Genomic DNA, 142,822 nt, shown 5'->3' on the forward strand with positions numbered 1-142,822 from the left:
AGAACCTAGGACTGCCAATTGCCAAGTTTTATCTTTCTACCAAACCATAGGAATAAGCAGTTTAAGGATACAGGCGCTTCTCAGCTTATAATAGGGTTTTGTCCTGATAAACCCATTGTAATTTTTCATAAGTCAGAATCGTATTTACTACATCTACCAAATGTCATAGTTTAGCCTAGCCTACCTAAATATGCTCAGAACACAGTATCCAAAAAATGCTGGCAACACTGCACAGTGTAGAGTATCAGTTATTTACCCTGGTGATCGTGTGCCTGACTGGGAGCTCTGGCTCGCTGCCACTTTCAGCAGTGTCGTGAGAGAATATCATGCTGCATATCACTAGCTTAGGGAAAGATCAATATGTGTTGTTTTTACACGATCTCAAAGTCAAAAAATTGTAAGTCAAGCCATCTTAAGTCAGGGACTGTGTATTCTAAAGAAATTTTGCTTCAATATTTATATCTTGTTTTGGGGTGGTTCCCCTGGATAAAGCCAATAATCTTGGCAGTATGTCATACCAAGGCTATTACTAAGATACTATGCTCTGAATGAGCATATGTAGGTAACACTGAAGGGCAGAGAGTTGGGGATCGTTTAAAGTTTATAAATTTTTCTGAGCCCGCATAACTTCTCTGAGAAATAGACCATTATAGTTGGCAGTCCATTTGGGTTTTCCCATCAACTCCCGTGTTAGCAAGTGGACTCTTGAACTCTTGTTTTAGTCTCATGATTCCCATGTAGTTCTTCAGCTGGACAGATGGGATGAAATAAAACCATCAACCAGTCAGCCACAGTAAAGGGAGTAAGAGCAAGAACAACTGTGGCTCCATTTCTTATAGGAAGACTTACTTTCTTGAACAGAATTATTCGTTGTTTTTACAGTCCTAGGTTGGGTACTAGGGAGTGTTGCCCAGAGGCTTGCTGGCACTGAGCTCACCCTCTTTATGTGGGGGACAAGACCTGGTGGCCGCCCCATCAGTTTACCTTTACATGGGGATGTAATTCTGCCTTCCACCCCATAAGTTAGCCCCAGCACCTGAACCAGAGTGATTATATCCTGTAATGCTGTCTCCTTAGCATGGTTGACTTTAGTGATAGAAGGTTCTGTTTCAACATTGCCATTTGTAGCTGTACTGTGGTTTGTAGAAATTTCTCATCTTTTAAGTCTCTTGCTAAATGCCTGTTTATCATACGTAATTGCTCTCCCAGGCAGTTGTGCTCTGGATTTCTCCCCTCTGGATAGAGTTGTGTTTAAAAAGAATATGATCTAAAATAAAACTAAAGAAAAACAAGTTTTTTTTAGCAAGCATTAAGTTCAGAATCCCTTCATTTTGGGTGAGAACATGAGGGCATTGCCTCTATCAGCTCCTGGCACAGACCCTGGCACAGGGTAGTTCCCAGTAGGTAACCATGCAGTGAGGGCGCCAGAGGAAGCACTGGGCCTGCTTAGCCCTTTCATGAAAACAGCAACAGGCAAGATGGATGTGCTCATCTGCTTAATTAAGAGCCATGTGACTGCTATAGAGATTTAAAAGTTACAATAGATGGTGTCTACTCTTGAGGGTCTTGCTCTCTTTTTGGGAAAGAGGACAATTCCTAACAGTTAGCAATAAGATAACATTCTGAGCATCAAATAAGAGGTTAAAACACTGAGCTCTAATCTGTTTCATCTCCATTAAAGCCTGGTTTCCGTAACAGGTAGATGTTGGTCATATTTCTTCCTGCAAGGCATGGCACGCAGTAGAGTGCAGAGTGAGTGTCTAGTAACTGAAGGAAGGAATCCTCCATCCACCCTGGCCACCTTACACTGGGAGAGGCTTGTTCTGGTGGACACCTGTTAAGGCAGGCAGTTTATTCAGCAGCACTGTTTCTACATCATATCTGGGCTGCTGTAGGGAATGTCTCGTAAATGAATGTAAACCACAGCCCTAGCCATTTCACCTCATTACTCATTAAGGTTATTACCTGGCTAGACTCCAAGTTGAGCAATTATTTTCTTAAATTTTCTACATCTTGATTTATTATTTATAGTTGCCCAAGTCTCCCTTAAGCTCTGGGCTCAGCGACTGTAAATGTACTGATTTATTGAGCTCTTTGTAAACTTTATTTATGTGCTGCTGAAAACCTCCACAGGCTTTTCAGTGCCCATGCAGGTAAGGACTGGCCTTCCGTGCTCTCTGATTAAAGTGCCCAGCTTGCCCTCCTGCTTTTCCTCCCCCTTCCCTTATTCTGGAGGGGTGTACCTCCTCCTGTTTCCCCAGGGATGCCATCCTCAGTTTATCTGCGTACTTGCCTTTCCTCAACACCCCACTCCAGCCTCCCTGCCTGGATGATGTTGGGGCTCCCTAGCCTACGCACACGTTTTCCACTCATGTGCCTTCATGTATTTTTCCCTGCCCACCCTCAGGCCCATAGCAAACACTTCACCATGCTGAGAACCCCAGGGTTTCACTCTCCCTTTAACCCCAGTGACCCTTTGTGGAGCCTCTCCTATGTCTTCCTTCTTTCTGGGTGATCTTACACCTAACAGAAGGTTAGATGTAAAGAGCAGAAGCCTTGTCCATCCTTCTGGAAATCTCTAGTGCAGAGGGGGAAGAGCTCACTCCCACGGAGAGGACTAGAGAGCCAGGAAACTACCTAATGCCTTCTCCGTCTTGAGATTTGGAAGGGAAGGGATTGGTTACAAGGCCTTCCCCTTTTTCCTCTAACAAAATTGTGGAAACTTTGAACCACAAATACATTTTAAAATTTAAATGCAGTTAAAATTTCTGGTTGGCACAGGAAAAAAGTAAAATAACAGGTGAAATTAATTTTAATAATATATTTTATGGAACCTAATATGGAAAAATAAGGATGACCTCAATATGTACTATGTTAAAAATTACTAATGAGATATTTTACATTATTTTTTTGCACTGTCTTAAAAATCCACCACATATTTTATACATATAACATCTCAATTTAGACTAGTCACATTTCAAGTGCGTATTAGCCACTTACAGCTAGTGGCTGTTGTATAGGACATTGCAGTTCAAAGATACACGATACATTCTCCACCCCACGCCCATTTTAATATGACTGAAATTGGATGCCACCTTAAAGTGGGTATCAAGAAACTTGCCTCCTTCTTTTGTTTTCCCACAAAAGCTACTATTATTAAATTCATGGATTTATTGATGGAGTCTGAGAAGCAAGGAAATGATGGTATGTGTGTATTTCCTTCTGGTCTCTATATTCATGCTTTACATGGACAAAATGTTATAGCTTACTGTTTGTCACATAGCATGATTTCCCCCCCCAGGTCAGAGAGTGTTTATATTTAGTCATTAGTCATCTTTCTGTTGGCCATTTAGTTTTCTTCCAGTTTTTTATTTTTACAAATAATGTAGTGAAGACCGTCTTGATATAACGGGGCTGTTCCCATAGATCCCAGAGGTTGGATTGCTGAGTCTAGGGGTGAGGACACCTGGCTTCTTGCTGTGTGTTGCCAACATACTTTTCAGGAGGGTTATTTTTATGGCTTCTCTTTTATTTTTCAAGCAAGTTATCCTTTTGGTAGTGTTTTTTGAGAATACCAATTTTACCAGTACTGGACATTTGGGGGCTGGGAGGGCAAGACTAATTTAGTAGGCAACGGTAGTGATTTTCTATTTTGTTACTACCTGTGAGACTAAATTATTTTCCACATGTTTATTTACTAATGATATTTCCTCTGTGGGTAACTGCGTGCTCCTCTCCTTCATAGTTAAAGTTTGATGAAGAGCCACACCTTCATTTCAATCTACCAAGGGCACAAGAATAAAGAATACAGAGTTTGAAATATGATTTGTGTTGACCATTAAACAAATGTCTGACTCCTGCTTTAACCAGCTCCTTAAAGGCCATGAAAGCTAACTCTGCCTTCCCCTGGTAATCAACAACATGGGTCTTTCGGGTTGGCAGCAGGAAGCCTTGGAGGGGTCACTTGGCTGTGCTGTTCTGACTCCACAGCCTTCTAGCCTCCCTCGTTGACATTGATGGGGCTTCCATATTGGAATGAATTTAATCCATACCCAAAACTTACTTTGTAAATTCTTTAATTTTTGTTTTCAGAAGATGGCTTACTCAAATAAAAATGTACACTGGCTCAGCCCTACTTTTCCCTTTACCTTAATGTATATAAAAGCTTATGCACCAAGAAAAATAAAGGCCCCAATCCCCCAGAAAATAAAGATTTTTTTTTTTTTTTTTAAATAACAATTGCAAAATAAAACAGGTGTCGTCAGTTGGTGAGTCAGAAGTAGTTCTTTCATTCCCCAGGATATGGTACTTTGGGTCTTGGGATAACAAGGCAGTTGTAACATCAATCCAGTAGGATCTGATTTGACACTGAGGAATAAAAAATGATAAATACAACTAAGGTCACTGTTTCTGGAGTCGGCATCAGGACTCTAAGGAACAGCAGTAGTGTTCTAATGTTAACAGTCTGGCCCCACTTTTCTCTTTCTTGCCTCTCCCAGTCTGCTTTCTGTAACAACTTGGAGCTGACACAAACCCAGGTCACTGGGATAGGATTTACAACTCCAGAAATTGTGGGACTTCTACCTTATATGAAAAGTTTTGAGAACCACTGCCTTAAATGGGATTTAGTAACCTTGGATGTCCTCCTAAGCATCAGTGTTAACTACTTTAAGAATCATTTGAGTACAACAAAAGAAAAATTTTAAAAATTAAAATAAGCTGAGAAAAAGCAGAGAATTATTTGGGGCCTTAAAAAGGTACTCATTGGAATGAAACTCTTGGGTTTGGGGCCTTTAGTTCAACATGTAGCTGATTCTTGCTGCAGCACGTGAGGTGGGTGCCTTCTGTTCTGTTGAAGTAGACGCCCCTGGAGGCTGGATTGACTCTCTTCTGTCTCCTTGTTGGTGTGGGCAGGGGTGCAGATGTGCAAGCAGCTGCAGCACAAGCGAGAGGGACAGGAATCTGTTGGGCCCCTTAGCCAGACTGGGTCTTCTTCATTGTCCACTTAGGTTTTACCCTTCTTAGGTAGTGAAGCCACAGCACTGTGGGGACTGTCATCCCTTCCCCCAGGACCACGTTCAGGCATTTCTCTAAAGCTGTCTCGCATCTTCAGACTTACCTCTATCCACCACTTCTCTGCTAGAAGCCTATTTGGTTTTCACGTGTCTTTAAAAGAAAAGGGAAGACAGCATAAGACTTGTCTTCATATTTGCTTCAGCTTTAACTCACTTCTGCATCCACAGTCTGTGCAGATGATTTACCTAAACTCATTCCTGCAAGAGAAGCACCCTCACCTGGGTCTTCATGGGCATCCTTGTGGATAAATCAGGTGATTGTTTTATAGTCCCTTCCCTCCTGCTCAAACTCTCGTCTTCATAACAATAGTGCCCCTCTAAATCTATTGATATTTTTTATTAGTTTCACAGTCTCCCCTTTGTTCCCAAAACATGGGTGTCTTGGAGACCTGGTTCAAATTCTGACTACTGTCCAGTAGTTATGTAACATGAGGTGAGTTACAGCTCTGTGCCTCAGTTTGCTTATTTATGAAAAAGAGGAAATAATATATCAGCAAGTTGTTTGAGGATGCCTGGCATTTAGTAGATACTCAGAAAGTATTAGCTGTTGTCATTATCCTCATGATCATTTGTATCGCATGTGCAATCATGGCTTTGGAACAAGACCTGGCAAAGCTATCCAGTGCCCTTTTGCATGGCCCCTGGGAGTGAAAGAGATGCTTGAGGAGCCAGTTAGCGTTAACTCACGCTGCTGCATAGGAGGTCCAGGACCTCATGAGCCCCTTCAGCAACAGTTATGCCCACCTCAGGGGTGTGTGCAAACCATTGAAGAGATCTGTTTCTGCTCAGAAAGGTGGAATAAGAGTTAGTACCTTCTTATTTAAAAACTAGTAGGGAAAGAATTATTCAGGCCCTTGCCAGTTACCCAAAGACAAGAGTCAGGCTGTGGGCACGTTGACTTACCATGTTCTCTCTCCTCAGTCACACTCCCAGGAAGATTGCTGACTCAGGGAAATGATCCTGTTACAGAAGCAGAAACTAAGAGCCCAGAGCCACTCTATAGTCCATGCCATAAAGCCCAGGGCTCTTGCTGGCCTCGTAGTACACTGTTCACATAGTATAAACTCATAAAACAGGGAAGGGCTTGCCCACACCTTAATCCTATGGCTGGTCACATGGACTTACATGGGTTAGAACTCTGGGAGGAGGAAATTCTGGATGAATCTAGCATTTTCTGGCTTCAGCCTTTTGCTTTTTCTTCCCTAGACTAGGTGTACTTGTAAATTTTCAGGAGTTCTATATTTTGTGCTTTAAATTTTTTCTTACTGGGTTTTTCTTCTTGTCACATACCCTGGGAAGAGCAAAATTCAGTTAATTAAACCATTCTTTTGGACTTGCTAAGGAGTCAGGGGCACTGAGAGTGACCTGGAGTTGTTCTTTCGGCAGGGAATGGAGGAAGGGCTGTGCTTAGCCTCCTGAAGGCCTGGTGCTGGCTTTATACCAATCCAGTGTTCTTTGAAGACCTCTTGTTCCCAAGGCACTCTTGTGTCATTCATCAAAAGTTATCACCCCAAACATTTGCAAGGAAGTGCTCTATCATTCAGAGATTTGGGGTTTTTTTTTCCCCTTGTCCCAGATTCAAATGAGTAGTTAAATAAGAGCTAATGTTGCTTTCTGGGAACTGTTAATTGAAAAAAATAGGCAACTTTAAAGAGAGTCTGCCATGTAAATATGCATAGCAGTTAGATCAGTGATGGAGTGCATAGAATTCAGAAGGCTAGATGGGGTCTGAGAGACATTCTAGTCGTAAGGATTGGCCATGGAAAGAAACAGTTGCTTTGGTAGGTACAGAGCCTGTCAATGATGGAGCCTAGAGTGCACTGTCACCTGAATTCCTAAATTCTCCCTGGACACTCTGCCACCTCTTTTACAGTACTTATTTTTAATCCCATATTTAACCACCTAATAATTAGACCCTAATAAGTCCCCCTTTGGCAGAAATGAGAAACAGCATCTAGAGTGGCCTTGCGACCAGAGTTGCAAGGCCCATTGCTAGGTACTCCCATTTTTCCTACATAAGCTGACGTACTTAACTAGAAAATACAGCTGGCTTTGTCTCTGCCCTTACGCCTTTGCTTGTGCTGTTCTCCTGGCCGACAGTGACCCTTCTCCACAAATGCCACCCCAGTCTCACCCAGGGTTCATTATTTCATGTGTGCCTGTGTGTGTGTGCATGTGTGTGTGTCACATGCATGCAGAGCCAGTGCTAGTGCCTGGCACACAGTAGGTAATCTCCCTCATCAGAATCTATCTTCCCTGTGGCCTCCCTGATCTGTGTAATACCTAATCTGTACTACTCGAGTTACACTTGGTACTGCCCTGTGATTTGTCTGTGTATAGATAGATATGTTTATCTCCTCAACTAGATAATAAGTAAACATCTGGGCAAAAGAAACCATGACTAATAACATTTTGGTTCCCCATAGTGTCTGCTCAGTACATTGTACATAATTTGCACCATATAAAAATGGTTAAATATGAACAGTGTCCTTTTGAGGAACTTACCTTAAGGGTCCAATAAGAGAAAAGCCTGGAAATTTTTGTGCTTGTAAGGACTGGTAAATAAATCCAGGCCTTGCAAACTTCTCTACCTAGCCCAGCCTGAGGTCTCTAAGTTGAGGCTGTCAGAATTTAGTGCAAGTGGATTTAGTTTTGCTAGTCTGAGTATGGATGTTTTCTTTGCCCCTTTCTCTGTGCCTGTGTTCCCGTTATTTAGAACCCACTGGGGTTATGATACAGAATTTGTATTATAGTATCAAGTGCTGCCTTCCCCTGAGTAAGTTTTGCTACTTCTCAGGACCCTACGTGGCATGAATGCCACACTTCAACTACTAGACTACCCTGCCTAGGGCTTCATTTCTCTTGGCTTTGTGCCATTCTACCAATTCAGCTGAGTAGCTGCCTGGCTGTGAGTAACTCTGGCCATGTTTGTAACCCAGAGGGAATCTTCCAGGCAAGTGTGACCTCCAGGGCCAGAGTAACCTGACATCCATTTTATTGGCTTATTAACTTACTCCTCTGACAGGGCAGTGCTTAGGCTAACCATGGCCACAGTGTAGGTGTGGTTGCTTCCTGAAATGGCCCGATCTCATGCCCTTCCTGTGTTGACATCAAACTGACGGCTTTCATGATAGTCGTTTTTAGCCAGGAAGGCTGAAAAGGTGACACAGCAGCATGGCTTAGTTGGAAACAGTTTACAGCTGGGCTGAGGGTTAGGCTGAAATCTAGGACCTCGATGAAAAACTTTGTATCCACTCTCACTGTGAGCCAGCTCTAATTGAGATCTTGCTCTTATCTTCCTGGAGCAGCTGCCCATAGTCAGGCCCCAGCAGAGAGTGAGTGGCGGGAGCTCTCAGTTAAGTAGTATTTTCATGTTTTCAGACATAGCCAGGCTGAAGACTTGAAAGCAACGTAAAGAATCAAAGGGGATGGGAGGAGTGGAGTACAAGTTCAGGAGTCAGACGGACCTGAGTTTAAATCCAGGCTCTACCACTCTCTAGCTGGTCATTTTGAGTAAACCAGTAAACTTCTGAGCCTCGGGTTCCTGTGGAGCCATCTCTGAGTGCTGGTGAGGTAAGCTATTTAAAGCACTTGGCACCTTGACAGGCACCAAAGACGACTCTTGGTAGCGATAATTTTGTTTCCTCAGCCTTGTCCCCCCCTCACCCTCCTGCTTCACTTCCCCCATGTTGCTGTTACAGAAAGACGGAGTTTCCTCACTGCTTGGACTAAGTCTTTATTGTGTCCCCTTTGCTTTTTCTTATATTGCAACAGGCATCTCGGGCCCAAATCCTAGACAAAGCCACAGAGTATATCCAGTATATGCGAAGGAAAAACCACACACACCAGCAAGATATTGATGACCTCAAGCGGCAGAATGCTCTTCTGGAGCAGCAAGGTGAGCACCTGAGCTGGTGGGGCAGCTGGCCCTGCTGTGCTCTGGCCAGGTCAGGGCTTTGCACCTGGGCCTGCAGAATCAGAAGCAGTTATGGAGTGTGTGTTCGTAAACAGCCGTGGCCCTGCTTCTCAGTAGCCGAGTGTTAGAGTCATCCTGAGGAAGGACCTGAGCCACCAGTGAGAGAGCAGTGGAGTCTAGGGGTTGGACCTCTAGAGACTTTTTTCTCACCTGATCTCTCTCTCTCCCCTTCTTGGGGCTTAGGTGCTCTGCCTGTAGTAGGAGTCACACCTGGCATCAGGTGTCTCGAAAGAGCTAAGGTCCTTGGATTGGAGTGTGCTTTGTAAGCACCAGAAACTCCAGGTGTTCAGGGATAGTGAGCTCTCCCCATTGCCAATGGTAGTCCAATAAGGGCAGCCTGATGGGCCAGGCCCATGCTGTTCTCCAATGCTCACATCCGCCTTTTCCTACAACCACAGGGGAAAGCGAGAGCTGATCAAGTTCTTTGTTCCTGGGGAATTCACTTCTCTTCCTCCCTCATGGAAGATGCAAGTAAAAAGAAATGCAAGTAACCACTTGGGTTAGAACACCTGAAATAAAATGAAATTAAAATAAAATAAAAGGGTTGACCTTGCAGGCTCAAGATGAGCTGAACTGAGGGATGGGCAGAGGGAGGTGGCAGCGGGTTGGTTACCAGGCCGAGCAGCCTGCATGTAGGGGCTGTATGTCGAAAGGCTCAGGTAGTCTTTGTGTATTGGTGACTCGCTTGCAAGTGTCCAGCTTGCCTTTCCAAGTGGATCTTGTACATGAGAGCTAAGCCAGAATCTTTCTTTGGCTGATACATCTATGTCATCCTTTCCTGCTGTTGTGTGGCCTTCACACCCTTATGGATCCTGGCATTGCCAGGCCAGCTTCTCCTCTGTCACTGCACTGTTGGGTCCCATGGGGAGCTCATGCCCCTGTCTCTACACTGGGCTTCCAAGGCAGGACAGTGACATCACAAGCCTTCTCCTCTTTAGGGTTGGGTGGCATTGCAGAGTGGCTGGCCATGTCCACTGGGTCCCAGGTCTGGCTGAGAGAGGAGGAAGGAAATGAAGTGTGCTGGTGGAACAGCCACAGAAGGGAGTTATTTCTGAGCCACTCTGAGCCTCAGCGGCCAGCAGCCCCTTCAGAAGCACAGGCTGGACCCTGACCTGAGACTCAATTACTCCCCCAGTCTCCAGAAGGCTATAACCCGCTCGCTTGGTTGCCTTTCAGTCCGTGCACTGGAGAAGGCCAGGTCGAGTGCCCAACTGCAGACCAACTACCCCTCCTCAGACAACAGCCTCTACACCAACGCCAAGGGCAGCACCATCTCTGCCTTCGATGGGGGCTCGGACTCCAGCTCAGAGTCGGAGCCCGAAGAGCCCCAAAGCAGGAAGAAACTCCGGATGGAGGCCAGCTAAGCTCCACGGGGCAGGCCAGCAATAAAAACTGTCTGTCTCCTCCATCGTCTCATCCTCCTTTCAGTTCATCCTTAGAACCCTCAGAACCATCTAAGAGACTCTATTTTTTTTTTTCTTTCTCTCTTTTTTTTTTTTAAATTTTATTTTTACATAGAAGCTCTTGGACAACAGCTCTCGTTCTCCCTCCCCATTTCCACTTTTTTTTTTTTAAAGTTTCCCTTCAGGGATTCCCTGTCCCCACAAGGAATTTTTAAACCAAAACACCCCAACTTGGCAGCTTTTTCTGTGGAGGACAGACGGCCGGCCGGACCTCTGAGCACATGGTGTCCTGACCACCTACCAGCTCCTCCAGCCCTGCCGGGCACAGGCCCAGAGGACTCCTGCCCTCCTAGGCCTCTCCTCCCGGGCCACCCTCACCTCTGTTTGATAGACTTTGTGAATCTGTGGACTGCTCTACTTTAAGAAGATGACTGGTTTAAGAAGTAATCAGAATAACCCCCTCTTCTTTTTAAGGATTTTTTTTTTTTTCTAAAAAGCTATTTATCGCTCCTGTTGAAAGACCAAATCCTTGAAGAAGTTTGTGGTATGAAAGGAAGTGGGGACAGACTTGCAGCACAGAGTCTTTGGCCCATTTCACTCCTGCGTCTCTCCGCCTGCCTTAGGGAGGGCCGGGTGACGCTCATGTGGTACGTGTGGGTCTTGGCAGCAGTGAAGTGGTAGCCACCAGAGGTTGCTAGGGGGTGGGACAAGGAGGGAGGACTGGGTAGGGTAGAGGTTTTGTATTGAGGGCCAGTGATGATGTTTTGATATTTATTTCCTGCTACTGAAATTTGAATCTGAGTGAATTGTCCCTATTTCTGATAATGTCGGTATAGCAAAGCAACAGATTCATAAAGTGATGATCAAATCTTTCTTTCTTTCTGTGTGTATTTCTAAGAAATAGAGCCAACTGATTTTGTATGTAAATACCAAGAGCAATTTACCTGGTACTAAACCCGCACCCTAGTGCGGCCCCTTCCCGCCCTCACCCCGCTCCGTTTCCTACTGTTCTGGAACCTGTCCCTATTGTGTGATCCAGCCCTGGTTCTGGCTGCAGTCAGCAGATCCCAGTGAAGGGTTGTGTGTGTTTAGGCCTCATTTCTTTGTCTTTTTCCTACTCTATTCCCGGCATTTGCTGATTTCTAGTGTATACTCTGTAGTCTCAGTCTGTGTTTGATTCCATTCCATGGAAATAAAAAGTATGTTGTACATACTGCCGAAGAATTGTCTTGCAAGTTAAGGCTTCCCCCTTTACTATAAGACTATAAATAAAAACTTATTTTATCCTTCTTGGTGGTGGTGTCTTCTTGCCCTTGCACAGGCTAGGATGGTTAAGAGAAGAACCCTGTGGAGGCCACTGGGCCTATGTTGAAGCCTGAGAGAGAAGCAGTTCCCTTTTTGTTCGAAAGGCTCAGCTTAGCCTGGGCAGGGCAGGAGGTGGATAAACTGGTGGTGGTGACTTTGCTCATTGCGTAGAAGCTTTTATAATTCCAGCAGGGATGGGGTTATCCAGGGCAACGTTTCTAGATCTAGTTCCTGCTAAATAAACAACCCTTGGGGAATTGGTAGCCCAGAGCTGTGGGTTTAGGTTTCTCCTGGTAATGAATGCCCAGTTCAAAGACAACCGGTGTTCTCTAGGATCTTTCAGTTTCTAGTTCCAGTGTTAGAGGAGGCAGCAGAGCTGGCAAGGGCTGGAAGTAAAGGAGGCTTCAACAGCATCAAGTTAACTTGGACTAAAGACCAGCACCAGCCTGAACCTGTTTGACCTTGAAAGGAAGAGAGTTTATGGTCATACTACAACTCAGTTTAGGGGGGGGTTGGGGAGGGGGTCAGGGTGGGGGGGTCTGGCTGGCTGACAGGAAATATTGCTGTACCTAGACCATAGGGGAGAGTAAAGTCAAATCAGTTCTTTGCTTTGTCACTCTCTTTAGAATGGTAGTGCTGGGGTCCCTATCAATAGGATGTCAAATTCACAGTATCTCTTGGTTAATGGGAGTTGACAGGTCGGTCTTGTTTCTACAAGAGACATTTTGTAACATGAGCAAACCAACCCCACTGCCACCCCGCCACCGACCATGGTTGCAGTAAGGGCAGTCAGGATGTTGGGGGAGCATTATCCTATTTATTAAACACACTCCATTCCAAAGCAAGAAACAGGAATAAAAAAATTGGAATGAGAAGTTGGGTGAATTTCTTAAGCACTCAAAATTAACTTGTTTTCTGCCTCTTTTTCATTGTCTGTGACTGTATCTCTTTGTTTGTCAGGCCATAATTATAAGCTCAGTATCACACAGTTGGCCTGGCCAGGGTAGGTGTTAGAACCGAGCTGCAGATCCTAAGCCGTGTTGATGAGATGACAGGAGTGTAAAGCTGGCCACCCAGTAGGCAGAGAGCAAAAAAGAAGGGGCACTCCAGCCAGCATGGGGACAGGTGATGTCCCTGAGAACCAGTATGTATGGGCTGGACAAGGGGTTAAGGTTTAGACTTCTCAAAATTTCAGTAAACCAGTTGGAAGGAAAGAGCTACAATGGATAGCCGACTCGCCTGGGAAATCTGAAGCACATGACTGACTTGCTGAGCAGACTGGCAAGTGGTGGAGGAAAGGTGGTACCACTGGGAGCAGCCGCCTGCAAAGGAAAGCAAGGTAAGAGACCCAAGCCAGAGATTGTGCTTTCTAAAGGGGACAAGTGAAAGGCACAGCCAAGTTCCTTCTGGTGTGTGTGTCGAAGCCAATGTCTGTACCCTCCAGGACACCGGAGTTTAGCCATGGTTTATACAGCAATGTTATTTTTTCTTTGTTCTCTCCATTGCGCTCTGGACAGTGCTGCATAAAGACAGAGGACCTGGTGGTTTGCTTGGTTACTACAGCAGGTAGCTTCATTAAGGGTCCTGTTAAAAGCTACCTCTTTATGCAGTAGTGAACTTGATATTTTCCTGCCTTTACAACTGCCCCAAGTGGAAAAGCACTTGAAATGGCCCAGCTCTTTAAATTCTTGATAGGCTCAACTCATATGTAGAGGAGCTACAACTTCAGCAAAGAGTGACCTCAGCTCACAGAGCTATCTTAGCTGGGGCAGGTTTAAAAAACAAGACCAAGTAGATTAGAAAGAGAGTAGTTATCTGCATGGCCTCCAAAGCCAAGGCTGCCTGAGTTCAAAACCCTGGCTCTGTCAGTAATAGCTGGGAAATCTCAGGTGAGTTACCTCTTGTGTTGGTGTCATCTCTAAAATGAGTATAATAATAGTATTGCACTAACCTGGCACCCTCCCTCCTAGAACACTCCTGCACCTTTTCCCTGCCCCCCCCAAGCACATTACCTTTACCTTTTTCCTAAGCTCCAAGGACCCCTTCTTTTGTCTCTGTAATTTGTTTCCTGAGCCCATTTCTTCTGCAGTTCACTTGTACCTCTGTGATTTGCTAAATAAGCTTTATCTTTTTTTTTTTTTTTAAATAGTATTAACCTCATAAGGTGGTTGTGAGGGTTAAATGAGGTAAGCTTATAATGTGCTTGACCTCGGGACCCAGTGAGCACTGGGGTAGGTTCGAGCTGTCATTATCTACACAAAGTGTCTGACCAGGGCTGAATCTGCAAAATGGAAAAATCCTGCTTCTGTTGCCTTTTCTGGAGTGCTGAGAGCAGACTTCTTGGTATCTCACAAATGCTTCCAGCCCCTGAGATGTGTCCTATCCTCACAAAGCAGAATGAGTAAAGAGACAGCAAAGGAACCCCAGGACTGGACTGATGCATTCTTAAAAACCAAAGGGGCCCTGATGGCTGCCTTAGCCAGGTTTGGCGTCAGCCTAAAGGAGACTCTGCCTTTCCGTCCTCCCGCCATTCAGTGGCATCTCTGAACTTGGGACATTTGACATTCTTCCCAGGAAGAATTGCTCAGAAGCCCCCCATGGTGTTACTACTCAAAGTGACGTCCTTGGCTTGTGCCCGGGGTGTTGGTGGAAAGGATTCCTAGGCTCCTGCTCCCCTGCCCTAAAGCATGCTGTGACCCCACAGCCCGGAGTCCGTTTAACAGGCTTTCCCAGGTAGTTCTCATGTACTCAGGTCTGACTCCCAAAAATAAAATAGCCCAGGGGACAAAAGGAAGATGTTGGGGAAAGTGACACAGCCCAGGTTTCCTGAGGCATAATATGAGAACAATAATAGCACAAAGGCCTGAAGGGCTGAGTGTGAAAGCCCTTGAACTGGGCCTAGCAATTCTTAGGTCGGTCTGCCTTCATAGGTCCTGGGTGGTGCAACCATTTTCTGTTTGAGTTCTGTTGAAATAGGGAGTGAATAAACGCCATCCTTCAGTGCATTAAAATCCTTAAAGGGGAAGTAAATGTATGTTGAGTACCAAAGGGTGGTAACCAATAGGCTTTGCTTGATTTCTAAAGGAACTCATGACAGACCTTGAATCTGTTTGAAAAAAATCTGGATTTGGGAAATGAAATACACCCATGCTGGCTGGGTTGGAACCATTAACCATCACCACACTGCTTGCTTTGCGCTGTTCTCCATCCTGGTTTCAGTTCATATTTCTGCAGTGCCTAGTGGTCCACACCGTGCTAGGCACAGATACAACTTTAAGCCTATCTTGTGCCTGCCCTGCGGTACCAACTGGGGCCTATTTGAGATAGGAGTTGACCCTGGCTGGTGTGGCTCAGTGGATTGAGTGCCGGGCTGCGAACCAAAGGGTCGCAGGTTAGATTCCCAATCAGGGCACATGCCTGATGCCCTTTAGGGGGTGCACGGGAGGCAACCACACATTGATGTTCTCTTCTCCCTCCCTTCCCCTCCTTCTAAAAATAAAGTCTTAAAAAGAAAATAAAAAGGCGGCGCGGGGGGTGGGGGCGTTGAGTCCTGGCTGGTGTGGCTCAGTGGGCTGAGTGCTGGCCTGCGAACTGAAAGTTGCCCGTTTGATTCTCTGTCAGGGCACATGCCTGGGTTGCGGGCCAGGTCCCTAGTTGGGGGGGGTGCTAGAGGCAACTGATTGATGTTTCTCTCACTCCCTCCCTCCCCCTCTCTCTAAGAAATAAAATCCTAAAAAAAAATAAATAGGGGTTAAACCTTTGTTGCTGAGACTTTCCAGGGTGAGGAGGAGGAGACAGACTACCCTGTTGGCTCTGTATGACCTGATGCGGGGGCCCCCGTGCTCCGAGCTCACCCTGGCTGATGTGTGTTTGCTTTGTGCGCACGTGCACACACCCAATAGGATGGGTGTGTCTAGAAGGGAGCCAAACAGGTGGCCCTGGACAATTCACAACCAGCCAAGCAGGTTCCCTTTTGTGTCCTATGCTGGTGCCAGCCTCGCCAGGAGGCCCATTCTAACTGCCAGGCCCCACTTAGGATTGTTTTCCTCTGGTATCCACTGCAGGGGTGGAGCCCTGGAACACCCACAGCCTTCTCTGGGCAAAATTCTTCAGCACAATCTCTGCTGTGAATTTTAAATGACAGAAGAATCAGGGACCCAATGTTAACTCTTTGCCAGAACCTTCCACTCCAGCGCTGAACATGGTGAAGGTTTGAGTCTCCTGCCAAGAAAAACAAAAACCTGACGGCTGTCGCGGCAGGCCTGCTGGGAAAGGTGCGCGCTCCACAGGCCAGCCCTGCAAGGCCCGGTGAGCGCTGTGTAGTCTGGTTCAAGAAATAACCAGTATGACTTCACATACATGCGGAATCTAAGAACAATATAAACGAACAAAACAGAAACAGACTCATAGATACCGAGAACAGACTGATGGTTGCCAGAGAAGGGGCGGGGACTAGGCGAAAGAGGTGAAGGGCCTGAGAAGCACAGATTGGCAGTTATAAAATACTCCTGCAGATGTGAAGCACAGCACAGGGAACGTAGTCAATAATGTAAGTATGGTGCCGATGGGTACTGGAAATATCGGTGGAAAACTGTAAAGTATATTAACTATCTCACCGCTATGCTGTATACCTGAAGCTAATACAAAATAATATTGAATGTAAAAGAATATATACTTTTGATTAAAAAATTAACCAAGTGGGTGTGTAGAGCTGCCACCCATACCCCTGGTCACTCCTCACCAGCCAGAGGAGTCCAGCTGGCCATGTGGCTCCCACACACATGCTTGAGAGCTTCATTGTTTCATATCTCCCGGTGCCATCGACAGCTTGGAGGTGGCAGGGACAGATCTGGGGCTAAAGGACAGCGGCCAAAGGCTTTCGGCCAAAAGGCTGCAGCAGGGCCAGCCAGCTGGAAGAAGGAATGTCACGTCCACAGCACATAGCTACTGCAAGGCTAGCGGTAGACTGCCCATAGGGGAGATCTGGTTCAAACAACCTGTGTTTCCCATCCAGGAAATGAGTCCAGGGCCCCGTTCTCTGCAGAGTGCTGCCGTGAACGCAAGGGCAGGCATTCCAGCTGGGAGCTCCCATGAGGCCAGGACTGGTCTTTGTGCTTGTTCCTGCACCCCTAGCACAGTGCCTGGCCTACCACGGGAACCCCACAAATACACACGCGGGCGAGTGAGCCCGTAGACCTCAGTCTCCCAGTGTATGTTCATCTCTGCACTTTTAGTTCAGCTCCGGAGTTGCCTCCGCTTGAGTTCACCCCACGGGTATTTGAGCATCACGTATTAGCCCAGCACTCTGCCAGGCACTGGGAGTTTCAGGGCAGCTAATGACGCCAGGGCTCTGCCTTCAAGAAACTTAGTAGGAAGAGAACAGATTCTTGCACGTGGCACACAAGTACATGTCAGGGCTCAGATTACCAGAAGAGTTCGGAGGTTGGGGCTCTTGAGAGAGGGCTGGCATATGGGAGGGACAAGGAACAGGGCTAGGCCATCACTTACGAAGCTCTCGCTATGGTGTCCTTCCTCCCTCTGTGAAAGCCCAGGCTTGGGCTCCCTTGCCGCTGACAGGGAGGCTGGGTGGAGGCTGTCGCTGAAGGGAAGGTGGGCCAGAGCCTTCGTCCTGCAAGGGCTGATCACCCTTCACATTCCAACACATCACTGGCTTCCATGGTATCTAGGCGGATGGCAGCCGCTGCTCCTGAGAGAGGGGAAGGACTTGAGGGCGGGAGGCCAGCAAAGCATCAGACTTCTCGGGAGCACAGCGTCAGTCTCCCAGGTTCTCATGTCATCATCACCATCGTCATCCCCTTCACAGAGGCGCTACCTGCAGGGCACTCGCCATTGGCCTGCCAGGCACTGGCCAGTACACCTTGGGGGCAGAACCCCCGCGGCCTGAGGGTCCACCTTGCCTTCCTCTTGAGAGCGCTGTGACGCTGATACTGCTCTGACTCTGATAGCTGAAGTCCCAGGGCCCCGTCACCCTCTTTGTCCCATCTGCTGAGGTACAGCAGATGGAACACAAAGTCTCACATCCAAGATAACTAACATGCAATACTTCTTAGTTTGGAAGAATTTAATGGGACCAAAGGCTGAGAGAATAGTACTGAACCCTAATGCCCTCCTTGTCCAGTGTCAATGATTATCAACATGCCATACTTCTTGAGAGAAAAGATTAAAAATGCATTATTATTATTATTATTAAGAAAGTATGGATATGTCATGGACAACAGAGTGGGAATTGACTGTGGGAGCGAGGGTGGGGGCGGGATGAGTGAAGGAGGGTAAAGGGGTAAAAACTGAGACAACTGTAATAGAATAAACATGATGTATAAATAAAAAAAGTATAGATACATCAGAGGGACACAAGCCAATTAAAAGAGCTCCTGATGACCAAAGCTGGGACAATTTGAGCAACAAAATAAACCAGTATTGGAACATAACTCAAAGTATAAAATAAATATTATGCATACACACTAATATAAATAAATGCTTTAATAAATACACAAATGGAGAATAAACAAACCTCCAATACAGAAGAATTCCAAATAAATTATATAGCTGCTCCCCCATCAAGGGCACAGGCATAACTCCCCATTCCCTAAGTGTGGGCTGTGCGCATGGACTTGATTCTATGGAAAGGGGAAGAAAGAGGAACCTATGGTGGAAGCCTGACAAACGGCAGCCCAGCCAGGTGATGAAGGTGAACAGCATCAACCCTTGCCAGGATGTGAAGAGAGGGCATTTACCTCTGTGGTTTTCCCCAAAACCCAGAGCCCCAGTCTAATCATGAGAAAAACGTGCACAAATTCCAATTGAGAGACAGACATTCTGCAAAACACTGGACCAGTGCTCCTCAGAACTGTCAAGGTCACCCAAAACAAGAACAGCCTGAGGAATCGTCACAACCAAAAGCCGCCTAAGGAGACGTGACAACTATATGTAATGAGGAATCCTGGAGGGGATCCTGAGACAGAGAAAGGGCATTAGGTAAAAACCAAGGAATCTGAATGAAGTATGGACTTCAGTGAATAACGGATCACTATTAGTTCATTAGTTGTAACAAATGTACAATATGCATGTAAGGCAATTGCAATAGGGGAAACTGGTTAAGGGGTGTAGATTGACAAAGTTTATTTTTAAAAATGCATTACTCTTGATGTTTTGTAAGAACTGTGTTTCTGCAGAGGGAGGAGGGGAGCAGAGGGCAGGGAAAGTTTTGTGTAGCCGTGCTGGTGGTTAGCACTCTGTCCCACCTGCCTGGTTTTGGTCTTGGGTGCGCCTGAGAGCTAGCGGGGAGGAGCATCAGCTGCCAAAGCCCCACTCTGGACCTCCTGCACCAGCTGGCAAAAAACGGAGGTGAGGCGGTTATTGCAGGGAAATGAAAGGGGATGTCCAGGAAATGGTCAGGCGTGCCGGCCCAGGCTGGAGAAGGCTGGCCGTCACTGGGGCTGCGGTCAGCTCCCAGAAAGACTGAGTCACCATGGCCTTGCCACGAGTCATGCAGGGTCACAGTCTGCAGTGGAGTGGCACTCATTTAATGCAGGGAGCGTCACTCTATGCCAGACACTTGGCAGAAAATGGGAGACAGGTTAAAAGGGTGAGGTGAGCCTGCCCCTGCCATTTGCTGTCACCGTCCTCGTCCATGTAAAAGATGGGGCAGGCATTCGAGGCCCCAGTCACCCAGCCCTGGAGCTAACCCACACATGTTTAGCTGTGTTCCTCCCACCCCCTGAGACCACCCGTTTCACCTTCCTTTAGAGACGGGAGCGGTAGAAGGACACGGCCTTGGAAACGGCAGATCTGGGTTCAGGTTCAGAATCCACGACTCGATACCCAGGAAACCTTGGGTGATTCACCTAAGCTCTCTGACCTGTTTCTCTAGTTGTAAAATGCAGATAATACACCTGCCTCGCCCACCTCATGAGGTTGAGTCAAGGATGAAATGAGAAGAGGCAACAGACCAGGAAACATTCTCTTAGGGATATTGTTTGGGTGGATGTGGCAAGGATGGTCATTGTTCTTCTGTCATCAAGTAAGGACCTTCCTTCATGACCGGCTAATCTGGGGTAAAGTTTTGTATGATTTAGGATGTTTAGGTTGCAAGTTATAGTAAATGCAACCCAAATTAGCCAACAGTTGAAAAATCCAGAGGCGGGTAGGCAGCAGGAGCAGTGCGATCGGGTCAGGTCATGTTTCTCAGCCTCTCGGGAAACCTTTGTGTACCAGCTTCTAAAGCTGCTTTGCGTTTAGTTAGGAAGATGGTTTTTCAGAAGTCCGAGGCCCCATGTTCCACCATCCCTAACAGGAGTAGCTGCTTTTTTTATCATAACATGTCTAGGGCTCCTCTCTTTGGTCTATTTTAGGTTACACGCTTGGCTCTGAATCAGTCACTGAGGCTAGGACAAGCCATGTTTATTGGCTTAGACCTGGGTTATTACTAAACCTGAACAAATTACTGAGGCAAAGAGAGGCGGATTAAAATGATTGGTTTAGGCCAATCAGGGCTTGGCCCTGGAGGTAGGAGGGGGTCAAATCCGCGCAAGTCTTTTGTCTGCCACAGTTGGGGAGGGGAGGAAAGGATGCCAGCAATGACCACTACAGGATTTTATCACAGTGAGCGTTCGCCGCAGTGGCGAACAAGAGTAATTAGCCTCCTAGCACCCTTTTCCCCCTTTGGGTTATAACCCTAACTTGCATTTTGGGCTTCATTCTTCCCAGTTCTTAGACTATGTGCCTCTGTTGGAGCTCCTTTTCCTGCTCATAGGAGAAGCATGTGATCAAGACTTAGGGCAATCAGTGCACTGTATTCTGGCCACTGGATGGCTTCTCAGCCAGGCACTTGATTTGATCGAAGCCGGGGAAACACAATGATACTCACTGGGGAGGAAGGCTGAGACTGTGCCAGTTGCTCTTGTCTGCTAAACTTGTCCCTAAGAGGATGTAAGGTCTGGACTGTTGCTGCTGCTATTTGACAGCCACATGGTAGGAGCCTGAAGCTCAAGCTAATACAGAGAGATGGAGATAGGGGGAGAGACCTACTGAAGTCACCACACAGCCAACCTCATTCCTGGACATTTCTGTTTACCATCATCAACACATTTCCTCTTTGCCATAAGCCAGTTTGGGTCAAGTTTTCTGAGCTGAGACAATGTCTTAAACCCTGTCATTCTTCCTCTTGTTCAAAGGCAATGAATGCCCACAGCAGTGCATGTGGGTGGGTAGAACATTTGTCCAAACTTCACCATCTGTCATTTGACACTAATATCACATGGATATTATCCCCAAAAGAATATGTGTGTCCCCAAATGGAAGCAACGCTGAGTGGCTCTCCATCAGAGACCTCTGTGTCCCATTAACGTCAGGTTCAGTTATCAGCGTTAGAAAAGCAAACTTTCACAGAACTGAACTTACCCCAGGCAGTGAATGAGAGACATCCGATGTCTTTCTGATTTGGTTTATACAGTGCCTGTATCTTACTAGCCCTGGTCACAGTGTCTCAGAAGCCTACAGGCATAAGAACATTCTTTTTCCACCCCAGGCCATTACCCTTCCCTCTGAGCTCGGATACTAAAAGGTACTGGCAAATTCCAGTGGTAGCCCAGTGACCCACTTCCATAAGGAGGTAGGACCGATGTAAACAAGGTGGGAACAGAGAAGCTCTTCGGTTTTCATACTGGAGTGGCAGCATTGTCATCTGTATGTCTGACATCTAAAGCTGACGGGTGCTGCTCCTACCGACAATATAGTTCACCGGGAGCAATTGGGGAGCTCCATTTTTAATTCCTGGCTATCAAGCCCCCACCAGAAGTATAGCGTAGATGATTCATATCGGTGAATAGCCAAGGTCACTTAAGTAACCACCCCCTTGGGTTGTCTAAACTGAATCTCACTGCTAGGTGAAATCACCAGGAAGCAACATAACAAGGTCTCAGGCTAGCCCTCAGTGCAAGGCCAACGTGGGACCTCTGCTTTAGTGCGAGGTCTTCCCAAGAAGTGTCTTCCTCAAGAATACTACCGCAGTGTCCACAGTGCAGTGGCCAGAATCCAACTCGCGGCTTCTGACTCCGAACTAATACCTCGAAGAGAAGGCAGTTTAGGAATACTGTCGACTGGGACGGTATTTTTATTTCAGGGGAGTTTGCACTGGCTTAACCAAGAGGCTCCCCTGCTGCTCCCAATAGGATCTGGCAGCCTTCCCAGCCTACAAAGCACTCAACATGGGGGTGAGATGGGTCCAAGGGGGAAGTTGGGGCTCATTTGGATATAGAGTCTGTAATAGTTTTCTATTTCTTTATTGATGAGGGAAATATTTATTTGGAGTAATCTACCTTGTGTGCTATGTAAGTGCCTTCTACTTAAGGATCCACAGGATAAATCTGAGAATTTACCTCAAGGACCCACTTTGAATGCTGTTCAAGTCAGGAAACCCTCCAGACTCAACTGGGAGCAGAAAGGAAGTCTCATGGATATGCCAGTAAGAATCTTATTCTAAGATAAGAATACCAGTAAACGACCCACTCTTCTCTACTTGGCCAAACTTTAGCTACCTTTTGGGACCCAGCCCACACCCTGCCTCCTGGGTGGAAAGCCAGCTCACACTGAGCAATCCCTCCTGTCTCTTCACCACACCAATTCCTACTGCAGTTAATCTCAGAATACCTTGGGGCTGTTGGCTGTAAACAAAAAGCCAGATATTTCTTCAGCAAAATGGATTTATTTGGGAACAACAAGTATTTGCAATCTTGTGCTTGAGACAGGTCGACAAAGCTGTGGCAAGCCACCTGCAAGTCAGGTTGGCTCAAACAAAGAGGAAGGTCTTAAACAGACGGGAAAGGAAGTTGGGTAGGGCTGTTGCAGTTTCCCCCTTGTGCTTTGTGCTCCACATGTAAGAGCTCCCCCTTCTGGTCATCCTACTTCACTTTAAATGAGGTTTCTGTTCATTAATTTTTTACAAGGCTACTGGTACAATGCACGGACAGTGGGTAGGAGTGGAATTTTAGAATCTCTGGTAGAGTTGGTGTTTTTGTTGTAGTGATGGGGGTGCAATGCATTTCAATATGTTGCTTTGTAGCCCAAACTTTATTTAGCAGAGCAAAAATAACATGCAGGCAGGAATTACATTTCAGGGTGTAGATTTGGTTTATGCTCTACCTCTGAGGACAGCCCCTTCTCATCCATCAAGGAGGATCAGGCCACAGAGCACCCACATTCTTGGTCTCCCTTGGAAAAGGGTCTCTTGCCAGATGAGGAAAGCTGGGCGACCACAGGATTCTGACCTATCCCTGTGACCGCTCCCCGCTTCTGGCCAGGACATGCACCCAGCCACTGATTGCTGAACGCCTGCGTTAGGACTCAGGAGCACAGCCCCTTACAGTCACGTCGACGGGACAGGCACCCAGACAGACCATGAAACGCAGTGTGCAGAGGTGCTGGGACAAAAGTAAAGCGAATGGCCCCAGGGAACTTGGGAAACAGCTTCTCCCAGCCCTTGCTAGGCCCGCTGTGTCCTCAGCTGGAGAAGGTCTGTGAGGGCGGAAGCCAATTCCGGCCTCTGCGATCACTAATGCTCCTGGTGTGCAATCTCGCTCTCAGGAGACTGACGACCGTGAACAGCCTTTAACAACTCCTAACACTGAGCATTCTGGAGGAATTTTCTTAGTACCAGTCACAAATGAGAGACATCATAGAAAATGTTATTCCTTTATTATTTCAAGGAGGTAATACATAGTCCAATACACCAAAGCAATAGGGAATTAGAGGCAGCAAATGGCCAGAGTTTTTGAGAAGAGCCTCACGCTGCATCTCTGAGCTCTCACTTGCCCACGGCCCATGGCTGCCTATGTGAACGCCCCATCAGCGACAAGGAGCTGGCTGTGACTGTAGTGGTGGACAGATGACCCAACTCGACACCCCACTGACCAAGAAAGGGTTCCGTGTGAGCAGCAGAGGCTGAACACACCAGGCAGCACTCCGCCCTGCCACGGCCCCGTCCAGCGGCTGCCGCCTTAGCAGCAGCCAGCCTGTCTAGCATTCGATTTTATTTCTCTGAGCCTGGGGTGGGCAGAATGTGAATAAATCCTGAGTCCGAAATTAAGGTGAAAGGCTTAGTAGTGTTAATACTCCGGACGAGAGACGATAACACTGTCTTTGAAGAGGGTGGGCTGGGGCTCTGGTGAAAAAAAGATGGAAACACGCAGAATTGGCCACGGGCTGCAGGCGCCTCCTTGAGGCCATCAGAGGGTTTCTCACGGTACATGATGGGGTGGGGTGAGGGCGTGGACGCTGGGGCTGCTTCTCTGGCACAGAGTTGAATTCGAGGTCCATTTTCCACTCATAATTGGTCTCCCACACCTGGGGCTGAGGCAAATCCTGCCGGGGCACCAAGCATGGCCTTCCAGAGATGTGTGGCTCAGTTCTCCGGTGCGGAAGAGGACGGACTGGCAACTCAAGGAGACAGCTCTCCCCCAGCCCAGCTCTTCTCCACTGCCAATGTCGGAGAGGGAGGTGAGAGCCTTGGGCTCTGCCTAGTGAAGCCCCACCACAGTTTGTTTTTCTGGAAAATTCATTTTGGTGGGACCCAAAGGCCCTCCCTTGGCATGGAGCATATTTATTTGCCCATGGGAGGGCACCTTTCTGGCAACTTAATGGTGGCGTGCGAGTGGGAACCGCAGCAGTAGATGCTGTCATACTCACGGGCATCATTCATTTCAATGGAACTGTCCGGGCTGGAGAGCTGGAGGGGGAGGGGCTGCTTCTTCCCAGCATGTACTGTTCCCCAGCCAACCCTGGCCAGGCCCGAGTGGGTTTAGATGCCACACGCACTGATAGATTTTTGGTTTGTCAGGCGTGGAAAGAATTTTTTTAAAACCATGCCACTGTTTCTCCAAACCCAGAGTCATTGGTTTTGTTCTGTTTGACAAGAAAGGGCAAATCGCAGCTCCACGGTGGCCAAGGCTTGTGCAGCACAGAATGCAGCAGGTATCGGAACATATCAACCTTGGTCTGAGCGGCGGTGAACACAGAGGCTCGGGACCCTGTGTCCTCTAGTCGGTGGAAGGCTCTGCTGTTGCCTCATCATCATGCTCCTCGAAGCCGGGGACCGGCTTCTGCAGAAAGTGCATGGTGGCCTGAATCACCTTGTCCGGTCCGATGTTGTACACAGGGTGGGTGGGCTGCTGCAAGGAGAAGAGCAGACGCCAGTTAATCGCCCTGACCATCCTTGGAAATTTGACCCGTTAAATGTGCTTGTAAGAATTTAGCGTAAGGAATCATCAGAGATTCACACACAGGCTTGTCACACAAGGCCCTAATGTCCAACAGGAGGGTATTGATAAAAAACATTTCATAGTACATGGGACACAAAGGAATATTATATAGCCATTAAAAACATGCTTTTAAATATTTAATGATGGGGCAAGTGCTTATAACATATTAAGTAGGGAAAACAGAATGCACAATACTATTCCCTACTTACTTTTTAAAAATGTGCTTGTAATTCTGATACAATGTGTGCAATTCAGGTGAAGGACATTTTAGGCACACCACTTGGGAAAATGCCATTTTTCTGAACAATGTTTTATCAGCCTTTTATGTTTGTATTTTAATTAAAAAGATGCAGTTAAAAATAAAAATATATAAAAATAAAAATGTGTTTGTAGGTGTGATGTATATGGATAGACAAAAATTGGACATACACCAAAATAGGATGAACGACATAGTGATATGATTGTTTTTAATTTTCTTATTTAAACTTTTATATATATTATATATAATATATATACCAATTATTAAAACGATGAACATGTATTTACATTTATAATAAAGAAGAAGAACCACAATCCTATTTTACAGTAAAGGTGTCAGGACGTATTAAATTCTTTTGTATTATTCCACTACATCACAAAAACCCAAAAGACACTTCAGGTGTGAGACAGGGTACAGCCTACGCCAGTAGTCAGGACTCACTTCCACTCTGAGAGAATGAAGAAGGGGACATAGTTGCAAGGGAGATTTTTAAAATTTTGAAAGAGTACTCTGAGCAACTCCATGCCAAACACATAAAACTTCAGATAAACTGAATAACTTTATAGAATATAAATTTTCAAAACTGACTCAAGAAGAATTACTTTAAAACCTATATGAATAAATTAAATCAATAATAACAACTGCTTATTCTGCTACCATCATTCTCTACCCTCTCCCCGCTTAAAAAAACACCAGGCCTAGAAGGTCCCTTAGGCAAGTGCTATCAAACCTACAAGAGACAGATAATCTCTAACCTACACAACTTTTTTCAAAGACTGAAAAAAGAGGGTGGGGGAGAGATCCATCTAATTTTATGAGGCTATAATATTATCCTGAAACAAACTAGAAAAGAACAATGAAACAAAAATTTAGATCAATATTATTAACGTACATGTAAAAATTCTAAATAAAAATACTAGCTAAAAATATTAGCAAAGTGAGTCCAGCAGTGTATGAAACACACACACACACACACACACACACACACACACACACAGAGACTACTATTACCAAGCAGGGCTTATCCCAAGAATGTAAGGTTAACATCAGAATATTTACTAATTAAGTATACTATATTAGATTAAAGGAGAAAAACCAGATGCAGAAAAAGCACTCAGTAAAGTCTAACACTAGATTATGATTAACATAAATGGACAAAAACAACTTAACAAACCAAGAATAGAGAGAAACATCCTTAACTTGATAGAAAGTATCTATCAAAACCTCAGGTAAGCCCCCTCTGCAGCAGCCTCTGTTACTACCTTCAGTGACCACTCTAGAGGGATCTTAGCCAACCTTAAAAGGCAAGAACAAGAAATAAAATTCTTAAGCACCAGAAAGGAAAAAGCAAAACTGTCCTTATTTAAAAGTTACATTACTTTTTAAATGGAAAATCCAGGAGATTCTATAGACAAACTATTAACAACTATTAAGAAAGGTCAGCAAGGTTGCTGGATACAAAACTAAAATATAAGTATCAGTAGCATTTCTATACATTAGTAACAACCAACTACAAAATATAATGGGGAAATGAATATTCCAGAAACAATAGATGCAAAAATTATAAATTTCTTAGACACATATATATAACAAAAGATGTGCTAGTTCTTCATGGAGAAAATGATAAAAAAACCATCGAAAGACATGGTATGTTCATAAACAGGAAGCCTTAATATTGAGAAGTCATTTCTCTCCCATTAATCTTAAATTCAATGCAATTCCAATAAAAATCCCATGAGATGTATTTTGTGGAATGTGATACGCTGATTCTATATACATAGGAAAAAGCAAAAAGCAAAGAATGACCAACACAATTTGGAAGAAAAAGAACAAGGTGGATGGGACTTGCCTACCTGTATTTCAGATTTCCTTAAGACAGTGCAGATAGGCAAACAAACCAAAGGAACAGAACAGTGTTCGGAAACAGTCACCTCATGTATAGAAACTGAGTATGTGACACTCGTAATACGCATCAGTAGGAAGAGATGCAAACTTCCATAAACGGTGTTGGTCAACTGGTTATCCATATGGAAAAAAGGTATAATTCCATCCAACCCTCAGTACAGACAGACATCACTTAAGAGAATTAAAAATCTAGATGGTAAAAACAAAAGTTTAAACTGTCTGGAAGGAAATATTTCTATCACCTCAGCATAGGGAAAAATTTCTAAGGTAACCACCTACCCCCCAAAAAAGAAACCTCAAAAAATAAAAAAGCAAATGAAATTGTTCCCTTTAAAATTAAAATCGCCTACTCAACAACAACAACAAACATTAAAAACAATATGAAAAAACTGGAAGAGATTCACCACACACACACCACGGACCAAGTATCAGTATCAAGAACATGCAGCGAACTCCCACAAATACATAAGAAAGAACAACAATTAAACAATTAAAATTACAAATCAGGAGGAAAATGAACACAGGCTATGAGCTGGCAGGCAATTCACAGAAGACAACACAAAAAGACACAACACTTGGAAAGATGCTCAGCTTCACTAGTAATCAGGGAAGAGCAAAGCAGAACTGTGATACCATTTTGTATCTTATCCTACTCGCACAAAGGAAACATCTGAATATGGAGCGACCCGGGGTTCTGTGAGTGTTAAACAACAGTCATGCAGGGGAGGCTCAGCGCCGTCCTGTGAAGATGGAGGTGTAGGCTCTTCACCCCAACAAGCCTCTCCCAGAGAAGCTCTCACATCACAATGTTCGCTGCCACACTAAGAGCAAAAACTGAAACCAGCTCAGTGTTAACCAACAGGAGACTAGAAAAGTAAGTTGGGATACATTTCTACAAGGGATGACCATACAGCAGTTAAAATGAATAAACTAGAGTAACGCATATGAACACAGGCCTCAAAAGTATAATAAATACTCAGTGAGAAAAGCAATGCAGAGTAAGTGGCACAATAGATATTGTTATTAAAAGGCTGGAAATATACAAAACAACTGTATTATTTATGGATACAAGCATTTTAAGTAAGAGCACAAAAACATCTGCAGGCCTGATAAACATCAAATTTAGGACAGGATTATGCTGAGAAGGAGGGAAGGAGAATGGAAGAGGGTTGCATAGGAAAAAAAAAAAGTTCAGACTTGAAAAAGCTCGTGGTTGTTACTCTGAATGTCATCTGTGTCCTGTCCATTTGTGTCTCTTCTGTTGGGAATATTTCATGACAATCTGCACAGGCCCCATTTTCCGAGGGCTGTCAACAGTCTCAGCTAGGCTCACGCCCCAGGCTCAGGAGCAAGGTCTCCTGAGACCAGGCCGCTCCAGGGCAGGACGCGGTGTTGAACACCCTGCCCACATGGGGCTGAGTGGTTTTGAGGGCAGCAGGCAAAACGCGTTCAACAAATTGTGATGAGTGCTATGAAGGGCACAAACAAGGCGCCGCGGTGGAGCATTGGGGAGATCTCATTTACAGAAGGTGGGCTTCTCAGAAGGGAGGGCACGCACGCTGAGGGAGCCTGTGGCGAAGGGGTGTTAGGTGCCTTCATCCTGCCTTACCAGAGCATTTTCAGGTACACCCAGGACCACATCGTGCAACATGGCTCCGCTGCCGAAGTGCTGAGCTATGGACAGGCCGCTCAGGCAGTAGCAGGTGTGGTAGAAATCCCGCGACCTGCAAAGACAGGGCAGCTCTGAGCAGGTGCTCCCTGCTCCCCACAAGCCCCTACCTCACCCCCACCCCAGCCTCCAACAACAGAGGGCCGCACAGACTGAGAGGCCAAGCACTCACAGGTCCCACCTGCCCGCCTCACGCAGCTCCAGGCATCCTGGCCTGCTGCAGCTGCGTTTCCAAAGCCCCGTGCTGCAGCCCTGCCAGGCAGCAGACGCTGTCATGTCGGGGTCAGCCCCTCCAGCTGGCTTCCAGAAAGGGCTCTCCTGGGTAGTGCTAGCACTAAATTAATATAGTTCTTACACACACACACACACCAAAAACCAAAAAACCAACACCACAATGTCTAGAAATGAGCCAAATTCTTCCTGATAAATCGCTAGGAACCAGCTTCAGGTGGGCCTTCCGCTGGGTGCTGACAGCAGCAGGTGTGTGTGTGTACACGGCGTGTGTGTACACATGTGTGGCAGGTGAGAAGCAAAGGAAACAGAACTTACTTGATTTCCTTTTTTCTTTTATTTGGCACCTAAATATATTTAATCTGTTCTGTAATAGTTGTGATTATAGTCTCTGTTTATGATACTCAAGGATTTTGAAATCCTGCATCCTGTTCTATTTAAATCAGTTTGGTTAAAAGGAAAAAAAAGAGGAAGAAAAGCTGCCATCAATCTCTTTGCCTGCCTGGCGGCGGGGGGCACCAAAGCTGGGGGAAAGGATGGGCACTGGACGTGCCAGGGCCGATGGCACTCAAAGGGGGTGCTCCCGAACTGGGGGTGCTTCTGCCCACTCCACACCTAAGCAGCCAGATGGAAAGGGACACCCTGGCTTTTTGAAGGCCGACCCTCTGGCTCTGAGCAGACCGGAGGTGCACACCTCCCTGCCTCTTCCCCCGGCGCCTCCCCGGAGGGAAGGCACTCACTTGCCAGGTTTATCCAGAAGCCCGCCGGCGGGGCACTGGCAGCACATGAGGATGTACTCCTGCAGGGCCTGCTGATGAAACATCCAGTGGCTCATGCTGAGCGCAGGGTCACCTGCAGAAAGGCAAAGGGTCAGTGCGGGGCCTGGGGCCCGGTGAAAGGCCAGCGCAGTATCAATGACTCCTTTGTATTTTATTACCCGTGATATGCCCCTTCTCCTGAACCTTGATGTGAGCCAAAGAGCAGCAGTGCGGGGTGGCTTTGGCTTTGTTTGAAATACACCCATTACCTTGGACGGCCACCTTCAACCACATCGGGGGCAGCCATGGACTGGCTGGCTCGCTCGGCTGTCCAGGCTGACCTCTGGCACTCCTCGCTTGGGCCGCAGCTCCTTACTCTCGGCTTCTAAGGCATCCCCTCTAGCTCATCTCTGAAACTTGTTAACCAAACTCTAATTAGCTAAGAACTCTTCACAGGGACGATCATGTCTGTTTATTCTACTTCTCTAAGCCTGAATTTAATCTATATCCAAAGGGAATTCTCCAACTTTTCTCTTGGCTCAAAAATGTCCCTGAGAAGCATTGCAAGGAACTGCAGTCTTGCATCATGTAGTATGGTAGCCCAAGCAGAAACTGGCAATTCTGGTAATGGTGCTCAAGCACTGTCAAGCAACTGGGCTTCTTCACGCTGGGGCTCAAGCAGTGTGAGCAAAAAATTCTGATCAGAAAACATGGCTATAAAGTGGGGAGGAGGCACAAATCACCGAGAGACAGATGTGCACAGAAACATTTACATGGGGATTGATTTCTTAAAAATACACACATAAGATGTGCATTAGGCCCTTGGTCAGTTTTATACTTTGATACCTGGGCTACAAAGATAGCAAACAATGGCAATTGAAAGCTATTTTTTCTTTCTTCCAGTCATTTTTTGGTCTTGAAGCAATTTTCTATATAGTTATACTTTTACACAATATCAAGTTTTTCATTTAACACTACAGGTATAAACTTTCCTGTTCTGCTACATAATTTTCATAACCATCATTCTGAAGAGCCACATAGTATTTCATTGAGTGGATGTACAAGTTAATTGTATTAATATAGGCACTGGGCCCAAACTCATATATATTAGTATAGCATCTTTTATGGTAAAAATTTGTCAATGTTTACAGTAAATGCACTATGTAAAGGGAGTAGGAAAGCAAAATATTTAACTGTGGGAAATATATATATCAATATAGATATAGATATCAATATAGATACATAGAGAGAGAGAGAGAGAATATACAGAAAAATAGTTTTTAAATTTCTTAGACAGTAAGAGATGGGACAGTTGGAAAGCAACCGCTATTCCCTGGTTTAAGCACTAGGTGCTGTGCCGTGGATGGCTGACATTTCTGGGGTCACGTACAAAACCCCCAAGTCACGCTCGGCCCCTGAGACGCTCACGCTGGGTGAGGCACACAGGAACTCAACCCGGCACAAGAAGAACTCTCAGGTCTCTGTCTCCGGCTCAGTCCACGCCAAGACACAGGCCCACTGAAGCACTAGCACTACTGCAGTTACTTCCCTCTTTCTTCTTTCCCCACCTATGAGCACAGTGGACTTTGTGCTCACACACATCCGTGATGGGACTTCACCCCATCTCCTTTTACTTATTTCCAAGGTTGTTTCCAATTCCATGCAATTATTTCAAAAAATGTTGCAATACACATCTCTGTGAGTCTTCTCTAGGTTAGGGTTATTTTTTTTCCAATAGATTCACAGGAATGGAATTACTCAGTTGAAAGGAATAAACATTTTTAAGGCTTTTAATAGATACTGATAAATGCTTTAAGAATTTATATAGCTGACAGCAAAATTTAAGATGTTCCCATACCACCTCCAACATTACTAACTTAAAAAAAATCAGCATGTGAAACAGAAACAGTACCTGATCATTTGTTATGATTTATATGCCTTTGATTACAATTAGGATGAAACTGTCCTATAACTTTTGTTTTCTAGTTGCATTTATTTTTGAGTTTCTGTTGATCCTTTGTCTTCTGAGATCCAAGAATTAATTTTACCAATCTAGCTTTCTATTTTATTTACTCATATGCTACACATATTTTCACCTTGTTTGGGTGCACAGGTTTTAAAGAAATTATACATGTATGTCTAAAGCCCTCAGGCTATAATCACACTGTTGATTTTGCCTTTGTAATCACACTGTCGATTTCACCTTTGTAATTTCTTCTTTAAAGAAGCATATTTAATGGGTTCAGGGATTCTGGGGGTGGGGTGAAAATTCTAACGCTGATTATGGTGGCAGTTGCACAATTCTGTGTATAGACTAAAAACCATTAAATTGTGTCCTTCAAATGAGTGAGTTGTATAGTATGTGAATTATATCTCAAGAAAGCTGTTACTTTTAAAAGCATATTCATTCAACTTCAGGATAACAGCATTAAACATCTGTACAAATATACCTTTATTTCATATCCTATGAGAAATAAAAGACTTATAAGGTAAATGATAACACATCACAAAAATTGGAATCTGAAGAGAAAATGCTATGTTTACTATTAAATAGATTACAGAGTGCTTCAGTTACCTCCTACATTATTGAAGTCTGAAAGCTCAAAGTTCATAATCTCGACAAGGAACATCCAGAGATCTTGAACGTGCACACCAGCACACAGAAGCATAGTGAGGTGAAGGGAGATGGGATTGCAAGGCGATAATCGTGCACTAGAATTAGCTTGTAAACCCTGAGACCTCTCCCCTAAATTACAGATCCTTATTATTATGTCATTTTGCATTTCAAAGTTTCCTTTCATCTAAGAAACCAAAAGTATTTCCAAACAGTAAGTGACAGGTGTGGTCACATGTAGCTCGGTTTCACAGGTGGACAAATACAGGCCTGGGGTACGTCCCAAAGAACAAACAAGCAACCAGTAACTACAAATCCAGGCAGAAACTCTCAGGCCCGCTGCTCTCTCCTTCCTCCACAAATACAAAATGACTCGCGAAGTCAGTCAGCATTCGGTATTCCTAAGATACCAGTAACTCATGCTTCTACTCGAATACTGTCTTCTACACACACTGAGGAACCCTCCAGAGGGAACTACTGACGGCCACCTGCAGGGCCCGGGTTCATGTGCTGATATGTGTCTGTCCCTTGTTATCTTTTCAGTTAGCAGGATGATCATCGCCTTTGAAAAGTGTTATTTATTCATTTACAAAAATAAAAGTGGTAATACACATGGCAAAAAGACAAAAAAAGGCAGAGGATAGAAACTTAAGAAGGGAGTCCCTTCCCTCCGTTTCCTCCCCTCTCCCAGAGGCACCCACCAAGGTAGCAACTCAGGGGCTTTGCGTCTGCTCCCAGGAAAAGCTGTGTGATGTCAGCCTGTGTGCAAACACAGACGTTCCTAGGCCTGGCCTTTTATACTTTTGGTTGTGTCCTGGGGAGCTCTCTCTACATCAGTCCATTGTATGCAGCCAGTGTTTGGACAGCTCATAACTTATTTAACTTTTGACCTTTTGATAGGCAGAGGAGTTATTTCCATTAAAACTTCACTTCAGCCCTGGCCAGTGTGGCTCAGTTGGTTGGAGCATCATCCTGTAACTGAAAGGTTTCAGGTTTGATTCCTGGTCAGGGTGCATGACTGGGTTGAAGGTTCAATCCCTGGTCCAGGTACATACAGAAAGTGACTGATCGATGTTTCTCTCTTGCATCAAGGTTTCTCTCTCCCTTACTCTCTCTCTAAGAGCAATGAAAAAATGTTCTTGGGTGAGGATTTAAAAAAAAAAAATTTAAAACTCCAATACACATCCTTTGCTAATATCTCTGCAGGTAATGTTCTGACAGTGAGTGCACTTGCTGGGTTCAAGTAGTCTAAACAGATGTCTCCAAACTACCCTCCAAAAAATGTTGCACCTATTCCCACCCCAATTAATAGTAAAAAAGGGCCTGTTTTTCCATACTCTCCCCAAAATAGGGTATCAAGGTTTCTGATCTCTGCCAATCTGATAGCAAAAACGAATAGTATCCCACTGTTTTTATTTGCCTTTCTTTAACTATCACCTTTTCGTTTGTTTAATGGCCATCCGTGGTGGTTACAAGGAGGGCTCTGATACTGTGGCAGGCAGCACTCAGGAACTTATCATGCAAATCACTTACCCTCGATTTACTGTTTCCTCCTCTGTAAAATGGGAATAACAACAGTACCTATTTCAAAAGGTTGTTCTGAGGGTCAAATGAGAAAATGGGTGTGAAACACTCACTTCAGTCCCTGGCACAGCGAGTACTTGGTAAGTCCCAGCTGCCATAGTAGCAGCAATTGCAGAAGGAGTAATAGTAGCAGTTCTTTTTCTGTCTGTTCAGATCCTTTGCCCATTTCTCAACCTAGTGGTTTAGCTGTTTCTTATTGATTTGGATGACTTTCTCAAATTAAATCATCCAAATCAATAAGAAACTTTGTCATTTGTCACAAATATCTTCCCACCTTGCTACTTGTTTTGTTTATATAATTTCCCTTCTTTTTATTTTTTAAAGATTTTATTTATTTATTTTTAGAGAGGAGGGAAGGGAGGGAGAAAGAGAGGGAGAGAAACATCAACGTGCAAGAGAAACATCAACTGGCTGCCTCTCGCACTCCCCCACCTGGGGACCTGGTCCACAACCCAGGCATGTGTCCCGACTGGGAATAGAACCGGCGACTTTTTGGTTCACAGGTCAGCATTCAATCCACTGAGCCACACCAGCCAGGGCTCCCTTCTTTTGTAACAACAAAAATAATTTTTGTTGTTTTTCTTTATATAAGAAATACAAAGTAACTGTAGAAAAATTAGAAAATGCAAATAAAAAAGAAAGAAAACAAACATTACCTGTCATTTCAAAACCCAGATAACTTCTATTAATTTTTTGGAGTCAAGTCTTAATTAAAACTGAAATTATACACATACTGCTTTGAAACATAACTTTGATCACAATACGTTCTAAATATCTTTCTACGCCCTGTCATCTTTTGACTCCCAGCATCAGTACTTGGCCCATGGTTCAGAACTTCCCTTCTTCCCAGACCCTGCCTGGTCCCAGGCCACTGCTTCTGAGACACGGTGGTGTCAGGCCCAGCACGGGCCTTCCCCCAGGCAGTGAAAAAAGCTGAAGCACCAGGACTCCCAGGCAGCCTTTCCCTTACTCTCAGGCAGGCTTTGAATGTGACTAGTCCTCCAGAACTTGTGCAGCAATAAACAAAATGCCAGCCCGGGCCCCCCCGGGAGGCTCTGGCAGGTAGTGCTCCTGTGACAGCTCTCTCCGCATTTTCCTGGCACCGGCAGGCTGACTGCGTCTTATCCCTGCCAGGGACAGGTTTGTGAAAGGCTGACGGTTTTACCAGGGGCTCAGTCTCAGCAGTTCCAATAAAAAGATCACTATAACCCCATGTTATTTCTGTTTTGAAAACACTGAACTCCAGGGAAATTCCTGACTTCCCCAGAATAGTGGTCAAGCTGAGACGGGGCTGGCTCGAAAGCCCAGCCCCGGGCCAAGGACCCTCAGGGCAGACTGAGATGGGGGGAGTGCACAGGACAGAGGCTCTGTTTACTTCACTTCAGCCTCACAAGTGGCCACAACTCAAATGAAATTAAGAAACTAAAGAAAGGGGCTCAGAAAGAACAGGCAAACAAAGAGAAAGTATGTGTGTGCATGTGCACGTGTGGGTTGGGGGTCGGGGTGGGCAGTAGAAAAGAATCTCATCGTCTACATTTGAGCAGCTGCCCAATTACAAAGTCCAAAGTAAAGCTCCCCTCAGGCCAAGGGATCTCGCTCCAAGAACAGATCAGCACCCAGCAGAGCAGACATGCCCGCCCCCTCCCACCTCTCCGCCCCTTCACCGCCCCCCTCCCGCCCAGGCTTCCTCAGAGACATCCTGTTCTCACACAAAATAAATGGGCAAGATAACTCAGGAGCAGCAGGTGGCCTGAGATTTCCAGAGATAACATGGGGAGGCTCCCAGAAGCTTTGCTCGCTGTGCTTTGGTTCTGCACGCTCCCATCTGAGAGGCCACAGGAAAAAAACATGGGTCTCTTCGCTGGAGTAGCGCAGGTAGAACAAACTTCCATTTCGGATCCTTTCACATTTTAAGATACAGCATTTCTTATGGTGGCGATTACGCAGCCAGACAGACACGCTGGGTCTTTTCTCTGGGGGTTCTGGCTCTCTGCCCCTTTACAGTTCCCTTTTCTGTCACTGGCTGTGACCCCGTGCGCAGCGTGGGTTTTCGGTTCTGGTATGACCAGTTCGGAGCACTGCATTGGAAACTGTGGCTTCACACCCAGCTGAGGTGTCAGTCAACACGGGGCCCAGGCCAGGCACCCCCTCCTCCCAGACACAGCCAGCGCGAAGCAGCCATGACCCCTGAGCCGCGGGAACCAACCCCCAGTCTGCGCATGCCTGCCTAAGAGAGGGTTCCCGGCTGGCACCTGAAAACCCAACTGAAAATCCAGGATAGAGCTCCTTCTTCCTTTCTTTCTTTGTACATTTATTTATTTATTTTTAGAGAGGGGAAGGGAGGAAGAGAGAGAGGGAGAGAATCATTAAGGCGTGGTTGCATCCCATGCGCCACCTGCTGGGGACCTGGCCTGCAACCCCGGCGTGTGCCCCACTTTGGGAATGGGACCTGTGACCCTTTGGTTTGCAGGCCGGCGCTCAATCCCCTGAGCCACCCCAGCTAGAGCCAGGACAGAGCTATCTCCATCCCTCTGAAAATGCACTCTGGCTTCCTGATGCGGTTAGGAGCCGAGAGCAATCCTCTAGCCCCCGCCCCCACAGCTGGTCCCGCTCACCTTGAGCATGGAGAGCACGGTGGAGGAGGGGCAGGAGCCCTGCCTGCCAGAAGGAGTAGCAGCCATCCACCAGCTTGTTACAGCGGCCTTGAAAGCCTCCTTCAAACCGCATCTGCCGGCTTGTCACCCATTGCTGAGAAGGAGACAAAGAGGGAGAGGCAATGGTTGGCTAAAAGAGGCACAAAATCCAGCAAGACCCGTCCTCCAGAGGCTGATCTGGGGAGGAAGGGCTCCCATCTTTCAGCTCACTGGAGCTCAGAGTTCTAGCGCTTTGGCTTCCTACCTCCTTCCCCTCACTGCCGGACCTCGAGTGGAACACTGAGGCCCACCCTTCTGAGGCAACCAGCATTGAGCTCTGCACAGAGCCTAACACAATTAACCACCTTTTCCCAGGTTCCTTATGGGTTCTAGTGCTGAGAGAATAAAGAGGCCAAGTTGGCTTGTAAGGATACCTGTAAATGTCTCTTAATGAACAGGGCTTCACCAGGAAATTTAAGGCAAGACCACTAAGAGCTCATTTCTAATCACTTTCCCCAGAATTTCTAATCACTTTCCCTGGGAAATTTAGTAAAAGCAGAAATTTTGTACCACATCTCATCAGACGATCTCAAACTGTTTCTGTTACTTGGCTCCTAAGAAAACTCATCCCAGGTCTCTAACCAAGTCGCTCTCGCAGACTGGAAGCAGAAGCTATTAGTTCCGATGAGCTATGATGACTCTGTCCAGTCTGGCCTCTCTCCAGGGAACCTGGTTGCCTGATAGAATAAAATCTTTTTCTTTGGACCTGTAAATTGGCTCTTGATATCACTCAGTGGTCACACATGATACAACCACTTCTCACTTATCTCCAAGTTTTCTCAACACACTCTACTAAGACCAAGATAGTCACAGGTTGGGCCCCTAGGAGGAGCAGAACCAACTGGCTGGGCAGATAATGACGTTCCCATTTCCCTCCCGGATTAGTTGCAAGGCAGCTGCAGCCACCAGCCATGGACTTCCAGCGCTGCCTTGGTGACTGAAAAGTACAGAGTAGGGATTTCCCCTCTACCTAGATTCTTACTAGACTGAGTTCCTGAAAGGAGTCTCAAAGGACCCTTGCAGAAAGGAGGGCGGGGTGGGGACGCAGGTTCCAGCCCTCCTTTAAGTAAATGGTTGTAGGGTTTAGATTATATATCCCTACTTAAGGCAACACCCACCAGAGAGAGTCACAATCCCAAATTCTTTAAAAAAAGATTTAAAAAATTGCACTACAGATGTAGGCACTAACTTATCACCAGTCTTAAATGAATCAGTGCTTTGGGACTGATGCCATTCAATGAAAGTAAGTTATGTATTATGCAGGAAAAGAGGTAATAGGCACTATCATGGGAAGCCCACACTTCATTTTTATTTACCCCACATGTTAAATATTTTTAAGCCAGACTAATCAATTTTTCCCAGTGTCTAAGCCCATGGGTTCCTCCTGTCAACTACGTAAAATCCTTCAGATAGGGGCCCTACTTCTCCCAAAGCAAATGGAGGGGAGGGAGTAGTTTGGGGAAGAAGGACATTAACATTCCTGGAGCACCTACTACGTGCCAGGCTGTTTATGTATGTTTTTTCTGCTAACCTTCAAGGAACTATTATCTCTAACTTACAGAAGAAAAAAAAATGGAAGCTAAAACAGATGAGGCAATTTCCCCGATGTCACATGGCTAGGAAATGTAGACAGTTCAAATCTAGAATATTGTCTTTGTAACTGAGGCATTTGCTAATTATAGTCTTTATTTCTGTCTGGGAGATTAAACTTTTTTTTTAAAGAATCAATTTATTTATTTTTAGAGAGGGCAAGGGAGAGAGAAAAGAGCGAGAGAGAGACACCGATTGGTTGCCTCTCTAACATGACCCATCCACGGACTAAACCCGCAACCCAGGCATGTACTCTGACCAGGAATTGAACCAGCAAACTTTTGCTTTATGGGACAACACCAAACCAACTTTTTTCTATCTCTTGCCATACTGGTCATGGCAGGAGATAAAACTTTTATGTTTCATGCTTTGTTAGTAATCAGATTTTAGTGGATTTCAGAGTCCAGTGCACAAAGTTGGCCATTTCAGCATGAACTTCAAGCCTTTAACAACCTTTAAAAAGGGCATGTTATAGGAAACTTCCTGAAGATGAAGACAAAAAGCTGCTGGTCACATCTCTACAGAGTAGAACAGATACTCTCTAGGAAGCTCGCAATGGGTCTCGTAACAACTCCCATGATAGGAGCCTCACATCTAAACTTGGGGAAAAAAGACAAGTGTCAATTGCACCCGGTTTGTTTTCAGGTCACAGCGAGGGAGCACATGCTTCCCAAAGACATCTGCTGGGTGGCTGTGGCTGTGGGGGTGTGTGTGTGCTAGATCGTCAATGATAATTCGACTGTAATCTAGTGATCCCTTGAAGCTGATGGTTTTCTGAGTTCATTCCGAATATTGGTCAGGAGCCTGGAGTCCAGGCATAAATGTCTGGGCTGCCTGCTCAATGTAATTAGCCAGCTCTGCCCAGCAAATTTAAATGTAGCTACTAAAAGTTCACAGAGTGTGGTAGGAAATAAAAGCTTGGCTTCGAAATGCCTCAAAGCTCTTCTGATAACTTTTTCTCTTAGGATATTCTAAGACACACGATAACCCCTAATTTTAAGAGTGAAGCTACGTTTTTCTTGGAAGTCTGAGGAAGGTACTCTGGCTCACACCAGATGTCTGAGGGACTCAAGAAAACTCTGGAGTTGGCCTAACACACTAGGTAGAAAGTTCAGAGCAGGAAGGTGGAAAGGCAGGGAGAAGGCGCTGAAGCTGAGAGTAGACATTCACTCCTTCCACTTTCTCAGAACAGTGTGAGCGCTCTAACAACTCTATGTAAAGCCTCATTACAGCTCCGGGTTCCCCAGCTCAAGGCCGGAGCTCTGGGGCCCCTCCCACAGCCACGCCTTCCCCAAAGCCTGCCTGAGTAGTCACCTCACTGGGCGCCGGGGTCTGGGAGGAAGATGGATGAACAGACACTTACCAACAAGCTCTTCAAATTTAAGAAGCGTTCCTTCTTGAGGATGACCAGTGCGGCCAGGCCACAGAAAGTATAACCACCATGGGCTTCCATCCCTGGCACCCCGCCAATTCCCCCTTCCCAATTCTGACACCTAGGAGGAGATTGAGAAAAGGAGATTAAGGGGTCCGTGTCGACCAGTGAGCGGCGGGTTGAATGGATGCACACAAATGTAGGACCCTGGATGGCAAAAAATGTGTTCGCTCACATAAAGGCATAAACCATCACAATTATGAATAGGAAGATGCCACCTAATTAATTTTTGGAAATGCCTTTCCTCAAAAAAATTTTTAAAAAAAGAAAACTCAGAAATAGCCTACTTACGTAACATATACCTCAAGTAATTACTTTTTAGAAAAAGATTATAAAATCATATGTATAGTATGATAACCATCAGGTTAAAATAAAATTGAAAAGTAATTGCTAATTCTGGTTATCTTTTAGTACAAGTTTATTGCTAATATTTTTCCTCTTTATTTTCCTGTATTTTCAAGAATTTCTATAGTAAACATATATACCTTTATAACTATTCAAAATAAACTTATTTTTTAGATTATAATTTTCTATATATTCAAATTATTCATTATTACTACAATTATCATTATTTGAAGTTAGACTATATATTAATAGCATATTTCCTAGTCATTAAAACATGTATAATCTTTGGCCCAGAAATATAGGGTCATTTCTAGGAATTAATCCTACAAAATAAGAATGTTTCCAAAGATCAAATTATAGGAATGTTTACTCTATTCCCATATATAACAGTAAAATATTAGAAACAACACAGAAGCTCAACAGTGAGGGACTAGTTATATAAATTATGGTATATCTGTACAACAGAATACTACAGTCATTTAAAATGCTATAGAAATATATTTAAAGATGTTCCAAATATATTACATGAAAAAGTTTTAAAATGATAATGTACTATATGATTATTCTGGAATTCTGGAAAAATATACACCAAAAGAGTTGTTGGTAGTGGATTACACACGGTTTAGGTTTTCTTCTTTTTGCTTTAACAAACATGTTTTATCTGTGAAACAAAGAAATTTTCAGTATATTTTCATATAACAACAGAGACCTTTCTTGCAATGATCTCAAGATACGTATACAGAGCCACACACCCTACAGGTGCACTTGCCTCACAGGACAGGCGCACAGGTGGATGAGCACTTGATCCAAGAGCTGGTAGAACTTCTGGGTGGGAGGGAAAGGAAGCAGTAATACCTCCGGTCTTCCAGGCACCTCTCCCTGGGGCCGGGCATCTTGGGAACTCAAAGACCTTTTTCAGAGAAGCCACAGGCCCAGGGAGGTCACAGTGCAGACAGAGTGCAGTCACACACTGACTCCCATTCCCTGCAGAGATCGCGGAGCACTACCCAAACACACACTTCAAGTTTTCTTTCCAGTGCATTTGGCTACGTGAAGCATAGAAATAGCTCAAGTTTGAAAGTTCTAATGAGTAAAGAATACATACCCAAGGGACCTCTTAAAACTTTTCTTTATCTTAAATCACCTTTGAAGTTTTTTTTATTACAAAAATTCAGTTTAAAAATAAACAATGAAGAGTAAGCCTCCTGCCCATTAGCCTCCTAGTCCCTCTCGCCAGAAATGACCCCTGTTGGTTTCTGTGTCCCAGTCTCTTCTCTCTCTCTGCACACACACACATACACACAATATGCATTCTACTTTCCCTCCTTTTGTTTTTACATGCATGGAAGCAACTTAGTAAAATTCTTTGGGAGTGTCTTCTAGCTAAACATAACGGACTGAACACAGAGCCCAGTAAAATGAAAGTAAAACAATTTTAAAAGGGATAAACCCACCAGCGTAATGAGAATAAGACAGAATATGAATACAGACAGGAGATAAATTTTGAAAACCAGAAAGGAGAGAGAGAAGAAGTAACTGACTCAACAGAATAGAGAAACCTAAACCATCCCAGGGAAGGGGGAGGAGGCAACAGAAAGCAAGGTGATTTGCTCCAATGAAAGGCCCAGGGACTGGAGACACAACTTGCCTCCTGAAGTGGGAGGCATCTGAAACATGTTGATTGGTTGCACATCTGTACAAGAATCGGTTGGACCTCCAGTACCCAGCAGAAGTACTCAAACCCAGAGAAGGTGGGTGTTTTCAGGGGATCTGCATTGAGGATATCCAGAACAGATGAGAGCGAGAAGGAGGCTCTATCCTGAGCAAGGGGGTTTAAGTGAGTCTACAATCTGAACATGAATACCACCAACTCCTTTCTCTACTAGTATTTCACAAGCCTGGCTGCCAACTTCATACCCGAACCAGGAATCCAGAAGATTCTTTCTTCTCTAGGGGAATTCATATGCTCAAGGAAAAACCCTACAGATACTGATATATGAGAATTCCGCAATAAATGGCTGGATCCTAGCCCACTCTGGCACACATAGCTCCCCATCAGATTTTAACACTTGACTCCTAAATATGAACACCAGACATCTGAGCAAAGTCTCCAATATGAAAAAGACATACCCAAACAAACAAAATAAATCAGAGTAAATAATGTAGGAAGCAGAAGTTATATCTGTCAATAAAACATAATACAAAATAAAAAGAGGATAAGTATAAAATATTCCTGAAACAAGAACAGAAGAGTATATGAGAAGCATTCTTTGTTATAAATAAAGATAAAATAAGTCCTGAAAAATTTCAAATAGAATTGCAAAAATAAGAACAATAGAAGGATTAAAAGATAAAAGGTAAGGGAACCTCTCAGGAAATATATAAGAAAGATTAAGAGGTGAAAATTAGGCAAAAAAATTTGAAAAATTAGACCAACCCTACTTATAGGATATTATAAAAAGAGAAAACACAGAAAATGAAGGGGAAGAAATTATAAACGAGATAATACAATAAAGTTTCTTAAAACTAAAGTATATAGACTTTTGGTCAAGATGGAGTCGTAGGGAGACACGCTTCGTCTCCTCAGGCAACCACAAGAAGGATTACAACTAATCTTAAAACAGATAACACCCAGAACTGTCAGAAAATCAAACTGTATGGAAGTCTGACGCCAGGGATTTAAAGAGTTACATTCATCCAGACAAATAGGAAGGGTAGGTGCAGAGTGAGGGTGGAGAGGCAAAGAGACATGGTGTGGCGCAAAGAGGTGGTGGCAGAATAGGCAGTCCCACATTCACAGGTGATGGATAAAAATTGGGAGGGGTACCTTGGGAGCAAGCAATCCAAACCCCAGCCCAGATTGCAGAGCCCACGGTTCCAGCACCAGGAAGATAAATCCCCATCACTTCTGGCTGTAAAATTCAGTGGGGGTTGAGGTGGTGTAAGAAACTGCTGGACTTTCAGGAGACTCCACTTAAAGGGCTCACATGGACTTAAAATATATGCAGACCCACGCCCTCTGGGATTCAGCACCAGGGCAACAGCTGGGAGGCCATCAGTTGCATACAGGAAGTGGGCAAAGTGACTTGAAACGGGGCAAGTGCTGAGCAAACCTCCAGAAGCCAGGCAGCAGCACTGTCCCCTCTCAAAGGTCCCCCAACACACAGAGCCACAAAGTGGTTAAGTGGGTTGCCCTGCTCTGGTGAATACCCAAGGCGCCACCCCATACACCTTAACACGTGTGCTAAAACAGGGAGTCAGAACAGCGCTACCTAATACACAGAAACAGACACAGGGAGGCTGCCAAATTGAGGAGACAAAGAAGTAGGGCCCAAATGAAAGAACAGAACAAACCCCAGAAAAAGAACTAAATGAAAGAGAGATAGCCAACCTGTCAGATGCACAGTTCAAAACACTGGTGATCAGGATGCTCAGAGAATGCATTACGTATGGCAACAATATAAAGGAAGAAATGAAGGTTACAATAAATGAAATAAAGAAAAATCCACAGGGAACCAACAGTGAAGAGAAGGAAGCCAGGATTCAAATCAATGATTTGGAACATAAGGAAGAAATAAGCATCGACCAGGATAGCAAGAAGAAAAAAGAATTTTAAAAAATGAGGGTAGTGTAAGGAGGGTAGTGTAAGGAGACATTAAAAAAATGAGGAGACTCTCCAAAAGGGCCAATCCAGATCATAGGGGTGCCAGGAAGACAAAAGATAGAGTAAGAAATTGAAATTTTATTTGAAAATATTATGAAAGAAAACTTCCCTAATTTGGTGAGGGAAATAAATGTACAAGCCCAGGAAGCATAGAGAGTCCCAAACAAGTTGGACCCAAAGAGGACCACACCAAGACACATCATAATTAAAACACCAAAGGTTAAAGATAAAGAATCTCAAAAGCAGCAAGAGAAAAGCATAGAGTTACCTACAAAGGTGTTCCTATAATACTATCAGCTGATTTCTCAAAAGAACCTTTGCAGGCAAGAAGTATTCAAAGTGATGAAAAGCAAGGACCTACAACCAAGATTAATTTATCTAGCAAAGCTATCATTTAGAATGGAAGGTCAGAGCAAGTGCTTTCCAGACAAGGTAAAGCTAAAGGAGTTCATCATCACCAAGCCCTTATTACATGAAATGTGAAAGGGACTAATGTAAGAAAAAGAAGATCAAAACTATGAACATTAAAATGACAACAAACTCACAACTATCAACAACTGAATCTAAAAAAAACAAACTAAGCAAACAACCAGAACAGGAACAGAGTCATAGATATAGAGATCATTTGGATAGTTATCAGCTGGGAGGAGGAAGGGGAACAGTGGAGGAAAAGGGGCAGAGATTAAGAAGCGTAATTGGTAGGTACAAAATATACAGGGGGATGTTAAGAACAGTATAGAAAAAAGAGTAGCCAAAGAACTTATATGCACAACCCATGGACAGGAACTAAGGTGGGGGGGATTGCTGGAAGGAAAGGGGATACCTGGTGGATGGGGGCAAAGGGGGAAAATTGGGACTACCATAATAGCATAATCAATAAAACATACTTTAAAAAAAAGAACTGAAGTGTAGACAATTCAAAATTGAAGATGTTTGCTGAGTGCCCAGTACAATGAATTTTTTTTAAAAATCCATATCATGGTTCGTCAGTATGAAGTTCCCAAAGAGCAAAAATAAACATTCCAAAAACTTCTGGAAAGGGGTGGGGCGGGGGGACAGAGAAAAAGAGGAAAAAAAACAAAAATACAATGGATTGGGAATACAATGGCATTAGAAGGCAGGAAAACACAGTTGTTACCTTAAAAGGTTTCAGTTACTGAATTTCTTTGTATTTCAGCTCTTTAGAGCCATTTAGCAGAATCCACTGTCTACAACAGAACATCGTAATGTCTGAGATATGATCCAAAAATTACTTGACATATACAGAATCAGAGAATGTGACATAAACTTCAAGACACCTAGGTGTTAAAATTACCAGACAAGAATTTGTATTATAATTATATACTTACCTCAGTGAAGTGAAGAAAAATATACTTGCAATGAATAAAAAGATGAGAAATTTCAACTGAGCAACAGAAAATATAAAAAAATAACCAAACCCAGGCAGTATAGCTCAAAAGCCTACACTCTCAATCTCTGAACTACAGCTTCCCCACTATTGAGTACTACATACCAAGTCCTCAGTAAATGTTGGTTATTGTTATTACCAACCTTTTAAATATTGACACTGGAAGCCAAAAAATAATGGAGCAATGCTTAAAAATTCTGAGGGAATTTAATTTGTACAGTTTCCAACTTAGAAACCTGTAACCAAATAAACTATCAATCAAATGTGAGACCAGAATAAAGATACATGTAAAATCTTTAAAAATGTATCACCATAACCAATGTCACCCCAATAAATTTAATTTTTAAAAAATTTTAAATGTATCACCCAAGTGCTCTTTTGGAGGATCTACTGGAGTATGTGCTTCATTAAAAAGAGTCAGTAAACCAAGAGAAAGGAGGCTAGAGCTTCAGCAAAGGAGAGAAGTGACGAGAATTTCCTGCTGGAAGGAAGCGTCTGGATGCCTGTTGCAGCAAGAGGAGAGCAGTCTGTCCAGACGAAGCTGGGGGGCAGAGGGCTCAGGCAGGGTAACTCAAAACGCAAGCAGCTGTACACATATGCATGTGCACGAATACACACACACACACACACAAGAGAACTGATATATTACCTGAGTGTTTGACTGTATCGAGAGTAATGTTATAGCTCTGGCAGAAAATTTGGGAATGAATTCATGATACATGCATTTTAAAAAGAGGTAATGATTAAGTCTTAAGAAAATTAAAGTTATCCAAAAATATAAATATCATCATAGTATATCATCTGATTTAGCTGTAAATTATACTTTCACAGCAATAAATATATTTTGATTAAAATTAAAATGTAAAAAAAAAAACCCAACACAGTTTGTCAAACTGCGGAATATACAGTTTGTGTATATTCCAAAATATACATCTGTATCTACCATACATTCTGGTTTTTTTAAATGATAAACTATTTGAAGCATCCAGGAAAATACAGGAAATAATACACAGAACATACATGTACCTAACACCTACCTTTAATTTAACCAGGTACATTTCAGGGTTTTAAAACAACATTTTAAAGAAATAAACCATTACAGATACAGTTCTCGTCTTCAGTGGCCGATGTGCAGACCTCCCTGACCTCATTTCCTTTGCTCTCTCCCCAGATGTAACCACCACCTGAATTTGGAGTTTATCTTTCCCATGCATATTTTTATATTATTACATGTGATTTTTCCCACAAACAATATAGAACTGTTTTTCATATTCTTACATTTTAAGTACAAATGCTGATTGGCATGTTTTAACATCCCCCCTTTTTTTACTCAACATTGTTGAGATTCCTCCATATCCATACATGTAGCTCTCATTCATTCACTTTTTAAAGTCACTTTTTACTTTTCAGTTATAGTTGGCATATAATACTATATTAGTTTCAGGTGTACACCACAGTGATTAAATATTACATAATGTACTAAGTGATCATCCTGATAAATCTCATACCCATCTGACACCATACCTAGTTATTACAATGTTATTGACTACATTCCCTATGCTGTACTTTACATCCCCATGACTGTTTCGTAACTACCAATTTGTACTTCTTAATCCCTTCACCTTTTTCACCCCTCCCTCCAAACCCCCTCCCATCTGGCAACTGTCAACATATTCTCTGTATCTGAGTCTGTTTCTGTTCTGCTTGTTCATTTATTTTGATTTTTAGATTCAATTGTTGATAGATATATTTATTGCCATTTTATTGTTCACATTCCTGATCTTTTTTTTTTCTTCCTAAAGAAGACACTTTAACATTTCACATAATACTGGTTTGGTGGTGGTGAACTCCTTTCGCCTTTGCTTGTCTGTGACGTTCTTTATCTGTCCTTTGATTCTAAATGAGAGCTTGAGAAAGCTACATGTCCATATTGATACATGTAGCTTTCATTCATTCATTTTAACGGCTATATTATACTCCAATGTGCCTTCGTCAAAATTACTTGTCCATGTCATGCTTATCAACATTCAACCTGTTTCCAGCTTTTTGCCTCTTTCACGCATCTGCCTGAGAGTTTCTGCAAGAGTGGAGTTATTGGGTCATCAGCAAGGGCTATTTTGAGATATTACCAAGTTGCTCCCCAAAATGGATCAATCCATTTAGACTCTCACCATTACTGTCTAACCAAGTTTTTGACCCTTGCCAATCTAAACTGTAATACAACATTAAAGAAAGTTTTTTTTGGGGGGGAGGGGATGGCTTTTAAGGTAATTTTGAAACTCACAATGCTACAACCCTAATGTATCTCTTGTAATTTTATTTTCCCTTCCAGTCTTTTTTTCATTTTCTTTATTTTCAGAAGACCTTCAGCACAGTTGTCTAAGAGGCCAGGACAAACCCCAGCTCCGCTCACCTTGCTATCCATTCAGCAGTGCCCGCAAAGAGGTCTGGAGTGATGATGTTGGTCAGAGAAGCCACCGAGGCGGCACAGTACGCACTTCTGGAAGGACAGAAATAGAGGGGAAAGTGTTAAGCTTTAAGGAAGAGCCTAAATAAGGCTCACTGAACTTCTTGGGCAGATCCCTCTCTCTGCCTAGTAAGCTGTAATCACCTCCTGTCCTCGCTCTTGGCACACGGTCAGTCCTCCTGGGTCTCCAACTGAGAGGTTTGACATTCTATTTGGATAGAGTTGCTCACAGCATGGCTTCAGGGGAAAGAACATGACATTCTATTCTCCCTACCTCCGCATGGTCAAATCTACATCAGAGGGAATAACAGCCATACCAACTCATGTCAAAAGTGAATTCAGCTCTTCTTTCAAAGACTTATAAGGGTTCCCAAAATTCCATGGTGTCATTCAGGTATTTCTGACATGCTCCCTCCTTGAGATGTCAGTACTGTTTCAGATCCAGGATTTCTGTCTGTTTATGGCATGGACACATTAAAGTTTGGGAATATATATATATTCCCCCCCACCCCCTGCAACAAACACATTGCAAAGCAGGCCACCAGACCATAATGGCTGCTTAGATCAGAGAGGACTACATGAGGCCACTCAGATACATTCCTTAAACCTCTGGAGGGAGAGAAGGAAAAAAACTTTTGATTTCAAGCACACAACCAGTACACACACAAACACACACACAGACACACACACACTTAAACGAAAGAGAAAGAGCATATGTTTTTATTTTTGTAATGCTGTCCTACTTGATTTGGAATAATTCTGCCAGCCCTAATTCTTCTCAGAACATTTATTTCCGCTTCACCCTCTATTATGGAACACGTCTACAAACTGTCTTTTCTTCCCTTCTACAGTCTTTTCAAACAGCCAGCATCTCAGCTCCATTTTATGTTGAAGACAAAAATTCTGCTTACAAATCCTTTTTCTAATACCTCCTAAAAAATTATAAAAGGGAGGAATGAGAAGGGTCTAGTTTCCATATTATTCAAACTTAAGTCAAACTTACTGAGGTATTCCAAAGAAATCTCTGCAGCAGCTGTGAGCATTATTATCCTACCAGCATTTTCACAGCCTGTTCACACTGGCCAAAGGCACAGCAGAGGCTGCGTTATGCCAGCAGGCATCAGAAGCACGCGTGAGTCCTATGTGCCAAATGTTGCCATCTACCAAAAGCTAACTTCAAAGGTCTGCTCTAATTTCAGGTCTTGAGCCTCTCAAAGGGGTTCAAAAGTATTTGCTCCCGAATCCTAATGCAACCTCTCAGGTGGGGAGAAGGCCAACAACATAGTTTGCCTCTCATAAATGAAGGAAGCGAGGCCTGATACCAGAAGCCACTGACTGGTCCTACATCTCACATTGAGACGGGGAGGGAACAAAAATACATCTTTCTGGTGCAATTCCTTCCTCTCTCCCTCCATCCAGTCATCACATCTCTCGGATTTGTCCTCTGCTCTCCATCCACGCTGCTATCACCCACATCCAAGTCACCATTACCTGGGTCAACCTCCTGTCCGGCCTTCCTCCCTTCAGCCCTGAAACCAGAAGACTTTTACTAAAATACTACTATCTATTCATTGCAACTGGGGAACTAATAATATACAGATCACATCACATACAGTCGGATTACATCACTCCATACTTAAAACTTGTCTGTGGCTTCCAACTGCCCTTCAAATAAACTTGGGGCTTCTTAAGATGTCAGGGCCCCTTGCCTGTTCTGCGCAGGTGCTGCCAGTCCCATTTCTCCCACGGCCCCCACGCCCTCTACACTTCAGCAACACGGAACTTCTTTCCTGAACACGCTCAAGCCCTGTCACCTTAGGTATGTGATAAAAGGCCAAAGCGATCTTGCCAGAGTTTGTTTGCTTTTGCCTAATAATCTCAGAAAGTTTTAAAACGCTATATTTCAAGACTGTGCATATTTGATTGGAATATCTATAGAACAGGAATGAAAATGTAGAGATTTTGAAGGGAAAAAAAAATTGTTTAACTTTTCCTTAAGAAGCATCAACACAATACTGTATTGCTTTTCCTCCATAGTTATATTGGCTTTGTTGACCTACACAATGTTTAAAAAACAAGGTAAGAGGCCCCAAATGGAGTCACTTACACTAAACCAACACGCAGTTACAGTTTCGGCTCTCCCAGAAGGCGAATCTTACCCCTGTCCCTCAGGAACCGCCTGGTCGGCGCTGGTTAGGTCACCTGCCTGATGAGTCCCTGCCACCCCCTGCAGGCGTGTCTAGGCCACACTGGAAGAAGAAGAGTTGTCTCGGGCCACACATTAAACACACAAACACTAATGAAAACTGATGAGCAAAAAAAAGGTTTTAAGTAAATTTATGATTTTGTGTTGGGCTGCATTCATAGCCATCTGGGCCTCATGCATCCCTCGGGCCACAGGCTGGACACCCCTGCAAAAGTGACCTCACAATAACCAGTGCCCCTTCCTTGTCCCTGCTCCCTCCTACCTCTAAGAGTATTTCCTCTTGTGCAGTTCCTTAGTGCTCCTTTCTATCTGCTACATTGGGCGCTGCCCAATTCAAATCACTTTTTGCTCAAATAAACTCTTAAAATTTTTAACGTGCCTCAGTTTATCTTTTAACAACAAATACAGAGATATTGTAGTATAATAAACATAAATGTGGTCTTCTCCCCCGCTCCTGGCACAGTGCTCCTAGAACCCTCAGAGTATTCTGAGTTATAGGGACAGGAGTCTTTTGTTATTTATAACAAGCCCCATTCAGCTGTATCTGAGGTGACTCCTGGAGGATGGGGACCAGCGACCAGAGGAAGGAAGTATGTGATTAGAAGGTTAGAACGTTCAGCCCCACTCTCCAGAGGGTAAGAGCTGAAGACTGGATTAAGCACCAACAGCCAATGATTCCATCAGTTGTGCCTACATAATGGAACCCCCATAATAACCATAGATGAAGGAGTTCGGGGAGCCTCTGGGTCGGTGAACGCATCCAGTGCCTGCTGGGGAGGATGGCACACCCCACCTTCATGGGGACAGAAGTTCCTGTGCTCTGGAGACTTCCAGATCTCTCCCTATATACCTCTCCATTGGGCTGCTAATTTGTAGCCTTTATAATATCCTTTAGAATGAACCAGTAATAGTAGAGAGTTTCCCTGAGTTCCATGAACCATTCTAGCAAATTATTGAACCTGAGGAGAGCATCACAGGAACCTCCAGTCTGTAGCCACATCAGGCAGGAGTATGGGAGTAACGGTAACCAGGGGACACGCTACTTGCGATCGGCATTTGAAGGAGGGGCAGTCCTGTGGGACTGGGGTGTCTGTCCCCTTACCCTGTGGTGTCTGCCCTCGCTCACATTCGTGGTATCAGAAGTGTCATGAGTAGAGACACAGTTTTTCCGGTAGATACCTAAACTAATTTTTTGACTTGAACAGGCAAGTTTCAGATAGAAATTCTTTACTAAAGGCCTCTGCAGCCCGGTTGCTGACTTTTATCTGTAATGTATTTTATGCTCCATGATTGTCATGTATTTTTTTCTTTCTTTATGCTTTCAAACCAATGGTTCAGCCAGAATATTAATCCACTCATGTAGAAGCAAATGCATTTTATCGCTCCTCGGCCTTTTGGCTAAAATCAAATGTAGAAGCGAACGCATTTACAATAGGCAATAAAATGGCTTTGATATAGAAACCTCATAAAAACGTATTACTCAGGCTAAGTAATAAGAATTTGGTATAAAATCTCAATGATCCGCTGCCATTGAGAAATGATTTATTCAGTGAATTCTCTATACGCTTTATAAGCAATCATCTGCCAGGTGAGTAAGCTACCTGCTAGGTACATCAGATGGTTCTGGAATTAAATAATAATTTTGCACCAACTGGTTCTCATCAGTTAATGTGAGTCTCTTTCAATGTGCTCTGCTGGCCCAGGAGGGTTTCTGCACCTCCCAGATCAGTTCTCATGAGGGTGTTAAACATGATTTTATCAAATCCATTCAGAAAATGTTTACTAAGTCCCTACTGGGCTTTCTTCTCCCTTCCTATCCCAGTGAAAGATTATATGACACTATATGCTTATAATATATCATGGTATATAATTTTATGCCATGTAAATGTATTTTTAACTTTTAAAACAGGAGTAGTTGATTTTGTTTCTGCCTTACTTATATTTGGATATTTACATAAAAGACGTTGAGTGATCACCACCCTGAGGACACCTGTATCACCTCTGCAGTGACTGTGATAACGCATCACCAGCAAGTCAGTCTAGTCAGTCTGTGTGCCATCCTGTGACAGCAGCAGCCTCACCATGCTCTTCCTTGGCTTTGGCGTCTCTAACGGCAGGAGAGCCCTCGAGCCCACTGATGCAGCAGCCTGAGAACAACCCCACTCACCTCACATCCACCTCGCCTCCAACGTGCATGAGGAAAGAGCCGTCAGGCTGCTTCAGGGAATACAAGTACTGCAGAAGCTTCTCTCTGAGAAACGAATGGGAAAGAGGCCAGAGATGGCGAGGTCAGTGCGGTGTCAGCAGGCAGGGCGCCCTCCTGCGTTTCCGTCACTGTCGGCTTTGGCTGTACCTGTTAATGACGTCATAGGCCTCCTCAGTGCCAATGATGCACAGGGCATTGACTGCTGCATACGTGGGTGCAAGGTGTGGGTGCTGGCCAGGGCCCCCTCCAAAGCCCCCGTCTGGGCTTTGACACAGCTCCAGGAACTGACACACACTAGGTACGCAGCCAAGGAGAAAAGCAAAGTCAGACATTAATTTCAAAATATGAAATTCCACCAGAGTCCAAACGTTCCCCAGTCCCTCAAAAGGAAAAAGAAAAAAGCTCTCCTCCCACCTATTGAATACATATTAAAAGTAGTTAACCCCTGCGGAAGGCCTAACCCCCTACCCTGCTATCACCAGCCTTCCGTGCCTTCCCATCTGAATTTCACATTCAAGCATTTGCCTCGTCACGAGGCAAAAACGTAAGGCCGGGCAGGAACAAATGGCGTTTCACAGAGCTGGGGGAATTGGCATGCTTCTTGACCCAATCTACCCCACGCTTTTCGTTCAACTGCTTCTTTCCACACTAACCACCCAGGTCTAGACCCATCACCTAGGCCTACAAGAATATTTAAAGCGATGCCTTCTCACTCCCTCTGCCACCTAAGCCCCAGTGGGCTACTGATTTTTATTCCTTTAACAGACAAGAAACAAGCTTTTATAGAGTCTGCCTCCATGGTTAGGAGAACCACGCTCACCTCAGCTGGGGAAACCTTAAGTACGGTTGACTCATGCCACTGAGTGCATCCCAGTCTGCGGGTTCAAGAAGAGCTTTCACACTAACCCACTGAAGCTCCAGCTCCCTCGCTGAGGGGAACCCTTTAGTGAGGGCTGACCGTCAAGCACCTAGCAACAAACCCAGTATCAGTTTGTCCGGAAGTTACATTCTTGCTCCATGTGAAACCAAGAAAGCCCCTTTTGACCAAGGTCCTCTGAAGTTCACCAGAAAGGGTGCCCCAGAAAAGTCCTGGTTATCAAGCTCTTTCCCCACAGCTCAGCTGGGACCACAGGCTTCCTATGAGGACAGACCTCCACTGAAGAGAACTGCAAATCTGTGTCCTCCTAGCGCTCAGGCAGCCTGCTTCTCCTGGGCTCCTCTCATTCTTTCTTATCTACAGCTGTCAGAGAGACTACATAGAGTCTAGTTAATCTCCACTGACTCAGCTTATTACCGTGCTTCCACAACATGTTTGATTTCAGATCTTCCATTATCTGGGCAGGGAGCGCAACAGAAAATGCTGCTGACTTGCTACTGGAGTCCTGAAACCATCACAGGTCAAAGACAATACACATTATATCCTATTTGCACCTGAAATTTTACTCTAAGAAACATAAGGATTCCAACTGAAGTTGATAATATGAGAAGGAAGACAGTTTTGTGGCATGTGTTTAATAGCAATTAATTTTAACAGAGAAAATGAGTTTGTTGCTAGCATATTTTCCAAGCCATCCTTAATTTTTATCGCATTTCCCAAAAACAAATAGCTAATAAACATTTGTCCTAATGGCTGCACAAGCACATAAAAAGTGTTCTTTGTCACAAAAGTTTTTAGCTGATATAAAACTTAGCACATTAAAGAGAAAATAAAAAAGTCACCTAGTCATCCGTTTGCTTTCCCAGCTCCCAAGATAGAACCATGCCAAATGCAACCCTCCTGACCCAGTAGCCTGAAGTCTGGAATGAGCTGGGATCAGAATGTACCAGACACCTCTAAACCCTCCCTCCACGCCAACCCCCATCAGCTGACAGGCTGCATCTGACCGTCTGCGGGGCAACGAGGGGCACGAGGGGTTGGGCTTTTCTTGACTTTCAGACACTTCTCATTATGGAACATTCTGATCCAGAGGCCAGCACCTTAATGAACTGGAAAACTGACCTTGAAGCTACCAGCTGTCATCAGCGGAATTCTTAGCAGTTCTGAAAACCAAAATGTGCCTGATACTTCTATCTCTCAAAAGGAGAAAAACTTAATCTTAGAGACCAGAAATTCACCAAACAAGTATTCATAAATCATTCATATAGTCATATGACTAAAAGATCTAGCAGATCAATTTTCTCTCGTATCGGCAAGGCATTTCATTCTAGATGACATGACCAAGATAGTGGGAAACTATCTTCCAGATCAGGGATTTTCAAACCCAAAATGTGTGTATCAGAACCATTGGAGAGTTAGTAAAGAGTACACAGACTCAGGCTTGCTGAAGCAGGGAAAAGCCTGGGCCTGCAGAGTTGTATCAAGTTCCCAGGTTATTTGGATACACACAAAGTATGAGCACCACACATTTTTGCTGGGCAATTAGAATCACTTGGGGGATACCCAATGGCCAGGCCACACCTACTAGCAATTAAATCAGAACCAGTGTGATTGGGATCCAGGCAGCAATATTTTTAAAACTCCCCAATTGACTCTAAGGTACAGCCAAGTAGTAATACTTCTCAAATTTGAACATGCATATAAATCCCCTGGGGATCCTGTTAAAATACAGGTCTAATTCAGTCGGGCTAGGAGGGCCTGACGTCTGCATTTCCAGCAAGCTGCCAGGTGACCGCAACACTGCTGGTTTGGGGACCACAGTTTGGGTAGCAACGTGATGGATCAGCACTGTTAGACACTAGCCACATGAGGCTATTTAAATTTTTAGTTTAAATAAAATTTAAAATTTAGCTCCTTGGGTCACATAAGCCACACTGCGACTGCTCAATAGCTACCTGTCATTAGTGGCTACTACAAAATATAGAACATCTCCAGTATCGCAGAAAGTTGTACTGGACACCACTGCTCTGACATTCAACTATTAAAGAGTGTGTAAAACTTACAGGAAGATCAAGTTCAAAGCAAGAGTATCAATGATTTACTGGCAGCCTTATAAAGAGTTTACTCAGACTTTTCGGTGACAGTTGAGGACTGACCTAATGTGGTTGGTTCTGGACATCGCTGTCACTAGCTGGATGAAGAACTCCAAAGCACATACAGTGAATAATACAATAGTACAAATGAGCAGGGAAACAACTCCATGGTGAGAATTAAAGTAGAATAATATGAAACAAACCAGAAGCCAATTAGAATAAAACAAAATAGGTACAAGTAGAAATATATGTACTTAGGGATATCAGGCATGGAGATGAGTAAAGTGTATAAATGTAACATGGGAAAAAACGAAGAATGAGGCAGAAAAAGGACCTGAGGTTAGAGTCCATGAGTTGTGAACAGTAACAAAAGTGTCTGTGAAAAGCATTATAAACACAGTGGTCAGAACTGTATCTGGCTCAAACCTCCATTTTCCAACTCAAAGGAAGTTTGGATGAGAGATAAAAATAGCTAAATATAAAAATTATTAAAAGGCTTAATATTACAGGCAACCACAGTAGAAAGCTACCCAGCAACATACCTCAAACATACCTCAAATTATACAAACTTTCTGGTAAATAAACAAAAATCGAAGCTAATCTGCAGCAAGATTTTAGCTTAGACGTAAAAAAAATGTCAACACCAGAATAGGTTACCACAGACGGACTTAAGGTCTAGAATAAGTTACAAAGATTATAGCTTTGGAAACAGGAACAGTCATCCTTGAGCAGAATGGCTCAGGAGTAGATGCAAGCACAGGAGGAATGAATTGACATCAAGCTTCTTCGAGTACTAAGCCGTTCCGATTTCATACTTAAAACAGCTTCTGCTTATACTACAAGGGAGAGGAAAACTCCTGGCCAAGGCAGATAAATCAATGAACAGATGGAAGGCAGGCCGGCTCTCTTGTTGATTCCAAGAGGCCAGGGCTGCCTACGGTGTGGGACAGGTTCCCTGACTCTTCATCAAGCACCGGCACTCCCCTGGACGCGGCTGTTTGGGATGTGTGGTCAAGTCTAAAGTCGGTTATTTTATAGCAGGGTTGCCCCACCTTGGCACTGCTGACATTTTGGGCTGGGTCATTCTTGGTTGTGGGGACTGTCCTGTGGAGGATGTTTAGCAGCATCCCTGGCCTCTACCCACTAGATGCCAGGTGCTGCTGGCCAAAAAAAACAAAAAACAAAAAAACACCCCAGAGGGCAAATCAGGTATCCTCAATAAACGCTAAAGAGACAAATCATATTTAAATTTAAAAATTAAAAGGAAAAAATATTTAAGGAGCTATCCAGGAGAGAATCTACTAATAATCTTTTGGAAAGGAAAAAATAAAACATTGACACATGAAAATTTAATTTTAATCTTTGGGAAAACTTTATAAGTGGAAAAATCCTAAAACGATTTTTAAGTTAAAGACAATTTTTAGATCTTATAGAAGCTAAAAACCTAACTCAACGGTGCAGTGGTCTCCCTGTGGTTTTCATTTTATTCCCTGCATTTCATTAAAGTGGCTTTCAATAACAAAGCATGGGATTCTCATTACAGGACATTTCCTTCAGTGCTAAAATTGTGAACAAAAGCAAATGTGCTTAGTGTGGTTCCCAAATTTATTTTGGGTAAACATCTATACATTTGTGGACACAATGTCTTAAGAGAGGCAAGCCAAATTCCTACCTATGAATATATTATTCTTGAAAGGTCTGACAACAGCAGTAAAAACCTGGCCATGCTGCAGTCTTCAATCAGCAGTCACAGGAACTGACAAAAGTGATTTTGTCCACTAGAGGGAACTCAGCTTGGCATTTTGTTCCCTGAACAAACAGAAGCACAACAGTGAACAAAATAGGAAAGAGTAAAGTGTGTGTGTACGTGTGTGTCCCATACAAGGTGAGGGAGGGGGGAGAAAAAAGGGCAGGAAATAATAAAAACCCAGAGCTAAACTCAGACTCTAGGTCACCTTAATATTTGTATGAGGAAGAAAAAACTGGTCCACGTTTTCAAAGCCATTCTTTCCCCTGTGCAAAATGAATAAAAAGGCAATATGCTATATCAGGTAGTCTTAAAAACAAATCCCCATATTTTTATAGAAGTCATTGAGATTTCTCTGTATCTTAATATAAATCTTTCCTTATAGGTCAAAGTTACTAGGCTCTGTTCATAATAAATATTATCAGTACCTAGAATTAACTCTCTGCTAGGAAAGTCTAAGTAATTCTTTAAGAGTTTGTTAAATTGATGCCCCGCAGAACCACAGATACAGTTTTCAAGGCTGCCATGAAACAGAAATTCTCGGTCATTCACTGTCAAGTTGTTCTAGAAATGCGCTTTTCAGTTTTAAAACATTCTTTAATTATAAAACAATGAAGGTTCATTGTAGAAATTTTTAAAAATGCAAATATGTTTAGAAAAAAAGAGAAAAAAAATCACCTTTAGCCCCACTATCCAGAAATAATAACTACCATGTGTATTTTTATCCTTCTGGCTTTTCTATGCATATAACCATTATATTTTTAATCTATAAAAGTGAAACCTTTTAAACTACCTTTTGTACTTAAATCATGAACATCTCTATATAAATATACTAATTTTATATACATATTTACTTATACTTTTTATTGAAGTATAAATGACATATAACATTAGTTTCAGGTATACAGCTTAATACTTTGATATTTGTATATACTGAAAAATGATCACCATAATAAGTCTAGTTAGCATCTGTAAATTTTTCAATTTTTAAATAGCTGCATATTATTTCATTGTATGGACTGCATCATAATTTACTTAAACTTCAAATACACTTTTAAAGCATCCCTTTCTGTGACTTTTTAGGTTGTCTCCAATTGTTCAGTGTGAAAAGCCCTTTAAAGGGGTCCTCCCTTCCTATCAGATGCCACAAAAGCTGCTCTGCCACTCATTTCCTGTGAAAAGCCTCACCTACAGACAAGCTAGGAAAAACTCCCAATCGATGCTGACCCAAGGAAACCCTATCACTATCTTCCTGCTTCAAATCGGTCTATGTCTTCCTCTAGGGGGCATCTGCGCTTCACTCTCACAATACCCACATTTCCTTTTTCTTCTCTCCTATAGGACTTGCCTGTTCCCCTACCGAACATCCTGATTGTGCATGTGTGGGGGAGAAACTTCCCAAACAAGCCACAACCCCCAACTGGTATTTCAAAAACACATGGGCCTTTATTTTGAAAATGAAATTCCTGGTACTGCAGGAACTATATCCAACTCACGATGCCGCTAAAAGCAACTAGACTTGTAGCAGCATCATGATGGAGAAGACAATGCATACTTTCCTCTCCCTCAGAAAGCATCGTATATATCACAAGGGTTAATGGTCTAATTCTTTATTATCTTCCCTATCCACATTCATCACAAGACTCCCTGCCCAGGAAGGCAAGAATGAGAGGTTATTGTTAAGACAGAATGAATGAGACAATGTGCAGTTCTGTTCTTCTGACCTGCCAATGTGACCCAGGCAGGGCACTATGACCAGGGAGGGGCACAGGCTAGCCTCCACACATCCTGGTACAGCCACCCCTGTGTGCTGTGGGAAAATGAACCTGTCTCGGGGCCTCCTCTCCCTGACTCCTCTCCCTGAGGAGCCCCGGGGGAGTGGATGGACTCAACAAGTTGCTGACGATGGGACATGTTCTCTCTTACTGAGAACTGGGACATTGGATCCAATTCCTGGCTTCCTTTTCCTCCCCCAGGTATCCCTAAGACTGCAGTGATGACCAGTTTCTTCTTCTTTAAAATATATATTGCACAAGCTCCCAAGGATGAGGTACCGCACCAGCAGTTTGGGAAGAATCTCAGTTGCTTAGATCTCTGATCGTAAGAAAATTGTGAGTCATGGCATCTGCACACCAACACAGCAACCCATCCAGCGCCTTCAAGAGCTACACTATCCCCAGGCAGCGGTGGGGAAGGACTCCTATGGAGGTGTTTATGGCAGGCAAAGGCATTTTTGTTCATTGGGTTGGCATATGCTTCCCCACAGAAGCTATTCAAATGCATACTGTACTTTCTGGCAAAATCACGACTCCCAGAGTTGATGATAAAGACTTTTCTCAAAGACCAGAACAAGAGCCAAAAGAAAAGGCCATAAAGAAATGAGAATCCTTCCCTTGGGAGTTCAAAGTCATTTTCTACCCACAAGCTTACAATAGGCTTCTAAAGTGGAGGAGTTTCAGGAAGTTACTGGAGGGTGAAAAAACATGGATTTCTTTGAAGCACTCTGTGATTTTCATTTAAAATAAATAAAACTGAAATAAAACAAAAAACACCCTAAGTGCAATTCCAGAGGGCAGCCTGATCTCCCCGCAGCCAGACTCACTCTGTCGCCACCATCTGGGGGATGGGTTCATCCAGCAGTTCCAAGCTGTGCAGGATCCAGTAGCAGAGCCATGGGCGGCTGGCATCCAGACACTGTGAAAGGCACAGGGGAGAAACACACCCCTTATTCAGAATCGTTCCCAGATACTGCTGACAAGGAGGCATCTGTCTGATTCCGGCAGCCTGGCAAGGGAGGGGGGAGGGCACCTGAGGAACAATCAGTGAATGAAGGACACTTGGCTTTGTGGCCTTAGCCAGGAGCTGAAATAACCATATGTGAGAAAAGGGCAGTGGGGCATAGAATTTTACCTTGAACCCAATGGATGAATCCCTGACAAGCACCTAAGGAAGACTGAGCAGAGTACTTCTCACATGCAAGGAAGTTAAGTGCTGCTACGTTCTCAGTGTAGACCCAAGGAGAGATATAATCTCAGAAAGGGATTTCCTGGATTAACTCACTCACTGATTAAACAAATATTTACTATCTACTTTGTGCCAAGCACTCTATTAGATACTAGGGGAATAATAATGAATAAAATTCTGTTCCTATTCTTGAGATGCGTGGAATACAGAATGTCTGTGGTTATCTGTAGAGGAAGAGGGCCCTAGACAGACACATCAGTACAAATTACCTTCTGTCTCTCTGGAATAGGTGGAATACAGCACATGTGTGCATATACCTGGATAAATGGGCAGAAACAGTCCTGAGGAAGCACAGGTAAGAGGCTGGCTGACTCTCCTGAGGAAGCTGGGAAAGGCATCCACAAGTGACTTGTGAACAGAACTTGATCCTCATTCAAGCTATAAACATGGATGGAGCATTCGAGGTCAGGCAGCCAGGTAGCATTACTGCCCCCAATCCACAAATTTAAAATACATAAATGAGGTTCGGAGAGGCGAACTTTTTCTAGGCTACAAAGATAGCAAATGTCAGAGACGAGACAAGACCCCAGGTTTCTTGATTCCCAAGCCAGTGCTCCTCCCACTGGCCCACGCTGCCCTCTTCATAAATGGGCCGTGACTCGCTTGCCACCTGGTGTGGTGACTGAAGACACGGCTGTGGATTTGGCCTGCCTGGGTTTGAGTCCCAGCTCCTCCTCTTACTAGCTATTTGCCTTTGAACAAATTACTTCACCTTCCTACACTTGATTCCTTATCTGTAAAAAAATAAAGACCCGCCTACCTCATGGAGTAGTTAGTTGTAAAGATGAATGAAATAATGCACAGTAAGCTTTTAGCACACTGTTCAATGAGTAATTAGCTGGTATGGTATTAATTGTATCAGGGCTGAGGGGACCCTAACCATGGAGGATTTGAGCCAAGGATTAGAAACTTGGAACCCCAGGCAAATCGAGCCTGTGGATGTTTTCTGCTTGCTCCTGTATTGTTTTTGTTTGTTTGTTTGGAATTGGTAGCAATATTTTAGCATTTGGAGATTCACATAAAAATCTGAATTTCTGGCTTCATTTGGGGAAAGAGAAAGAGAGAGAGGAAGGGGGAGAGAGAGAGAGAGATCTGGCAACCCGGGTCTGCATTCCTGGATGGCAGCAACGGGCAGGAACAGAGGAGAGGTGTGGGGCTTCTGATCTGCTTCACTTCTATTTATTCTACCTGCTTGGGCCTATAGGCATGTGAGTTGCTCAAGCTCTGTAGTAAATAATCAAATGTACAAACCCAAAATAAAAAGCAAATTGGGAGCAGGGCTGCTCTGTGTAAAGCGGGGCAGGAAGACTGGGCCCTCCTGCTCACACTCGCCCTCAGCCTGCCACTCAGCCCCATTCCCCACACCCTCCCCCTGCTCCACCACCACTGCCTGTCCCCTGAGGCCCCTCCGTGGAACCCTCGGGACCTGAGGGATCTGACTTTTATAGTGGGCATGTTTACAGTGTTAAACTGCAGTAGTATTCTCTGGGATTTATATACTGATCCTTTGGTCAGCCTAGGAATTATAGCAGCTTATAGGGCAAAGGGTTAGGGATGAGCAGATAGCAACTGCCTTTTAGCTAGCTGTCATGGGCTAGCTAGAAGAAAGCACGTGACCCCTTCAGCCGTGATTTAAGAGGAAGAGAGCCGTGAGCTCTGAGAGAGGACAAGACAGGAGAGATCCAGCTCTGCTCTTTCAGGAGTGGGAGTCCCTGTTCTGCAGGGCCCGGGCTCCTGTGCACCTGGTCCCTGCCGAGGCCACGTGGACAATGAGTGAACCTGCAACAGGTCAGGCTCATGAGTCTTTTATGTTCAAATAGGAAAAGGGGAGAAAGATCTGGCCGATAAGTTGATAGGAAGACCTCCTGGATGGTGTATTTACCTCATAGGCATCTGTCAGCTGTCGAAGGCCTCTTTTCAGGTAGTGGAAGTGCTTCTCCCTGTGCAAAACCAGCCTGGAAAGACAAAAGAGCTTGTAAACTTATTCTAATAGCTAAGGCTTCCACCCCACTACAGAACACATGCGCACACACACTTACTCTCAGCTTCAGGACATCCCGCCCCAGTCAGTGAATAACTTGGAGTAACTTCTTAACTTCAAGGGCAGCTAAATCAGAGAAAAAGTCCAGCATCTGAACAGCCCTGAAGTGTCTGAAACTGTGCTGGCAAATGTTTTGGGTGCGAGCCTCTTCATGGCAGGTGACTTTGGGCTAAATGAAAAGCCACAATGAAAACACAGAGCAAGGCACCCAGAAAGCTCTTGCACAGTCTGACTCTGGCTCCCCATCTTGCAAGCAATTTAAGTCTGAGCCTCGCCCCTTTCCTGACTTGGTGAGCCTCCGTCATTCCAGTCATTTCTTCTGGGGTCACTTCTCTGAGGTTTGAAGTTTGCACTCTGCCTGCCCCTCAGTGATCCATTATTCCCTCCCCGAAATTCCACCTCCTACATGTTGACCCACAGCCCCAGACGCTTGGATCCTGCAGCGACCCGCTCTCCTTGGCTCTGATGTCAGCAATACAGGCTCTAAGATGGAATGTGCTGCCGAGGCCACCTGCACAGGCAGGCAAAGGACAGGGGCTGCACTTCGTGTCTGGGCTCACAAAAGAGGCCTGTGTGATTACAAAGAAAAGGAAAGAGATGGAATGGCAAGATACTCACTGTGCTTGCTGATTTCAGAAATAAAAGAAGGACCATTCTCTTTTCTAGGTATTCAATTCAACAATTGTTTATTGAACTCCCACCACACTGTGTGCAAAATAAGATCGCGAATGTAGTCTTTACCCTAGAAAGTCCTCCAATTCAGTATCAGAAATGAAATAAAGACATGAGTGGTCACAGTATAAGGGGAAAATGGATAGGTTTCATAAAGGAACACAGATCAAACCCCAACAAAGCTCTACAGGGAGTGGCAGCTCACTAAGAAAGGAATGACCAGGAAAGGTTACATGGAAGAGGAGGAATGTGAGGTGGGTGGCCTTGATAGAGGGGGAAATTTTTACAGGTAGAGATGGCCAGAGGGGAGGGTATGGTGGGGGACGGTTCGGCCAGAAGGAACGGAAACACAAAGGTACAGACCAGCGCTGTCCAAAGGACTTTCAGTGATGACAGGAATGTCGTCTGTGCTGTCCACGAGGCAGCCACCAGCCACGTGTGGTTATCGAACACTTGAAATGTCCTAGTGTGACTGAGCAACTGAATTGTAACCTTTGTTTAATTTTAATGAATTTAAGTTTAAATTGCTGCAGGTGGCTACTGGCTACTTACAGTGCAGCACAGGTATAGTGGGTAAGAGGAATGACAGGTGGGGATTTAGCCTGAATATTAGGAATAAAAGAGGAAAGGAATTGTCAAAAAGGCAGCCGAAGCCCTTACAGAGTCTGAGGTTCCAGCTGAGGAATTTCTACCCAAATTAGGAGGCAAAGGAAAGCCCTGTAGGTTTTGAGCTGAGGGAAGAACATGACCAGACAGTGCTTTAGAAAAACTATCTGGCAACAGGAGGTATTCAATATGTGTTTACAAACTGGACTCAATGAAAGCACTAAGTCGGGGGAGAGATGAGGTGGGAAGACTGGGTAGATGAGGCAGGAAAAGAGATGAACCATTCTCTTTTCTAGGTATTCAGTTCAACCAATGTTTTGCTTTGGTTTTCTTTTCCATTTTTTTTTCCTCCCCTTTATTCCCCTCTGCCCTGCACACACCACCCCTGCCCCGCCCCCGCTCCAGCATTTCCCCTGCCCTTAGTTCATGTCCATGGGTCGTACATATAAGTTCTTTGGCTTCTCCATTTCCTATACTGTTCTTAACCTCCCCCTGTTTATTTTGTACCTAAATTTATGCTTCTTATTCCCTGTACCTTTTCCCCCATTCTCCCCTCTCCCCCTCCCTGCTGATAACCCTCCATGTGATCTCCATTTCTGTGACTCTGTTCCTGTCCTGCTTGTTTGTTTAGTTTTTGTGTTCAGGTTCAGTTGTTAATAGTGAGTTAGTTGTCATTTTACTGTTTATAGCTTTTGATCATCTTCTTTTTCTTAAATAAGTCCCTTTAACATTTCATGTAATAAAGTCTTGGTGATGATGAACTCCTTTAGCTTTACCTTGTCTGGGAAGCACTTTATCTGCCCTTCCATTCTTAATGATAGTTTTGCAAGATAGAGTAATCATGGATGTAGGTCCTTGCCTTTCATGACTTTGATACTCCTTTCCAGCCCCTTCTTTCCTGCAAGGTTTCTTTTGAGAAATCAGCTCACAGTCTTATAGCAACGTTGCAACCTTTGCAGTCTTATAGCAACCTTTGTAGGTACCTGTCTCCTTTTTTCTTGCTGCTTTTAAGACTCTCCTTATCTTTAATCTTGGGTAATGTAATTACTATGTGCCTTGGTGTGTGCTTTCTTGGGTCCAACTTCTTTGGGACTCTCTGAGCTTCTTGGACTTCCAGGAAGTCTACTTCCTTCACCAGATTGGGGAAGTTCTCCTTCATTATTTTTTCAAGTAAGTTCTCAATTTCTTGCTGTTCCTCTTCTTCTTCTGGCACCCCTATGATTCAGATGTTGGAGCATTTAAAGTTGTCCCAGAGGTTCCTAAGCCTCTCATTTTTTGGAATTCTTGTTTATTCATTCTGTTCTAGTTGAATGTTTATTTCTTCCTTCTGTTCCAAATCATTGATATGAGTCCTGGTTTCCTTCCCTTCACTGTTGATTCTCTGTATATTTTTCTTTACTTCACTTTGCATAGCCTTCACTTTTTCCTTCATTTTTGCAACCATACTCAACCATGTCTGTAAGCAACCTGATTACCAGTGTTTTGAACTGTGCATCTGACAGGTTGGCTATCTCCTCCTTGCTTAGTTCTATTTTTGGAGCTTTGATCTGTTCTTTCATTTGGGCCATATCTCTTTGTCTTGGTGCACCTGTTATGTTGGAAGGGGAAGAGCCTTAGGTATTTGCCAGGGCGGGGAAACTCATATCTCTGTGTTGTGATGCTGTATGTGGGGGAGGGGTCCAAGAGGGAACAATGCCGCTTGCTCTACTCTTGGCTGACTTTCAGTCACTTGCCCCGCTACCCACAAGCAAATTGGGCCCTTCTGGTGCAGATTCCTAGATGGGTGGATTTGTGTACATTTTAGGACCATGTGGGTCTCTCCAACAAACTCTCCTGTGAGGCTGGGAGTTTCTCCCGCTGCTGCATCCCCCACAGGTTTTTAGAGGCAGAAGTTTTGAGGCTTTCTTTTCCCTCACTGGAACCCTGGGTTGCGTGGTTTGCCTTGCTCCCCAGTTGTTCCTTCTGGTTTATCCACATGCATATGTGGGACCGCTGGGTCTGCCAGATGCTGCCTTACTGAGTGTCCTCTCAGCCCCAGCTGTCAGTCTCTACCCCTCCTACCAGTCTGCATGAATGTTTCTTCTTTAATTCCTTGGTTGTCAGGCTTCCATACGGTTCTATTTTCTAGCAATTCTGGTTATTTTTTGTTTTTAAATTTGCTGTTGTCCCTCTGGTTGTGTGAGGAGTCAAAGTGTATCTACTTATGCCTCCATTTTGGCCAGAAGTCCTCAACCAATGTTTATTGAACAACTGTTAAGAGTCAACCAGGCGAGAGGTTCTTAGAGTACTTAGGCTCGAACTAGCGTGGTGATCGATGATAAACTGACTTCTGGACAGGTGGGTTTTGAGGCACTGAAAGTATATGCTGGAGAGGGTGTCAATCGCACTGTTGGAAACACATGTGAGACACAAGAGCAGGAGCCAGGTGACACAGACAGACTGGGAACCATTTACCTGCACACATGTGACCAGGGAAGCTGCAGGAGTGGGTAACAGCAGAGGGAAAGTTTCAGGGCAGAACTGGGGGATGGTCCACCCTTGGAGCAGGTCAGAGCCAGAAGAGACAAAGAGTGTTACATAAGCTGGGGAAGGACACAGGCAGTGCTGGGCCACAGGCAATTTGGGAGGAGGGAGTTCCACGGAGGTATTTAGCCGTGGCAAATGCTGCAGCAAGACTGAGGAAAAGGAAGACAAACCACAGAGGGGCTGACAACCTTCAAGAGAGTTCAGGGGCTGCTGAGAGTAGATTCTGATCATAAAGAAGAGAAGGTCAGACTCGACTGCTCTTTCAAGGAGGTGCAGGGGTCAGGACTCAGTGAGCACCCACGCTGTGGGGGCCAAGGGTCCAGGGCTGGGGTGGATGTTGACTCAGCTCCCTCGAGCTATGGTCTGGAGGTGAACGCACGCAAGTCAATGGCAATTTCGGCCTGTCCGACAAACACTCTGATCGGGAAGGCTGTGGGCTCTAGCAGCACGCCGGCAGGCACAGAGGGTCAGAACAAACGTCCCAAAGGACACAGCATTGAATTAATGAATGAAGGAGACCCAAAGGGCACGATTCAGCCCGGCAAAATGAAAGGGACAGAGGGTGTTTCAGGACGGGAACACCATGGCACATTCCAGTGAGTTTGGTTTAGTTCAGCTGGAGCCAATGCACAAGGTAGTGAGCAGTGAGAAATCAGACTGGAGAGCTACAGAGACAGACTTAAAAGTGCATTGGGAGTGTGATTTTAAACTGAAGAGTGAACAGGAGCCGCTGTGCTACAACACGGATGACCCTTGAAAACACTATGCTACATATAAAAAGGTGTCACAAAAGACCACATAGTGTATAATTTCATTTAAATGGAATGTCTAGAACAGGAAGATCCTTAGAGATAGAAAGTAGATTAAGCGTTTGCCAGGGGCTAAAGGGTTTGGGGGGGAACTGGAGGGTGATAGCTGATGGGTTTTGGGGGGATGATGAAAATGTTCTAGATTAACTGTGGTGATGGTGGCACAACTCTAAATATACTAAAAACCACTGAATTTATATGCTTTAAAATGGGTGAATTGTGTGATATATAAATTAAAGCTGTTATCAAAATTTTTTCAATAAAAATGCTTAAAGGGAGTCATTGAAATATTTCAGGCACAGGAAAGACATGGTCAGGTTTGTACTTTCTAGATCACACCAGTTTCAGCATGCTGAATAGGTTGGGGTGGCAGGGAACCAAACCCACAATCTAAGTGAGTTTGTGGTGATTGTCAGGGAAGAAAGACAAGAGCAGTGGCCTGATGGGTGAAGCCCAGTGGTGCCGATAAAGCGGAGGTGAGGAAACGGGAGACACTGAAAATGCAAGAGCCCAGGCGAAATCCACCAAGGAAGGTCTCCGACGAGGAGGCAGGGCGTTGGGATGGAAGGTTCAGTAGGAGATGAGTCTGGCAACAAGGAAGGATTCTAGGCTCTTGGAGACAGAAATGATGGGAGAGAATGTTCAGTCAGACACATCTAGGACTCTGAAGTGGGGAAGAGGGAAACCATGGAGGCAAATGTGGGACGGCCTCGGTTTTCTCAGGAATTAGGAGACAAGACCATGGGTGAGCTGTGGATTGGCCACTGTTGGTGTGTTAGGCAATCTACACAAGATGAATAAAAGGATCAGAAAGCAGCAGCGAAGGCGCAGCTGAAGCTAAGTAGTATAAACTTTTGGTGAAGCCATTCTCCCGGCACTGTTACATGATTTTGTTTCCTTGGAAATCTTGCTGGGACCCATTAGCAGAAGCAGGGAGAGGGATGCTGTGGTAAGGGTGGGTAAGATGGGAAGAGCAGAAGAGTAGAGTTGTGAAGGAAGTGAATGAGACCAGAATTGCTGAAATAGCTCATGATAGGCACTGGCCCAGGCTGAGCAGGCTGGGTGTGGCCGGGGTGGGTACAATGGCTGAGAAGAACCAAAAGGCCGTTAATGAGGGCAGGCAGGGTTCCACTCAAGAAATGAGAGGAGGCTGAGAAACCCAAGCCAGGCGAGGGCAAGCACAGATCTCTGAAAGGACCGGTTCACAGAGGGGTTTTCTGTAGGTCAATTCTTTTCTACCTAAAAAAACAGGCAAAGAAACTCAGATATGCCAAGTACCTTGTGAGGCTCAACCACAGAGGGAAGGAATAATACTCAGTTCCAAAGGAGGACACTAGTCACCTCGTTTAGAAGTGTCAGAATTAAAGTTTTCTTGTAAATAAAATTTCACGACCCTAAGCATAATGCTGGGAAAAGGGCCCAGGTGAGAAGGGGAATGTGCCTGGTGGAATTATCTGTTCAGGAGGCCTGCCTAACCTGCTGCCCTGTAAGCCTGTGAGCCGAGCTCACCTCTGCCTCAGCATCGGTGCCTAGCACAGAACAGGTCTCGACAACCATTTGTCAAACGAACAAAAGAAAGAACAAAGAAATTGTAAGGTCAGTTTCTAACCAGCCAAAAGAGACTGTTCTTCCTGGACATATGTCACTCAATATAAAGAATGATGACTCTCCAAGGAAATTTAAAATGCAAGCAAACAGAGTCCAAGGAGAGGGGGATTAGTCCCAGCAGCGTATGTGCTTGGGGTCAGGGGTTGGTTTATCAGTTCTCGCGTGTGTCCACACACACCACACTGCAGGAGACCCACCAGCCAGAGGTTAGCCTTCCCTTTGGGAATACGTATTTTCAGAGAGCTGACTTAAGCAACTAAACCTCTAGATACTGTTGCTGAAGGAGTGAAGGAATGAGCAAGTTTAAGTGAATATGGCAGACATAATAATAGCAAACGCACTTCCTCTCCCTAAGACTGGACCATTCCTGAGAATCGTGTCTTTGGTTGTAACAAGAGAGAAAACAGGGATTCAGACCATTGTTGGCTTCTGGGAAGGTTTTAAACTCACTAAAGCCCGGGGCATCTCCAGTCAAAAAGTAAGCCTCTGGCCTGTAAGTAGTAAGTCACTTGAGGGAGAGTGGGCAGGAAGATGAACTTGTTTGTAAGGAAGGGCCTTGAAAAGAACAGTCTAAAGAACTATATCTTCTAAGTGATCAGGATTTGGGGAATTCTAAGATAGCATCACACACAGAAATGGCAGAAAAACATGGAAGCAGGGCAGGCTCCTGTGTGAGGACTGCTCTGAGAGCTTGAACTCAGAGTACTTCAACTTTGGGGCAATTGTCAACACTCAACCCTCAGTGCCCTACTAGCACGGGGCCATTGTCAATATCTCTTTCCAAGGAGCACCAGCCCACTTTTTCAAAGAAAAAAAACAGTTTTAAAATTATATCTGAGTTTGAGGAGAAGAAGGAGAGAGAGAGAATGTGCATGTATAGTTTATGCATTTCAAATTTCTTACTAAAAGTAATGTAATAAATGGAAAAGGGTAAATTCATAAGTGTGTGGGACAGTAGGAATAACTGACTATGGGGAAGAAAAACTTAACTACCATAGGAAAACAGGTAATAGCTAAACAAAATTATTAAAAGCATGGTCAAAAAGCTTCTTGGGACAGATTGACTTATCCAGGATAACACGCATGTGTTTTACAGTATTACAGAGGGAGTAAAATCACTTCTGGGATGGGGGATAATTGTAGAATGAACTGATACGCAGCTTCAACCTTGAATTTCAGCCAGATATGCTCTTTGGCTGTGGCTATGGAAGCCTGAATAGGCAAATGCCTCCACCAGCATCATTCCTGGTATCCCTGGTCCTGTGCGTGGTCAGTGGTCCTGGGAGTGTGTGTGACTCTTATCACATCTGATCAGCATCATGACCTCAGAAAAACAAACAAGCCATGGCATCTAGACTTAATGCTAATACCTAAATATTCAGTTTAGCTAATAATAAAAGTCTGTTCCTACGATATAATGTCAGACTTTTAAAATCTGACTACTAAAATGTTAAATACAGAAACTGTGATTATAATTTAAAATTTTGATAAATTTTTCAGATTTACTCTTATATTCTGTAAGTTTGTTCTATGATGGTGATATTTGGCTTCAACCCTATATTGGTATATTGATGTATATACTCAGACATTCAACCAAAATGTGTACTGTCTCTAATATTAATTAGCATGTGTAACATAAAATGTTCAGTAGTATCCTTAAAAATAATCATCTTCATGGGCAACAATGATAAAATGGGAAATGTCATATTCCTAAAATAAACCCTGAGCCCTGATATATTCTTTGTCCACAAAGAATCCAAATGCAAGAGGAACATTTTTGTTTCTCTCCCACATCTGACCTAAGACCGATTCTCTATTGTCCTCTACCACCACTCCCAAAATGCTTCTTCCTCCCAGACTACGACCTGCCATTCTCCCTCAGCTCAGTAAGAAAAAAAATGAAAGTCCAAAGGCACAGTTCTGATGGTGGGTGAACAAGGAATGCCGAATGATCAACAGCCCCTTTGGCAACACAAAGGGTATGTGTACACAGAGCTGAAGAAAGTAGACAGTGAGTCAGCACCCAGCCAGGTGAGTCACGGGTGATGGGACAGCTAACCATCAAAGCCCCTCCTACAGTAATCATGCGCCTCCTCACCAAGTCCCACCACCTCTAGGGGAACGGCCTGTACTGAGCAGAGAGTTCGTCCTCTCCAAGCTATTTAAACAAATGGTGTCATTTGTTAATCCCTGGCTGTGGCTCACGGTGAGAGCAATAATTCTTTATTGAGATCTGAGCTCTGACTAAATGCAGAGATTCAGTTTAGCAGTTTGGGGAAAGACTCCCCTTGTTAGCTGGTATCTTCCTTCTTTCCTTCCCCAGGGAAGAAAGATAAAGATAACAATTCCACCTATCTTTCCCTTTTTCCAATTTGCCTTTTTCAATTATTTTCTGCCTTGGCTAATTTTCTCAGAGGAAAAAAAAATGTCAGGGAAATAGTGACAAAATAGAATGGTGGCAAAAAAGACACAAAGTTAACTTGGGCTAAGACCATTTGCAATGTCCCAGTAAGGAGAAGTACCCAGAGCCTAACTGGCCAGAAGTCAGTCTGTTAAGGAGGTCTCAGGAAGTTGGGAGACATGATACAGGTGGTTTGGCCGGACTTGAGACCCTCAGCTTCCCACCCAGATTGAACTGGCCAGCAGCCTAACCACACTTTGCTCAGAGGTTGTCAAGGGGAAGTGCTGCATCACTGAGATACAATGAGGACCCGCACAGCTTGGGACTAGTCCGTTCTGGTGGCTGGATATAGAACACGGGATGGTTTTAGAGAGACAATGTATGACTAGAAGAAAAATGCTAATAAAGGAATGAAATACCTCATGCAATTTTAGTGGGATATATTACAAAACTAGAAAAAAGCAAAAATAAAGGTTTACAGCTGTACAGGGTCTGGCAGAAGTAAGGCCTGCTTGAGTGTGGTTGGTAGGGCAATAATATAGCTGTAATAACTTACAGTGTTAATTTGAGCCTTTCACCTAAAATGTCACATGGTGTGCTTGAGTGTGATATTGTTATGTTACAGAATTACATACTTACGATTTTGTAATGAAAAAGGGGCGCTATTTGTGTCATACCCTGTTTAATAAGTTTCTGCTTATAATTCCTTTTTTGGAATTTCTGGCATCAAAGAGCTTAGAAGGCTCCAACCTGCTTAGTGCTGAAGAAAACAAAAGGCCTTATATTTCCCACTTGAAATTTCATCCTTGGGATCTGCTACACAACTACCAATAAGGGCCAGGCTGGGAGAAGCTCAAACTTCTCACATTTCCCCAGTCAAATAATAACATGCATCAAAAGAATCCATCGTTTGCCATCCCGCTGGACCCTACATCTGTTTCACAGTGTAATGTGAAAAAGAACTTGAGAGTTCTCATCTGAACACCAGAGCAGCAGCTCACAACTAAGCAACAGAAACATGCACTGTCTCTCTCCACCTTCAGACCACAGTGTTCAGGCCTTGAGGAGTGTCCCCAAGTCACACCTGCTGGCTCAGGTCAAGTGGAACATCTCCAAACAGCATTCTAATAGGGGAAGGAGGTGGAGTCATAAACACATCCAGGTAGCCATGAGGTCAAAAAGCACCGATGTCGCCGTAGACTCATCCCCCAAGGTTGGATAAGCTCCAGGAGGAAAGGAGAACCCTGGGTGGATAATTTGGTTGGTTAGAATGCCATCCCCATAGGCCAAGGTTGGGGGTTCAATCCCCAGTGAAGGCACAGACAAAAATCAACCAATGAAGTGGGACAACAAGTGGCTGTTTCTCTCTCTCTGTCAAATCAATTTTTTAAAAAGGAGGAAAGAAGAAAGCCTCTCATAAGAGGTGGTATCTCCCAAATCCCCTCAAACCCCTAATCACAGCTTACCTTGGTACGAGGTGGTTGAACTTGTAAGCACTGAAGACCTCTTGGATCCTTTCTTCTACTTTTGCCTGGGAAGGATGCAGGAGACAGGGGAGAGAAAACAAATACAGATGAGACCTCTATCTGCTTTTCTTCCTATTGCCACAAATGCCCACTGGCGAGAGCTACGTGGTGTGGTTTTGTCCGCGGCAGGACTGTAAGACTGAGTGCAGGAGCTCTGCGGGATGACAGGCATAGACAAGGAGAAAGAGAGAGAATGCCCTGGACCACGCGGGCATCACAATCGGCTTTTCCGGCACCCCGATCCATAATGCCCAAACTAATGGCAGTCTGGCTCCCTGGCACCGCTTACTCGGGGAGCAGATAGATGAAGGCAGATGCATTTCGCTTGAAAGATTGATCCTCGCCTGCTCTGTGAAGTTGTTTAGGTGTTCATTTTATTGGCCATTCTCAAATACGCAATTAATTCATGCCAAGAGTCATATTTCTTATGGTTTAAGTACAGATTTAAATACAGACTGAACAGAATTAAAATCCCCTAAGGGATTTAAAAGAACATCAGTCATGGAAACAGGAAAGAAATAGCATATCTGTTCATTGGTTCTACGTCACTCACAAGACTAAAATGAAGGATCCACGAAAGCCAGGTCACCAAAGAAACCAGGTCGCCTGTGTCCTCTGAAGCCCACACCATAATGTAGTCACACAGCACAGCTCCTTAAGAAACAGGTTACAGCAAAGTGGGAGGGGGTGGCTAACAGGACACAGGGTTTTACCTCCTTCGGCATCCCTACACTGCGGTGAGAGGTGCCCTCACTGAGATTTCCAGATATATAATAATGTCCTCTCTGGGAAAATTTTTAAATGTATTATTTATTTATGAAACACCCACTGAGTCAGAGCTTCTCGTCCCTTTGACAAATGTGCTGGAACGATTTGTGATGATAAGGGAAGTGATGTGAATCATCTAAAATGGCAGCCAATCTAAAACTCTTTTATATGTGGTTTTAGGATATGCTTTGATATTTGCCTTTGAACATAAGTTTGAGGGATGATCTGGCTAAGGAAGTACAATACTTCAAAAAACAGTCTGAAGTCACTCTAAGACCTTGATTCAGGAGGAATAAGAAAGTTGTCCCAGATTCCTCATCATTCTTTTTCCATTCTGGGCACTCACACGGTGTAACAGGGTGCAGAGTGAGGGGGGTTCCCCGGAAAAACACCACAGCCCTTGGCTGGCAGATGGGGAGAGTAGAGATACTTTGCATTACAATGGCAAGTGGATATAACCATGTCTTTCCTAAAAAAAACTGTGCTACCACCTCGGGGCAAAAAGTGAGTATGTGACTGCCAGAATGTATGGTGGCTTGTGACATGGCCAGGGGTTTGTACAGAGCCTGTGCAAGAGGCAGGGAGGCTGTTCCCTGTGTCAATGAGCCACCCTTGCCTTGACTAGAGACGGCAGCCAAGAGAAGGTAGAGCAACACGGGGAAACTGTCAAATGCAGCTCATTGTGGGAGGAGTCGGAGAGGAGGTCGTGCCGGAAGCTCCGGGTCAGGATGTAAACCAAGGGTGGGCAGCCATGAAGGGAGCACCATGTTGCTGGTAGTGAGCAGAGCAGCCATGTGGTTTGGAAAGGTGTAGTAAGCAGGGAGCCATGAGGAAGGAAAGCAATGATACAGCAGCTACGCGAAGGGAGGAGTAAGCAAGCAGCTATGGCTTGTAGTCAGGATCCTACCATGTGGCCTGGTATAATAAGGAAGGAGACATGCCACTGCTCTGATCATGCCTGCCCTCGCTGACTCCAAAGCCATCAAGGACCCTGCCTTGCAAGATGCTGACCTGTTGCCTCACAGACCCAGACTCTATCTAGATTCTTGGGATTTCTACCTTTCCTGGACTTCACCATGATCCAGTGTATCACCAGCACATGCTTTCTTGGCCTACAGCACGGAGGCTGATGACAATGTACCCCAGATCCTGAAGGAGGGAGCTGCTGCAAAATGGTTTCCACTGCTGGCTTAAACATAGATAAGGATATAGGAAACTTTGGGGGGTTTTGGCTTATAGCCTTTGGGGAAGCAAGGCAAATGCTAGGTCTCGGGGAAAGAGCAGGGCTCTGAGCCAAAATGCTCCCAGCCCCTCCAAGGGGGGAATGTTGTAAATAAAAACCTGTTTCTTCCAATACTAATTGTGGGGTTATACACCAAGAACAAGCCCCTGTCTGCTTGGTTACAATGTGTCTAATATAAAGCACCCGCCTAAATGGAACACAGATGCATTTCTCAGCTGTGCCTTCCTTAACTGAGAGCTGAAAGGGACAGAAAAAAATATACAAGAAAAGATGTGCTGGTTAAGTGAATTGATGAATTCTGAATGAAATAAAAGCAAGTTGGAAGAAAACTCACTTCCCGTACCCAAACACAAGCTGATTCAAATCCATACGACTTAATATCCAAAGGCTAATTAATGGATGAGCCCATATCCTCCTTGGCATTCTGACACTTGGACTCCCAGGAGAAAAGCTTCCAGCCAAGAACTCCTTAACGAAAAGTCCCACCTTCAGTTCCTACTCGGGCAACATCAGCATCTAAGTACTAGATGAGGAAAATGGAGTTTTATTTCTAAACTAAGATACTTGACAGAAACGCAGGGGTATGTCATAAAGCAAAGTAGGAAATGCTTAAAATATTCCCAGTACAGTGTCATTTCTCCTTGAATTTTCCTAATCCCATTTCCTAATCACATTCTTCAGAATGAACAAGTGTTATCCCCATGCAGTTAGTAACTGACTCTTGTCTGAAAATCTAAATTATGAATTCTATTAATACCTCAGTATTACAGGTCAGCTTTTCATAATAATGGATAAATAAAGATTCACTTTACTTTCTCTTAAGAACTGGTATATTTTTCTACTAGTTTTATGAGATAAAATTCACACACTATTCAATTCACCCATCTGCAGTACACAATTTAATGGCTTTTAGTATTTTCACAGAGTTGTGTATATATTTCCCCAATTAATTTTAGAACATGTTCACACCCTAAAAAGAAACCCTGTACCCCTTAGGACTCACCCCCAAATCTCCATCCTCCCAGCTGCTGCCAATCACTAGTTTGCTTTCTGTCTCTATAGCTTTGCCTATTCTGGATACTTCATATAAATGGAATCACACAATATATGGTCCTTTGTGACTGGCTTCCTTCAGCATAATGTTTTCAAACTTTATCCTCATTGCAGCATGTGCCAGTACTTCATTTCTTTTCATTGCTGAGTATTATCCCATTATATGAATACAAGTATATCACATTTTGCTTATCCATTCATCAGTTGATAGGCATGTGGGTTGTTTCCACTTTGGAGCTATGATGAATAATACTGCTATAAACATTTCATTTCTCTTGGGTACATACCTAGAAGTGGAATTGCTAGATCATGTGGCAACTCTACGCTTAACTCTTTGTGGAACTGCCAGGCTGTTTTCCAAAGCAGCTGCACCATTTTACATTCCCACCAGCAGTGCATGAGGCTTCCAACTTCTTCACGTACTCACCAACACATGTTATTACCTGTCTTTGATTATAGCCACCTTAAAAGGTATGAAATAGTACCTCGTTATAGTTTGGTTATATTTTCCTGATGGCTAATGATATTGAACATGTTTTGGAGGCTTACTGGCCATTTGTGGAACGTCTTTGAAGAAATGTCTATTCAGATACTTTATTCATCTTTAAAATTAGATTATTTGTCTTTTATTACTTGAATTGTAATAGTATCTTACATAGCCTAGATACAAGTCCCTTATTGGATACATGATTTGCAAAAATTTACTCTCATTCTATGTATTTTTTAGGAACTGGTATATTTTTTCATAGAAAAAGATCACCTAAGAACACACAGTATGGTTTTTAGCATACAACTTTACACATAACATTTATTAATAAGCCTGAATTGGTTTTTGACAAATAATAATAGATTAATACAGAAATTTTCAAGTTCTCATCTGAGGAAGAAAATGTCAAAGTAATAACCAAAACATGCAACATCCTCTTTTTGCCTCCACTTCTCCCAATATAGCCTGCCAGTGTTATATAAAAGCATTCTTTAAATGTTCTGATTTGCATAGCAGGAGGAAAAGGAAAAAAAAAAACTAGCTGAATATAAAAGAGTTAACAGAACAGGCCTGAGACTGCTATGCTTAGAAAGGCCTGTTTGAAAGGTAGACCCTTGGCTGGTGTCTGGGCACCTGAATTTCCGGAGAGTTCCCGCCATTCCCCAAAGTGGCGAGAGGGGCTCACTGTGCCTAAACAGCATCGACAATGTGGTTTATGCTGGACAGCTACTTTTCTTCTGGAAGTTTGGAATTTGGGAAGTGTTAGGCAGAGGGTACCTATGTGACCAACCCCTGGTAAAAGGAAAAGCGCCAAGCCTCTAACAGGCCTCCCTAGCAGACAACACTTCACATGTGTTGTCACAATGCACAACTCAATGGAGGAATTAAGCCCACCCTCTGTGATTCCAGTGGGAAGAAGAATCTTCCTGGAAGTTTATGCCTTGTTTTTTTTCCAGGCTTCACCCCATGAGCCTTTTCCCTTTGCTGATTTTGCTTTGTAGTTTTTTGTGTAATAAATCAAAACCATCAGTATGACTACATGCTGAGTCATCTGAATCTTTGCATTGAATCAAACCTAGGGGTGGCCTTGGAGACCTTCAACACATTAGTAAATTTATAAACTTAGCCTCTGGGACAGAATTAAGGGAAGTAGTCATAACAACCACACAATATCTATCAGCAAGATCTATAATTAAATTCCTTTAAAAATTATAAAAATCCTCACTTAAAGAACTGAGAGCTAACTATTAAAAAAAAAGAAAACTAAGTCGCGACAAACTCTAAACACCAGATAGTTCCCTAATCGGAACACAAAAAAACCAAAAGCAGCTTCAGTACAGGGATGCTAAAGAATGGCCACTTTCCCTGGCCTCTCGTTTTATCTTGGATTTCCATGCTTCCTTTCCATCCCAAAGGAATGGACTATTCTCCTCTAGCTAATGTTTCCTTTCTGCCAGAGAACCCCCACAGGCAAGGCAGTTACCAACTGGGTACAACACAAAAGCTGATTAACAGCCCTGTAACAACAAATAATCTTTTTTTGCATAAATAGCAAAAGGCCCATAGGTTCATTTCCCTTGGGCAGAGGGAACATAGTTCATACCATGTTTTTTGTTTTGTTTTGTTTTTCCATTACCATTTAGTCCCCTTATAACACCCCCCTCCAACTACCTCACTGCTGTCCATGTCCAGGAGTCCTCTTTCTTTTTTGCTCAATCTCTCCACGCCCTACCCTTCCCCCACCAGCTGTCATCTGCTCTCCATCTATGAGTCTGTCTCTATTTTGCTTGTTAGTTCAGTTTGTTCATTAGATTCCACATACGAGTGAAATCATATAGTGTTTGTCTTTTTCTGACTGGCTTATTTCACTAAGTGTAATGTTCTCCAGGTCCATCCATAGGGCCGCAAAGGGTAAAATTTTCTTCTTTTTTATGGCTAAGTAGTATTCCATTGTGCAACTATACCATAGCTGTTTTGTCTACTCATCTACTGATGTACAGTTTTTAAAAAATCCTCACCCAAGGATGTGTTTATTGCTTTTAGAGAGAGGGAAAGAAGAAGGAAGCAGGGGAAGAGAGAGAAAGAAACATCAATGAGAGAGAGAAACAGGCTGGGAGAGCAGCAGGCTGACAGCTTTGCGGGGGAGGGGCCAGTAAAGGGGTGGAGGGATTGAGCAAAAAAGAAAGAGGACTTACAAACATAGACAACAATGTGGTGATTGCAGGGGGGAGGGGAATAGGGTTTAAGGGGGATAAATTGTAATAAAAAATACAATATAAATAATTTTTTAAAAACCAGCACATAAATACAGAGCTTATAGATGTATAAAAGTAGATTAAAAATGAAGAAGTAGAAGTATATACATTCAACTCAGGATAGAAGTTGCTTCCAGAGAGAGTGAGAGGCAAAATGCTAATTGTTTTCCTTCAAACAAACAACCAGAAGAAAGAAAACTGAGATGTTAGCAACTGCTAATTCTAGGTTATAGGAAAATGGCTGTTAATTATGTTATCGTTTGTACTTTTTGTTAACTATAAATTTCTTAAAACACAAAAAAGATTCAAGTGTGGCCAGTGTGGCTCTGTTGGTTAGGCATCAACCTGCAAAATGAAAGTTTGCAGGTTCGATTCCAAGTCAGGGCACACGCCTGGGTTGCGGGTTCAGTCCCCAGTCAGAGTTCCTACAAGAGGCAACTGATCGATATTCCTCTCTCACATTGGTGTTTCTCTGCCTTTCTTTCTCCTTCCCTTCCCCTCTCTCTAAAAATAAATAAATAAAATATTTTTTAAAAGACTAGAAAGTACTTAGTTTTGTGATGCCTTATCACCCAAGCTTCCCCACATCCTACACAGATAGGCCACAACAAAGAAACTGTGTTCTGAAAGATCATTGGTAAGTCAGTTATTCAGACCCTATTTGTTTTGCCATCCAAACAGTATTATAACTAACAGGTCCCAGGCCAGCCCTCCAAAAACCTATTTAATGTATAACATAACTGTTACTACTAACAGCACATTTCTGATTTTTCTCCAGTCATGAAGTAACTGGGCACTTAATATATGGTGAAAAGCGAACACAACGGTTCAGAGTTAGAAGTTTACCCTGCTTCTGACAGGGCACAGGCTAGGCACTTTCTAGGTACAGAATGTTTTTAAATTTGCTAGTCGGATTATACATTTTGAGGGGTACGACAATGTGCCTTCCCAAAATATAACTCTTTAGCATATGGATTATTTTGAGGTAAAGGCCATCGGTAACCAAGAGACACAAGAAAAGCTCTAAAAAGAAGGCATACAATGTTCTATTGTAAAGAAAATGTCCTTTTGTAAAAATGTCTCCCTCTCTGTACCATGAAGTAGAGAACTCTTAACTCTAATCAATGGAGAAGACTCAACTCTTCATAACAAACCTTACTAAACAGCTCTTGTTTACCATCCTTTCCCTGTTCTCTTTCCATAACTTATCCCTTCTACCTAGAAGATCCAAACCCTTTTTCTTTGTTTTAGCCTAAGATAATATAAAAACCTAAGTTCTAACCACTCCTTTTGTTACTTATAATGGGTGCTACCATGTGTACTTACAAAATGCACATGTTACTACATTTCTGTTTGTTTTTCTCTTGTTAACTTCTTTGGCTAGTCTAATTTACAGGGCCCCAGCTGGAGAACCTAAAATGCGTAGAGGAAAAGATTTTTTTCCTGCTCTACTATATATTTATATTTACATATTCATATATGCACAATGTATCTTCAAAATATGTAATATAAACTAATAAATATATACCAGCATGTGTATATATCATCTGAATACACGATAGAAACTAATATGTATATCAGTTTGTGTTTTTTGATGATAGATTACATCAGAATCTAGGGCCTAGAGATAAAGTGACAGCATCAAGTCCACAAGACTAAAGGGCCACAGCAATAAATAAATGCAGACCTAACTATCTACCTTCATTCTCAACAGCTCTGCTTAAAAAATATTTTCTGAAATTTTTCTAGAAATCCAACCAAGAGAACCACAGAACAATCTCAATTCATAGGTGAGTCGTAAAAAACAACTAATGCATTTGGTACTTTCTCTTTCACAGATTCTCTCTAAAGCCAATCTCATGATGCACCAACTTTCTTATCATGGACCATCACTTCTCTTCTTCCTACATCTCCCCATCTCTCCCAGAGGAGGACCTTTCCAGAAAGATTTGCTGCCTGAGACTCATGCTAATTCTGAAGATGTGGTAAAAGAATCGTTAATAGGTGAAATATAAGGTAAGGATTCTTCCTAAAAAAAAAAAAGAGAGAGAGAGAGAGAGAGAGATCTATGGGGGGAAAAAGTCACTTTATAAGCAATCTTTACAAAGTAACTTGCTGTAGTGAGTTCTTTCAATTCTTTATTTTGAATACAAAGTACCAGTTGGGGTTGACACATCCACCTAAAACAAGGTCTGGTTCTGGCTGCTTGTAGAGGTAGGCTGATGGTAAAAGAAGACAAATTAAACACATATTTAGTAATTATTCCTGAGGATATGAAGTCATACTTCCACATGTAAGGTGCCATTGTAAAACCTTTTAAAGATCACTTTAAAAAGTAATAATGTGGTTAAATTGTGGCAATCACAGATATAGACAGACTGGACACACTGTAAGAGAATTCTAACCGTAACTTGTAGTAAAACAGTCAATAACAGTATCTCACCCATACTCACAAGGGATGAATTTCTAAAAACTGCGAGTGTAATCTGGAAAAACATACTGGCTCATCTAAAATGTGGCTCCAGTAATGATAAAAATACTAAGGTCAAATATGGATATGAGAGTTTGAAGAAAACTATTTTATGAATAGGAGAAGGAAAAGAAATAGTATTTCTAAATTAGTGTGATTTTGCCCTGGCCAGTATGGCTCAGTGGGTTGGAGCATTGTCCCGTAATCAAGAGGTTGAGGGATCGATTCCCAGTCAGGGCATGTCCATTTGATTCCCCATTTGGGTGTGTACAACCCTCGGTCTGGGCATGGGTCAGGGCATATGGGAGGCAGCCAATCAATGCTTCTCCCTCACATCGGTATTTCTCTCTCTCCCTTCCTCTCTCTCTAAACACAATGAAAAACTGTCCTCAGGTGAGGATAAAAAGAAAATTTTAAAAAAATTAGTGTGATGTTTATAGAGTATGTGGTTTTAAATAGGTCTATGTACCTAAATTTAAAATGTAAATTTTGTAAGTAGGCATGTGATTTTTTTGCCTACATACCTAAAGTACATGTATTTTCAAGTTGACACACACACACACACACACAAAAAACCCCTAGGGGGACTTTTAATAGGGAAAATGGGGAAATTTTTTATATTTGAAATTGCTTTACAGTTGAGCAATAGAGTATATGCTAAATTTAATAAAATAAAATTGACTCACGTAGCTAGCCTACTGACTCCTTAACCAAGCAGAGCTCTCTCCCCTTCTATCAGATGCAGGGAGAAAAAACTCTGGCAAGTTTGACTGTATTTAGTGGTTGTTCCACCTCCATTTAATCATCTTTTGGAGCCTATAACTTGAACCAAGTCCACAGCAAGCGCTCCCTCCTTCAGGAACCACAGCGGTGCAATGCCCACTGTTTCAAGCCAGCTCTTCAGCCTGGCTCTCCATCCCACTCCGCTGACCTAATTTCCCACCACAGAACAACCTGCCCCCTCCATTCATTCCTGATAAGTCTTCCTCCCTAAGGGCTCCTTCCACTGAAATGGCTCCCCTACCCCCAACTCCATCCTTTGCAACCCAACCCAGGTCCCATGAAAGGAAGTGGCCTGGATGGAGTCAGCCCACTACAGACTGGCTGCCACCCCCCGAAATCCTCGTGCAATGCAGTCATAATTCAGCATTGAATTACATGCTTTTATAAGTTATCCTGTGATTGCTTCAGGCATATTTTTTTTTTCACTAAGAGAAAAAAATTCTGAGGGTAGGGACTGAAACTAATAAATCTAGATTCCCCTCAGAGTTGATTATCACTTCACTGAATGTTGTCTAATGACACCATGCCATTTCAAGTGAAGGATGCTTTTACCTCTGTTCAAGGGCAAACTTCAAACTTCAGTAAACCATTGTTTTTAACAAGCCTGCTACCTCCAAGACTGTACCAGCATTAACCTACTGACCTGAATCACAGAGCATTTGCAATGGGGTTACTACAGATGACAAAAAAAAAAGAAAAAATGAAAGAAAGAAAGAAAGAAAGAAAGAAAAGAAAGAAAGAAAGAAAGAAAGAAAGACATTAACAAGAGAACTCCACCTGCTTTAGGAGTTATAAAAAGGTGCTCCATGCCTCAAATCCATCAGTAAAGCAGCTTGTCAAGTGAGGTAGAGATGTTCAAAGCATACCCAGAGCCTGACCTAAGGCACTCTGGGATACCAACGTTCCGCTGCCGTAGCCCTGAGTTAAGCGGCCATCATCTGTCACCTGCGGGACTGCAATACTCCCTATCTAGTTTCCCTGCACCCTGTCCTCATCACCATCTATTTCCCAGCAGGGACCTAAATGAGCCTGATGAAATGCGAGTCAGAGTGTGTCAAAACCCGCCAATCAGGCACCAGTGTGAGAGGTAACAGATGGCACATTCAAAGTGGGTGCTTTGAGGAGATTTTATAAAGGAACAAGTTGCAAAGGCATAGGCAGGTGCAGGGAAACCACAAAAAAGGGTGCAGTACCCTGGGGCTGGCAACACAGGGGAACCTGACCCCCTCCTAGGCCAGAAGGTATGAAGAGAAGGTGACGGGCACAGAGTCCCATGGAGAAGGCTCCTAATAGGAGATGTGATTCTTCTCCCTCTCTGTCATCCCCCATCCGTACTCCCCATGGCCAAACACAACCAGAAGCCATGAGGCAAGGGAGCCTGTCAAGCAGGTCCACCTGCTGGGCCACATCCACAGAGCAGGGTAGAAAAAGCAGAGAAAATTTGGGGAAGGAAACAGAAACTATCCAGCCCAATGGCTTCCCATCTCAGTCAGGGTATTTGAAAGAACTTACATAGGGCCCTACACCATCCAAACTCATCTCCTATTCTCCTGTTTGTTAACCTCTCCACTCACAGTAGCTTTCCACTCACCAGGCACACTCTTCCCTCAGGTCCTTCGTACTGGTTACTTGCTCTACCCAGAATGCTTTTTCCCACAGATACACACATGGCTTGTTCCCTTGTTACTTCAGGTCTCAGCTAAAACGTCACATCATCAGAGGTTCTCTCTTGCCACCTTATCTAAAAACTACCCCTGCTCCCACCTCACCCATCCCTGGCACTCTGTCTCCCTTAGCCTGCTTTTTTGTCCCCACAGCATTTCTAATTAACATATCTAATAAGTGATAGATGATAGATAGAGAGCATAGGTAGATTACCCTTTTTTAATTGACTGCATCCTGGCCTAGAACAAAAGTTTCATAAAGCCATCACCTTGGCCTCTTTCATTCACTGCCACATGTCCAGTGGCTAAAACAGTGCGTGACACACAGAAGGCACTCAAGTATTTGTTGAATAAGTTAAAGTGAATTAATAAAACAAGGAATCATAACTAAGGGCTCTTTCCACTATTTTATGTGATAATATGATAATGATATGATATATGATAATAGGTTTAACTCCTATTATCAAATTGTTGTTTAACAAAGAAAGTCTGCTGATCATCAAATAGGAAGCAGGTGACAAGCATTGGTTTTTATTGACAATGGCATAAAATTGAGCTCTGACAGTAATTGTTCAGTCAGAACCAAAAGAATAATAGTAGTACCTTCTGTAAATGACTCCTCCTAGCAAGGTTGGCACTTCTTGTTAACGTATCATTATTAACCTACCAACACAGTACTTTTCTAAGCCTTAGTCTTCTTGTCCTGTAAAGTGTTTAAGGACTGAATGACACAATGTGTGGAGAGCCTTTAGCACAGAGCTGGGACCCAATAAACAGGCGTTATGATGATTATCAAAACAGTGAGGCAACCATGAAAATGAGATACTACATTATCTTCCCACTGTGTGAAACTGTTTATCCTAGACTTTTAAAATGTGAGCTGGAATAACAACAAAAGGAAATCTTTTATTTCCTTTCCATGTACCCTACAGTCGGGCCTACATTTGAAAGACACCCCAAAATACCAATGTTCCATATCTAACCCTAGCTTCCACTGCGGGCCCAAGCCTTGGCCCAGCCTTTTGCAGACCGGAACCTTGTTGTATCCATTGCTGCACTGTATGCCTAGGAGCTTAGACTATAAGTGCTGGTGTTTTCTTAGCTGGTAGAACTAAGCAGGAGTACTCTACTGAAAAGAAGTAGCAAAGAAGAAAAAAGGAAGAGAAGATCAATAAGGTTGCTGATGTTCCTTTTTTTTGACTTACCCCTCTAACCATGGAAATCTCTGTTCTGGTTCCTAATACACAAGCCAACTTCTATTTCCTTTTCTCCACTAGCATTCTACCCATAGTCTTATATGCTGGGTCACTTCAGTTAACTACATTAAAGTTGACCCAATAGTCTTAGGTCAGATACAATGAAAAAAGCTTGATCTGAATCAACTCAACAATTCATCACTTAGGAATACTGCAAAGATCTTGTAGGTTTTTCATTGATGGAAGATTTCTTGGCCATCTTTTGCAAAATACTTCTATAAAAGGACAGACTGGTGGTCTAACTAACCTGGGGAGCTACATTAAAAAGATAAGAGTTTCCTTTTCTACCCCCAAGATCCATGAAGCATAAAACTCCAGTATTAACACTGTCTTTGCTACAGGTATAACTGTGCAGTCAGTCAAGCCTTTGCTTTTGTTTTAATTAATTTATAATTCTATTGATAGCCATAATATGCAATATAATAACTATCACTACTAATTTTGCATCAGAGGAAGCTTCCAACTTCAGACAGGAAAGTCCCAGCAGGTCCCTCTAAGATTAAGCCTGAGACTGATCTTACTAAAAGATCTTATTTTAGTCAGCAGCCTGATGCTCATTTGTAAGTGCTAAAAAGAATTGCCCTGACCACTTCTCCTGGTGACAGATGGGTAAACATCTCCACAATAACTTGGGAACAGTACGGGAATGAGAAGAAAAAGGAAACTATAGTTCACTACTCATTCCCTAAACACTTTTACAAGAGATAGGTCCGATCCTACTTCAAGGACTCAGTGAATGTCAAGGAGTCCAATATTTATAATTTTATTGTAAACGCTTTCCAAACTATATTGTTTTCCTGTCTGTCTTCTCCAACCAGACTGTGCCATGCTCATGGTCGGGTGCTATTTTATTTCTTTGTATTTCCAGCATTAAACGCTGTGTCCAACAAACTGCTGGTGCTCAAATGATTGAATGACTTCTAAAATGACCACACACGAGGAAGGCCCCAACACTGGCACTGGAGGTCAGAAATTGAACAGATCGTGAAATGGCATGTCCTCACTCTGGCCACTTCTCTTCCACTCTATGTCCCAAAAGTACAAGTAAGGTGAGGAAAGTGTAGTATCCATTCGAGAACCTCCCGATGTCCCGGCAGAATGGAGTGAGCTGTCTGACCCGCCCGGGTGGCTTGTGACCTCCAAGCACAGAACATGATTCTTTCTGTCTTTCTGCTCTTTGAGACGGAGGGGACCCAGGTTCGGTCCCTTACGCCAAGCCCAACCCTGACAACGACCCCTCCCCACAAACACTCCACTCCCTAGACCAAGCCCGGGCGCCCGGAGCTTCCCAGAAAGGAGGCTCCGCGCTGCACCGCGGGAGTCGTAGTTCAGTAATAAGTTCCGCACGCGGGCTGCCCGCGGATGGGACTCCCACTCCCAGAAGTCGCCGCGCGGGAGCCTCACCTAGTCCTGTCATCTCACCTGTTCTATGGACGTGACTGTTTCCACCGAGTCGTCCTGCAACCGCTCCCTCGCGTGCTCGGGCCTCAGACAGTACAGCGGCTCTGACCAGACAGGAGAGGAAGATGGAGGGCAGTAGCAGGTGAAGGAACTCGGTGAAGCCATGATCAGTAGAGCAGCGGGTGGTGTATAAGACTCAGCTTCGTCCAACAACTGCGCGCATTGAAACTCGAGCGGGTTAAGGCGCTACGGCGAGCGGATAGAGTCAAAAATATTTTGAACGCGAATCTCTCTCTGCTACCTACAAGTCTTCAGGGAGTGAGTTACTGAGATGCTGCCGCCCCCCGCTGGTTAGAGTTGCTGCTGCAAGAGGCTCAACTTCCTGGAGGGCAAGGAAGGAAGCATGTGTATAGTGCCTCTGAATTTCCTCTGAGAGACGGCGTAGGATGCTTCGGTTCGTTATGCAAAAGAATACACACACACACACACACACACACACACACACACACACACACACTTCAACGTTCTGCTAATTCTCACATAATTGTAAGCTGTGGTTGGTAATCTCAGGTGCCCAAAAGCCCAATGATTGTAACTGTAAAAGCATTTCTGACAGGCTCTCCTTCCTAATTGCCTCAGTCACGCTATCATTAACAGAATTATTATGCACCTTCGGGTACGAGGCAGCCGCCCCAGGAGAAGCGAGCAGCTTCTCAACAAAAGGACCTGCCATCTCAGTACTCAGTGCTGAAGGGAAGGGGCATTGTAAATCTCTCCTGTTCCCTTGGGGGTTGCAGTGCAGTAGCAGGAACTAAAATGCAATAGAAGGAACACGTGTAAGTGAAACAGCAAAGGCAATATTCATTCATTTATTTATCCTTTTTTTTTATAGAGCACCGACTGCACGTCAGGCACTGTGCTAGGTCCTGGGGATACAAAAGTGAAAAGAGCAAAGATGGCCCCTGCCCTTGGAAACCTCACAGTCTAGTGGAATAGACAGAACTAAGTGAATGAGCACATAAATACAGGAAGACTTGTGATCAATGGTATAAAGGAAAACAGTCTGTGAGAGAAATTAAAGAAGGGACTAACTAGATTGGGTGGTGAGTCCAAACCTCTTCACGTAAGTGACATGTAAGCTGAGACCTGAAGGATGACAAGGAGCCATCCATGTGAACAGTATGGGGAAGAGCTTGAGAGGAAGGAACAGCAAGGTGGAGACAACATGACATAAATATACATATGTATGTTCATGTTAATTCTGATATTTAGTCTAAAGGTATTCAGAATTTTTAAAAAACCCTATATTGAATGGGGTTAATCATATATACCTCCATAAAAATAATTTGAGGTTGTGATATTAGGAAATCCCTGGTACCTTTGGACAAGCAATAGAAGAGAATCTTTCAGGGGCCACATCAAAAGGACTACACCAAAAATATAATACCAAGACATTAAACCATTCAGAGCACAGGGGATTGTGGGGAAAGGTAAGATGATAACAGACTTTCCACATAGAGCTGGACACAAGCTTAATTTCCTGTTCAGAGCATTTTAATCTGTTCCTACTCATTTCCAAGTCACATGTCTAGGACCCAGGGAACAGTGGTGCAATATTTCACAACCATCCATTCCCCTGTTCTCAGTTTCTGGTGTCAAAAATAACACTCAGAAAGATTCTAAGGATGAGGCCAGGATGAGGATGGCCTAAAGGACTCAAGACATACCCACTGTGTGAGAAGAAGGAACTTTCCTCTACTTATGACTATTTCAGCTGATCTAATAATTGAGACAGCTTAACAAGAGAAAACGACCAAATTTAATTACATATGCACACATGGGAACCCACATGCATAAGAGATTTAGAGGCAGTTAAAATGGGGTGTGTATGGCATTTTGAGCTAAGTATGAAGCAAGGTGCCTTGGGGCTTCAAAGGGTCATTGCAGGACAAGAAGGGCAGATGTGCAGTAATTAGTAGTTTTTCCTCCTCGATAGATAGGTTTTTTGAAAAGGTTATCTCTGATAATCTCTTATTATGAACAAGGTTCCTAATTCAAATTCTTCTAGGTACTTAATGGGTCAGGGGACAGAAGTTTCTCTTGAGCCTGAAGTATCAGTTAACCTTAGCTCAAAATAATCCACACACTGCACAGGCATACCTTGGGGTGACTCCTTCTGAACCCCTATACCATTTTAGTGGTACTGGTGCGAAGGTGGGTCGTGCAGGTGGTGGAATGTTACGAAATCTGAGAATAAGTGAGACTGTGGGTTAGGATTACCAATATGGCTGCACTATTCTTCCCTTTGAACTGGCAATTTACCATCTTTCCCTTAGTCCTGTTTTAGAAAAAACTGTCTGATCGATTCAGCCTTCTTTGTAAAGTGTTGCTTTGCTGGATAGAAATTTAAACTGAACTACTGAAAGAGTAGCTAGAAGTGTTTTGTAACAAATTGTTGCATCTATATTAGGTGAACCTAGAGCAATTGCAAATTGTACTCAAGAAAGAGAAATCCATTTCTCAAATGCAATCTCCTCTGCAGTGGGATCTGAAAGATATTAATAGGGGCATGGCAAGAGTCACCTGCAGTATAGTGTCTGCTCATTCAGTAAATATTTATTGAGTGCCTATTACATACTAGGCACTAAGCTAAGTGCTGAGGAGACAGTGGTGAACAGTCCAGACTCAGCTCTTAGGGGTCTCATGGTTTACCAGAAAAAAATGCAATTACACAATCATTACAGAACTATTTAATTGAGGGAAGTAGCATAAGGGAGAAAGAAGCACAGGCGTTGTAAGATTGCATAACAGAGGAAACTACAGGTAACCTGGAAGATCAGTAAAGACTCACATGAGAAAAAGAGTTAACTAACCCAGGCTGATGGGTCATCCTAGGCAGAAGAAACCCAGTGACAACCAAAAATCAGGTTAAACAAGGAATGAAAAAGGTGAAGAATTTGTATTCTATGTAGCACCAAGATTGTTCAGCGCTGGGTCAACAGTTGTCCTTCTTCTGGGTTTAATAAAACCATTCATTCAAGAAGCAGAATGAACATAATTACTGGCTATATGGCAGAGAATGATGTATTTACAGGAGAAAGTCTCAATAATGATAATTCATAGCAGCTCCAGCTTGGACTATAGATGGTTTGGGTTTATGTTACTCAAATGCCTGATAGTTTCCTGAATTAAACTGTGAATTATCATTGTTTTTAGAAAAAATAATACAAAATTATAAGGATAGTGCTTACTCCATCAAGAGTAAGAAAACAAGAAAAAGTTAAAGGCCTAAATAAACCCCTAGAGGTCGCTTCTGACCCCAGTGTAGGCCTACAAAGCTGGCTTCAAAACTGCTCTCTCTGCAGTTACAGGAGCCTGTATGTCAGCATGAATTGTTTCTTTTAATATCTTGTGGAACTATGCAATGCATAACTTGGAAAGTTTGAAAGATGGAAAGAAATCATCTATTATCTCACTAGGTAATTAATTTCCTCCCACACAGTTACTCTTCCACCAGCCTGGATACAATGACTTCCCAGCTCCTACCTAGGGCCAGCCCCTCCCGCTTCGCCCCCCCGCCCCCCCCACTCCTGCCCAAGACTTTATTCCACCAATTTTCCCTTGCCTTTCCTAAAACATCAAATTGTCCCTATACTTGATCACTCCCATCACCCTCAAACAGGCTACTTCTCCATTGTTGGGGGGGGGCAGGAAAGACATTTTAACCCTCGTGATTCCACTCCTCCTCCAGCTCCCTCTCCATCACTCATTTCATTTCCTCTCTGTCAGTGTCTCCATTTCCTCTCCTCCAACTGTTTCTTGGACCCACTCCAACCTGGCTTCCCCACCAGTTCTTGTCAAGTCCCCGTTGAACTCCGTATTGTAAAATCCAAAGGCCAATTCTCAGTCCTCATTTCATTTTCCTTGTTGACTTCTCACAACATTTTACATGGTTGATCATGCCATTCTTCTTGAAATACCTTCTTGGATTGTCTCCAGCACCTGAATTTTGGAGCAGCCCGGGGTTCTCTGTCTACAGTCATTCACCTGTGAGCCTACTCAGTCTCAATGTTTTAAATACCACCAGCAGGTTGAAAACTCCTTCATTTATTTCTCCATCTTTCTCCTGGATCTTTCTCCTGAACTCCAGAGTTCGTATCTAATACCGTCCTTGCATTTCCGCTTGATGTCTAATAGGCCTCTCAAACTAAGCACAGCCGCAACAGAGCTGCTTATTTCCATTCTCAGTTACAGCAACTTCCTCTTTCCACTTACTCCATATATCTTGGAACCATCCATAATGTCTCCCTTTCTCTCACTCCCCATACGTCTTGCTGAAAATCTATGCAGAATCTGACCACTGCTTACCAATCCCACTGCTAGTGTCCTGGTCCAAGTCACCATCATCTGTTACTTGGAGTCTCTCTTACATTCATCTCTCAACTGTTCTTTTTGTTTCCACTCTTGTCCCCAATTAGCCCAATACAAACTCAAAAACCAGCTGAACTTTTTCCAATGTAAGCCAAGTCACGCCTTCACTGAAAGGCCTCAACAGCCGAGCCTGCGCTCCTTGCGTGCTCCTGCTGAGTCTGCCCACCCACACCAGCCTCCTTGCTGTTCTGTGCGCGCTCCAGGCTGCCATCAGCCTCAGAGCCTTTCCGCTGATGACTCCCTCCCCTGCGGGGCTCTGCCCTCGGATACCGGCAGGGCTTGCCTCCTCGCTTCTGAGAGTCTTTACTCAAATCCCTTAGCCTCACTCAAATTCCTTTTCTTTGAGGCCCTTCCTGACCTCCCCAAACAAAATTGAAATACCATCACCCTGCCGTAGTACTCTGTCCCACTCTCCTGCTTCATTTTTCTCCGTAGCACCTACACCTGCTGACAGACCAGATATTTTAGGCACCTATTTTATTAACTGTCTGCCTTTCCCCCACTAGAATGTAAGCTCTCAGGGCAGGGATTTTTGTATTGTTTCATTATGTATGTACATGATAGTACATACATAATAAACATTAAATTAAATAATTTTCAGCCGCTGTAATAAACATTTGAGTGCTTGTTGGTATAACATACCTTAGAAGATAATGACAATGAATATAATATTAGACTTACCCTTCAGGAGTTCACTAGCTAATAAAAAAAAACAATATAAATATAAAATAAATAAATATAAAATAATACTCATGCATAAGTATAAACAAAATAATACACAGATGCATTGGGACAATAGGGCAGGATTACTTAATTTTAATCTATTTAATGAAGATGCTCTTGTAATATGTAACATTTTTCTCCAGTAATACTTTCAATAGATGAATATTCTCTGGTAATAATTTTTAAATAACAATTAGAATTTGGAAATTGTGAAATTCTATTTTTTCATTTTTATTTCCTGTAGCACACACAAAAATACAAAAGTTTCAAGTCACTCAAAAAAAATGGCTTTTGGGGGAACATTTCAGATCTTGTTCCTTGGCATACAAGTATATTGTCGGTGTTGGCCCAAATAAATTCTTATAAAAATTCTCAAAAATAAAATGGCTTTGTGAGTACAATGATTTTATGGCACAAAGAACAACTATGTCAAAACTGTCAATTATCTATTAATCACACACCATGCATTGTTTTATTGTGTCATATATTGATATAAAATTAATCACATTGATACTATCATTACATATACTCTATTAATGAAAACCTGTACAAAAGTATTGACTCTTAGTCCTGTTTGAGGTTTAGCATGGTGAAAACTATTTTATCAGCAGATACAAAGTTGAAGCCAGGTAAAGAGCATTGCTCGCATTGAACAATATGAAAAATGACTTTAAAAATTGTTGAGAGGTAATGCCAGAAATGTATACTCCAGAGCATACCAGGAACTCTCAACCCAGGCTGTGCCTTTAAAAATACAGATTTTGCCCTGTGGGTGTGGCTCAGTGGATGAGTGCCCGTGAAATGAAAGGCTGTTGGTTTGATTCCCTTTCAGGGCACATGCCTGGGTTGCGGCCAGGTCCCCAGTTGGGGGGCGGGGGTGTGCAAGAGGCAATCGATTGATGATTCTCTCACACATCAATGTCTCTCTCCCTCTCTTTCTCCCTCCCTTCCTCTCTCTCTAAGAAAAATAAAATTAAAATATTTTAAAAATAAAAATACAGATTTTCCCAAGCACGAGCCTTGGCCTATTGAGTCAGAATCTCTGCGGCTGGGGCCCAGGCACATGCATTTTTTTCAAAGCTCGACCAGGGATGCTCATACACAGGTGGGGTTGAGCGCCACCACACACCTCCTGTTTATGTGGCAGAAATGCCAGCTGGCCACTAGAGCTCTGCTCCCCTTCCATAGCAGGGTTGCTGCAGCTAGGTAGTGGTTGCCCCACAGCCCCCCTTGCATTTTGGCAGGGTCTTATGACGGAGTTCTGACCAATGGAATGTGGGCAGAAGCGACGTACTGCACATCCAGACATGGCCCTTCTATTCCATTCTCTATTTCCTCTCCTCCCCTCTTTGCCAGCAAAACGTCAATGCCTAGGGCAGCCCTTCATATTCAAAAGAACTTTATGCCTTGTGATCCGAGAGTTTAAAGTCTCAATTAACAAAGAGATCTTCAGTGTTTTATTCCACTGGACATACAGCTTAATCCCTTTATAGGTTCAAATGATTTTCTGAACAAATATTGTCACCTCTTTCAAATGTCTTATACCACTCCTTTTAAAGAGCCTTTTTGAAGCTTGCTAACTTGCGACTACAGGGTCAACTCTCCCATCCTCTCTGCTGTGTCCCAAAGTTTCATCTTCCCTACAGAGCCCCTCTTCCCTGCTGTCTGCAAGCCAATCATAGAGGGGGTCTTAGGGATATACGAGGTTACAAGAGAAAGCCTGTAATCTTGATGTGTAGGGACCTGGGATGTGGTGTTTCCTGACCTTTGCTTCGTGGGCATTCTCCTCCAACCTTCTTGCATGTCAGCTCTTAGGAAGGGCACTGTCTTGCTTTTCAAACGAGTCCCACAATGTGAATCTTGTTGCAGAATCTCAGCCACCCTGGGTGTCTAAATGACTTTGTGGAACAAAGCTACCCCCAGTCCCACCTCCTTGCTGCCCATTAGACTTTACATGAGAGGGAAATACATCTTAACAGTGTGAAACGCTGAGATTTAGAGGTTTATCTGTTACAGTAACCAGCATTACCTTAACGAATACTTACAATGACACATTGTGCAAAGCTTCCTAACTGCACGTTACATTCTGTTCCCCAAAAGATAACTTTGACAATAAAAGTTTAATACAACAAACATTGCTTGGTTGGAAGTTGCCAGTCATGTCTCTCAGCTCCAGTCTCATAAAGAAAAGTATCCCTCTTCTGATGCTTTCCCATCACAAAACCTCCACTTCTACAGTCTAGACCGCCTATCAAAAAGCCACAAGAAAGACACAACTTTCATTTCCTGTTCTGAGAGAATGAAATTACTCTAAAAACTCTCTGTACACAGGAAATATCTGATGCAGCTCCCAGATTTGTTCCTTGTCATAGGCTGAATTGTATCACCCTCGCCCCATATTCATATATTGAAGTCATAACCCCTAATACTTCAGAATGTGACTGGAGGTATTTTTGGAGTTCGAGCCTTTAAAGAGGTAATGAAGATAAAGTGAGATCATATGGGTGGACTCTAATCCACTGTGACTGGTGTCCTGCTAAGAGAAGGAGATTAGGGCACAGACAGGCACATAACATTTGAACATAAAGAAAACGTGAACATAAAGATGGCCAGGTATAAGGAGAGGGGACTCAGAAGAAACCAACCCTGCCAACACCTCCATCGTGGATTCCTAGCCTCCAGAACTGTGAGAAAAATAAATCTCTATTGTTTCAACTACCCAGTCTATGGTACTTTGCTATGGCAGCCCAAGCAAACTAATATAGTCAGGGAGGTGGGGGCCAGGGCACCAAAGACAACATGTAATGGTACTGTGGGCCATTTTGTGTTAACAAAAATTGCCATCAGGATTGTCTTCTTTCACTCCCAACCCCAATATGCACAAGTGTCTGACAACTTGCCTTCTCCTCTCTTTCCTTATCATTTCAGAGTCTCTTTCCTCTCCTTTCTCTATATATCAGAGACAGAAAAGAAAAAGAATATGAATGGAGAACAGTATTGAGAAGATGGCACCAGGAGTCTGTGCTGTTTCTTCTAACCCTGAGATAAGGCGGAAATGCTTCTGCAAGATGAGGACATCATTCACGGCCACCCAGAGTAGGAAACACGGGTATGAGTCCAGAAGAGTCAGAGGGTTTTGCTAATGAGGAGTCCATGGTCCACCTGTGTTGAGTCTCAGCGGTGAGCTACCTATCAGTTCATCTTTCCAGTTATTCAGCTGTTGCTGTGGCAGATCCCACAGTGATGTCTCTGCTGGGAGCATGATCAGTGTGGCTGAGCTGCGGGTGACAGGGAGCAGGGGCAAGCACTCTGTCCCTGGTTAAAGAGTGAAAATAACGTAATTGGGAGATTCTTCTGAGATCCTCAGCAACCATTCCTCGGATATCTGCCAGTGCTACTGAAATCTGTTCCAGTTCAAGTTGACCTTAACTGGAGAAGTTGCCAAAATGTCCCACTGAGGGACTGACGGAAGGGGATGGAATTAGGCATTTTATTTACAAAGATCCTGGTTGAAGCAAACTTTGTTGTCGTTGGTTGTTATGTGGTTCTTTTACTAACATTGTCCCAAAATCTCAGTTCCAACATCTCACAGAGTGTGTATAGGGGCACACGTGCATACACACAAGAAAGAGAGAGCCCTGTATGATGGCTCTTCAGAAACATCTTTCAAGTAGCTGAGCCAGGATGATAATGGAAAATCTAAAAGCTTGGACTGCTAGACTACTTCTTTATATATATCATAGATCATCAGCTAATTATAAAAAGGATATAGCTCAAGAACAGCCAGACAGGAATGCATTGGGTCAAGGTGTGGGGTAAAGCGTGGAGCTTCCCTGCTCTCCTCTGGTGCTCCTCGTCCTCCCCCACGCTCTTAAGCGATGTAACCTACAGAACGTGGGATGAGTCCAGCAGGAAAAATATCCCCCATTTTTCATGAGTCTGAGCATTTATTTCCGTGGATTTGTTCAGGAAACCTCTCTTCCTTTCCTGTCTTGCCTAGGGAAAGCCATTTCCTTCAAAGTGAAGCTCTTTCTTGGACTAAGAATTCACCTCCTGTTGCAACTGCTTTCCTGCTTCCCCAGACAGGCAAGCAGAGAGCCACTAATGGTCCCAATAAGGAGGCTGTGGAGAGCATTTATCATTACAGTGCCGATCAATGGGAAGGCCACTGCAGTGCCCAAATGGGGTCAGGCTGAGCTGAGCCTGCACTCCATACTGTGTGTGGTCTGTGGAGTTAAATCGCAGCAGGACTGGCCTGAGTCCTGGAAAACATCCCTGGCTGTCAGGGGGATCTATTTACTACCCACATGTGCACAGGGAAAAATTACGGGGTGGTTTTTTCCTTCGGCATTTACTGAGTACTGCATCATGTATTATGTTAAGTCCTTGCCACGCATTATTTTATCTTTCCAACAATCCTGTGAGGGCATGCTGATTTTACAGATGGGAAACTGAGGCACAGGCGTTCAGTAACATGCTCAAGGTTGCAAAGCTGATGAGTGGAGGAGCTGGGACAGGACCCAAGGATGCCCAGCTGCCGAGCCCTCAGCACCAAAAACCCAGTGTAAATGCAGAGAAGAGAAACACCCCTAGAAATCTTAATAGAATCCACAGGATCAGTTTCCTTAGCTTCCAATGTAATCAATGTAGCTATCAAGTTCAGTTTTTTTCTCTTTATTATAAATTTAGACACTTTGCCTGCGATATAATTCTTCAAGTAAGTGGACTTACTGCTTTCCTTGACCCACTCCTGCAAAACACTCTCAATCCAATACTCAGCCTGAAAACAGTCTCTCTCTCTCTCTCTCTCTCTCTCTCTCTCTCTCTCTCTCTCACACACACACACACACACACACACACACACACGTTCATCACTTTTTAAAGATCTAATGGGCTAGACTCCCCTAATACTCATTCTTAGGAATAGGCAATTTTCTAGACTCTAGAGAACACTCATTTGGCTCTTTCCAGCGTTAACACATTCAGCGGTAGTAAATTAGGTCTTGAAAGAGGCCCATTCATTCTTTGGTGCCATTGTGTACACTAGCAGAAATACTTAGTGGTTTGAAATAATGTACTGGCATCCTGAGTACCTACCCTAAGCAGCTTAGACCCAAAACAGAGACTTTTGTCTGCACAACGCTTCCAAAGGATTTTGCACTTGGAAATGTTTTTATGACCATCTATCTTTCCAGCCTGGTGAAAGAGGTCAGCAATTTTCCCCGTTTAAAGAAAAACTGGATGGGAGAGGACAGAGGAGGGCAGACGCAGTCACGCAGTGTTATGGGGAGGCCAGATGGCAGAGAGGGAGAATTCTAGCAACACTCTCCCGCGTTCCTGGAGATCCCGGCTTCAAGAGTAGATGGCTGTTTGAATCCAGACCCTGATCGAGGCCTTCGACTTGGAAAGAACCCAGGTCGGGACCAACCACTGGGCCCCCACGCACACCACCACCACCACCAAGCTTCTGAGGGGGCGCGGTGCTGGGGGTGCTGGCGGGGCGGGGTGTCGGGGGGAGGCGGAATTGGCAAGTTGGTGGGTTCGAAATGCGATTTGGGGAGAAGAGATGAGACCCAAAAGCTGAGTTTGGTAGAGGTGGGCCGGGTGGGAGCTCACTGCAACTCACCCATTCAGAATGTCCGCAGAAAAAACAAAAATGTTTCCCCCGGGGTTTGGTTCCCGACACAAAGAGGTTGGGAGGGGGCTGGGAGGGGGTTGAGAAGGAGTTCAGAGGGAGTCGGGCCCTCCCAGGCCGCGCACCCTGCGGGAGGGGAGCGCGCACCTGCCTCGCCCGCGCCGTGGGGTCGCGGCTCTCCCGCGCGCGCTCCCCGCCCCCTCTCCCGGCGGCAGCGACAGCGCAGGGGAAGGGGCGGGCGGGGACGGCCTCCGCGCTCTCCACCCTCCGCGCTCCCGCCGCACCGCGCTTCCCGGCACTTAGGGAGCTGGGAGGCCGGCGCGGGGGCTGGCCCGCCTTCCTCCTCGCCGCCCGCGGCGTCCCCGGGCAGGCGCGCGCCGCGATGGAAGCGGCTGAGCGGGGCTGAGCCCGCCGCCCGCCGCACCGTGGGCTCCTCCGGCCCCAGCCATGGCGAAGCAGTACGATGTGCTGTTCCGGCTGCTGCTGATCGGGGACTCCGGGGTGGGCAAGACCTGCCTGCTGTGCCGCTTCACCGACAACGAGTTCCATTCCTCGCACATCTCCACTATCGGTAAGGGGCGGTGGCCCAGGGGCGCCCCACCCTCCCTGCCGCCACCCTCCCCGCCGCCACCGTCTGCCCGGTGGTCCCTTCCCCTTCCCCTTCCCCACCAGCCCGGGAGGAATTGTTCGCCTCTTCGGCTGAAGACGGGGAGGCGAGAGGCCAGGGCAAGCGCGTAAATCCCAGGGTGAGGGGCCACCGGCTGGCGATCTGAGCCTCGGTTCCTGGAGGCGAGGGGTCCCTGCTGCTGTCTGTGACTGGAGGTGGGTTCTCTGGGGTGGCGCTGGGGAGCCTTCCCATCGAAGCGGAGAGAACCGGAGCGGGTGTAGGCCTGGGTACCCTGAGCTGGGGCAGCCAGAATCTTAACCACTGAAATGACACCCCCACACCCCAAGGTAGAGGGGGTGGGGGATTTAAAACCTTTGCTTGAGGAGTTCAGAGTGGGGAGCCAAGTCACTGAGTCACTGGGTACCCTCGGTTCAGGGGTGACCCAATGTGGAGCCTGGAGGGGGAAGAAAGGAGGAAGGGAGGGAGGAGCCAAAGAGATTGAGTTTCCAGGGGCACAGCTGTGAAGGTAAGCCGCAAGGTGGGACACCTGGAGAAGGGCGTAGATAGGTGAGATGCCAACGTTCTGCGAAACGGGCACTTACGAGCCAGTTCCGGGAAAGCAGTTGACTTAAGCATCCGTTTGGAAAGAGGCTGAGGAACATCAGGGCTACTTCTCCAGACAGTGGGGCAGAAGGCAGGCACGACCCACCTTAGAATACATTTCTTTGATCTGGCAATGCAGTGCTTCGAGGGACAGGCCTGGTGGCATCCCAGGCAGGATGGAGATGGGATCACTTGTTCTGGCAGGGGATGGTGACCCCCCCCCACCACCACCACCCGTAGGGGGCTCCTTCTCTGGGAGGTGTTCATTGAGGGAACTCCACCCACATCTAACAGGTCCCCTGCCTGATATCCAGAGTAGCCTGGGCACTGCCCAGGTCCCCCCTCCTGCCAGACAGGGCCCTAGCACTCCATTACCCTTGAGGCTTCTGCCCTGCCTCCCAACACACACTTCTTGCCAAGAGAGAAGAGGGAGCAGGTGGAGCCAGGAGGAACAGGGCCTCGTGGTTAAGAGGCAGTCTTTCTTGTCCAACAGACCTGCAGACCTCACTTTAGGGCAACATGACCTTGAATATCACCTAAGATTCTGACTTTTAGTTTCTCCTCTATAGAATGGGAATAATAATAAGTACCTACCTACCAAGGGGTTGTGAGGAATAGATGAGATAATGTTTGCAAAAGCACTTAGCACAAACTCAAACACTTGGTGAAACAGGATAATGCTGGTGTCATTGCTGTTATCATCACTGACCTACCAGGGGCTTATAAGCTGTAAGGCATGCTCCTAGGAGGTCCAGGAGCTGCTTGAGAGATATCTCAGAGGGATAGGTAGGACACAGAGGCCAGGAGAGGGCTGCATGCCTCGGGGGAAGATTAAGGGGAAAGAGGAGGCAGTAGGGAAGGGCCTGGGAGCGAGCAAGGGAGTGGCTGAGGAGCCCTACGGGATATGAGGACAGGTGTAGGTTAGTGGGGACAAAAGGCAGCCGGTTAACACTTGAGGAAACTTTCAGTGGTTATTTGGGGGATGGGCCAATTCCGGGAGCCACTGAGCTATCACAGCGGGCGGTGGGCTGCCTGGGGGCTCCTGGATTTTGCCTGAAGAGCAGTAATTTGCACCCTGGTATCCTGGCCACATTTCAAGTCCTGGGAATGATCCAAGTTTGTCCCTGGGAAGCTTTACGCATCCACCTCACTTCAGAAGCTCTTGGGCTTCTGCTCAGTGTTGTGGGGCAGTTATCCTTCCCTAGGAGACGTGTTCCCCTTTCCCACAGACAAATGAGGGAACTGCTGTTTCTGAAATACCAAGATGGCCCTTCTGAGGCTGGTTCTTTCCTTAGATCCCTGACCCCCATATTGCTAATTACCAGCCCTTCTCCTTAATGTATCTTCTATTTTGTCTTCTCCCATCTTAGAGATTTCTCCCAGCTAGATAGGTAAATGTGTCCTTTTCCCTCCCAGGTCCCAGGGACTTCCTCAGGTTCCCTCTGGGGCTGCTCGCTTTGTAGGCAGAGGTGAATCAGTGAACTGGGCGGACATGTATCTGCAGGACCTCAGCCCTCCTGTCCCCACAAGTCCGCTGGTATATTGACCTAAAACCTGGAGACAGTTCTCCTACTTTTCTTTCTGCTTCTGATGGCTTCCTGTCCCCCAGGAGGCAGAGGACTATTGAGGAGTTTGGATTCTGTGGAAGAGAAAGAACCTGTCTTTCTTCACATCAGCCTTTTAAAATCTGCCCACTGGATTTCTTAGACACTTTCTTATTGAAAGCTTATTCTACCACATCTTGGGCGTATTTTTTCAGCATTAGCTAAGACTTGGGGAAAGAGTGGGATGATCAGGAAAAGCTTTTCCCTTTTCTGGATATAGAAAGTTTTCCATAAAGCGGGAAGAGGTAGCCAGGAGACAATCAAGGAAGGAGCCAAGAGAATGGGCACTACCAAGTCATATCCATTCCTTTATCTAGTCAGAAATACAAATGTGTCCTACGGGTAGGCTCGGTGCTGAGACCTGGAGATTCCAAGATGAATACTGCATGTCACCTCTCTCGAGCCACACCTTGCCTAAGGCACATTCTTTTACCTTGCTGGCATTGATCTAGGCACCTTTCTTGGAGCTTCTTTTGTGAATGGGGAAAATGAGGCAACTCACCAAGTAATGCCAAAACAGATTTCAGATTCTCGGACCATGTTGATATCATTAGGCTGGCACTTTTGTGATTTTACTGTTTATGCCTCTTCCTGTAAGAGCCTGTAACATCTGAGAGACGGCCGGCCGCGGGGCAGTGAGGAGGCCTCCCAGGCAGGCACTGACCACCACTCTTCTTTCTAGCCAGCAGGTGGGCAGGTGACCCTGCAGCTGGACCTGTGCCACTGGCATTCCTTTCCCATGCAGCTGTGCTGACCCAGATGTGGTGCAGAGGTGGGCAGCGGGTGCCTTAAAGTTCTCTGCTGTTTCCTGACAAGACTGTGTTACCTGTTAAATCAACTGAACATTCACTACAAAGGACTGTGCCAGGCATTTAGAGACGTATTATATTGTACCTTTGCCTGCCCACAGAAGCCTGTCTTCTACCTGGGGAGGCGGGACAGGCCAAAAGAGCCTTGGCCGCAAGATAATGTATCTGTGAGCACTTAATGAAATGCTCTTCAGATGTAGGGCATCCATGATGATCTTGATTGTTACTGTTCATGAAGGTCTTGCAGTCAGTGGCAGCAGCTGAACCATGATGTAAGACGGCATGAGGCAGCCAGTGAGTGGTGAGGGGACAGTGAGTGCCATTACTACAACCAAGAGCTAGAGGAGGTCGGAGAAGCAGAGGGGCTCTGTGGACCAGAAGCCGCACCGAAGGCTCTAGGAGGAGGGGGAAGCCGAAGCCGGGCCTTGCCGTGTGGGCTGCTTTTCAGCTCCTGTAGGGGAAGGAGCAGATGGCGTAGCAGGAGCAGAAACAACAGAGGTGGGAATTCAGTGGGTGTTCATGGGACTCTGGGCAGTCTGGTTGGAACAGAAGGGGGTTTTTAGGGGAAGAGTGAGAACACTCCTGTGTTTATCTCTCTGTCTCCCAAACTATAAGTGCCTGGAGGGTGAGACCCAATCTTATTCCTCTTTGTTTATGTAGTCCTAGCGCAGGGCTAGACATGATCGCCATAAAGTTTGAATGAATGGAGGCAGAGGGCCTTGAGGGCCTGGCCGAGTAGGGTGGAGCTTGAGCCTTCACAATAAGTTTCTGAGCGACTTCTGATGTGGTGAATGGCACTTGGGTTGTCGGCTGGAAGAGAGGTTAAGACTTGCAGCAGAAGACGAGCCAAGGGCTGTGGTAGAATCTGGGCAAAGAGGGAACCTCTCAGCCCGACCTTCCCCTTCATGGGGCACCAACACCAGACTCTACACCGGCACCCATTTTCTCAGGTCCCACTGAGCAACCTGGCAACTTTTGAAAGGCCTCATGTGATGTGTGCTGCCTGCCCAGGCAAGGAGACTGTGCCCTATCCTACGTGGACACCTGTGTGCAGGGACTTTTGGTTTTCACTCTGTGAGGCAGCCAGGAGTGGCACATATAAGCCACTAATACAAGCTGAAGGGACTGCCCCTGAGTTGATTTTCTCCTGCCCATCCCTGGTCTTCCCTGAGTATACCTGTCTCTGGTCTCTAGACCTTTTGTTTTAAAGACAACTGTTCAGCTGCTCTCCTCTGCGTTCTGTGACTTTCCGGTTTGGCTGGTTGAATGGCTGTGGCTTCAGGGCTGCTTTCTCAGGAAGTTCTGTTTGAACTGGAGCCTGGCCGCTGGGGCAAGGATTTGTGGGTGACTGAAGGGAAGGGAGAGGGCTGGGGGTGGACTGGGAGGGAGGGGTCTGATCCTGGAATCAGGCCAATGCTTGCGGACCATGGGGCACTGTGTACCTACGCTGTGTGACACAGGGGAGGTCTGGCTGGGTCCGTGCCCCATTGCTCAGGCAGCCTGAGACAGGCCTCTTCCCGCCCTGTTCCCTAGGCCCCCAAGAAAGGAAAGGAAGGTGAGATGCCATGAGTAGAATGAAAAGAGCACACACGTAAATGTGAATAGTAAGGAATTTTGGTCCCTTAGTGACCCATGCTGTTAATTCATTAATGCTTTCTAAGCTCATAGAGAAAATTAGGAGGATGCATTTCTAACCATTATTTACTGCACTATAGGTAGTAAATATATACCAGTACCAAACTTGCCTAAATGTACTGCAATACAACCAATAAAGTTAACCATATACATGCAAAAGGTGTACTAGATCTTACACACAAATTGGGAATCAAGTCCGTTCTCCAAATATCAGGTTGATGCTTACTAATATTTTTATGACAGAATATAAAGTGGGTAAATTAGACACCATTAGCATATTATTACTTAATGCGTTTATCACTGGATCTTTTGCATGTTTTAGTCTGGTTAGTATATTTAAATGTCATTTTTTTCCTCTCTTTGAAGTCTCTGTTTGTAGTATTTTATGACACTGTTGTAAAGTTCAACTATGTCAATAAAAAACAAGTTAAAAAAAGAAAGAAAGAAAAGAGCAAAGACAAGCTGCGTGAGAATCCCATGGCCTTATTGACTCTGCGACCTTCAGACATTTATTTAACATCTCGGCACTTAGGTATTGCATCTGTAAATTGAAGACAATAGCAGAGCCTTTCTTAAAGGCCGCTGTGAAGATTACAGAGGATTAAAAAAATGATAGCTGCTTTCATTATGTATTTATTATTAATAATAATAACTATTATTATTATTCCTAGCTTATAAGAAAGTTGTAGCGGTGAATAAACTCATGCATTTGATCACTGGACACCATTTACTGAACACCCGCTCTGTGCCAGGTGCCACGTGAGGAGCCAGGGACAGAGCAGCGAACGGCACAGACAGGACTCAGGGCGCCATCATCTCACCTCCCAGGGAGCACAAGGGTAGCTCTGGGCCTCACTTCCAAGTCTGTGCCAGTTTCCCCCTTGCCCTGGCAGCACCCGGGGCTGAGAAGGAAGAGCTGGTGAGGAGGTATGAAGAAGTAGGGAGAGAGGTGACCCAGAGGGGTTGGGGCGGCTCTGCCTCAAGGCTCTGGCCTCTGCCGTGTGTCACTGTGCCTCAGGCCACTGTTCTGTCCACCCCCTTCCCCAAGGTCACCATCTCTGACAATGGCTCTGAAACCCTCAGACGATTTCATTTCTGCTGCTCTGTGCACCTGTGCCACCTTCACAGCTCTGCAGATTCGCCCACGGCTTTGAGCGCCCTGATTCCTGCTCCTTCCTCCTCTCCCCATCCTCCTCCCGCTCCCCAGGCAGCTGGGTGATGAGCTTTATAACATGAAAGTCGATATTTGGCCATTACCCTTCTGCCCCGATTGCCAGCTCTTCTCAGAGTGCCTTCTTCTGTAATCTAATATTTGTGCCCGTTTCCCTGTAAAACTGCCAGTTTTCTGCGGAGGCCTCTGACTTCTCCTTGGCTCCTCTGCCTGGGCAGTGCGCTCTGTCCAGGGGACCGCAGAGCTTCCTGGACATGTAAGTCCTCCCACGGACAAGGAGGGAGCCAGTCATCAACCCTATTTTATAACAGGGAAAAGCAAGGTCCCGAGATAAGTGGTGAGTCACACGTTGCGTGCAGGCTGCCCAAGCGTGAATCTTCTCCCCTACTCCAGTTTTGCAAACTGGCTTTGTGCATGCCCTTGCTCACCCTGGAAGGTCCTTCCACAGGTTGCCAAACAGGCCCCCTGTGAGCCGAAGAGAAGAGGAGTTATGCCTCCCCCACCCCATCTGAGGACTCTGGGATGGAGGGACAGCTGTGCCTCTGCTGCTGGCCTTGAAACGCCCCTCTGGGGGACAACTGGGGGTGTGACTGAGGAGTCCGGCTGGGGGAGCTTTGAGGATGAGAGCTGAGCGTTGCCCTCATATTTCTATTTTGATAATACATTTACTGAGAACTCTGGGACCAGGGCGCTGTGATCTACAGAGGGGCGAGGCAGTGGGCTTGGAAATATGGGTCATTCTTCGTCGCTCTTCCTGATGGAAGTTTTCTCCCCTCTCATTTTTTCTCCTGGCAGGTACTGACTTCATTTATTCACTCACCTGCTCACTCATTCATGTTTCCTTTCATTCATTCAATTTGTTAATAATAGGTAATGAGTATCTACCTTCTACCAGGTAATGAGGACATGAAATGAACAGGATATTATTTTGCCTTCCGGGAGCTTCCGGTGCTGTTGGGGAGTCAGGCTTCCAAACAGACAACCAGAATTTTATGCAAGAGCAATGTCAAAGTGCTTTGGAATCACAGAGGAATGACAAATTCCTCCTGGGGTGGTTGGTGAAAGCTTCACAGAGGAAGTGACATTTGAGCGGGGCCTTGAAGACTAAGAAGGCTTCCCCAGGGGACAAGGGATGGGGAAGGAGGAGCTATCTTCTTCGGGGCTGGGCCAGCTGGCCACGTCCTGATCAGAGAAGCTTCAGTTCAACTCAGTCCTTGCGAGGTTCCGTGTGAGGGTAAATGCATCTGGAGGCCCTACCCTCTCCAAAGTGTTTGTTCCTGAGGTTCCCGGCCTCCGTATCTTCCTCCCAAAACCTGCTGCTGCCCGTCAACGGGGCCCTGTCTGGGAAGAGGCTTGGGAGGAGGGAAGAGGAAGAAGCAAGGTGTCAGTGCCCACTGACCACCCAGCAGCAGGCTCAGGAAGGTGAGGTCTAGGTCCAGGGTCTGCCAGAGTGGAGTGGGAGAGGGTTAGCTGGCACATGTCGCAGTGGCTCCATGGACGCAGCAGTGGAAATGGCAAGGGTAACAGAACCGACATTTCCTGAGCACCTACTTTTTTAAAAATAAGATATTTACTTTTAGAGAGGGGAAGGAAGGGAGAAAGAGAGGGAGAGAAACATCAATCAGTTGTCTCTAGCACATGCCTTGACTGGGAATGAACCCTCAACCAGGCATGTGCCCTGACCTGGAAGCAAACTAGCAACTTTTTGCCTTTTGACATGATGCCCAACCAACTGAGCCACACCATCAAGGGCCCTGAGCACCTACTTTGTATGTCTACTGTGTACACAGAAATAGTGTGCTTTACACACGTGAGCATTCAGTGTAGAGATATAAAGTGGGAGGTGCAAGGCCCTCAACTTGGCCTTGCTAGTGTTTGAGAAGTTCCTTGGTACATTCTTCAGGTTAGAGCCTGCAAACCAGTTCATGTGTGTGTGCATGTGTGAGTGTGTGTGTGTGGGTGTGTGCACACATGCACACATGAGGGGGGAGTGCCCATGAGATCCGAGGGAAGAGAACGGCCTTGCTGTGCTGTTTCTCGTTATAAGGAAGGAAGGAATAATGTTGTTCCCTCTTCCTTTTCTCTTCTGAGAAACTGTAAGTTTGAGTGAAATGTGTTCCTGTCTGACGGTATTTGCTGCTTCCCCTGCCTGGGCCCCTGATGCTTCAGATCTTCTCCCTGCTGGTACCTTCCTCTCATTCAGGTCTTACCTCAAATGTCACCTGCTTTAAAAGGTCTCCTTTGACCAGCTGATCTGAAGCAGCTTGCACACAGAGGCCCCCACTGTCTACCCCATCATTCTGCTTTTGCCTCTTGACACAGCACTCTCTGAAATTATTTATTAGTTTACTTATGTATTATCTGCCTTCCCCACTAGAATAGAGGCTCTCTGAAGACAAGGATCTTTCTGTATTATTCACTGCTGTGTCTTCTAAGCTTAGTTCCAAGCACACAATCATATAGTAGGTACTCAATAACAGTTTGTTTGTTTGTTTGAATGAAGAATAAATTGAATGAATGGATGGATGCATTTTCCTAGAGGACTTCTGCGCTTCTCTGAGGGAAGTCGCAAACAGTGTTGGTTTCTTGGGATCCTTAAGACGATGAGAGACTTGCTATGCTACCTGTGTTTGGGACTTTGAGGAAAGGGGGAGAATCCTGTAAAGGTGAACTGTTTCCAGTAGCTTGTAGCTCTTCTGCTCAGATATACATCATAGGAGAAGCTCAGATGTAGAAGGGAGCAAGAATGTGCTCCTGTGATCCCTGCGTGAGTGAGTCCTCTTCGGTGGATGAAGAGGCGAGGGGTTGGTATCAGACTCAGGTCAGTCTTGCCTGTTGCTTGGGGCCATTCCTTGTGTCAGATGGTGCCCATCAGCTCAGCCAGGCTGCTGGAGCGATCTTCCAGGACCCCCTCATGGCCGGGGGCTCTGGAGTAGAGAGCTCGCAGGACTAGGGTACTGGGGACATACATTCCTTCCAGCCTCACAGGAGTCCAGGCTTGACTGGGAAACCCTTCCCCATGAGAAAAGCCCCTGGATTCCTGAGTTTTTTAAGACCGTTGCTTGAAGCTTTTATGGGAAGGTGGTAGCCCCTAGCGTTGTCCTGGTCCCCATATCACCACTGTCCTTCCATGTTGAGGTTGTGTGTGTGTATGTGTGTTGAAAAACAAAGAAGAGGAATAGAGTATCATTCTGAAATCTCCAGTCTTTCTTGTGGATGGGCGTCCTAATCAGACCTCTGACCCCAGTGCCCTGGAGGTAAAACATGGCCTTGGCGGTAAAAGATCAGGATCCTGTCTGCCAAAGACCAGGGTCTTTTCTCTATGTCTGTCTGCTTCCCATCATTCCTAGCGCACGATGGTGCAAAGGCTGCCTAAGCATTTGCTCAGAGGGCCTGGATGAGGCCAGCATGAGGGGCAGTCAGTCTGCAACAGAGTAGGAAGAAGAAGTCAGTTGGCACGTAGTCCCACAGACAGTGAGGCTAAAAGTCCCCAGGCAGGAGGAAGGAAGAGGATACAGCAGGTGGCAGCTCCAGGGCAAAGACGCTCTCCCCTAACCCCTCGCCTAACTGGTGTGAGGGGCATTTGTGTGGCAGGAGCCCTTTTCTTGAATCTTCTCTCGAGCTTTGTCTCTTAATTCTCTCTCCCTTGTTCCCCTCGGTAGTCTTCCCCTCACTTGTCCTGCATTAGGGGAAATGGTGTTATGGGTCTCCTCGTGCTATTGGTCTTCTCTCTGGCTGAGAGCGGGAGCTTTGAAATGGGGATTACTCTGATGCCTTGTCTGAGGCGGCAAAGTCAGGCAGCCACCTCCCCACAGGCCTGCCTATCCCTAACCTTGTCTTGGGGTTGCTTAGGGTAACGTCTTTGGAGGTGACTTCCTGCCACAACCCACGTGAATTCCACAAGGCCAGCACATGCTGGTTTCTTGTGAGGGAGAGGCCCGGGGCCTTCCGGGCTTGGTAACTGGAGCCAACCTGGCTCCAGGGATTGGGTGTCTGCCTTGGGTTTCAGGTGTATTAAGTTGTTCCTGTTGTGGCATCTCATTGCTCCTGAAAAGGCTCAGGTCACGCTGCTGGTCCTTTGGGCTGTGGTTGATCATGGCGATAATATTTGGCACCCAGAAGAGCCCTGTTTCCACTCGAAGCATGTGGCACTTGGCGGACAGGCAAGTTGGCACCTGACATTAACCCATGAGGTGCTGGCCCACCAACAGGCATACCCTGGCTTTTCCAGAGTTTGGGTTGTAGCCAGACTCTGGGGGCCATCTGGGCTCAACGGTGTTCTGTTAAAATGCTCCACCTCAGTGCTAGCTCTTTGTCTCATCTCTCTGTGTCCTTCCATGTAGAGGTTGTGTGTGTGTCCCCTACTTCCCAGAGCTCCTTCCATTCCCCAAGCTGTGGCCCTGAGCTCCTTCTCCTCATCCTCCCCGAGGGAGCTCACATTTAATACAAAGCTCTATGTGCCAGGCCCTGTGTGATGCATAATCCTCACAAAAACTCTGACATAGGGATTGTCACCCCCATTTGGTAGACGAGGAAACTGCATTGAAGAGAGGTCACATAGCTTTCCCAAGACCACGCAGGTAATTCGTGGTAGAGGCAGGATTGGAACCAAACTCTGACCTCACAACTGTGTTCTCAATGACCAGGCCACTCTGTTTTTTGAGCCACGATTCTACCTGCTTTACAGGTCCGTCCTTGGAGGCAGGCAGTGATGGAAAGGACTGTTCTTTCCCCCGAGATATACCTGTTCCTTTCTTTCCACAGTCTTCACAGCCCTTTCACTGCTAGACCTGGGGGGTGGTCAGCTAGGTCCTGCATTACTGCCCAAGGCTCCAATCGCAGGAGCCAAGTGTGTGCGGTGCCTGCTCCCTGCCCTGTCCCCCTGCTCTGTGCCGCTGACCGGGCCTAGCCCCCTGAGCCCAGAGGAGGGCCTTGTCTGTCCTCCCAGTTCTCTGACAGCAGCTGCCACCGTGCCCCAGGCTGCGGCTGTGGCCTTGCAGTTGCTGGGGGTTGCTGAAGGAGCCGTGGCCACACTGCCAGGGACACAGGAGGAAGAGCCAGGGGCCTTCCAGAGGCCACTGGTGGAGCAGGACCTGGCACTGTGACTTCCCTGAGGAATTTCTCTTGCTAGTGTCTGTGAAGCATTCGGATGGCGGGACACATGTCCCTCCTCTTGATTCATGGGCGCCCATCCCTCCTTATGGTCCCCGGGGCAAGGGGGTGCCACTAATGGAACTGCCACTTTATGCCTGGCACTGAATGGAGGCAGAGATTTTAAAACACACAACAAACTTGTCCAATACAAAGTATATTATCTGCCCCGTTAGGTATTAGTTGGGGCACTAGTTGTCGCATCTTGTTGGGACGAGAAGACAAAAAAATAGGAGGGAGCAAAGAGCAGAGCACACCAGTTTGAAGTCTTCCTTTCGGCCCCATATATGAAACGTCTTGCCGGCCAGCTGGGCGAGGACAGAGGGTTGCCATTTGGCAGCGTGGACCGTTGCGGCTGTGAATCTCCAGGCATCCTGAAGCGCTCTCTACGAAAACAGGGTGTGCTTTGAGGCAGGACAGTGGGGTCTGGTGTGGATGGTGGCTGGGCTGGGACACAGCATCCTGAGCCTCACTCTGGTCAGCACGTTCGTGTATCAGGCATTCTCATCTCATGCTTCATGCCTCATGCTTCTCTCGTTAGCAACTGGCCGGTCCCCTCTGCACCATCTGGAGGGAGCCGGTTTGATGGGCTTAGCTAACTCCCCTGGTCCCTTCTGGCCAGGTCACCGTGTGAGTCACCAGCAAACCCACTGATGGGCCTCCTTTTTGTCAGATATCCACCCCCAGTCCAGTCAGGTGATGCTTTTCTGCAAAGGACACACAGAGCAGATGCTTTGGGCTACGCAGTTTCAGGCAGAAAAGGACACTGGGCGTGATGGCCACCATGGTCAACATGCCAGAGGTGCCGCTCGCGTGCTTTCCTCACTTGGTGGGCAGGGGCCCATCTTCCTGGCTGTCTCCTCTGGGGGCTCCAAGGTCCCTAGGAACCTCTCCTGGAGCTGTGTGGGGGCGGTTTGCTTGTTTCATTACCCCCGAGTCATCCCCGCGCCAGGGAAAGGAACCAGGCCCTCTCGTAGGGACACGGAGGTGGCACTCACTGCCCAGGGTGTTGCTTCTGGGCTTAGTGGAATCCTGAACGCTCAAGGGGAGCAAGGGTTCCCTGAAAATAGGGTATGGTGGGCTTGCCCCACATGTGCCCACTGCTCACTTCCAGATGCCTCATAACCCCAGAAGAGGTGTGGGCTGTGCTAGGGCATGACAGAAAAGCCTCCACAGCCTGGAAGAGCTGGGCCACTACTGGTCAGGTGAGGCGTACCCTGGGTAGGTTTTAAAGAGACCAGTGTGTAGTTCTGGCCCAGCCATAAGATGACTAAGTTGCATGACAAAGTTGCTTGGCCTCTCTGTGTCTCCCAGTGATAAACTCCACTCCCACCTGCTTCGAAGGGCTGGCGTAAGAACCGAGGGCCCTGGATTCCCTAACCAGGGAGTGTACAGTCATTATAAGTATGATCATGAGCCTTGGGTGTGGTTCTGCCTAGCGATTGGCTAGGCAGTGGTTCTCAAACTTTCTGTGCCTGAGATTTAGTAGAGCTGGGTGGGCCCAGAGAATCTGCATTCCTAACAAGTCCTGGCTGATGCTGAAGCTGCAGGTATGTCCTGGGACCACACCCTGAGAACCAATGTCCTAGCTGCTGTCAGAAGTGTGACTCATGGACCAGTAGCATCAGCCTCACCTGGATGGAGGCTTAATGCAGCATCTCAGGCCTCATCTACCACCTACTGGATCAGAATCTGCATCTTAACCCAGTCCCCATGGGATCCACATGCACCTTAAACTTTGAGCAGTGCTGCCTTAGAGGAGCCAGGATGAGAACACGCTGGAGGTAGCGGTGGATGAAGAATCACTTTCTGTGGATTCTGAAGATGCAACAGAAAAGGCTGAAACTGTTAGGATGTGCACCCAGAGGGGGCTGATGAGGACAGCTGAGGGGGAGACTTGGGAAGAAGAGAGTACTCTTCTGTCCCCAGGGAAGATGGAGAACACAAGAAAATTCTGAGGAAACAAGGTGGGCCTCAAAGACTTCATCAGGCAGCCTTCATTTGGCCCATCAGACAGGGGGCATGGGATTCTCTTGAATGCCCCCAGCTGTGGGGGGGGGGCACACTGGGGCTGAAGCCTTCAGCGGGGAGGACAATAGCTGTGAGGAATGCCAGGGGTGGACACACATCAAATAAAGCGTTTGCTGAGCAGATGCAAGGGCCCAGCTGAGGTGACAAAGCATGAGTCTGCAGGCGACTAAACAATGCCAGCATTGTGACTTTGTCCTGCAGTGCTCAGCAGTGGAAAAAACCAGTCGCTATGCAGGGACACAGAAGGGGCCATGGGTGGGCACAGGTCACAGTGGGCTGGGGCTTGGCTTGCATGGTGGACCCAGCAGAAGGGTCAAAGCGTGCGAGAGTAGAGTAGAAGGAATGGATTCTACTAGAAGATACTTGGGCTGTTAATCTTGAAATTTAAAAAAAGGACGGGGAGTGGGTGGGAGAGAAAAATGCCTCAGAAGGCATAGACTTCCTCTGTCTCTTCCTTAGTGCATATGAAGAGACAAAATTGAAACATCTGATCTCTCAGGGATGTTAAAACAAATTTTATTGGGTGGTCAGGAGGGCCCACGTTACAAGATGGTGGGGGTGCTATGCATTCTTCAGCCTCGATCCCTGGCCACACAGCTAAGAAGTGAAAGAGGAAGGGAGAAGGAATCCAAGCCCCGCTCACACTCCCAGAGCTGTTGAGTTTCTCTCTCCTGCCCTGTCTCTTCTAACAGCCGGTGACCATTCTCCATGAGGTTCCCCTAGTGTTGGGATGTCCTCTCCCAGCTCAGCCCTTCTCAAGGACCTGCAGGGAAACAGGAAACCAAGCACAGTTAAGGCCTCTGTGCCTGGTTAACATACAGCTCTCCAACATTCCCTCAAAAACCTGTGCAAGGGGCAGCTTGGGCCGGAGACTCAGAAAGGCTTGTGCTGGGGCTGTTGCTGGCCTTGGGCTGGTGATCTCACTCCCTGGGCCTTTGTTCCCTTCACACTGAGCTCTGTAAGGGCAGGGACCACATGTCATTTTGCTACTCTGCAGCTAGCACTGTGCAGGGCTCAAAGTGAGTTCCCACAGAAGTTGGTGAAATAAAGGAAGTAGAACCTTCGATCTCCACCGCTAGCCCTCTTGTGACCACTTTGCACAAACAAGGCACCGTCCTTGACCAGGCTTGCTGAGCTAGTGTGAGGATGAGCTAGGTTTATTCTCAAATGAACCAAATTGCTGGTTCTCCTGGGAAGAAGGCACTGTTCCATGAAAAAACAAAAAACAAAAAAGCAAGAATTTCTTGATTCCCTTCCATGCCAGGTTTGGGAGGGACAAATTCTTGACAACTGTTTGTCTAGGGAGGGCGAGAGCATGCTCCGGCCCCCACCAAGGCCAGGTGCCTCCTCCTCGCTTCACCCTCCTCTCTTCACCTCCCAGCGCACTTGGGAGAATGACTGCCGGGCATTGTCCGTTTGGAAAAGTACAGCACCATAGATATGAATCAGCGTGGGCAGCAAAAATGATTCACGTCTGACCAATTCGGTTTAGTTCAGGTTATCCGTTCTGAACCTTTTTCTCCCTTTAATTAAATGGTGATTGGTCTCAACGGTGGGAGGAAGAGCCTAAACTCTGAATCTGTGGACAGCTGGGAGTAGGGTTGATAAGGGGAGGGGTATTGTCGTTATCAGAGAACTAATGCGCAGGTGGAATGGCACCTGTAGGGGGAATTCTCGCACCTTTGGGGTCTTTGGGGCTGGGCTGTGCAGCCAGGTGACTACAGACGCAACTCTGCCCTTCCCATGTTCTCCACCTGAAAACTGGTTAATGAGGCCCATTCCTGACTTGTCCCCAGGGAGTACACGGGAGACTTAAGTTTAATTAACCTGCTAGAGACGCTCTTGAATCACTGGGCATGGTGCCTGGGCACAGTTAGAGCTGAGAGGCACGGTGATAAAACCTCTCGGCTCATCGCTCAGATTCAAGCCTGCGTGGGGCTGGTTGTGCTGACTTGTCTTGATGCAGATTTCCCCAGATATGTGTTCTGTCCTCGGCTGGTTTGCCAAATCCCTTACATGTCCCATGTCTTGTGGCAGCTTAGCTCCTCAAGCCTGAGAATGCCGTTGGTCTTCCTCTCCCTCCCCCAATGACACGCTGAGCCACTGCCTCTTCACCTGGTCACTGGCAGTCACTCACGAGCTCCCACTGGGACTTCGACAGATAGCTGCAGTTGATTGAGCAGCCACCATATGTCCCTTGGTCTTCTTAGTGACCCTCTGAAATGATTGGTAATGTCCCCATTTTACTGATGAGGAAATGGAGGCTCAGAGAAACAAGGTGCCCAAAGTCATAGCTATGAGTTAAATGGCCAGAGTCAAAATTCAAGCTCAGGCCTGAGTTCAAAGCCCAGGCTCCTAGCAAACAGCCATGCCTCCCCCAGTAAACCAGTTAGTCGGCCATAGATCCACTAACCTTCTCCTTGGGCCCCTTTGCTGGGTGCTGAGGGCTTCATACACACCACGGAGTAGAAACAGTCCTCCTCTCTCCAGGGGCCCTGAGCCTTCCCCACATGCACCAAGTGCTGTGACCCCTCCTGGTTGTTAACAAGGCAGAGAGAGAAAAACCCAAGCCCAGGACCAAAAACTACAGTGGTTCCTTCCAGAAGTATAACTAGGAAGACGTCACACGTGAATAGAGTGAGGCACGTTTGGGGTCAGTGAGGCAGCAATGGAGTGGATTTCCACACATTCACTCATGTTCACTTCCTGTGCCTCAAGCTCTTTGCTGCTGGCAACTCTCAGCTCGGGGAAGAAGGGAAGCCCCATTCAAAGCCCCAGACAATTCCTTAGGGTCAGTTTTTGGTTCAAGAAGACCTTCGCCTCATGCCATCTTTCTGCTAAATTAAACCAATGGAGATCCTTTCAAGGGTGAGTGCGCTGGGCTGTCCTGGTCAGTTCTCAGGGGGTTCTCAGTTCCTAACTTTCTTGCTCTCTTTCTTTCCCCAGGTGTTGACTTTAAGATGAAGACCATAGAGGTAGATGGCATCAAAGTGCGGATACAGATTTGGTGAGTTGGGTTGCGGGGGAGGACCTTGGGCTGCTCCCTACCCGCCACTGTCAAGAGTCAAATCCTAAGGCTTCATCTGGGACAACTGGCTACCTGTTGCATGGAGAGAAATGGAAGTCTCAAAGGCCAGCTCCGGCTCCCATGGGCCTTCATCTCTGATCTCATTCTTGAGAATCTTTATCAGATTGACCACAAGTCACCAAACAGGCAGGAATTAGAACACTTGGCAAACTAACTCCCGTGGGCTTGTCTTAGAATAAGGCTTTGTCCCTGGGCTGTGCCACCTTCTCATAGGTTTGGAAGGAGGAAGGGCTGTACACCCCCTCATTTTGGGTGGGACGTTGGTCAGAGTTTTCCTCAGGGCAGCACGGTGCAGTTCCCACAAGTAGCCACAGGGGGCTGCTGTGGCTCTCTGGGCCGCTGCTCCTGCAGGCACTCATGGCCTTTGCCAACAGGGAGAGTTGTCTCCCAATTTCAGATTGGTAAAGGCATTGCCTTCGGAGGCCCAATAGGGTCTGGAGGTGTAGTGGTCCAACCAGTCTGACCACACTGCCCAAATTCTAGAGAGCTGTCAAGGCCCAGTTATGGTTGTGCCTTCTGGTGCAGATGTATTTGACAGCGTCCTGCAAGCCCTGCAAGCACCAGGAGACCAGGCATCTCTCCTGCAGAGTCGGGTGTGTTCAGATCCCCTTAGAGACCAAAGCTCCATTCATTTTTCACCCTACGGCTCCCCAGTTTTCCTGCACAGGCACAGGGTCTCCCACCTCCTGCTCCTCCCCTCTCACTTGCTTCTGTGGTCCCGGCCCTTCTGAGGGACTGGCTTTCCACTACAGGGACACAGCGGGGCAAGAGAGATATCAGACCATCACCAAGCAGTACTATCGACGAGCCCAGGTGAGCCACCATTTTCAGGGGTCAGAGGTGGGATGCTGCCCCGACTCAGGGCTCTGCGTGTTTGAGGTATCTGTGCCACGCGCCCCCAAGACAGGGCCTTGGATTGCCTGCTGGGGAGGGGAGCCTCAGGGTGGTCTTTGAGGTGTTCATCAACCATTCATTCATCAATTATTCCTTGAGCACTTACTTCACCATCTCCCCCACCCTCACCCTTCACCCTAGGCCAAAGACCCAGGCCGAAGTGTTTGGCACCTTCCTATCTCAGAGAGTTCTATGGGGGGCCTAGGAAACAATAGCTTTGGGGGTCTGAGACAGAAGGAGATATTTCTGGGTGCTGAGGGGTCTTCGTTATGCTAAGCAGAGAGCTTGGAGAGTGGGATGCAGCATTTAAGGTACCGTGCCCGCTTCTGGCCCCATGACTGTGCACTGTCCCTTTGTGTACCTACCTCCCCCATCTCTCTCTCTCTCTCTCTCTCTCTCTCTCTCTCTTTCTCTCTCTCAGGGAATATTTTTAGTCTATGACATTAGCAGCGAGCGCTCTTACCAGCACATCATGAAGTGGGTCAGTGATGTGGATGAGGTAGGAGATGCTGCCTCCCTGTCAGGGTGGGGGAGGGCCCCTGGGAGGGGAAGGTGATGGGAGGGCCAGACGGGAAAGGTCGGAGCTCCTGGGGTTGGCGAGTAAATGCTACCAGGAAACCTCGCTTCCACAGCCTGGGTGAAGACCTTGGGTAAGCACAACATGAGGAAGGAGCCCGAGCTGCCATGCCCTCCACGCCCTGTACCCTGCCAGACTTCCGTTTTTCCCCAGAAGTGAGTCAGGTCAAAGCCTGCCCTGTGAACAGATTCTTTCCTGAAATCTCAGGACTCTGCCATGGTAGCTGTGGAGCCTTGGGCGAGCCATTTGAACTCTTGCGTCCACAGTTCCTTATCTATAGAATGAGGGGTTGGACTTAAGCCCAGCATCCTTTCCGGCTCAGATACCAGTTGTCCATTCCAAGGAAGCACTGGAATTGGCCAGAGTGTTTCCTACCCTAAGCTCTCCCCATGACACCCCTCTGAGACCTCTGGGGTCAGCCATGGTTCTTGGGGGAGCCTGGCACCTGCACCCAGTCGGCGCACTCTGTCCCTCGGGCTCATAAACTTGGTGCTGTTGGGGAGGCCGGTATAGATAGTGTGGCAGGGATATGGGAGGGAAAGCCAGCACTCACTGGCGGTTCTGCCTGTCCTTTGTCCCTAGTATGCACCAGAAGGTGTCCAGAAGATCCTCATAGGGAATAAGGCTGATGAAGAGCAGAAACGGCAGGTGGGAAGAGAGCAAGGGCAGCAGGTAAGTGGGAGGGAGCTGGCTGAATCCATCCCTGGGGTTTTCCACTACCTTCCAGGGCCAGTCTTGAGAGTTGGGGCCCAGGATTCTCTTACCACCATCAAGCACCTTCCTACCTCCTATGGTAGCCTAGGGCACTGGGTGAGTTGCCATCCTTGAGAGTGGGCTTTCTGTCCTTCAGGACAGTGATTTGGGGTCCATCCTGATACAAAAACCTCTTGGGAAGCAACTCTCCCAGCTCCAAGTCCCCCCAGGGCAAAATTACCTCTGCTTAAGAGCTCATCCCAGTGTTAGTGGTGAGGAAGGGCTTCACGTTGCTGACTTCCCTAAGAGCAGCCAGGCGTAGCAACCATCTTACAGCCACCCACCCCTTCACACCCACTCCCTGCCCTCCTTGCGCTTGGAAGAGGTAGGAAGGTAAGTGAGGGAACGAAGGGCCCAGAGTCAGATGCCTTGAGGGCAGAGAGGGTAGGAAGATGGTGCTGAGAGGTTGTCAAGGATACAGGGAGACCGTCCTCCCAGAGAACAGAAAGAAAGACAGATACCACCGGGACAAGAGTCACCTAACCACTCCGAGGGCCTCAAGAGCTTTTTTCCTACCTCTTCAGTCAATAGCATTCCCTTAGCACTTAAGATAAAATTGATTTTTTTTTTGTTTTTTTTAGTATTAAAAAATATGACATAGTCATTAAAGAACTTGAGAGTAGAAGCAAACCCCACTAGAATAATAGTATTTGTTGAGCGCTCTATGTGCTAAGCAAGTGCTTTGAGATGTATGACCCCATTTAATCATTTCACAGCCTTGGTTAATAGACACTGTCATCCCCCCTTAACAGATGACAAAAACCTGTGGCGCAGAGAGAACAAATACCTTGTCCAAGGTGTACAGCCATTAAGTGGCAGCACTGACATTCAAGTCTGGGCCCCTTTGACCAGTAGCCTGTGTTTTTCTTTAATTTGCCCTATTGCCACAACATTTTGGTGTCTCGGACTCCTGATATATGATGCCTGTTGAGTGTGTTTGTCTGTTCTAGCCTATGTCTTAGAAGAAGCACTGAGCCTCATCTGAGCAGTTACCTACTCTGAGAAATTGTCAACACCCCATGAGCTGTGAGGGCAATGGCAGAAGGAGGTGCCACGTGCTATGGCACCTCCCTTCCCTTACTGATTCCCTTTCAGGAATGTCCTTCTCTTGCAGCTGGCTAAGGAGTATGGCATGGACTTCTACGAAACAAGTGCCTGCACCAACCTCAACATTAAAGAGGTGAGGACTCGGAAGCCCAACCAGCCGCCCTCTGCCACTGGCTGAGCCTGGAGTGGGGAAGCCAGAGGAGAAGCTGGCAGATAGGACCCCAGATAAGATGAGCCCTCACCCCTTGGGCATTACAGGGTCGCAAGAGGAAGAGGAGGACAGACCGGACTAACCTGTGCCCCCGGTTTTTTCCCAGTCTTTCACACGTCTGACGGAGCTGGTGCTGCAGGCCCACAGGAAGGAGCTCGACGGTCTCCGGACACGTGCCAGCAACGAGGTGGCACTGGCAGAGCTTGAGGAGGATGAGAGCAAACCTGAGGGCCCAGTGAACTCTTCTAAAACCTGCTGGTGCTGAGGATCCTACGTGGAGCACCCACAAATCCCCCCTCCCCTCAGGAGGCCTGTGGGCAGACAGGGAGTCTGGGCTTTGCCCTGCTTTTCCTCTCATCTGGGTGACCCCGTGGAATAGCAGCAGCAGCTGCTGCTCCCCCTGCCTGGCCCTGAGAGCAACTCGGCACTCCGCTGTCACCTCTGAGCAGCCCCTGCCCCCAGCCCTGCCCCCCGGAGTGGTATTCTTCAGCCCGTTCCCTCCTGCAGGCCTGCTCGGAGCCCCGGCCGTGCCCGAGCGCTCTCGCTGCCCAGCTCCCCAGACAATGGCCCGTCTGGAGTCGAGGCCACTTTAAGGCTCCTTAGTGCATCTTGTCTCCTGTCAGCTTTCTTTCTCTCCTTACCTCTTCTCTTTGTCCCCTCAAGCCCTTTTCCCTGTGTGGCCTGCTTTGTGGCTGCTGGTGCAGCTTCTTTCTTTCCTCTCTTCCTAACCCTGTCCAAGCTAATGGGCTCAGGCTCACGGGGATGTTCCATCTCTGCTCCTGGGAGAACCCTCGCCCTGCTTTGTGAGTGGGCCAAAGGCGATGGGGTGCCTCTTCCCACCTTCTCCTCCCCACCGTCCCTTTTTGTGCCATCGGCCTGCCTCGCCTGTGATCTGGGAAAGTGGAACATCAAGGTAGGAAGGAAACACCGAACGTGGCCCTTAGCCTGGGGCTGCGCTACCTCTCCCTGCCCGGCCCCCTTCCGCTCCAGCTCTGGCCTGGCTTGCCTGCCTGCCCGCCTGCCTCTTGGGGACCTGAGCTTGGAGGCAGGTGCTTCAGAGAAGACAACAAAAACAATGAGGGGTGGCAGGGATAAAAATCGCCTCCATTCTCTACCTCCCATGCAGTGTGTACACAGTTTCTCCCCACCTGGGCTCTTGAATTTAAAGACGGGAACCAAAGCCTGGGGGCACTGGGGCAGCAAGGAGAGCCCCGAGGGAGTGACTGACAAGCCAATCCAGAAAGAGGAGCTTTTGGAAATGAAGGACTAGTTACTATGTATCAAGCTAAGAGCAAGGGTGAGCAGGCCAGGGACAGCAGTTTGCAAACCAAAGGGAATGTGGGCTCTCTGGGCCCCACTTTCCAGTTCTTGTCTAAGAAGAGCAGTTCCACTGACTCCCTGGCAGGTGGGAAGTGAGGCCTTCACAGGACCCAGCCTTCGGCCCAAGGCTTTCCTGAGACCCAAAGTTTGTGGCAGAAGAGCGGGGACTTCATGGGGGAAAAGGAAGCAGGCCCTGCTTGGTGCTGCTCTCTTCAGCCTGCAAGACAGAGTGCTCTTCTCACCCCTCTAGTTCCTGAGGAGGAGCCTTGAGGGTCTGCCAACCGCCCTGTGGGCGCTGTGGCTGCCGGTGGAGGGAACAGGGCTCCTCCAGAGCTCTTTGTTCAGGAAGAAGGTTTTTAACCCAATATGGCCCACGGGAGAAATAAGTGAGTTACCAGCCCTAGAAGGGCTCCTCCCCACCTTCCTCAGTAGGAGGATCATTCTTAAGCTACGTATTAGGCTGCACAGCATGGCTGGGGCTAGAGCTACAAAAAAAATCACTGGGCATTGAGCATTCACCAACTAAGGACCAAAACCCAGGGCACACCTACATGAAGGATTAAGAGTCCCACTCCTTTACTCCAAAAAAGTTGGGGGATAAAATCACCAAACCATCCCTCCAGACTCTCATTAAACCAGGAGATGGTAGCTGAGGATGGAGGGACAAGGGGTAGGTGGCATAGCGGAAGGAAAAGAAGGGCAGGAAAAGCTGTAAGTCAGAACGGCAGAGAGAAGACTCCAGGATGCAGTCCTGGCTAGGGCCACGGCTATGGGTGCTTCCTGGAGGACCCCCCAGTTGTCAGGACACAAGCAGCATCACCCTGGGGGTGGGGAGGTCGGCAACGCCAGCCCTCAACCCCGACTTCAGAAAAGGGAAGTCACACGCTTTGGCTTCAACCTGTACATCAGTATTGCAGCTCTCCCTGAAGATCAGGCAGAGCCCCGCCACCTTTCTCCTACCCTCTCAGGACAGAGGAACTCTGTTTTAACTGTGCCCTAGGGGTTCAGGAAGGAAAAACAAGGGGTCGTGAGTCTGTGGCCTGATTGGCCCCACTCTAGGACCACGGCTGGGGAAGGCCTGCAACCTGGAGGAGGGCTGGGCTGTTAGGTGCAGTTACACTCAACAGGTCCCAGAGTCGGCCATCACCCCTAACTTCTCCAGTCCCCGAGGCGGCCTGGGGTCTGGCATTAGGCCCAGACTGTTGAGCAGGTGCTCCTGCCTGTTTACTCCTCACCACCTCTGCACCTGCTGTCCTGAGACTCAGCCCAGCCCCAGGCCCTCCGCCTGCTCCTGAGCCCCCACCATCTCCCTGCGACGGGTGAACTTTGTGTACTGTGTCTTGGGTCCAGTATATGAATTGTGAGCAGGGTTCATCTATTTTAAACACAGATGTTTACAAAATAAAGAATATTTCAAACCACAGGTATGGCTGCCTCTATGAGTCCCTGGGAGTAGGTCTCACTCAAACCCTGGCAGTTAAAGGAAAACAATGGCAGCAGAATGACAGTGGGTGTGACAAACGTCCTCTGTTTTATACCTTTCCTAACGCCACCTGCTGGGGAGCCCCATGCAAAGCCCCCCTTGCTCTGCGATGGGCTTACATTGCAGAAATAAGACTGAGCAAAATCATTGAGATGATGGATATCGATGTCCCTGGGAGTCTTTAAGGCCGAGAAGGTTCTCATCTGTCAGATGGAACAGGGACAGGCTTTCTGAAGGCATGAGGAGGAATTCAGTCATCTTTCAGAAGTTCCCCTCAGCCGTGTGACTGAATACTCCAGGGGAGCAAGGCAGGCTGGAATCTTAGGGGCATGGGGGTGGTGGTAGACATTGAATGCTATACAGCATTTGAGATACAGCGTTGGTGGAAGAGGCAGAGAATATTTGAGGTTAAAGATCAATTGATGAAGGAAGGAGTTAAACAAGTCCAGGCAATAGTCCAAGATCTTAACCTAGGCCTTCCAGCTTACACAGTGCTTGTAATGCTTTATTTCCTCCATCCCACCAATTATACCTGTGTGAGATAAGGAAGGTGATTATCTTGGTTCAACAGATAAGGAAACAGGTGACTAACGGCCCCAAGTAACAGCGGCAGAGTCGTGGCTAGAGACCAGTGAATTGAAATTTCTGGAGTGGAAAACTTTGCCATCTCTATTTAGAAAAGTCTCTATAAGCAATTCTCATTTGCAGCCAGAGTTGCAAACCACTGCCCTAAGCTTTCCACCTGCTAAGCCTGTGCAGTTTCCAGAACAAGTGTCCTTGTGGAAAGCTATGGGACTCAAGCACTTAGTGCATGTCACAGAGTTGTAAGCTTCTGGAAAGTGGGCTGTTTTTGAGGTAAAGTTGGACAAGAGGACTTTTAGGAAAGCCTCATCAATTTTTTTTCAGTCGTGAAAGGTGATAACCTGGGTGACTGAAAGGGTCTTGAGCCATTCCTGGAGAAAGTGGATGGTATGTACCTAAAGGAGGGGGGACCCCCACTCCTCAGCTCAGGAACTTCCATGGCCTTCCCAAGAGGGGTCATAGAAGGGCAGCCAGTAAGTCGTGTCTGGAAGTCCAGAGAGTTCTGGGAAAATGCGAGGCATGCACGTAAATCTGGAACGTTCATGTTAAAGTTTAGCCCGCCATCAAGGTCAAGTCCTCTGACTCAGTGGCTTTGTAGGGACATTTATGGGCTGCTTCTGGGAATTCTACCTAGCCTCAGCAAGGGACATATTTCATGCTGCATTTCCTGCTACCTCGTCTTACTGACCAAAGGTTCCATTCCCACGTAGATAATGGAGACTTGTTTTTAGTGAGATGCATGGGTTCCCACATGCTGTAAGCAACCGTGGGACAGGCTACAAAAGAGAAAAGCTGGGCATTTCCTGGCAAGTAAGTCTCTGTCTTCTCAATAGAACAGACTCTCCAGCCCAGCTGCTGCCAGCCTCATTTATTCTTTGTTCTAGGAGACTGTTCCCCATGGGCATGTACCGGCAAAGACAGTCTCTAGTAAACATTTGCACTGTTATTGAAATTTCACTCTAAAATCCCAAAGCCAGGTAAAGGCTAATTGCCAGTTTCACTGATGGAGAAATCCAGGCATTTTTAAAAAGTGATTTGTTGAGTTGGTAGGTACTTAGAGGGATAAAGTAAAGCATTAGGTCTTTCTAGTAGTTTCTGCGGGCTTCCAGGGTGTGCTCACACCATGCAACCCTTAGCAGGACCCCAGGTGGCCTGCAACACTCTGCGCAGCTGGTGTTGAAAACATCAGAGGGGGCTGGCTGGGTCTAGAACCCAGCCGTTTGACTCCCTGTGTACTTCCTTCTGCAGGGGAATTACCGGCACAAACCCTCTGGGAAGTCTTAGGGACTGAGCCTTTGAAAAGAGGTAGTTGTGGCTCATGCCCTCTGAATTCCCCCACCTGCTATGTGACAGGAGTCACCCTTGCCCTGGCCACAGCAGACTGCTTCCTCATGACCCCGTGGAAGTGAGGTATCCGGTAAAGAGAAAGTCATAATAGAGAATATATAAAGTGAAGTCTATTTTAACCAAGCTGCTAAAATTATTAACGGTATGGAAGTTGAGGCATGAGGAATGACTCCATTCTTACTCTAATTAACCTGGGAACTTAGCCTTCTTTGAACTTCCTAGTCCTGTATATACATCTGGACCTGCAGGTAACCCTCGGAGACCCACACATGCATCCACCTGACATCCATTATCCAGACCACCAGGGCCTGACCTGACCTCCTGGTACCTGCCTTCCAGACCACCTGGCATCTGTCATCCTCACTGCTTGACACCTGACTGCTAACTGCTCTGGACCCATCTTAGGGCTAAGAATGCAGGACTGATCATTCTCAAGTGTGTACTTTTTCCTAAAAGATTTTTTAACTTTTCTTTCTTCTTTGGAACACTTCTGGGTTTTTGCCTAGCTGTGTTCCATTTGCAAACTCCAAAACCTTTGAATAAATCTCTACTATGTATTTCTAGCAAGGCCTCCAGACTTCTGTGGAATACGCCTGACAGGGGAGTAGAAGGGGAGATGGCACAGTGCAGGGGCAGAGGCAGAGGCAGGGGTAGAAGTGCTCCTGAGCACAAGCAGCATCACTCAGCAAAGGAATTTGCAAGACAAACACACTTCATCTCTTCAGCCTGGTGCAGGCTGAGGCCTGAAAGCCATTGTTTCATAAAATCACACACTGTTCCCCCAGGGGTCCCTTTGACTCCTATGGAGCCAAAGCCAGAAAGCAACAGCCAGAGAGAACAGTAACATGTATATTTCAGTTGTAGCCTGAATCAAGGGGACATGCGTCCCAATTCTCTTCCTCCTCTTTCAGATCTCGGCAGACTCTGACCTCTCCGTTGCACAGTTCAGAGCTTGGCACTCAGCAGGTACTCAATAAACGTCTGCACCCTGGGAAAACAACTTGTTGGGGCTAGTAAGAGTCAATCCTGTGTCCCTCCCTCCCTTTTTTCCTCCCTGGCGACCTTTGGGGCTCTGGTTTCCAGCAAGCAGTGAATTATTCATGTCTGCTCATAGATATCAAATTGGTCCTTCCCAGGTTGCCAGCAGGGTGGGGCAGGGAGGTGGCTTTGTTCAGTCCGTAAATAGGAGCAGCCTCCTTGTTCAAACAACTCTTGCAGGTCGGTGACTGTTTTTGCTAAGTCATCCTGGGGATGCTCAAAGGCCCATTGTGAGCGAGATCCTTCCTGTCCTTTCAGGCTCCTCCTCCCTCCCCACCCCTTTAATAGGTCCTTAAGTGCGCCACTCCGCCAGGCTCACCCTGCACTTTCACCATGGCTTACATTGCCAAGTCGTTCTACGACCTTTCTGCTGTCAGCGTGGATGGGGAGAAGGTAGATTTCAACACATTCCGAGGCAGGGCAGTGCTGATTGAGAATGTAGCATCGCTCTGAGGCACAACCACTCGGGACTTCACCCAGCTCAACGAGCTGCAATGCCGCTATCCCAGGCGCCTGGTGGTTCTTGGCTTTCCTTGCAACCAATTTGGACATCAGGTGAGGGGTCCCTTGAATTGCACTCAAGGAGTTGGGTGGTCTAGTAGGCTAAGGGGAGGGAAGAAAGAGTATGCATGTTGGAGTGTCTGGAATCCTGGTGTGTGTTTTGTTAATCTAGGTCTTTAGTACCTGTGCCTACCAAGGGGAAGTACATATGGATTCTAACTGTCTGTGATCAAAGACTGAGGGTGTGGATTTTTTTTTATTGTCTTCCCCCTATACTCCATGAGGGCTGGTACCAGGTCAGTTTTTCTCTCTGTTGTGTCATCAGTGCCTTGGGTCAGAAGACACTCAAGGGCTATTTGCTGAATAAATGAATGGAGGAAATAGAAGATCAAGAATCAGAAGAGGGTTGAACTGATTCATTAGGCCTTAGTTCTAGCTAGCATTGGCTCTGTTATGTAATGGCTCTGTGCCCTAGGAAGAGTCACTCAATTTTTCTGTTTTAGTTTCCTCATCTGTACATTAGGGATAATACCACTCATCTCACAGGATTATTGTGAGGCTTTGAAGGTAATATAAACAAAAGCAACTTGAAAGATATAAAGTTATGCAAATGCAAGCAACTTTATTATTTAGGATTGAAGGGTTTTGTTTGTTTGAAATCAGCCAAGTGGAGAGTGAATTTGGGGGAAAGCTAAGGGTGTGCAGTGTGCGTGTGTCCCTGGGCACCACCTGCACCCCTCTGTCTCTGATTACTGGGTCAAGTTGTTCTAGATCTTCAGCCCACACGTGTCAAGTTATCTTTTAGGGATTCTTTATTTTCACGTATTATTTTAACAGTGCAAGCAGGAAGGATGTCCTCAACTGAATCCTCTTATAACCCCCTTAGTTCTGTTCACAATGGCATGAAGAGAAGGAAGAGGTGAGCAGGGATACATCAGGAAGGCTGAAGTGTCCTGGCTGTGACACACCTGAGCCCAAACCATTGCTGGCCTCTGACTGTTCCTTCCCTGTCTCAGTTTGTTTCTAGGCTTGGCCAAAGCAGGAGAGCTAGAAAGGGCAGAACCCCTTTAGATGTCTGTCTGGCCCTGCAGACACCCCCAGCCTTACATCACTTCAGGCTAGCTAGTTGCTGCAGGGAGTCCATAACCTACCAGTAGACAGACAGCCATTTGCGCTAGAGATAAGAAGTCTAATACAGATCAACTCTGGGCTCAAGATGTCACGATGACCTAGAACCGACTGTACTGATTGGTCCTAGTAGGCCAGAAGCAGGAACTTTCTCCCAGAGGGAGATATCTGACTCTTAGACTTGGAGGGGGGTGGAAAATGAAGGTTTCTGTGGGCCCTTGGGGGATGTCATGGGTGGGGAATGCTGATGGGGACAGATCAGTGATGGCAGTGGGGAGGGAAAGACAGGTGACAGGTTCAGGCTAAAACATTCATAGCTGAGCAGAGTGAGTGTGAAGGGCAGAAGTCTTGGAATAGCAGTCTAGAAGTGAAAGGAATGATAATTACATATTCACAACCTTTAGCCCTCAAGCACTTAATTTCCCTAATTTCCTTTCCTTTCCCCGGCCTATTCTAGAACCCTATACCCTCTATCCTGTTTAATTCACCCCTGTTAGTCACTAAGTAATTACATTTAGAATATATTCATTGATGTCTCTAACTCATTTTGCCTTTGTGGCACCTGAAAATGACTTCCTTCATAAAAGCTTCCCCCTACTTGCACTTCAGGTGTAGGACAAGGCAAGATGAAAGCAAGAAGCTATAAATCCCATTCCCCTAGGCCTCGATTTCACCCTTAGTGTGAGGAGCTGAGAAGGGCAGAGCCAAAGGCCTCAATGCTCACGTGTAAATTGAAGCAACAAAGGCAAAACCAGGACAGAGGGAAAGGCAAGGTGGTAGCGGGATGTGTGTGTGTCGGTGTGTGTAGCTAGGGAAGTCAAAGGAGGGTTCTAGGCAGTATGACCTGAGCCTCCATTCCCTTTCTACTGCTCTGAACCTAAGGTGCCTTGAAGCCTCAGAGAGATCCCTTAAGAACTGCTCAGGGTAGATTGGAGAGAGAAGCAACAGATCAAAAATGCTAAATCTGTCAGTAGAAGAACAACCAAGCTAGGAACTGAAAAAACTTTCAGAAATGGCCTAGCAGAAAACATCAGTAGCTGTGAGAGGGAAAACTCTGAAGTCAAGAGTAGGGCAAAGCAAATAAAGGAAGGAAGAAAAGGAACAGAGAAGGGAAAAAAGGATCTGTAGAAAAGAATGATCCTGGGAAGTGATCACATAGGAGGCGAAAGATTTGCATGTTGTGAACCCATTTCCCTCTCCCCTTCTCCATGCTCTTTCTCTTTTTCCTCCCCCAGGAGAACTGTCAGAATGAGGAGATCCTGAACAGTCTCAAGTATGTCCGCCCTGGGGGTGGATTCCAGCCCACCTTTACCCTTGTCCAGAAGTGTGAGGTGAATGGTCAGAATGAGCATCCTGTCTTCGCCTACCTGAAGGACAAACTCCCCTACCCTTACGATGACCCATTTTCTCTCATGAGCGACCCCAAGTACATCATTTGGAGCCCAGTGCGCCGCTCCGATGTGTCCTGGAACTTTGAGAAGTTCCTTATCGGGCCGGAGGGGGAGCCCTTCCGACGCTACAGCCGCACCTACCCCACCATCAACATTGAGCCCGACATCAAGCGCCTCCTCAAAGTTGCCATATAGACGCGAGCTGCTTTGCACACAGGTCTCCTACTCCATCCAGCCCCTAAGAATCTTTCCTGAGGATCCAGTGTGCCCTCAGGAGTCACTACTGGCCCTAAGCTTTCCCTTGAGATCAGTCCCCTTCACTGAAGTGCCTTGCCTTTCCCGTCTGCCTGTATCCCTTCTCTCTTTCCCAGTCTTCTGGTTGGGGATTTCAACGTGGGCCTCCAGCGCGTGGGTGGGCTCCGGGCCTTCACAGAATGATGGCACCTTCCTAAACCTGTGTGGACGGTGTCTGAGACTCGTGAAGGGCCCCCAGCCAGCCTCCTAGCTGAGTCCAATAAAGGGCAGGTGTGGAAATGGCCAGGTTCTCTGTGTCTTCTTCCTCGACAGGGAAGCGGGATGGCAGTAACTGCAAGTGGGCACACAAAGGCTTGGGGAGGGAGGGCTCTGATCAAGGGGACCCTCTAGTTACTGTGCAGAAAGCAGGCTCTGGTAAAGGTCTGCAGAGGCAGGTGGAGTTGCAGGAAAGTAAAATGTATTATTACTTTATGGCTCTTCTCCAGAATTGTGGAAAGGAGGTGAAAATGAGGAGTAAAGACGAGGAAAGATAATGGGACCTTCGTTTGAGAGTACTAGGAGATTAGAGGATTCCAGTTAGGAAGAAGTCGCTATCAGTGCGGGTACCGGGCCAATTAGATATTAGCAACACCTTGAAAATTTCCTGGGAAACCAGTCTGGTGAACTTTGACTACAGCAAGGGCATGGAAGGTGAAGTTACTGACACACAAAGGACAATTCACCCGTTTCCTGATCACCTTGCTGAGAAACACTTGTTTTTGATCCTTTGTTAGACTGACTCTCCCTCCTTCATAAAGTTCACATTACACCCTTGTCTTCCTCAGACTCACATGATCACAAGTTCAGCACAAGACAAACAAACTTAGGCATGAACAATTCACTGGTTTCATGTCTTCTTTCATGAGGGCGGGGATGGCAAAGGGCCTGCCTTCACAGTCAGGCTGTTCACAACCTGCCAAAGGGACAGCCGTTCTTTGGGACGAGAGAGCTTCGCCGAATGGCTTGGTGAGGACACTGCCCCAGATTCCCCATTGGGTACTGGCATTCAGAAGACATCACTGCCACCAAGGCCAGGGCCTGCTGTGTTCCGGAAAAAGACACTTGCTGAAAGTCCACTGCCCTGTCACTTTGCCCTACAAACCTCACCTCTTTCTGGAAATGTCTCATTTCACTTTTCGTTCTTTGACCACTAGGTGGAATATTTTACTTCTTTACTGAAGAAGCCCTTGAAGGAACAGTTCCCCAAACTGAACACACTGCTTGAGAACCCCAATGCTGATGGGGAAATGCTTGTCCTATAATGCTCCCAGAACTGTTTTCTAAGCACTTGCATCATCTGAGAAGCAAATGTGGAACAGAGGTTAAGGATCCCCACTGTCTGACCCTCAACTAAAGCTTTCTTTCAAAAGGGTCCCCTGAGTTGTATGGTGGGGACCCCCTGGCATCCTCCTGCAGGGCCTTCTGCTACATTAAGGCTGCCCTTAACTTGACTCTGGTGAAATCGAGCCTTTCAAGATCCCGGGTATTAGGGTATGGATTTCGGGGGGCAGGACCAAGCACTGCTTTTAGAGTAATAACCAGAGACAAACTGCTTCCCTGAAGAAATGAAACATAAAATTCACGCTGGATGCTAGAATGATTTGTTCATCATCTTGATAGTGCTATAGACTGTAGTTATATCCAATGATAGAGTCGGGTATACTGAATGTTGGCATAATGCTACAGGCAATTTAGGGCCTGATATGCCAGTACAATGTGTTGGGTCTTTCCCATGAGGCTCAGGTTGAAAGTTAGAGGTCCCAAAGGAATGGAAATTACAGTGTAAGTGATTTTGCAGTCAGAAAGGGCTATAATGCTAGGAAGAGGGCTCCTCACTTGAGCAGGGAAAATGCTATTTGCTTCAGAAGGAGGCTGACCAAACTGGCTCAGGAAGGAACAGAGAAGGACTGGAGGAACTTGTTTTACAAGACATTCTTTTACTGCATCTTCACTTGTGCTGTTGTTAAACTGAAGAGAAATGAGAAATTGTTTCCTTTCCTTAATTCCTCATCTTGTTTGTCACTCTTTACATCCTCAGAAGCATCAGCTTATGGTCAGAAACAGACAAAACAAAGCTTAATATAATCACCCATTTTCCTAGATCAACAACATCATTTAATCAAATTTCCCTAGGGCTCTCAGGAGGCAGGGAGAAGCCTCATAAACAAGCCTTCCCAGAAGCGCTGAGGCAATGCTACTGATTTAGAGGACAGATAGAGACAATACCTTCTCTGAGGGCTTCTACAATATAATAGCTTGGAAGGTGATTCTAGAGGACCAAGGTACAGGTTGAAACCGATGATTATTTCCATGACTCTGTTCCCACAGCTATTTGCTCTTGTTTAGGAAGGAGTTAGCCAAACTCTAGTTGGTGACTTCACATCTGGTGATTTCTTATAATCACCATCACAACCGTCATCCATTTATTATACTCATTTACTCATTTATTATACCATTTATTATACTCATATACTACCCTAAGTACTTCAGGTAGGTTAGGTTAGTTAATCCTCACGCTGACCCTGTGAGGAATTTTTCTATTTGAAGAGAAGGTAATTGAGTAAGACACCTGCCAAGGACAAAGGGCTATAGAGTAGCAGAGTTGAAAGTTAAACCCAGGTCAGCCCAGCTCCCAAGCCCCTCTCTTCGACCATGACAATACTGCTTCCTTCTATCTCAATTTCTGTATAAAGGCCACTGACAACTGCCTATACACCACTATACAACCTAAAAACCTTTCACTTATATTTTATAATTAAAAACTCCACAAAGGAAGTACGATTATTTCTACTCTTCCACTGAAGAAACCAAGGTACAGAGAGAATAAGTGACTTGCCTAATAGTCCACTGTGAGCAGGTGGCAACACCAATTCTAGACGTGGGTTTCTTGATTTCCTTTCTCCCCAGCCATAGTGTATCTCATAAAAGAGACTTGCACTACAGTCAAGAAATACACATTTTAAAACCAAGAGCCTCAAATTAAGTCAAGTAACTTAACCTTCCTCAGAAAAGAACAAATCTGAAAGGATTCTTTATACACTGAAATAAAGAACACTGAACATAGACTCTTTAGTGATAACTTACAAGTAACAAACCATATCTGGTTGTGCCCAGATTATATCATATGTCAATTAATTAGTGTTGGGAGAACCCAGAACCATTTGAGAAAGACAGAGCTAGCTAAAATGACACAACAAATATGCTGACCTTTGAATTCTAAGAGTTGAACTCCACAGACCCCAGATGCAAGCAGAGAAAGAATCAGGTGTCAGGACAAGCCCACGTCCTCAATTACACATGCAGGTGAAGTTTTTTCCTTCTTTTATCTCAGGGTAGGAAGGTAAAAAAGACTGATGCTTCTGCCTGTTCCTCTTTATTTAAACAGAAAAATAGAAACTCAGTAGAACTGGGTTCAACAGGTCTTTATTCTTTTAGATCCAGAGCAAATTTCTAGAAGATGAAAAAAAAAGTATCACAAAACATAGCGCAATGTTGGTATAATAATAATAATAATAAAATATATGGATAGGATCTTATATTTTAAATTTGTATTGTCCAAAATAGATAATTACACATTATGTAATAGATGGTGAAAACAGTAAGGGCATATAAAATCATACTCTTGAGCTCCAAATGACTAAGTTGGAAGCATTCAAACTCCAAGAAGGGACAATTCAGAGGCTATAATGGGCTTAGTGCTGTTATTTAAAGTAATGAAGCATTTTCTCTGCTTTCTGGATTCATTTCACCAAATGATTTCCTCAGCAGGTCAGATATAGATTTGCAGAAAGTGGAAAACATTTTCCAGGAATAAAACCACTGATTCCCAAGAGGCAGCTGACTTAACTATTCCAAATAATTAATCTTGGACTGACATGCCTAGATTTCTCAGAGTGTGGTCACTGATACTCTCAAGCTCTTCCTGACCTTGAGACGTTTATACTTCATGTGTACTGAACACTCTTGTTGAGAGGGTGTCAATGGACTAGCTGCGTGACCCTGAGTAAGCTACTTCTGAGTAAGCTACTTTGTTTCTTGTGCCTTAGTTTCTTTGCCTCTAAAATCTGAATGATAATAGTAGTTACCTCAAGGAGTTGGGAATGAGGATTAAATAAGGGCTTAAAAAGGCCTTGGCAAATAGTAAGTATTCAATAAACCTCAGCCATTATTATTCCTATTACATATCAAAGCTTTTCTCTGGTATCAATAATGAACATTTTGCTCACCTTTTTTTTTTTTTTTCCTTATAAAAGCCTTAGTTCAGAATGCCCAAGTCCCTTAGATCTGAAGAGGAAAGAATTTTGTGTCTAATGCCTGACCTTTTTAAGTTTGGTCTCACAATGAGAAGAACTAACTGAAGCCCTCTCATTGATTCATTCACTATTCATTGGATCTCCAACTATACTGTAAAGAAAGTATAACATCAATTCTTATGAGCCCATTTTTAAAGAAGGGGACAATAAAGTCCAGAGTAATGCTTTGCTTAGTGGTTATACTGCTACCAAATGGCAGAGAGGCCTAAATGTCAGGGTTTATGACACCCGAGCTAGTGTTCTTTCAAGGTAAGACCTTCTAAGATCCCTTTGGAGCAAGTGAAACCATTCTATTTATTTATATTAACCAAAATCCACACTTTATTCAGATTTCCCCGGTTTTCACCAAATGTCCTTTTTCTGGTGCAAGACCCCATTCAGCATACATGACATTTAGGGAGTCAGGTCTCATTAGGTTCTTTTTGGCTGAGAGAGTTTCTCAGACTTCTTTGTCTTTGATGACTTGTTAGTTCTAAGCAGCACCGGTCAGGTATTTTGTAGACTGTCCCTTGACTGGGATCCGTCTGATATTTTTCTCATGATTAGACTGGAGTTATAGGTTTTGGTGAGGAATGCTACAAAGGTAAAGAGCCATTCTTATCACATCATATCAACGATACATGCTATTACATGGCTTATCACCGACGATGTTAATCTTGCTCTTGGCTAGTGTTTGTTTCCCCTTTCTATACTATACTCCGGAAGGAAGTCACCACAAACCCACATTTAAGGAGTGGGGAGTACTTACATTCATTATTTGAAAATCTTTTGTATGGGAGATTTGCCTATTCTAACTTGTGTATTTATTTATTCAGTCATTTGTTTATATCAGTATGGACTCATGCATTATTTGCTTTATAGCTTGGGTTATAATCCAATGTTATTTTTTTATTCAAATTGTTCCAGCTTTGGTCACCGGGAGCTCCTCCAGCTGGCTCTTTTGTCCTTCTGACACACCCAATCATTGTGATTCTTTCTAAGCACTTTCTTTTTCTGTGGTACAAGATGTTCCAAGTTCATCTTGTATATTTATAGCTCCAGTCCTAGAATAAGTCATTTCTCCAAGCAGCCCTGGTTCCTTGTACCAGAACCAAGGTCTGGGCACTAGGTGTGCTCCCATTCTGGCTGCACTGATGTGAACTAGGAATTTCAGAAAGACTCTCAGCTCTAGAGAACACTAATCCCCTAAATTACTTCTTTTCTTTCAAAGAATAGGTAAGTCCAGGCAGAAAAAAATATGCAAATGATTTCCATTATAAACTAAGTAAGACAAACCATCAGGCTTGTTGTATTGTAAACCAACACAACACAGTTACAACAGAATTGCAGAAGGATCCTTAGAATAACAGACTCATCTGTCGGGGGTCATCAGGGAGAATGCTGATAGTATCTTCAGCTTTGCCACATAACAAACACAGCATGGTGTACTCCTAGAACAAGATAAAATGCATAACTACTGTGAGGAACAGGGAGAAAGAGGCTTCCTAACTTACTCAGGTAAGACTGTTCTCTGTATTGTCATGGACAGTCTTTCTGTACATTAGATCAATTTCAATACCTATAAGCAATGTCTTAGTTTTATTCTGTGTACCTCAAAGCCTTTTGTGTGTATAAACTGAAGACATATTGATCCTCTGTTTACTTATACAAGAATGTCACCTTGGAAATGCCTGGCCATTTCTTGGACTTAAAAAATACACATATTGGGCTTAGTTAGTGCTATTTGAAGTAATGAAGCACTTTGAGCATGGGCCCCTAAGGACAAATTCCTGATCTTAGAGCTGTTTCTTTCTAGGATATTTAATACTAATAGGCAAGAAAAATGATTTTAAAAACAACAAAAAAGGGAGAAAATTCCTAACCCAAAAGGTATTTTTATCTACCCCAAGGAAATAAAAAATTATGTTAAATCCACTAGTATCTTAAGCATGCCTCATATTTAGGTAGCTAGTTGTCTAGAATTTGATCTATTTAAGGAATTTTACGTTCCTTGGGTTTAACAAATGTTCAGACTAGTGACAGAAGGGATTTTGTTTTAGGTAAAAATGCTTAGGGCAAAGTCCTGTTCTTACAGTGGTACCTTTCTAGAATATATGCTATGGTTCTAAATTATAGAGACATATCTTTTAAACCCTTAGCTTAAAAACCTTTCATCTTCTTTAGGAAAACCAACATCCATGTTCAGCCTATTAGAATTTCCACACCTGACACTGAGATTGCTAGCTCTCTGGAAACTGACCGGTCAGAGCAGTTTGTGTTTCATGAGTCTAGGCAGTCACTAGACAGAGGGTCACAGAGATAAACAATGACTACAGCACAACGGCTGAGAAGCAGTCGACTGCCTTTCTGCTTCCTTGCGGGGAGCTCAGCAGAGGAGCTTGGCTGTGGCAGTGGAGATATTGTTCCTTAAAAACCACAAGTAATTTTTTAGTCTACTCTACACACACAATAGAAATAAATAGAGGCTAGACCTCAGCAAACAAACATGAGTCTCAGGAATTAAAAATAAAAATCCACTCTCTCCAAGGTCCTTTACTGCTCTCAAATACTTCTGCTTTTACCCGCCAGACATTACTAGTAGAATGTCAACCTCTCACTGGAAATGAACAAGCAAAAAGTAATAAAGTCAAAATAGGAAAATGTGTGAAGCTAGACAAATACCTGCACTTTCAACTAATCTATCCGCTGACAAGTTTTTATTAAGTGTCTATATACTCTGCAATGTGCTAGGTATACTGGTAGGCATGAGAGAAGGCATGGACAAGGTCTGACCTTGCTAAACTTAGAATCTAACTTGGGAGAAAGAAAAAAACCTAACATATAGTATAATCTGGAAAGATTATTAAATCAGTAAGTCTGATTATACCTGTACTCTTTAATTTATTGGCAGTCTGTATTCCAAATTTCATTGTAGGTCAACTGTTAGGAATTCAGTAACAGTTTCCCACAGAAGTAGTTGTACCCAACAGTTAGGTTCCCAGGAAATCCAAGGAGTCTTAAATTTATATTATACAAGAACTATAGAATCTAACCATATATAGCAGTACTTCTGTGGGAAAATATGTCTAGAGTTCTACCTTGGAATGTCAGAAACATAACTCTGTGTACTGCCAGGAATGCGGTGGGATTACGAAAGCTTTTACTAAAACTAGTCAATCTGGGAGAATCAGAATTCTCCCCTAGTCATTCAAGGAGACCCTCAAAGCCTCCACCTGGGCAAAGCGAAAGGGCGCAGATTTGGAAGGAAGGGTGGAGAGGGTAGAGTGACCTTAGGGTAAGACCAGAGCCTTTGTTTTATTCGGAGGATCCCATGGCTCTTCTTCTCTATCACTATCTGTTAATTCTGACCCAAGTCTTCCCTGGTCCACAGAGGAAAAGGAAGCAGTCTCACAGTTCCCCTCTTGTTTCTTGGGGGCAAAAAACATAGTTATTTTAATGGCTTTTAGGGTAATATTTTTAAAAAGCATATCTGCAATCATTTTTATTTTCCTTTTAAACTCTCTACTTCTGTCTCCACTTTCCCCTGTATTCTTTTTTAAAAAGTTTATTTATTTTATAGAGAGAGGAAGAGGAAGAGAGAGAAATGTCGATTTTTGTTGTATCAGGACGATGTTCTAACCAACTGAGCTAGCTGGCTGGGTCCCCTCTATGTTTGTCATCAGGAAATTTTACTTGGTTTAACCATGGTACTGTGGTTGTTTTAGAAACAGAATCCTTATCTTTTAGGGACACATACTGAAATATTTACAGAAGTAGTGACATGCTTGGAATTTGTTTCAAAATAATCCTGTGGGGAGACATGGGAATGGTGAGGTAAAAATAAAGCCAATTAAAACTGGATAGTGGAGGTTAATACACTATTCTGCCTATTTTTAATTATGTTTAAAATCCCCATGAGACATTTAAAACAAAACAAAACAAAACATTATCAATGGTGGGAATTCCTCTCTGAACCTGAACTGCCGCTGGAATAGGAGGGGGGCTGGAATAGGGTGGGGACGAGAAAAAGAAGTCATCACAGCTGAGAACAAAGACTTCTTGTGGTCCTCAGGCTGAGAAAGCAGCTCCCAAGCAGCTGCCTATTCGCAGGAGTCAGGGCCTGCTTGTAGGTCCAAGAGCTCAGAAAAGGGAGAAAACAGTATGGGCTGAACTATCAAGAGCAAGGAGGTAAAATTTAAGCTCAGTTTGAAAGAAGTAACATTTAGTTGGCCTGAAGGTAGAGAAAGGAACAAGTCAAGGAAAAAGCCTAAATAACGAAAGTGACGCTGAAAAGAGCAAGCATGTGCATATGCAGTGGCAGAGGAGTGACAGGGAGCTGTGCTTAAGGAAGATCAATAGAGGGCCGTGTGCCCCACAGTTTGGGGGCTGCTGCAGTCATTTAGTTTCAGTGGGAATGGTCCTCGACACAAGGTGTGGCAACAGAGCCAAAAATAAGAGAAACAAAGGAAGAAAGGAGGGCAGGTAGGATATTAGGCTTAGAGAAGGAAATTTGGATATCTGACAGGTTTTAACTGGGACTCAGTGTGCATGTACTCACTAGTTGAGGGAGTATAGAGAAGGTTCTAGGCCAGAGACCAAAGCTTAGGGGAAAATCAGTTAGGGAAAATAGGAAAGGAAACCAGAGAAAAAGCCAATCAACAGTCAAAATGATGTTAGGAAACAAAAAAAAGAAAGAAAGAAAAAACATCTAGTACTATGAACCTCAAGAGAAGAAATACTTTAAAAAGACAACAATGGTTGCCCTGGCCAGATGGCTCAGTTGGTTGGAGCACTCTCCCATACATGAAAAGGTTACAGGTTTGATTCCCGCTCAGGGAACATATCTAGGTTGTAGATTCAGTCTCCAGCTAGGAGGCAACTGATCGGTGTTGGGTTTTTTTTTTTTCTCTCTCTCTCCCTTCCTCTCTCTGTGAAATCAATAAACGTAACCGCAAGTGAGAAGGGGGGGGTGGGTAAAAAAGATGACAACGCTTAACAAAAGCAGAATTAGAGGAGATGTTAAAAGAGGTAAGAACTGTTATAGGAAACCTATAAGAGAAGTTTTAGTAAAGTGAAAACAAAAACCAGTCTGTAGGTGGTTAAGAGGAACATAGAGAAATAAAGGAAACAGGGTAAAAACCTATTCAAGTAAAAAAGCAAAAGGAAGGAAAGAGATGATGAGAAGATGAATCAAAGCAGTAGCCAAGTGAAATAAAAAGATTTTAATTTTTTTTTACAAATAAAGAATAACTTAGTGTACTTAATGTAAAAAAATTTTAAATCCCACGGAGAAAAAAAGGATGCTAAAAAGAGAGAAGGTAACATAAGATTCCTGGGGAAATGCATCAGGCAGAAGCATCAGACAGGAGGAAATAAAAATCTCCCTCTGTAACAGGAGGGAAGGAAGAAAGTCTCAAGTCAATGCTGTGTGTGGTATACATAAGGAGAGTTATGGGAAACAAGAGAAAGTAAAGCTGCAGCCCAGCAAGAACTCTGGAATGAGGAGTTTGGATATTATGCTGTAGCTAAAGGTAAGCTATGCAAAGGCCAATAAGGTAGTTTGAAAGCATCATTTTAAGAAAAATAATCTGATGGTAGAACATAATATATGGGTAGGAGGAAGTGGATGCTGGGAGAGAGACACTGGATGTAGAAAGTCCCATTTAAGAGTTTTTTTTCCAAGAGAATTTCACACTATCTGGGCATTGTGACTACAAGCCATCCTCCTTTACCTTCTTCCTATCCCAGAGTCATTTCTGGGGCTTCAGAAATGTCTGTGTTTAGTCATAAAGGAAAATCAGCTAGACTTTGGTTTCATGGCAGTAATATACAATGGCTCAATTAGGGCATAAACAAGCAATCTCAATATCCATTTAGGGACTCTAAAAAGCTCACAAGACCTTCAGAAGCCTCTGGAAAATCACTATAAGCACTCCTTTCCTCCCATGAAAGGATAACGCTGCTCCTTTAAGCCCATGACACACTCATTCCCCTATCTGGCCACTACTCATTCACTGAGATCTTGATTTTGACCTAAGTTACATATATCATATAAATATTTGAGGCATAATTTTTGGATGCTGAGGAGATGTGGTCACAATGTTATTTAGATTAAGCACAACATATTGGACCATGTTAAGACAAGTGACAAAGTACTTTCTTCCATATTAAAATAAGAATGTGTGAGAGTGGATGTATTATTTTATAACATGCTGTTGTGAAATGTTTTATTTTTCCTAATTATAGGAAAATCTGAGGGATTTTAAAAAATTCCTTTGCCTGTTAAAAGCTCTAACCTAATATTTATATCCTATGGACAGACATTTAGCTCACACTAAATAAGTAACTCAAGCTGAAGGTTTGGAAATGGAGGCAGTGAGGGACAGATGCAGGCTAGTGTGTCCTCATAGTTTACAGCATGTCCTTGGCTCTCCCCGCCGGTTCAGCTTTTCTTTCTGACCACTAGACCTACTTCAGGCCTTCACCAGCCTGTAGAATTCTGTTGCTTTCTCCGTGTGCTCTCACAATTGCATAAGGACTAATTCTTATAATAAATCTCTGTTCTCTATCCTTATTGTACTTCAGCTTCTCTCCTCCAACCTTGATACATCCATTTGTTATTTTACTTATCAAATAATATTAACATGTCTTGCTGCAATTGAGACTACAGAATTGCTCAACTCCACATGCCTATTACAGAAAATAAGAGATAACCTCCTTATCACAATTTCCATGCCCAGCAAGTGTGACAACAGTGAGCAGACCAACTGTGCAATCACGTAACTAGGTAGAGTAAAAAGAGGCATAACAGTAACCTCAAAAGAGGTACAATGTGCTGTTCTTCAAAAACAAAAATGACAGGGCTGAGAAATCATTTATAAGGCACACACTCTGATTTCTGACTCCTTTAAAAACAGGTTTGAGCAGATCCACCCACATCTAAAGTTTCTCTCTCAACTTACACAGAGAAAAGGGATGGTCTCCCCTAATATTTGCTAGTACTTCATTTATGACACCTATATCTCGATTTTCAAGGGTACTTTTATCGTCTCCCCTGCCCCCACAATAACATACCCATATTAACACATTTACCTGAAATTCATCCATGATACTGAATGTATATTCGTGCCTGGCTACTACATGATGACAATTCTTACACAAATCTGCCAAAACAGAAAGAGACATAATAATTAAATCATGGAAAGTGTCTTTAGACAGTAAAATTCCTATTCTCAGCAATGGTACTGCTTTAAAAGAATCTTAACTGTCATTCTTAACATGGCAGGAAACCCATTATAATATCTACCTTGATAAGAAATCCAGAATCTGTAACATAACAACACTGTATAATAAAGGGACTACACTTAGAGACTCAATGTGCATATATTAATTCCCACTGAAAGCTCTCTAAGGTAATCAATTAACAAATATGTAAATGTGTTTTTTAAACTAGCTAGACCTATCTAACTATGTAAAAGCTTCTATTCTCAGGAAAGATAGAAACTTTGCTACTATAACCAATCATAAATCAACAACCAATGCTAGACATTAAAGTGAATTTAATGATAACAAAATATTCTAATAAAAACATGATAATAATGCTTTACTGAGTGTTTAGAGTGTGCCAGACACTGTTTTAAATACTTTTATCTGTTTATTCACTTAATCTCCTCAAAAACCCAAAGAGATGATACAATTTTTAGTGATAAGGAAACAAACACACGCTATGGTTATGTAACTAGGAAGAATGTTCAGTTAGGAAGTGTTGGAACCAGAATTCAAATCCAAGCATTCTGGCTCCAAAACACTTGCTCGCTCTTTCTTTCTTTCTTTCTTTTTTTAAGATTTTATTTATTTATTTTTAAAGAGAAGGGAAGGGAGGAAGGAAGAGGGGGAAAGAAACATCGATGCAAGAGAAATCCCATGCCCCGCAACCAGGAACTGGGCTACAACCCAGGCATGTACCCTGACTGGGAATTGAACTGGTGACCCTTCCCTTTGCAGGATGATACTCAGCCAACTGAGCCATGCCAGCCAAGGCAGAACCCTTGCTCTTAACCACTATGACCTAATACCCGGAACAAAATTGAGTTTAAAGGGTTATATCTAAAAGAAAGAAAATGGTTCTTTTAATTTAGAACATTTTTTTCATAATGTGACTGTATTCTAAAGGCTTAGTGTTTTTCACACCCCTCTAGCAAAATATCATTTTTTGTGCATTTACTTCTCATATATTCAGAACATACCAAAGAGCCAGGAGACAAGCCAAAAGGGGATGTACAGTTTAACTACTTGTCACAGTATCTGGGCACTAAGGTGTACATATACTTAATTTATTCATAGAATTTCTTAGTGCCAATTTCAGAACTGATTTATTTTTATAGTTTGTTTGGTTTCTCAATATTGAGGATGAGGAACAGTATATAAAGGTAGCTTATTTACAGCAGCAAGACAGGAGACAGGAGACAAAAAAAGCTATGAAAGCAGAAAAAAGACTAAACCATAGCACTCAGGGACATTTAAAATAGGGGCAAACATCGCTTCTTGGCCTTTGGCTAAGATCAAGTGTATACCATATGATCTCATCTATAAGAGGAACCCTATGAACAAAAATAAACTAATGAGCAAAGTAGAACCAGAGGCATGGAAACATGGAACAGACTGACAGTGACCAGCGGGAGGGGGAGGGGGACAATGACGGAAAGAAGGGGAGGGACTAGTCAAAGAACATTCATAAATGACCCATGGACATGGACAACAGTGTGGGAACTGGCTATGGAGGGGGGGGCTGGGTGGAGGAGGGCAAAAATGGGACAACTGTAATAGAATAACAATAAAAAAAAAAGATCAAGTGTAAAATAGGAGGAAACAGCCCTGAACACTGTAACAGCTGTTGGAGGACATCACTGTATTATACTATAGTAGAAAATGAACACTCACATGGATGATCCTAAAGTTAAAAGAAAAAGTCTCTATATCTTGTTTCAGAAGGCATAAAAGCTTTAAAAATAAACAAACAAAAAAAACAGTGCCTGAGTCATAAGCTTCAGTTATCTCCAAAAGTTATTTAAGTAGACTATCTGACGCTAGATAAACAAGGTGTTCTTTCTAAATTCCTCTTAAAAACCTAACTACTAACTGTGTTGCAATACAATATTAAAACAGGCTTCATATTACTTTGCACAACATAAAAGTCAATACCTGCTAACAGACTTGTGTGAAAAGAAAAGGTCTACTTACGATCATAGGTAACTATTTCTTCTCCATCTTCCTCTTTCAAAGATTTGTTTGTGATTAGCATAAAATCCCGCTTACCACACACTGCACAGCCTGTAAAGTTCAGTAAGAAAGATCCATTCTCCAGGCAGATGTTACCCTAAAATATTAAAAATAGTAATTAAAATTTCTTATATTTCAAAATGCTTGGTGAAAATGATTAGTAAACTTAAAACCTCTAAAGGAGAAAAAAAAGGCAAAATTTACTTGCTTGAAGGCAACACCAATTAATTTTTGAAATTATCTTTCCTTTAGATGTGCTACTTATGGTAAATAAAGCTGAAGCAGTGTTAGAGCTGTAAGTCTCTGAGGTCTGCAACTATGTTTAAGAGAACTAAGTGCAAATGGCTATTTAGAAACACGTTAATCAAGCTTTAATAATATGTGAAAAGGAAAAAATTGAAAAACCTAATAGCCAACAATATTAGATAAGGTATCATATCATAAGCTAGAATTAAAATTCAGTCAGAACAGAAACAAAGCCAATGATAAAAATCTTATACACTGTGCTCAGTTGATTGCTGAAATAGCATTTTCTGAAGCCTTAAAAATACCGTAAAATAAACAAACTCTCAACTCTATAGATGTCAGTCCTTAAGTATATATGCGATTCAGCAGAAAAGGTAAAAACTCTGCAATTCCTTAGACTCACACGATGGCATTCAAAGAAAAAGGATTTTGCTTGAATTTTGCTTAATCACTAAGAAACAACTTACGCTCCTGGCTCAAAGGAGGTGTTTCAACCTTTCTTGAAATAATAAAGCATAATATGCTTTATTATTTTTCTTCCATCTTCAATATTGAAATCACTAAACAAAATTTCATCAATTTTGATAAGGTTTTTTAAAATGCAAGCTGATAGGACAGCTGTCACAATACAATCTAACAAAATTGTTTTGAATGAAGTTAAAGACAACTAAGCACTACTAGAGCCATCTTATGGAAAAACCCAAATGAACTTTTTGGCCAAGCCCATATAAACTTCCAGCTATTAAAAACAAGTGTTTGCGTTGATTAAAACAACAACAATAAACTCTACTGAGGTATACCTTACATATACTATAAAATCCACATATGGTAAAGGTATTGGTAAATAACTTTTAATAAATATATATGCCAATGTACACACTATCCCAATCAAGATATAAAATTTCCACCTTCCCAGGAAGTTCCTTCATGCTTTGTATTCCATTGCACAGATTTATCTGTTGAAAGACCCTTGGGTTCTTTTCAGTTTTTTGACTATTATGAATAAAGCAGTGATGAAGATTCGTGTATACATATTATATGGACATATACCTTTCTCTTGGGTAAATTACTAGAAATGGAATTGCTGAGTCATACAGTAAAGCCATTATATAAACTTTGTAAGAAACTGTCACAAAGTTTCTTGTGACAGTTTTCCAGTTTTCTATTCCCACCAGCACTGTGGGAGTACCAGTTGCTCCACATTCTCACCAACACTAGGTATTATAAGGTGTATTTTTTTAAATTTTAGCCATTCTAATAATGTAAAATGTGTTATAAGAGATGGCCTCAGAGGTCCCTTCCAGATCTAGAATTCAGTAAGAAAAACTGAACTTCATCAAATCAAGCTTGAGGATGAGACCAGGGGTAGGGGTGCAGGTGTCTGCTGTTGGCTGGGTTGACGGTGGTGGGGTTTCCTTTGTTGTCCCCTGGAGCTATAGAGAAGTGGGGTAGAGGCTGATGTCAGCCATAAGGACGGGGACCGTTAGGCAAGGACCGCCACAGGCAGCCCCAGCTGTCAAGTGCCTAAATACTGCTACCGGGTCATTGGAATCGGCGGAGAGGCTAAGCGCTCCCCACCTGCGCCCGGCCTCACGGGGAAAGCAGGCCGGGGGAATGAGAAGCCTCCAAGGCCGGCCATGGGCCAAAGGAGCGGGAAGTTCTCGGCGCTCACTCGCTCACCCGATTGGGATATTCCTTCTCCACACAGTCTCCACACATTGCAACGCAGTTAACAGGGAAGGTCTTCCAGGGCTTCCGGGGAAGGCGAAGCCTCGCGAGAACCAAGCGAAGGTTCCGCATGCGCTCTAAGAACTCGACCCTGGCGTATTCAGTTCTGAACAAAGTCTTCGTCTCCGCCCCTTAGCAACTGCTGTTAGGGCACGGCCTCATCTCTTTCGCAGCAACGGTGACAACCAGTGGAACTTCTGGAACTGTAGGAGAAAGAGGACCGTGTGGCGGCGGAAAGGGGAAAGGGATCTTGGACAGAGAAAAGTTCTAATAGGCCTTCCTGAGTCTAGGTTGACAGACAAGTCAATACACAAGAAAGGTAATTGTTTCTCACATTCAGCTTTGTTTCAGCCTTTCAGCTGCCTTGGCTTACTCCATATATAAAGCTGAAATTATAATTTAAATATTTTTCCTTAACCATTTCTTAGGAGAGTGAGAATGATAGATCAGATTTCAGCAGGTGAACAAGCAATAACTGAAGTGTTTCGGAAGCATTTAAAGCTTTGCAGAGAATCTCCTAAAAAGAACATGTAAAATGTTAATGGGAAATGATCATCCCAGAGTCCTCTGGAGAACATAGCGGCGGGAAACGTGCTTCTATCCCTCTGTGTGTCACAGAAGCGTATCAGTGGCAGGCAAGCACGATGTAAATAGAAAATGGCCAGGTCAGTGGTCCCTGCATCATTTCCCAATTCTGTGGAGTTCAAAATGTGTGTGATAGGTGCTTGCTTCTTTTTCAACAACCATTTCAAAGCAAGCCAGTTTAACTGGGTTTGCTAACACAGGGATTCTATCTCCACTGGAGTGCTGAAATCGTAACCTTTGGTATTTCAGCCTCTGGTAAGGATCTGCAGCAGTAACTGAAAGTCACAGGTGTGCTAAAAAGCACTTTAAGAACTAGTGCATCAGCATTCACTTTATTCTTGGAATAATTATAATGTCTTCCATTTGTATGACATTTTCAACATTTCACTGTCATTTCAGTTTCTAATTTTATGCTTTCGCAACCGTATAAGATTAGTAATGTGAACCCTGAGAAGAAATACATCTGCCAAGAAGGACTCCTCATGGTTTACTGGGCCCAAATTCATGACTAGAGCCTAGTAGCTATTGCTGACAGAGGCCTCTTACACACTGCATTTCAGAGAAAAGCCAGGGTCTGAGCTATCAGCCTCCTTTCCTGGGCTTCTGCCACTTGGTATCCTCTTACGACCAATGGACAGAGACCCAACCCTAGCAATTCGAACTGTACAGCTATATCCTCTTTTGTATCTATGCTGACCAATCAGAGCTGCTCTATGATGAGATCAATCAGAATGCACAATTCCTACCAATTAGGACAGTGCCATTTGGACTAATCAGAACTGTGCATCTGATTCCTCATTTGCATAAAAATGGGCCAACCCGGAACCAGGGTGGAAACTTTTTATAAAAGGTGGCCTCCCCTTATTCTCAATGGAGTTGCGCTTTTGGTGGGCTGTTTTTTCCTGGTTTGGAAACTGTTCACAGAAATAAAGCCTCTCCTTTTCTATACTCAAGTGGGGATTTTGTTGACAGTGAGAAAAGTATGTCTTTACTTTTCGGATAAGAAAACCAAGAAAATAAGTGGCTAAAGGTCTTCTATGATAACAAAACTACTTGGTAGTCTGTCAGAACTAGGGCTTGGTTCCTATCTTGGGCTAAACTTCCTTTTAGTACAGTAACTAGTAGCCACATGTGGCTATAAATAACTTTTCATGTGGCAAGTTTGACCTGAAATGTCTTGTAAATACATCTTGGACACTAGATTTAGAAAACTTAGTGTGAAAAAAGTAAAATATTTCATTAGTAATTTTTATATTGATGTTGA

At 44.9% G+C, this 142,822-nt stretch overlaps 5 protein-coding genes across 9 annotated transcripts in view; 3 read left to right on the forward strand and 2 right to left on the reverse strand.

The window, feature by feature from the left end:
* MAX (MYC associated factor X) overlaps nt 1-11,780 on the forward strand; it is a 23,714-nt gene extending 11,934 nt beyond the window's left edge. For 2 of the 3 annotated variants that reach the window (XM_054567428.1, XM_054567429.1), the window contains 2 exons: nt 8,850-8,973; nt 10,228-11,780. In XM_054567428.1, the coding sequence (XP_054423403.1) occupies nt 8,850-8,973; nt 10,228-10,415 (312 nt within the window). In that variant the 3' untranslated portion in view covers nt 10,416-11,780. Of the gene's footprint in view, nt 1-8,849; nt 8,974-9,449; nt 9,535-10,227 lie in introns of all 3 variants that reach the window. The other variant, XR_008528633.1, reaches the window with a different exon arrangement.
* An 11,690-nt stretch (nt 11,781-23,470) lies between these two features.
* Nucleotides 23,471-85,602, reverse strand: FNTB (farnesyltransferase, CAAX box, subunit beta). The gene is made up of 12 exons (XM_054567430.1): nt 85,396-85,602; nt 71,935-71,999; nt 61,688-61,760; nt 59,384-59,475; nt 52,212-52,358; nt 52,026-52,109; nt 47,599-47,685; nt 39,700-39,829; nt 36,669-36,801; nt 29,838-29,949; nt 28,807-28,921; nt 23,471-24,943 (listed from the first exon to the last, which is right to left on the reverse strand). The coding sequence occupies exons 1-12, from the start codon at nt 85,537-85,539 to the stop codon at nt 24,812-24,814; spliced, it is 1,314 nt and encodes a 437-aa protein (XP_054423405.1). The 5' UTR covers nt 85,540-85,602; the 3' UTR covers nt 23,471-24,811.
* Nucleotides 85,603-95,844: 10,242 nt separating this feature from the next.
* On the forward strand, nt 95,845-117,069 carry RAB15 (RAB15, member RAS oncogene family). 2 transcript variants are annotated; one of them, XM_054567433.1, is made up of 7 exons: nt 95,845-95,944; nt 112,721-112,781; nt 113,615-113,675; nt 114,178-114,255; nt 114,916-115,005; nt 116,201-116,266; nt 116,451-117,069. In XM_054567433.1, the coding sequence occupies exons 2-7, from the start codon at nt 112,735-112,737 to the stop codon at nt 116,607-116,609; spliced, it is 501 nt and encodes a 166-aa protein (XP_054423408.1). In that variant the 5' UTR covers nt 95,845-95,944; nt 112,721-112,734; the 3' UTR covers nt 116,610-117,069. The 2 variants fall into 2 exon arrangements, with proteins under 2 accessions (XP_054423408.1, XP_054423407.1); XM_054567432.1 differs by lacking the exon at nt 95,845-95,944 and adding an exon at nt 96,584-96,734.
* A 21-nt stretch (nt 117,070-117,090) lies between these two features.
* Nucleotides 117,091-125,653, forward strand: GPX2 (glutathione peroxidase 2). 2 transcript variants are annotated; one of them, XM_054567434.1, is made up of 5 exons: nt 117,091-117,257; nt 121,325-121,511; nt 121,988-122,042; nt 122,373-122,669; nt 124,979-125,653. In XM_054567434.1, exons 4-5 carry the CDS (start codon nt 122,448-122,450, stop codon nt 125,327-125,329), a joined length of 573 nt encoding a protein of 190 aa, XP_054423409.1. In that variant the 5' UTR covers nt 117,091-117,257; nt 121,325-121,511; nt 121,988-122,042; nt 122,373-122,447; the 3' UTR covers nt 125,330-125,653. The 2 variants fall into 2 exon arrangements, with proteins under 2 accessions (XP_054423409.1, XP_054423410.1); XM_054567435.1 differs by lacking the exon at nt 121,325-121,511.
* Nucleotides 125,654-130,271: 4,618 nt separating this feature from the next.
* Nucleotides 130,272-141,046, reverse strand: CHURC1 (churchill domain containing 1). The gene is made up of 4 exons (XM_054567436.1): nt 140,926-141,046; nt 138,961-139,096; nt 136,813-136,883; nt 130,272-131,171 (listed from the first exon to the last, which is right to left on the reverse strand). The coding sequence occupies exons 1-4, from the start codon at nt 141,043-141,045 to the stop codon at nt 131,079-131,081; spliced, it is 420 nt and encodes a 139-aa protein (XP_054423411.1). The 5' UTR covers nt 141,046; the 3' UTR covers nt 130,272-131,078.
* Between the last annotated feature and the right edge of the window lie 1,776 nt (nt 141,047-142,822).

This window comes from Pteronotus mesoamericanus, unplaced genomic scaffold (assembly GCF_021234165.1).
Source record: "Pteronotus mesoamericanus isolate MK-2021 breed Mesoamerican mustached bat unplaced genomic scaffold, CSHL_Meso_final contig_182, whole genome shotgun sequence".
NCBI lineage: Eukaryota > Metazoa > Chordata > Mammalia > Chiroptera > Mormoopidae > Pteronotus > Pteronotus mesoamericanus.

Coding starts and splice junctions, on each gene's coding strand:
- FNTB (XM_054567430.1), bottom strand. CDS start 85,539: ATGGCTTCACCGAGTTCCTTCACCTGCTACTGCCCTCCATCTTCCTCT. Junction 52,110..52,211: donor GCCTATGACGTCATTAACAG/GTACAGCCAAAG, acceptor TTCGTTTCTCAG/AGAGAAGCTTCTGCAGTACT. Junction 36,802..39,699: donor TAAATTTGAAGAGCTTGTTG/GTAAGTGTCTGT, acceptor TCTCCTTCTCAG/CAATGGGTGACAAGCCGGCA.
- RAB15 (XM_054567432.1), top strand. CDS start 96,611: ATGGCGAAGCAGTACGATGTGCTGTTCCGGCTGCTGCTGATCGGGGAC. Junction 96,735..112,720: donor CTCGCACATCTCCACTATCG/GTAAGGGGCGGT, acceptor TTCTTTCCCCAG/GTGTTGACTTTAAGATGAAG. Junction 113,676..114,177: donor AGTACTATCGACGAGCCCAG/GTGAGCCACCAT, acceptor TCTCTCTCTCAG/GGAATATTTTTAGTCTATGA.
- CHURC1 (XM_054567436.1), bottom strand. CDS start 141,045: ATGCGGAACCTTCGCTTGGTTCTCGCGAGGCTTCGCCTTCCCCGGAAG. Junction 139,097..140,925: donor AGAAGGAATATCCCAATCGG/GTGAGCGAGTGA, acceptor TTAATATTTTAG/GGTAACATCTGCCTGGAGAA. Junction 131,172..136,812: donor GTATCATGGATGAATTTCAG/GTAAATGTGTTA, acceptor ATCTTGTTCTAG/GAGTACACCATGCTGTGTTT.